The 117,482-nt window shown below is 40.9% G+C and overlaps 2 protein-coding genes and 1 long non-coding RNA gene across 3 annotated transcripts in view; 1 reads left to right on the top strand and 2 right to left on the bottom strand.

The window, feature by feature from the left end:
- kcnh5b (potassium voltage-gated channel, subfamily H (eag-related), member 5b) overlaps positions 1 to 5,636 on the bottom strand; it is a 507,516-nt gene extending 501,880 nt beyond the window's left edge. The window contains exon 1 of the mRNA XM_072251293.1: positions 5,564 to 5,636. Coding sequence (XP_072107394.1) covers positions 5,564 to 5,636 — 73 coding nt within the window. The remainder of the gene's footprint in view (positions 1 to 5,563) is intronic.
- Positions 5,637 to 10,788: 5,152 nt separating this feature from the next.
- LOC140204764 (uncharacterized) lies at positions 10,789 to 37,490 on the bottom strand. Its single transcript, XR_011887702.1, has 7 exons — positions 37,372 to 37,490; positions 36,059 to 36,205; positions 26,961 to 27,176; positions 22,330 to 22,368; positions 17,992 to 18,118; positions 16,781 to 16,892; positions 10,789 to 11,172 (listed from the first exon to the last, which is right to left on the bottom strand). It is a non-coding gene; the product is annotated as an uncharacterized lncRNA (long non-coding RNA).
- A 47-nt stretch (positions 37,491 to 37,537) lies between these two features.
- Positions 37,538 to 97,978, top strand: LOC140204756 (rho-related GTP-binding protein RhoJ-like). Its single transcript, XM_072271519.1, has 5 exons — positions 37,538 to 37,958; positions 59,179 to 59,237; positions 81,594 to 81,758; positions 83,002 to 83,097; positions 87,644 to 97,978. Exons 1-5 carry the CDS (start codon positions 37,766 to 37,768, stop codon positions 87,788 to 87,790), a joined length of 660 nt encoding a protein of 219 aa, XP_072127620.1. The 5' UTR covers positions 37,538 to 37,765; the 3' UTR covers positions 87,791 to 97,978.
- Positions 97,979 to 117,482: the final 19,504 nt, after the last annotated feature.

Below are 117,482 nucleotides of genomic sequence, written 5' to 3' on the forward strand. Positions count from 1 at the left end.
GTTAATCAAATGCATTTCTCTTTGTGCCCCCCAGTGGACAATGAACATGAGTCCCAAAATCTTAATTTCTTCTTTTCGATATGTGAATACATTTTTTTTGCCAATTTTCACACTTCCTCTCCTGAAGATGTTGACTTGTATCAAGGTATCATTTCAAGTTGTCATATAGACTCTTGAGGTTACAACCATCTTGCATTATCTGTTGTGAGTGTTGTAAATTTCATTGGGACCCTTAAGTCCTGACACAACCTTCTTCTAACATTACTCCTGCAGTATGCATTTCCATAGAGACTACCTTGGCTTAGTTCAGCATGGCTGCCCAATCATAAAAGAGCATTTATACTATAACCATAGTTTCATTTCCAAATCTTCTATGCCATTATATACACTCTAATGATTCGTCTATAACCATTGCATTTTAATCATATGCTACACTTTGGTGATGCCAGCATTATACGTGGTGGGACTCTGCAAAATCTATCAAGTCTATTTTCCTTTATTTCTCCCAGCCTGTCCTCTGCTTGGGTGCTGTCTCATCACTTCTCTGACATCTATTCCCGGTGAAGCTGAACTTCCTGCAGCTGAATACCAGGGAGACTGAAGCCATTGCTTTTTCAGTGGCACAGACTCTAGTCTCATGTTTCACCTGACCTTTGCCTTAGGCAAAACAGAAATATTCACAACTAAACATAAAATAAAGCAAGAAAGTGCAGGAAGCTCTCAGCAAGCCAGGCAGCATGAGTTTCACCTCAGACGGAAAGTTTGAAGAAGTTTGGTATGGGTCCCCAAATCCTAAAAACTTTCTACAGGGGCACAGTTGAGAGCATCCTGACTGGCTGCATCACTGTCTGGTATGGGAACTGTACCTCCCTTAATCGCAGGACTCTACAGAGAGTGGTCAGACAGCCCAGTGCATCTGTAGTTGTGAACTTCCCATGATTCAGGACACTTACAAGGACAAGTGTGTAAAAAGGGCCCGAAGGATCATTGGGGACCCGAGTCACCCCAAACACAATCTATTCCAGCTGCTACTATCCAGGACATGGTACCGCAGCATAAAAGCCAGGACCAACAGGCTTCTTCCACCAGGCCATCAGACTGATTAACACACTGGTTTGAGTGTATTTCTATGTTACATTGACTGTTCTATATATTATAAATTATTATATATTACTATGATTGCATATTGCACATTTAGACAGAGACGTAATGTAAAGATTTTTACTCCTCATGTATGTGAAGGGTGTAAGAAATAAAGTCAATTCAATCTCGAGAGAGAAAGCAACCTGGCAAAAAAGAGGGAGCAGACAATTTTAACTCTAGAGAGGATAAGGAGGTGGATAGGACAAAGAAATCTCTCGGATAAGGCTTATATTGATCCTGAAACTTGAACTCTGTCTCTTTTTCTACTGATGCTTCCTGATCTGCAGAGTGTTTCCAGCAACTGTACACTTTTTTATTCATTACCTAATGTTGTATCAACTGTTTGCTAACTGTGAATTGTACAACAGCAGAACAAAAGATGGGACTGGGTATGCAATGTGTAAGGGAGACAATGAAGAGCTAATCTAATGCTTTTCTCTTTTTGCTCCCATAAGTTGATATATGATCGACAGTTTTCTGACCATATATCATCCCTCGCAACATTCACTTTATAACATCAGTCCTTTCTGTTCTGAAACCTTCATCCATTCCTCTCTATCTTCAGTCTTCAGCTGGTGATATCCAGTGGTACAAAATGTATTCATGGGAAAATCAACAAAATGTTTCACAGCATAGTTATTTTATTCCTCAATAAACAGGCAAAGAGACCTGCTATTTATTGCGGACACATATTGAACCGCTATGGGGAGAAATTTCAGCTCTTGCTAATTAGTCCAAAGCTCCTCCAACTCCTTGCTGTTCACTCACCTGCTCCAATTCATTCAAAACTCCAACACAAATCAACTCCCACCATTCGTCTCCCTAGACTTACTGAACTACATTGATTGCACAGTACTTCAAGTTTAAAATTGATATCCTTGCATTTAAATTCCTCCACAGCCTCTTCTGTTCCCATTTCTAAATGCACAATCCTTCTGACCTTCTTATACCCTGACTCACCAATGATGCCTTATTGATGTTGCATGTGCAGCTTCATAAATTAAAGGTATTTATTGCAAATGGTAATAATAGGGAACTGCAAATTCTGGCGACCAGAAATGAAAACAGAAAGTGATTCAACTGGAAGACCCTACTGTGAACTGAAACATTAGTTTTGTCTCTCCTTCCACACATCCTGTTTGACCTACTGATTGTTTACAGAATTTTCTACTTTTTTTTGTAACTGTTCTTAAATTAGACTGGAGTAGATCCAGTTTGGACAGTGTAAAGCTGTACTTAAGTGTTGATATTTAAATGTGCATTTAGATTCATTTAAATGGCATGAAACATGTTTATTTGCAATTTGCAGCAGTTGGAGAATCATGATCTAAACAGGAGGGTGGCCATTTGGCCTATCAAGTCTGCACTAGCTCTGCAAAAGGAGCAATGCAACTAGACCCACTAACTTGCCCTCTCCCTGTAACACTGCAAACTATTTCCTTTCAGATGCCTATCCAATTCCTTGTCCACTGCTTTATTTGAATCTGCTTCCTTGCTAATTGCGGTTATTTTGTTAGTTGCCTTCATTCTATATAACCTCCCCCCCTCCCCTCCCACCCATCTTCCCCCCACCCCACAGGTTCACCTATCACCTGCCAGTTTGTACTCCTTCCTCTTTCCCTCCCTCCACCCTCCTATTCTGGCTTCATCCTCCTTCCTTTCCAGTCCTGATGAAGGGTCTCGGCCTGAAACATTGACTGATTTTCCCCCTCCAGAGATACTGCCTGGCCTGCTGAGTTCTTCCGGCAATTTCTGTGCATTACTCTGGATTGCCAGCATCTGCAGAATCTCTTGTGTTCCGTGTTTACTAGATGTTGATTCCTTCAGCAATGGGAGCAGTTTCAGCCTATCCGCACCCTTCATGATTTCGGTTCTTCTTCAGCCTCTGTTCCATGGAAAGCCATTGAAGTGTACTTAAAGGGTCCCTGCAGTTTATGTTCTGTGCTGTTTCTGAATCCTTTGTATTTTTCCTTAAGTATGATGCCTAGAAATGAACAACCGTCGACAGACACTCGTTTTCCAAAGGTTCATTATAACTTATCCCTAGTAATCCTTGCCTTTGGATTAATCCCTTGCGATTTTTTAAAAATTACTTTCTCAACATGCCCATTTCAAAAAAAAAGCTGCTCACATATCCCCAGGTCGCAAAACTAGAGAAGATTTTCACAGTTACGTCCTCGGAAACATTCTGCAATCTGCGCGCCAGTGGTTAACGTGGACCTGATTTTGCGGTGGTGTTCGTAAACATGCGGTGTTCTTCATCCTACAGTGAGCGTGAATTACCAATTACCAACCGCCCATTCATTCCGAGAATCCTGAAGCGCACCTTATATCTAATAATTTTCTGCGGTCTTCAAATGTTTTTGACAATAGATACCGTGTGTGCTTTTTTTCTGTGAGATGTTTTTGACTCTTTTAACGCAACGAAATTCACCTATTACTTCGTATAGATTTTGAAACGAGCGACATTTCATTAATTTTCGAGGAGGAATTAAATGCACTGCTAAAGCTTCTCAACGAATTTTTTCTAAGTCTTTTATTATAGCCCCAAGCATTTACCCCTTTGATTCTTTCTGACTTCAGAAACGCTTAGGCCAACTCGGATAGCTTCATAACTTGAAGATGGTGTCACTTTAAAATGAGCAACGGGCATGCGCCAAATTGGGGGGGGGATCTGAAGGTGCTGGAAATCTGAAATAAAATCGGGCAAAGGAAAAAAAAGCCCTGCAGGTCAGTCAGCACCTGCAGAAAGAGAAGAGGAGTTAACGTTTCAGGTCGAAGCCTTGATGAGCTCCCTTCTCTTTCCCCAGATACTATCTGACTTACTGAGAGTTCCTTTTGAGAGATTAACTGGAAGCCATTATTAATCGTTCGCAGACTTGTCGCCTCAGGAGTTAGTTGCCGCCAATCATCACACGCATCCTCGTGTCAATGATTGTGAACGGGGTTTGGAGGGAGATGGTGAATGTTTCGGTGGTCTGGGTCTAATTAAGGGATTGAGGTGGCGGTGAGGTGCCACTGCGTGAGGAGTAACAGCGACCCGTAACGGCAGGAAAAATACCACTTTGAGTTGGTGGGATGATGAAACGATTCCAGTTGCGAATAGTCCACCGCTGATTTGATTTAATTATTAGCGAATGGAGCGTGTGGGAACTTGAAATTCCAACAGACCACAGCATCTTTTATATATAACAGCCAAACAGACGTAACTTGTATCAGCAGAATAACCCAAACGAAGCCATCACCTCCTTCCTCCTCTTAAATTCCATCCCTTCCGAACTGAAAGCTACGATCTATAGCGCGAAATACTAAACTATACAAATTAAAAACCTTTCAAGATACATTTGTGTCAATACACGATGCACACACCAGCGAGATCTCAATGCTGTAAATCATAATATGGATTTTATCCTTAAGGCTGATGACTGCACGTTTTGTGGTTAGTCTTATTATGTCTGTTTAGAGATGGATGTTCAGCACTGAGTACCATTTGTTAGAAAGACCACGCAAGGTGGAAGAAACGGCATGCTTTACGTGGACATATTTACATCCCATTAATAACTGCAGAGTTTGTACCGGTAACCAACAACCACGCCTCCATCCCCACAGCACGGTTTGCACAAACCAAGTCTTCGAATTTTTTCAGTCTGTGGAGCTCTGTTGCGTTAGTTCGCGCAGACTAGAACTGGACTTAAAGTGAAGGTCCAGGTGTTCTCTGGAAATCCCCTACTTTTGCCAAGTCTTTGCCCGGAGTTACCTGTCACTTGCCGCACGTTTGGACCGGCGCCAAATTAACAAACGCAGGCACTTTCCCCAAAACGAAGTACCACCCCTAGTCAATTTTTGCTCGCCTGTGCACCTCGCACGCTGTCAGAGGCTTCGGCGTTTTGCTTTTTACAAACGTTAATCATGTTCAGTGACAGTCTTGTTAAGTGGTTGAATTAAAACTAAAAAAAACGAATAATTGTCTTCGGCATATAGAGTATACAGATTCCTTATTTGCACGCAGCTTAATCACAAGTTTAACATCGCTTTTCACAAGGTCCAATAACTAGTCTTTCTCTAAATTCATTTTCCTTCACGCTTAGCAGTCCTCTAAAGGTCACATCGTGCTTTGACGCTCAGATTTTGTGAAATAGTTGTTTCTGTGGGATGTCGGTTTAACAAATTAAGACAGGTCCGAAATGAAGTCTTAAGTCCAAAGCATAAATGATTTCCAGTTTATAAAGGTCTGCTTTGCTTTGCTACATCGCAAATGATCTACTCAAATCTAATTTAATTCTATGTGCAACTCCGAAAATGAAAGATTAAGTAAAGGAGTCAAGAAATGCTGATGGTTACAGGGTGAAGCCTCGCGTTCTGCCAATCAATATTTAATCCTATAAAGTGCTCTAGCGCATCGCTGCGAGTGTTTGCTTACCGCTGGATCGCCGGACAATATTTTCCAAGAAAGTATTCTGTGGTGCCACCAGACCTCTTTTTCCACCGGGCATCCTGGGTTTGCAGAGTTTTTGGAAGATGCTGTTGGGCGGCGAGTGCTTTCAGCGACTCGGGGCAGATGGTCAGTTTTTGGTGGGAGTGGACTCATAGTAGCGCCCAGGCTGGGGCTGCAGTTCCTGTCGCTGTTGGTACATCGCTGGCACTGGCAGCTACCAGGCGCCGCGGCTGCGCACTGCGCTCCCGAGGCATGTACCATCTCGCTGCCACACCGCTTACCGAGGTGGGGGCACGGCGGTGGAGCAAGAGGGGATAGGTGGAGAGCTTCATGGAACTTTTCACCATCCCCGCTAAGACCCCCACTCCGTCCAACCCCGAGAAACGCCACCCCACTGGGGCATCCGTGCCTAAACCCTCTCGAACTACTTGAGACATTTATTCCTGAAGCGCTTCTCCTAAACCCTTTCAAAACTTTTCCAAGACATTTTGCAGCCAGTAACGTACTGTTGCCAATTCCTACACAGCAAGCTCCCACAATACGGCAGGGACCGTATTTTCTGGCGCTGGGTCTTCATTCGGACATTAGCGAGGGAGCAGGTTAGTGTTATATTGGAACGACTATCCAGTTTAACTTACGTGCTTTTTTTCACGTTTCCTTCCTCCAAATTTAACGGGAACAGAAGTAAAATATCCATTGTGGGCACTTTCTCTCCAACGTCGTAATCCGTTGTATCACTCCTGTCTCCCGGCTGTACCAGCCTCAGCCTGGGAATAATCCCAGCACTAGTTACAGCGGGTTGTGGTTGTAATTATATTTGAGAAGAGGATCAGCTACAAATTCTCCGGAAAGAATAGGGCGGTCTGAGGGCTAAATTACCAATAATTGCGCCGACAACTTCAGCAATTTCTGTAACAGTTTTCGCCTACATGCCCAGAGTATTCCGCGAAATATAATCTTAACTCAGGAGTCCTCAGCTAAGTGGGAGATGCGGAACAGGGATGCGGCTAAAAACTTTAAGGCTGGACTTCAAACGGGATCTTAAGGAAGAGAGGGAGACGGAATACAGAACTGTACAGGTCCTTCGGCCCACGATGTTGTGCTGATCTTTTAAAATACTCTAACCCTTCCCTTTCCCCCATAGCCCTCCATTTTTCATTCACTCGCGTACTCTCCAAGTCTCTTAAAAGTCCCTGTTGTATCTGCCCGCACCACCACCCCGGCAGCCGTTCCACACACCCACTACTCTCCGTAAAAAAAAACTCTCTGACCTCCCCTCCTATACTTTCCTCCAATCTCCTTAAAATTGTGCCCCCTCATAGTAGCCGGTTGAAGGAAGGAGAGCGAGAAGATAAGTCAGACAAAGGTCAGAATACTGGAAGTTTGAGGAGCATCCGTGCAGGCACAAGATTTAATTCAATGTTTCCAGTCCAGCCCCTGCATCAGGTCTGAGAGAAAAGAGCCGGCAAGGGAGGAGTGGAATAGAAGCTGGTGGATGGTGGGTTGAAGGAGAGGTGTCGATGAGTGGGTGAAACGGGGTGGAGAGGGGGTGTGGGACAGAGGCAGGAAGGTGACAGGGAACCAGATGGGATGGGTAGATGGGCCATTGAAAGAGGGAGGGAAGGAGGGAATGAGAAAGAAAACACCTTCAGTACACCTGAACACACAGTCATTGTAGCAGATAACAGATCAGGCTTCTAGAGGGTAAAGCCATGAAAAGCATCTGGCCCAGATGGTGTCCTTGACAGTATCTTCAGATGCCACACTGATCAGCTGAGAGAGATATTTGCAAACATTTTTAACTTCTCCCTACTTCAATGTGAGGCTCACGCCTGCTTTAAGAAGACCACTCTCATCCTGGCACCTGAGGAAAATAAGGTAACATATCTTACTGACTATCACCATCATGATGAAGTTCTAATATCCATCATCATGAAGTGCTTCAAGAGGCTGGTCCTGGCACACCTCTACTCTATCCACCCATTGCAATTCACCTGCTGCTGAAAAAGGTCAAAGACAAATGCTATCTTCCTGGCCCTACACTAATCTTTGGAGCACATTAGACTCTGATTAACTACAACTCCACTTTCAATACTATAAGTCCAAGGAAACACATACAGAAAACCTAGACCTGGGACTCAAAAATTTCCCTTTGCAACTGGATCCTCACTTCCTGACCAACAGACCACAACCAGTGATGTTAGGCAGCAACACTTCCACCACAATTATCCTCAACACTGGTGCCACCCAAGCCTGTGTATTCAACCCCTTGCTTTACTCCCTATAGTCCCTGAGTGGCCACATTTGGCTCTAATCTAACTCTATCAATAAACATGCAGATGTCAAAACTGCAGAAGACCAAATCCCAAGTAATGATGAATTGTATAGGAAAGAGATAGAGAAACTATTGCCACAGTGTCTTCACAACAACCTTTTCTCTCGATGTTAGCAAAACAACGAGCTGGTCATTGACTTCAAAAGGGTGCAGTGTACCTGCTCCTGTTTACATCAACAGTACTGATGTTGAGAGGGTCGAGAGCTTCAGGCTCTTCTGACGGAACATCATCATAAGCTTGTCCTGGTCCAGCTACATAGACACCACAGCCACTATAGCCCTCCAGTGCCTCTACCTCTTCAGGAGGGAGATACTCTTTGACCATCACCTATAATGATGCATCATAGCTTGGTATGGCAACTGCTCTGCCCGAGACTGCATGGTTCGGCACATCATGGAAACCAACCTCCCATCTATGGACCCTGTCTAAACTTCTCGTTGCCTTAGAAAAACAGTCAACATAATCAGAGACCCCACTGACCACAGACATTCTCTCTTCTCCAACACCTCCAACCCACCAACAAGCAATAGATACAAAAGCCTGAAAACACTTACTAGTAGGCCCAAGGACAGCTTCTTCCCCATTGTTCTAAGGCTATTGAATTGTTCCTTAGTACAAGATGAATTCTCGACCTCATAGTCTACCTAGCTATGGCCTTGCAATTGCATTGCATTTTCTTTGTAACCGTAAAGCTTTATTCTGCATTCTGTTATAGTTTTTCCTTTACAGCCTCAATGCACTGTTACAATGAAAAGATCTGTATGCAATGCGCATAGCATGCAAAACAAAGTTCTCCACTATACCTCAGTATATGTGACAAAAATAAACCAAATTACTTTATTTACTGAAGGTGAGCAAAGGGAGATAAATCAAAATTCTGGTGTGCCTAAAAAGTATAAAGGACTGAGGGACACACAAGAGTTGGAATCAGGAAACTCTGATTAAGTCATGGGTTTGGAGAAGGTAATAATGGCAAAGTTATAGATGCTTAAGGGAAGATTTTAAATGCAAGTGTGGGAAATTTAACTTCTCACTTCAACCCCTCCGACACCTACCTACATCGCCCCATGGCTGCTTTCACATATCACCCACACAAGAGAGTCTGCAGATGCCAGAAGTCCAGAGCAACACACACAAAATGCTGGAAAAACGCAGCAACTCAGGAAGCACTTTTTCAAGATGTCCTCTCTTGCATCCCATAACATCTAAGGGTATGGCTGGTGATGAAGGGTCTCGGCCCGAAACGTTGACAGTTTATGCATTTCCATAGATGCTGCCTGACTTGCATAGTTCCTCCCACATTTTGTGTGTGATACTGTGGAAATTTAAATTGGAGGCATTGGGGATTGAGAGCTATTGTAGGTCAGTGAGAAGAGTGGTGATGGGTGTGTGGGCACTTGACGTATGGTAAGTGTATTCAGCTAAGTAATGAAAGAGTTGAGCTTTAGCATTTTGATCATAGAGAGCAGGAGGCTGACCAGGAAATCAGTGTCAAGCACACAGGTGACAAAGGCATAGATGGTATTTTCAATAACAGGTGGGTTGAAGGAGCCAATTTTCAAGAGATGGGGCTTCATCTGAGAGCTTGAAAGGGCAGGTTTCAGCCTGTGAAAATGACCACATCTGTCCATGAAGCTTCCTGTTCTTCTTTTAGGGATTAAGGCTGAGAAAATGGTGGATGTGCCAGTGGGGGAACACTTTGGGACCAGTGATCATAAAAATAATAGTTTCAAGATAGCTAAGGAAAAAGATAGAAATCAATTCACAAACAAGACAAAATCTGCAGATGCTGGAAGTCCAAGCAACACACACAAAATGCTGGGGGAACTCACCAAGCGAGACAGCATCCAAGGAAAAAAGTACAGTCGGCATTTCGGGCCGAGATAGGACTGGTCCGCAAGACCTCTTTGGTGGGGGGGGGGGTAATTTTGATGCATCAGATTTGAACTCACTCACAAAAGCCGATTGAGAAAAGCTATTTGCGGGTAAAAGGACAACTGAGAAATGGGAGGTTTTCAGAAGTGAGATTGGAAGAGTTCAGGGGCAGTTTGATCCTGTTAGAGTGAAGGGCATAACAAGCAAAATTAGAGATCCTTGGTTGATGAGGGATATTATTGATCTGGTCAGGAAAAAGAGGAAGGTGTATCTCAAGCACAGGCAACTGGGATCAAAAAAGTCCCCTGAGAAGTATTAGCAATATAGGGGTTCACTAAGGAAGGAAATTAGGAGGCCACAAGATATCCCTAGCAGACAAGATTTAAAAAAAACCTTGAAGGTTTATAAGTACTAAGAGGAAACCTGATGAAGGGTCTCGGCCTGAAATGTCAACTGCACCTCTTCCTAGAGATGCTGCCTGGCCTGCTGCATTCACCAGCAACTTTTATGTGTGTTGCTTGAATTTCCAGCATCTGCAGAATTCCAGCTGTATCCTTAGATGTTTTGGGAAACAACAGAGGAGATTTCTAGGAAATTGGCAGAAATGTTTGCATCTTCAGTAGTCATAGACAATATACTGGAAGACTGAAGGATAGCTAATGTTATGTCATTATTTAAGAAGGGTAGCCATAATAATGAGGCAGATAAATGATACGATAGAGGTATAAGAAACTATAAGAGGCATTGATAGGGTAGAGTAGCCAGTGTCAGTTTCCATTGGGAGGGATGTCTAAAAGGCATAGATCGGAAGTAAGAGGGAAGAAGTCTTAATGGAATTTCAGGGGCAAATTTTTCACACAATGTGTCGTTGGTATCTGGAATGGGCTGCCAGAGAAGGTAATGGAGGTAGGAACAGATACAGTTCAAAGTTTAAAGTAAATTTATTATTAGAGTACATATATGTCACCATATACTGCCTTGAAGTTCACTCTCTTGCGAGCATTCACAGTAAGTACAAAGAATCACAACAAACATGAACAAACAACTAATGTGCAAAAGGCAACAAACTGTGCAAATACATAAAAAGAAAAATAATAATAATAAAAAATCTCAATAACATGAGATCGTAGAGTCCTTGAAAGTCAGTCCATAGGTTGCGGAATCAATTCAGTTTTGGGGTGAGTGAAGTTCAAGAGCCTGATGGTTGAGGGGTAATACCTGTTGCTGAACCTGGTGATGTGAGTCCTGAGGCTCCTGTACCTCCTTCCATTTGGCAGCAGGAAAAAGAGAGCATGGCTCGGATGGTGGGGGTCCTTGATGATGGATGCTGCTTTCCTATGACAACATTCTTTGTAGATGTGCGCAATGGTGGGGGGGCTTTACCTGTGACGGACAGTGACAACAGTTAATAGGCATCTAGAATGAACAAGGCATAGGGAGGTATGTAATCAATGCAGGCACAGGGCATGATGGTTTGCATAGACTTAGTGAGCCAATAGGCCTGTTTCTGTGCTGTACAGATCTATGACTCTGATTCACCCTCACCTCCCCTTGACCTACTGATCAAGCGTTTCACTAGCTGCATTGCATCATCTATCGGGTACTACAGCCAATCATTGAAAGCAGTTCAAAAATGCATCATACCCCTTCTCCCACCACAAGACTCTTAGTAATGATAAGCATTAAGTTGATTCTTATCCTTGTCTTCAAATCTCTCTATGGCCTCATTCCTCTCAGTCTCATCCCTACCCATCTCCTCTCTACATCAGCTATCTTTTCTTCTCCACTTTTATTCCTTACATAGGGCTTCAAACAGAAACATTGACAATTCCTTTCCCCACAGACACTCAATGACCCATTGAGTTCCTCCAGAGTTTGTTTGTTTCTTTCCTCCCTATTGTTTGAATTTCCTCACAGAAGTGTTATGGAACCTAGAGCCTAAAGTTGAGGAGCTGATGAAAATCACTATTAGGAGGAAAACAGTGTAAGGAGAGCTGTTGAATCCCACAGGTAGACTGCAAATCCCCAATGCCCAAAACTCGGCTTCCCAGAATACTTAAGGAAGAGGCCCTAGAAACAACAGATGCGGTTGCAGTCAGTGTCCAGCATTCGTTGGACTTTGGATCAGTTCTTACTGATTAGAGGATAGCTAATATATGGAGTGAGAAAAAATGGTATTATGGACCAGTTAACCTCGTATCAATAATGAGGAAAATGTCTGTCCATTCTGAAATAATTTGTAAATCAGTGACAAGAACAGTCAAAAACAGCATTGATTAATTAAAGGGAAATTATTTTCATAGAATTTACTGTAATTTTTTGAGAATGTAATCAATAAAGTGAAACCAGTGAATAGGGTGTATTTTAGAAAGCTTTCAATGAGATTATTTATGAGAGAGCAGCGTGCAAAGACGAAAGGACAATGGATTGGTGGTAAAGTACAATTAGACAAGAAGTTGGCAGCCTGGAATCCAAGTGTAGGAGTAAACAGGTATTTTTCTGATTAACAACAGCAACCAGCAGCTTACCATAGGGTCAGCATTTCAACCCCAGCTAATCACATTTATATGAATGACATAGATGAGGGAGAAATATAGTTTGCAGGTAATATAAGACTGGGTGGGAGTGTGAGCTGTGAGGGGATGCAGAGGCCATGGGCAGGTTAAGAGACTCCAGCATCTTGCCAGTCTTACACAAGTCGAAGTGCTTCCTTTTATCTGGATAAATATTGAAATGTAGAAGATTCTGAGCTGGGCCAGGCAATACCTGTGAAGAGAGTTAACATAATGCTTTCGGGACTTGAGGGCCCAAGTAAGCAGGGAAATGTTAGAACAGATGAGGACCTTAATCACATGAGCACAGGAGAATGAGTGGAGATCACATAGAGTTTTGCAAAATTATAAGAGGTATAGATAAGATGAATTCTTCTAGGTAATTTTCCCCTCCATTTGAGTTAAAACTAGAACTAGAAGTTATAGGTTTAGAGTCAAAGATGAAATACTTAAGGGGAATCTGAGGGAGATTTCATCACTCAGAGTGTGGTGCGAGTGTGGAACAAGCTGCTAGTGGAAATGCAAGTTGAATTTTAACATTGAAAGGAAGTTGGATAGGTACATGGACGAGAGAGGTATGAAGGGCTATAGTATTCAGGTAGGTTGGACTATGCATAGTAGTCATAGTCATAGTCATAGTCATACTTTATTGATCCCAAGGGAAATTGATTTTCGTTACAGTTGCCCCAACCAAGAATAGAGTATAAACATAGCAATATAAAACCATAAATAATTAAAAAGTAATCTGTAAATTATGCCAGGAAATATGTCCAGGACCAGCCTATTGGCTCAGGGTGTCTGACTCTCCAAGGGAGGAGTTGTAAAGTTTGATGGCCACAGGCAGGAATGACTTCCTATGACGCTCTGTGTTGCATCTCGGTGGAATGAGTCTCTGGCTGAATGTACTCCTGTGCCCAACCAGTACATTATGTAGTGGATGGGAGACATTGTCCAAGATGGCATGCAACTTGGACGGCACCCTCTTTTCAGACACCACCGTGAGAGAGTCCAGTTCCATCCCCACAACATCACTGGCCTTACGGATGAGTTTGTTGATTCTGTTGTTGTCTGCTACCCTCAGCCTGCTGCCCCAGCACACAACAGAAGACCTAGCTAGCACAGACTATATGGGCCTAAGGGCCTGGTAATGTGCTGTAGTGCTCTATAACTATAATTGTTGGAACAGTATTCTTGCTTATTTATGTTCTTTGACGATCTACCTTTCTGGATTTCCCTATCTTCAGAAAAAATAATGCTCCATCTGCTCTATCATTCAGACAGCCAGTGGTGTAGTGACATCAGCACCGGACTTTGAGGCAAGTGGTCCCAAGTTCAAATCCAGCCAGCTCCTCGCACGCTTTTCATCCGTGCTGGTTGAGCATCAAGCTAGCAACTCAGCCTCGTAAAAAACAGACAAATGCTGAAAAAACAGCAAGGTTGGCACCCGGTGCGCCACAAGGCGTGTACAGGAACAACAACAACTCTATCAGTTCCCATTATTATTTACAATTCCTAAATCAAAATGGCTGCTGAACTTGCTATGTCCAAAAAATATCATTGAGAGCATGTAACTAAATGATCACAAAGTCCGCAGTGGACATATTTTCCAAAATAAAATGAGAAAATGCAGGAAATACTCAGTGTGGGTAGAGAATTTGACTTAATGTATTAATTCAATTACTGTTTTTCTTTACATTATAAGCCACTGATAAAAAGATTTTTTAAAATACAGGTGCAACTAAAAAATAATCGGATCTAAGGGGCCCGATATATAAGTATTTGGTTAGACAGGGACTGATTAAGGTAAGTCAGCATGGCTGTGAGTGTGGTAGTTCACATCTAACCAATCTTTTAGAGTTTTTCGAGGAAGTTACCAGGAAAATTGATGAAGGCAAGGCAGTGGATGTTGTCTATATGGACTTTAGCAAGGCATTTGACAATGTCCCACATGGGAGGTTGGTCAAGAAGCTTCAGTTTCTTGGCATTCAAGATGAGGTAGTAAATTGGATTAGAAAATGGGTTCGTGGGAGAAGCCAGGGAGTGGTAGTAGATGGTTGCCTCTCTGACCTGGAGGCCTGTGACTAGTGGTGTGCTGTAGGGATTGGTGCTGAGTCCAGTGATGTTTGTCTTCTATATCAACAACCTGGATGATGATGTGGCAAACTGGATCAGCAAATTTGCAGGTGACACCAAGATCGGGGGTGTAGTGTACAGTGATGAAGACTATCAAACTATGGACCAGCTGGAAAAATGGGCTGAAAATGGCAGGTAGAATTTAATGCAGACAAGTGTGAGTTTTGCACTTTGGGAGGACAAACCAGGACAGGACTTACACGGTGACTGGTAGGACACTGAGGAGTGTAGTAGAACAGAGGGATCTGGGAATACAGATCCATAATTCCTTGAAAGTGGCATTACAGGTAGATAGGGTTATAAAGAAAAGTTTCGGCACGTTGGCCTTCATAAATCAAAACAGGAGTTGGGACGTTATGTTGATGTTGTATAAGATATTGGTGAGACCTAACTTGTAGTATTGTGAACAAGAGAAAATCTGCAGTTGCTGGAAATCCAAGAAACACACACAAAATGCTGGAGGAGTTCAGCAGGCCAGGCAGCATCTATGGAAAAAAAGTACAGGACATTTCGGGCCGTGTCCCTTCGGCAGGACTGGAGAAGAAAAGATGAGGAGTAGAGTTAAAAGGTGGGGTGGAGGGGAGGATGAAGCACAAAAGGTGATGGGTGAAACTGGGAGGGGGAGGGGTGAAGTAAAGAGCTGGTAAGTTAACTGGTGAAAGAGATACTGGGCTGGAGAAGGGGGAATCTAATAGGTAAGGACAGAAGGCCATGAAGAAAGAAAAAGGGAGAGGAGCACCAGAGGGAGGCGATGGGCAGGCAAGGAGATAAGGTGAGAGAGGGAAAAGGGGATGGGGAATGGTGAAGTGGGGGGCCATTACTGGAAATACGAGAAATCGATGTTCATGTCATCGGGTTGAAGGCTACCCAGAAGGAATATAAGGTGTTGTTCCTCCAACTGTCGCGACTGTAGAGGAGGCCATGGACAGACGTGTCAGAATAGGAATGGGAAGTGCGATTAAAATGGGTGGCCACTGGGAGATCCCACTTTTTCTGGTAGAGTATTGTGTGCAGTTTTGGTCATCTACCTACAAGAATGATGTTATATTTTAAAGCCAAAATGTTAACAATAGACATGAAGAATGTCTTTGTATTGATTTGTTTGTTCATCGTTCAATGTGTCTTATTGCTTGAGCTCTCTATACGTATAAAAATAACTGATAATGCCAGTATGAGGCTGAAAAAGAATTTCAGTATGTACATTGTGTACATTTCTCTGACATTAAATGTACCTATTGAACCTATTGAGCTATTGATTTACAAGCCTCACAAAAGAATAAAAACTTTATTATTCAAATTTCAAAAATTACCATATGTAGGGCATAGCAATTACTAATGGCTCAGATAACACTACCTGATGTTAAGCTCAGTGAACAGGTTTAATATCTAATTCTGAGGGTAAATCAGTCAATAAACAGTTCCATTTACTAGATGGAGGAAAAGCTATTGGTCAACAGTAAGCAGCCATGGCAAATAAAGAAGCTAAATTACTTATTTTAAAGTTAATATTACTGAATTAGAAGTATCATAAACACAGGAGATTCTGCAGATGCTGTTAGTCCAGAGCACTGTTTGCTTCGTCCAGCATTATAGATCACCAGATCCAGGAAGTGTTTAAATGAGCAAATTATGGAGAAGCAGCGTCTATCCCCACCAAATGTCTTCAACCAGAATCTTCCCTGTCTGAGTGTGTGGCAGGAGTTGCCAAGAGACTGTATAAGGCGGGGTGAGATCAGCATTGCTGATTCTCCCAACGTATTGCTACTAGACAAGTCAGGGAGAGCGATATCATGGAGAGGGAGCTACTGAGCAGCTATAAAGAGGCCTGAAGATTTCTGTTGGCTGCAGAGAAATAAGTACTTACTGAGCAGCTTCTAGATGGGTTTCTCTAAATGTTTGTTGAACTTGGGAGGGCACCTACAACCATCAGGCTCATTTAAACGTACGGATTCTACAACTTTATCTACCCCTTCCTTTGAAGACCAAAGATAACATTAACCTATGACAGATTGACATACTTCCAGTTATTCTTGGCCAAATTCATATCCTGCGTACCAGTGGCACTGTAAATAAATAAATGGGATTGCTTCTGTGACATGGCTCTAGTTTAAAGTCTCCACTAATTGGGCTGCATTGTAATGAAATGGACTAACAGGTAGTGTTCTTCTCAAGAATCTTTGAAGACGTTCTGAATTCAATGCATTACGGAGCTTATTATTTAAGTTCTTTTACTGTTCAAACGAGTTACCTGTTTTAAAGTAACTCATTGTTTGAAAGATAATAGATACCAACAAAACACAACTTACACTAATTTAGTATCTTCATTGGTCTATGATCTTGTCTCAGTTCTGATCTGACTGATTTGCTGGTGAAATGTCACTACACCACAGTCACAATTCAATCCCTTAGTGAGGTCATCTATGTTGGAAGGAAAAATGAAACCATTTTTATTTAAATAATAAAAAAATTGCTGCACGCTGCTGTGCAGAGGGACTTGGGAGTGCTTGTGCGTGAATCACATAAGGTCGGTTTGCAGGTGCAGCAGGCTATCAAGAAGGCTAATGGGATGTTGGCCTTCATTACTAGAGAGATTGAATTTAAGATTAGGGAGGTTATGCTGCAACTGTACAGGGTACTGGTGAGGCCGCACCTGGAGAACTGCGTACAGTTCTGGTCTCCTTGAAGAAGGATATACTGGTTTTGGAGGTGGTGCAGAGGAGGTTCACCAGGTTGATTCCAGGGATGAGGGGGATTAGACCATAAAGAGAGATTGAGTTGTCTGGGACTGCATCCACTGGAATTCAGAAGAATGAGAAGAGATCTTATAGAAACATAAAATTATGGAAGGGATAGATAAGATAAAGGCAGGAAAGTTGTTTCCACTGGTAGGTGAGACTAGAACTAGAGAACATAGCCTCAAGATTTGTGGGAGTAGATTTAGGACAGAGATGAGGAGGAGCTGCTTTTTCCAGAGGGTGGTGAATCTGTGGAGTTCTCTGCCCAAGGAAGCAGTGGAGGCTACCTCAGTAAATATATTTAAGACAAGGTTGGATAGATTTTCACATAGTAGGGGAATTAAGGGTAATGGGGAAAAGGCAGGAAGGTGGAGATGAGTCCATGGTCAGTTATGCCATGATCTTATTGAATGGCAGAACAGACTCGATGGGCCAGATGGCCTATTCCTGCTCCTATTTCTTGTGTTCTTATGTGATATATTTGCACTAATTTCTCAGCTATAAGATCCACATCAACCCAGACTCTAACACCAGCTCAATCTCCAACATTCACAAAAGCAAGAAAAATACTTTTTAATATCTTTCAGTGATTGCCCAGCAATAACGATGAGAAGAACAACTGCATTTCGCGACTCAGAATAAAGAATCAATATAGTTTTTAGAAATCTGTTTGGCGAGCAGCTCTACTACAAAGTAAACTTACTTCTTTTGCAAATCATAAGAAGCTTGAATATCACAATCAACAGGGCATATCTTTTCTTCCCCTCCCCCCACCTTCTTACTCTGACTGCTCATCTTTTTTCTCCAGTCCTAATGAAGGATCTCGGTCCGAAATGTCGACTGTTTACTCTTTTCCGTAGATGCTGCCTGGCCTGCTGAGTTCCTCCAAACTTTTCTTAATTCAGGTTCCTTGAAAACAAAGTTGAATTTTGAAAACAAATAAAAAATCCTCAAAATATTGCAGGATTATCATCTGTAGTTTATTTTTTAATTCTTTTAAAACAGATGTCCAGTCACCAGTTATTAGGTGGTAGTGGACATCCATCATATCCATCTGGTCCTACAGGGTCACTCGGTAACATATTTGAGGATGTAGACACAGTTACCACACAAAGAAACAAGAATATATCATCACGGGGAGCGACACTGAAGGAAACTTCCAGAAGGTAATATTCCCTTATGTCTGCTGCCTTTATTTTTAAGTGGTAGAGGTTGTAGGTTTTGGGAGATAGTGTCAAAGGAGCTTTTGGCGAGTTGATTCAGTACATTGTATACATGACATACACTACTGCAAAATGGGGGAGTGCAAGTTTTGAGAGGTGAACAGAGCATATCCATTGTTAGAGATTGCTATTCTAATTGCTGAGAGGTTCTATAGCATTCTCTGCCCCACCACTGCCTCTGGCATCTGTAACTGAAACCCTTATTCGTGACCTTGTATTTCTAGATCAGGTCTTTCCAATGATATCTTCCACCCTCCTACCTTTGTAAATGTCAATTATGCAGATTAGATTCTGCACTGAGCTTTCCGAACTTCACCATCTACAGTAGTTGCTCCAAATCCACCAAATGGAAACCCTCATCCTCATATCTGAGTCCCTCAGTGGTTCTGTTAGCCTTTGTTTCTGGGACTTCTTTCGCCCTACAGCCTCTCCAACTTTACGTGCACTGTACTTTCAACGTAGCCCTTACACTTTATCTTGCATTCTGTTATTGTTTTATCTTGTTCTACCTCAATGCACTGTGCAATGATATGATCTGTATGAATAGATTGAGAGACAAGTTTTTCACTGTATCTCTGTACATGTAACAACAATGAACCAATTCTAATTCCAGCTTTGACTCTTCAACACAATATTACCAGTCGCAGCATCAATTTTCTCTGGAAAACTTGATCATTTTTCCAATTCTTCTTCCTTTAAACTTACTTTTTGACCCAGAATTTTGTCCTTTCTCCTAAAATATCTATCTTACCTCAGTGTCAACATTTAAATTATTATAACTCTCTGATTAAAAAAATTGTATGTCAGCCAACCAGTTACATTTTCATCAAGAAACCTAAATACCCAAAATAAATGTCCTCTTGATATCAGCGCAGACAACTGTCTAGGACAAAACAGCCTTCCATTCCCTTCCTTCTTTGATTTTCATCTCACCTCTGCTCTATTTTACAGCTATTAATGAGGTGGTATTAAAACCAAAATAAAAATCATAAAACTTACAGAGTTTCTTCAGATAGCTGTAAAAAAGGGTGTCACTTGTTCAGATTAGCTCAATCATTTCAGGAATCGATCCTTAGGTTGACTGATGAAAGGAACTCACCAGTTATTCAACCCTTTGTTTAGCCTGTCGTAATTTGACTAAATTTGTAATTTTCCAGTTAATAGAGTCATAGAAAACTACAGCACAGAAACAGGCCCTTCGGCCCATCTAGTCCATGCCCAACCATTTAAACTGCCTGGTACCATCAACCTGCATCCAGTCCACAGCCCTCCATACTCCTCCCATCCACGTACCTATTGAAACTCCTCTTAAACGTTGAAATGAAAATCACTTCCACCACTTGCACTGGCAGCTCATCCCACACTCTCACCTCCCTCTGAGTGAAGCAGTTTCCCCTCACATCCCCCTAAACATTTCACCTTTCACCCTTAACCATGACCTCTAGTTGTAGTCTCACTCCACCTCAGTGGAAAAAGCCTGTTTGCATTTACCCTATCTATAGCCCTCATAATTTTGTATACCTCTATCAAATTTCCTCTCAATCTTCTACGTTCTATAGAATACAGTCCTAACCTATTCAATCTTTCCTTTTAACTCAGGTCCTTATAACTCAGTGGATGTAGTGTATATGAATTTCACTAAGTTATTTGATAAGGTTCCCCATGCAAGGCTCATTGGGAAAGTAATGAGGTATGGGATCCAAGGGAACCTTGCCTTGTGGACCCATAATTGGCTTGCCCACAGAAGGCAAAGGATGGTTGTGGATGGTTCATATTCTGCTTGGAGGATGGTGATCAGTGGTGTTCCACAGGGATCTGTTCTGGGACCTCTCCTCTTTGTGATTTTTATAGATGACCTGGATGAAGAAGTAGAATGGTGGGTTAGTAAGTTTGCTGATGACACAAAAGTTGGAGGTGTTGTTGATAGCCTGGAGGATTGTCAGAAGTTACAACAGGACATCAATAGGACACAGAACTGGGCTAAGAAGTGGTAGATGGAGTTCAACACAGGTAAGTGTGAGGTGGTTCATATTGGTAGGTCAAATTTAAAGACAGCATATAATATTAATGGTAAGATTCCTGGCAGTGTGGAGGATCGGAGATTTTGAAGTCTGGGTCCATAGGATATTCAAAGCTGCTGTACAGGTTGACAGTGTTGTTAAGAAGGTGTATAGTGTGTTGGCATTCATCAACCGTAGGACTGAGTTCAGGAGCCATGAGGTAATGTTACAGCCATATAAGACCTTGGTCAGACCCCACTTGGAGTACTATGTTCAGTTCTGGTCACCTCATTACAGGAAGGATGTGGATACCATAGGGAGAGTGCAGAGGAGATTTACAAGGATGTTGCCTGGATTGGAGGGTGTACCTTATGAGAATAAGTTGAGTGTACTTGGCCTTTTCTCCTTGGAGCGACGGAGGATGAGAGGTGACCTGATAGAGGTGTATAAGATGATGAGAGGCACTGATTGTGTGGATAGTCAGAGGCTTTTTCCCAGGGTTAAAATAGCTAACATGAAGGGACATAGTTTTAAGGTGCTTGGAAGTAGGTACAGAGGGGATGTCAGGGTAAGTTCTTCACAGAGTGGTGAGTGTGTGGAATGCACTGCCGGCGATGGTGGTGGAGGCAGATACTTTAAGAAACTCTTAGATAGGTACATGGAGCTTAGGAAAATAGAGGACTATGTGGTAGGGTGGTAATTCCAGGCAGTTTCTAGAGTAGGTTACATGGTTGGCATAACATTGTGGGCCAAAGGGCCTGTAATGTGCTGTAGATTCTATGTTCCCAGCAACACCCTTATAAACTTTCCCTGTACCTTTTCAATCTTATTTACGTCTTTCCTACAGGTAAAGTAAAGTAAAGGCATCCATTAGTCTTGTGAGACCATGGATCTGCGCCTGGAAAGTCTTCACTCTCCAGGGCGCAGGCCTGGGCAAGGTTGTATGGAAGACCAGCAGTTGCCCATGCTGCAAGTCTCCCCTCTCCACGACACCAATGTTGTCCAAGGGAAGGGCATTAGGACCCATACAGCTTGGCACCAGTGTCGTCACAGAGCAATGTGTGATTAAGTGCTTGCTCAGGGACACAACACATTCCCTCGGCTGGGGCTCAAACTCTCGACCGTCAGGTCGCTAGTCCAATGCCTTAACCACTTGGCCACGTGCCCACTTCCTATAGGAGGGTGAACAAAACTGTACACAATACTCCAAATTAGGCCTCACCAATGTCTTATACAACTTCACAAAATGCTGGAGGAACTCAGCAGGCCAGGCAGCATCTATGGAAAAGAGTGAACAGTCAACATTTCGGCTGGGAGTCCTTGAAGGGTAACTGTTTATTCCTTTCTACAGATACTGCCAAAACTGCTGAGTTCCTCCAGAATTTTGTGTGTGTTGCCCTGGATTTCCAGCATCTGCAGATTTTCCTGTGTTTGTTGTCTTATGCAACTTCAATTGTTTGATACCAGATCAAACACGGTCATATCTTCTATTTCAAGATATACATCATAAGTCTGTAAAATGCATAAATTATTACCACTCGTCTCTTTGCTGATGATTATTCCTGATTACTATCTAGAAGAAATTCAACCCCCCCGCCTATGCCCCAATATGTCTTATTCATTGGTTGTTTGTCAGCCTTTGCTTATGTATCTATGTCTATTGTATTTCTTTATTTTGCTGTAATTGCCTGAATGAAAATAAATCTTAAGGTAGTAAATAGTAACATACACATATGTAATTTGATAATAAACTTTGTTTGACTTTGATTTTATTGTGCAGTAATCGCTGATTAATGCCAAAAATAATATCTCTCAATGTGTTATCATTGTGAGAATTAGGCCGGGACAATATAATAAATGAATAAGGCATATATAAACAAATAAATATTATACTTACACTTTCGAATACAGAAAAATATCTTTGTTAATCTTCTATCTCCAATGTACCAGCAAAAAAAATACAGAATGTAACTTGGTCAAAATGGAATTTGATTCGCTTCATACAAAAAAATCAAGGGCCCTGATGCTAATCACACTTATAGCGTAATCACCCAATACCATCCTTAAACAGCTTACATTTTACAATGGGAATGTAGCACTTATTTTCATTTCCTCATACAATAACTATCAACAGACAATACTGTTGTGTGGAATCAAAGTCTCAGGTAGATCAGACCAGTTAGTAGTAACATTTTTCTCTCTGACAGATATAGGTGAAGCAGGTGGGTTTTTTATAGCAGCTTTAATGATCATTTATAAAAGCTAAACAATCGCATAACTAACACATCATATCACAGTTCTATAGTCCGGCCACAGGACAAATAATTAGGGTCAGAGGAGAGGCTCCAAGGACACCTTATCCTCAAAGATGACAGGGTCCATTATACGTCTGCAGCCTCTCTGTAAAATTGGATCTGCTACTTTTCATGTTGGTATGTTAAGGACCTGGACGATTTTTGCTGATAATAGGTGGAGGGGCATGAAATATTGTGGAAGCAGGGAATCTACAGAGAACTTGGACAGATTAACAGAATGGGCAAAGAACTGGCAGATGGAAAACAGTGTAGGGAAGTGTACAGTCAGTCACTTTGGTGGAAGGAATAAGGGTGTAGACTATTTTCTAAGCAGGGATCAAATTCAGAAATCAGGGTTGCAAAGAGACTTGAGCGTTCTCACACAGAATTCCATAAAGGTTAACTTGCAGGTTGAGTTGGTAATAGGGAAGGAAAATGCAATGCAATTTCAAGAGGACAAGAATATAAAAGCAATGATGTAATGCTGAGGCTTATAAGGCACTTATAGACAATACTTAGAGAATTGTGAGCAGTTTTGGGCCCTATATCTAAGAAAGGATGTGTTGCCATTGGAGACAGTCCAGAGGGGATTTACTAGAATGATCCCAGGAATGAAAGGGTTAGTTATGAGGAGCGCTTGATGGCTCTGGGCCTGCAGTCACTGAAGTTTCGAAGAATTGGGGGGGTGGGGAAGGATCTCAGTGAAACTCAAAACATTAAGAAGTGCCTTAGGAACAGAGACAAGGAAGAATTTCTTTAGCCAGATGTCTAGAAAATGGTGGATCTGTGGAATTCATTGCCACAAACAGCTGTGAAGATCAAGTCATTGAGTTATATTTAAAGTGGAGGTTGATAGGTTCTTCAGTGTCAAAGATTATGATGGGAAGAAGACAGGAAACTGGGAAGGAAAATAAAAGACCATAGACCATAAGATCATAATATATGGAAGCAGAAGCAGGCCATTTGGCCCATCAAGTCTGCTCCACTATTCAATCATGGGCTGATCCAATTCTTCCAGTCATCCCCACTCCCCTGCCTTCACCCCATACCCTTTCATGCCAGGGCTGATCAAGAACCTATCTATCTCTGCCTTAAATATACCCAATGACTTGGCCTCCACAGCTGTTCATGGCAGCAAATTCCACAGATATACCACCCTCTGACTAAAGTAATTTCTCTGCATCTCAGTTCTAAATGGATGTCCTTCAATTCTGAAGTTGTACCCTCTTATCCTAGAATCCCCTACCATGGGAAATAACTTTGCCATATCTAATCTGTTCAGGCCTTTTAACATTCAGAATGTCTCTATGTCCCACTCATTCTCCTGAACTCCAGGTAATACAGCCCAGGAGCTACCAGATGTTCCTCATATGGTAACCCTTTCATTCCTGGAATCATTCTTGTGAATCTTCTTTGAACCCTTTCCAATGTCAATATATTCTTTCTAAAATAGGGAGCACAAACCTGCACACAATACTCCAAGTATGATCTCACGAGTGCCTTATAGAGCCTCCACATCACATCCCTGTTCTTATATTCTATACCTCTAGGATTGAATGCCAACATTGCATTCGCCTTCTTCACAATCGACTCAACCTGCAGGTTAACCTTTAGGGTATCTTGCACAAGGACTCCCAATTCTCTTTGCACCTCTGCATTTTGAATTCCCTCCCCATCTAAATAACAGTCTGCCCGTTTATTTCTTCCACCAAAGTGCATGACCATACACTTTCCAACATTGTATTTCGTTTGTCACTTCTTTGCCTATTCCCTAAACTATCTAAGTCTCTCTGCAGGCTCTCTGTTTACTCAACACTACCTGCTCCTCCACCTACCTTTGTATCATCGGAAAATTCAGCCACAAATCCATTAATACCAAATCATTGACATACATCATAAAAAGCAGCGGTCCCAACACTGACCCCTGTGGAAATCCACTGGTAACTAGCAGCCAGCCAGAATAGGATCCTTTTATTCCTACTCTCTGTTTTCTGCCAATCAGCCAATGCTCCACCCATGCTAGTAACTCCCCTCTGATTCCATGGGCTCTTATCTTGCTAAGCAGCCTCATGTGCAGCAGCTTGTCAAAGGCCTTCTGAAAATCCAAGTACACCACGTTTACTGCATCTCCTTTGTCTACCCTGTTTGCAATTTTATAAAAATATTGCAGTAGGTTAGACAGGCAGGATTTTCCTTTCAGGAAACCATGCTGCCTTTGGCCTATCTTGTCATGTGCCTCCAGGTACTCCATAATCTCATTCCTAACAATCGATTCCAACAACTTCCCAACCACTGATGTCAGGCTAACAGGTCCGTAGTTTCCTTTCTGCTGCCTCCCGCCCTTCTTAAATAGCAGAGTAACACTTGCGATGTTCTTGTCATCTGGTACAATGCCAGAGTCTATCGATTCTTGAAAGATCATCGTTAATGCCTCTGCCATCTCTCCAGCTACTTTCTTCAGAACCCGCGGGTGCATTCCATCAGGTCCAGGGGATTTATCCACCCCTGAGACCATTAAGCTTCCTGAGCACCTTTTCAGTTGTAATTTTCACTGCACAAACTTCACTTCCCTGACACTCTTGGATGTCCGGTATACTGCAGACGTCTTCCACCGTGAAGACTGATGCAAAATACGCATTCAGTTCCTCTGCCATCTCTGCATCTCTCATTACAATATCTCCAGTATTATTTTGTATTGGTCCTATATCTACCCTCGACTCTCCTTTACCCTTTATATACTTAAAAAAGCTTTTGGTATCTTCTTTGATATTAGCCACTAGCTTCCTTTCATAATTCATCTTTTCCTTTCTAATGACCTTTCTAGTTTCCTTCCGCAAGTTTTTAAAAGCTTCCAAATCCTCTATCTTCCCACTAGCTCTGGCTTCCTCGTATGCCCTCTCTTTTGCTTTTACTTTGGCTCTGACTTCACTTGTCAGTCATGGTAGTGTCCTTCTTCCCTTTGAAAATTTCTTCTTATTTGGAATATATCTGCCTTGCACTTCCATCATTTTTCACAGAAACTCCAGCCATTGCTGCTCTGCTGTCCTTCCTGCAAATGTCCCTTTCCATTCAATTTTGGCCAGTTCCCCTCTCAAGCCATTGAAATTTCCTTTATTCCACTGAAATACCAACACATTGGATTTTATTTTTTCCCTCTCAAATTTCAATGTGAACTCAATCATATTGTGATCATTATTCTCCAAGGGTTCCTTAACTTTAAGCTCGCTTATCACCTCCGGATCATTGCACAACACCCAATCCAGCACAGTCAATCCCCTAGTGGGCTCAACAACAAGCTGTTCTAAAAAGCCATCCCTTAGACATTCTACAAATTCTCTCTCTTGAGGTCCAGTAAAGACCTGGTTTTCCCAATCCACTTTCATGTTAAAATCCCCAACCATTATCAGACATTGCCTTCTGGCACGCCGTTTCTATCTCCTGCTGTAATTTGTAATCCACATCCCGGCTGCTGTTTGGAGGCCTGTATACAACTGCCATTAGGGTCCTTTTACCCTTGCCATTTCTTAACTCAACCCATAGAGAATCTACACTTTCCAATCCTATGTCATCTCTTTCTAATGATTTAATATTATTTTTTATACACAGAGCCACACTACCCCCTCTGCCTACTAACCTATCTTTCTGATACACCATATATCCTTGGATGTTCAGCTCCCAATGGCAGCCGTCCTTTAGCCAAGTTTCAGAGATGGCCACATCGTCATATTTGCCAATCTGTAGCTGAATTTCAAGATCATCCATTTTATTCCTTATGCTGCATGTATTCAAAGACAACACACTCTGTCCAGTATTTGTCGCTTTCGGTTTTAACTGTACCACACCTCTATTACCCTGTAACTCATGCCACTGGCTGTGATATAATTGTCACAGAACAGCCATAATTGAATGTTGGAGCAGATTCAATTTGCTGATTGGCATAATTCTTTTCCTATATCTCATGGTCTTCAGCCAATAATATCATAAAAAGAGCAGAAATTATTCAATGTAGTAAATGTGAAGAAACCAGAGAGATCCGTGTTGTAGCACTGAAATCATCTACTCTGGAACTAGCCATGCCTTTAGGCAAGCTGCTCCAGAACAATTACAGCATTGGCATCTTTCTAGTGTTGTAAACCAAATAGCCTAGAGCTGCCATGTTCATTAAAACAGGGCAATTACAATATTTAAGTATCTTCCAATCATTAGCAAAGTGATGGAAGAAGTTAATACTCACATTATAGTAAGCTGCTTACCAATGCCCCTTTTAAGTTTTGCGAAACCTCAGAACAGCCTTGATATAGATATTGGGTGAAGAGCAGGATTCCAGAGCTGAGGTCAGGTGATCACGCTTGACATCAAGGGAGCATTTTACCAAATATGGCACCAAGGAACTCCAGTGAAGTATGTCATTGGGCATCAGTGGTAAACACTCCAGTCACTGGAATTACACCTTAAACAAAAAAAAGACACCTGAGGTTGTTGGAGGTCAATCATCCGTAAAACCAAAGCTTCGCCTCAGGAGCTCCTCAAGTCCATTGCCCCAGACGCTATTATCCTTAGCTGTTTCATCTATGATCTGAGATTAACTGTGACCAGTCAGAATATCAATGACAGAAGACCATGATAACAGTACCATTGTTTCATTGGAAAATGTCATTAGCTGAAAGCTGATCATAGAGAATGAACTCTGTGCTTGAGCAACCTAATGAATTGTTGGCAATTCTATGAATTGAATGATTGAGAAATAACATAACATGATTTTTGGAACATGGAAAACAAAACAAATAATTCACTAAGTATACATACTCATGTTTATTATTGTTATTATTTTAACATAGGATTCTCCTCTCCAGATTTTTGAACTTTTTCATGTAGAAATAAGGATCAATAATTTCTTACATAGCTTGTTCAATGAATCATGATAGAGATATTTCCATACCATTCTTTTCCTCTATGTTGAGAACATGGTTCAAACAACAGTTCTACTGCGTTATTCTGTAATTAAAATTTACTAATTCAAAGGATCACTGGTTTATCTTTCATGTGTAGAAAAATAAATATTTTCTGAAATTGGATGTTCTTAAATGTGCTCTAATTCAATCAATGATAAATGTGTAGATAAACTGACATTGTTTCCAAGGCATGGTTTTAAAAAGTAAACTGAGTGAAAAGTTTTTAAAAAATCACTCAGTGATTACTTTATTAGGTACCTCCCGTACTTATTAAATTGGCCACTGGGTGTATGTTCATTGTTTTCTGCTACTATAGGCTATCCACTTCAAGGTTCAATGTATTGTGCATTCAGAGATGCTCTTCTGCACACCACTGTTGTAACATGTGGTCACCTGAGTTACTGTTGCCTTCCTGTCAGCTTGAACCGGTCTGGTAATTCTCCTCTGAAATCGCTCATTAACAAGGTATTTTTACCCACAGAACTACTGCTCACTGAATAGTGTTTTGTTCTTCACTCAATTCTCTGTAAACTCTAGAGAATATTGTGTGTGAAAATCTTAGGAGCTCAGCCATTTCTGAGATACTCCAACCACCCCAACTAGCACTAACAATCATTGCACAGTCAAAGTCACTGAGATAACATTTCTTCCCCACTCTGGTGTTTGGCCTGAACAACAAATGAACGTTTTGGCCATGCTTTTATGCACTGAGCTGCTGCCACATGACTGGCTGATTAGATATTTACATTATCAGACAGGTGTACAGCTGAACCTAATAAAGTGGCCACTGAGTGTGTGTATATACTCGTCTTTTCGTTTGAATTTCAGGAATCTTGGAATCTAGTTTATTTTGAATCGGATTCCCTAATCAAGGCAGTAAAATTATATGTTCATAATCTGCTGCCTGAAAGTAGAGAGCTCGGATATTTTGAAGAAAACAGGAACTAATGAAATATGCAGTGGATTCCATGATTAGCTTGACACCATAAACTACTGGGCTAGTTACCCAGTAGTTTATGGTGTCAAGCTTCTTCAAATGGTCTATAAACTTGTTCAAATCTGCGTTAACAGGCTGGTGTTCAGGCATACCTAATAAAGTGGCCACTAAGTATACTAAATATATTGTTCCATTTTTAATTGTGGCAGTAAAATGTGTTAGTATAACCTAAGGTGGCAGCAGAGTAGACAGTAAACTGTGTGTACGATAATTTATTGTTTCCCAGGAAATGAGGGAGAACACATAATAGCTTTCATACTCTTGCTATTGCTGTCAAAAGATTGACATATTTAAGAACATAAGAACTTTTGAAAAATAAATCTTCATATACCTAAATCATTATTTCTATTCTAAATCTTTGTATACCAGTGTAGATTCTATCTTATTTGAAGAAAACATCCACATAGTAGGTGTACTGTATATTCCAGTACCTGATGACTGTTGTGCTAAAGAAAATTGATGCCAGCTATGTTCAACACGAGTTATTGATGTAGAATAGCAGTATTTACGTAGATTAAACAAGGGAGAATAATGTAATCAGTTTGATCTTTTTGCCTTTCATCCAGTTTACAATAGTCAGAATTCATAGCCAATCAGTAAAATTATGTTGTACAGTGAGAACTATTGCTAGTAGTTTTTTAAGATTATATTAAAACTATTTTACTAGGTTCTGCTTTTTGAACCATCTGATAGCTCAATGGTGAGGTGTGACTTCATCTTGTACATTGCATGGTTTTAATATGCACTGTCTTCTATTACATATGAATGTCAGAATCAGAAACAGCTGTAGACCACTCAAGCCTGCTAGAGTGTATTGCCATTCAATATCTTTACTGAGCCACAAGTTTACATCCAAAACGCCCCGATTGCTTGATTTCCCTGCCTTTCATTCCTTGGTAAAGAATTTAGGGTTTAGAACCTTCTCGAAGGAAAGAAATTTCTCTTCATCTCAATTCAAACAGGAGACTCTCCTGTTGAAGGAAATTGCCTCATAATACCCAGATTACCAAATTTTTGAAGAACCTTCTCAAATCTTTTAATATAAAAATAATCTAACTGTAAAGCAACAAACACTAGATGCCAGAAACCTTAAATCAAAAATAAAAACTTTGAAAATATTTAGCTGGTTAGGCAGCATCTGTAGAGAGAGGAAAAGGGTATTTTGTACATGGCCTATCAGCAGCGTCAACAGAGCTTTACCAAGAGGGATTTCTCACAGGTCGACGGCACTTATTTAAAAAGGGAGCTTTGTGAGCGTTAGTCCATTGTACGTGGCCTATCAGCGGCTATAACCGGAGCAATCGTGAGTTAAATAGCAGGGAAGGTTCAGGCATAAAAGGGAGACACTTCCTAGCGGAGCGGTCATCAAAGGAACGGTTATCGATGGAGTGATTTGAGGCAGAGTGGTAGGGCTTTGGCTCATTTGGGCTTCGGCGATAATGGGTCGAGGCGAGGTAAGTTACCTGTGAGGAACAGAAACATGTCTGTGAGGCCGGTGGTCTCCACTGGGTGTCACATGTGGGATGTCTAGGAGACTCCCAGTCTCCTGGATGACCACATCTGCACCAGGTGTGTCGAGCTGCAGCTCCTTAGGGACTGGGTTAGGGAACTGGACCTGCAGCTCGATGACCTTCGTCTGGTCAGGGAAAGGCAAGTAGTCACACCAGAGCCTCAGGAGACAGATAAATGGGTAACAGTCAGGAGGGGGAAGGGCAGGAGTCCAACACTAGAGAGTACCCCTGTGGCTGTCCCCCTTAACAATAAGTACACCTGTTTGAGTACTGTTGTGGGGTGGGGGTCAACTTACCCAGGGGAAGCGACAGTGGCTGCACCTCTGGCACAGAGTCTGGCCCTGTGGCTCAGAAGGGTAGGGAAAGGAGGAAGGCAGCAGTGATAGGAGACTCGATAGTTAGGGGGTCAGACAGGCGATTCTGTGGAGGCAGGAAAGAAACACGGATGGTAGTTTGCCTCCCAGGAGCGGGGATGTTTCTGATTGCATCCACGATATCCTGAAGTGGGAAGGTGAACAGTCAAAGGTCGTGGTACATATTGGTACCAACGACATAGGTAGGAAAAGGGAGGAGGTCCTGAAAACAGACTACAGGGAGTTAGGAAGGAAGTTGAGAAGCAGGACCTCAAAGGTAGTAATCCCGGGATTACTGCCTGTGTCATGTGACAGTGAACATAGGAATGGAATGAAGTGGAGGATAAATGCGTGGCTGAGGGATTGGAGCAGGGGGCAGAGATTCAGATTTCAGGATCATTGGGACCTCTTCTGGGGCAGGTGTGACCTGTACAAAAAGGACGGGTTGCACTTGAATCCAAGGGGGACCAATATCCTGGCAGGGAGGTTTGCTAAGGCTTTTGGAGAAAGTCTAAATTAGAATTGCAGGGGGGTGGGAAGCGAACTGAAGAGACAGAGGAAGGGGCGGTTGGCTCACATTTAGAGAAAGCTTGGAGTGCGAGACGGAGGATAGGCAGTTGATAGAGAAGGGATACACTCAGACCAATGGTTTGAGATGTGTCTATTTTAATGCAAGAAGCATCATGAACAAAGCAGATCAGTTTAGAGCATGGATCAGTACTTGGAACTATGATGTTGTGGCCATTACAGAGACTAGAATGGCTCAGGGGCAGGAATGGTTAAAGAGTGCCAGGCTTTAGATGTTTCAGAAAGGACAGGGAGGGAAGCAAAAGAGGTGGGGGCATGGCACTGCTGATCAGAGAGAGAGTCATGGCTGCAGAAAAGGAGAAAGTCATGGAGGGATTGTCTACTGAGTTTCTGTGGGTGGAAGTTAGAAACAGGAAAGGGTCAATAACTCTACTGGGTGTTTTTTATAGACCACCCAATAGTAACAGGGACATAGAGGAACAGATGGGGAGACAGATTCTGGAAAGGTGTAACAATAACAGGGTTGTTGTGGCGGGAGATTTTAATTTCCCAAATATTGATTGACATCTCCCTAGAGCAAAGGGTTTAGATGAATTGGAGTTTGTTAGGTGTGTTCAGGAAGGTTTCCTGACACAATATATAGATTAGCCTACAAGAGGAGAAGCTGCACTTGATCTGGTATTGGGAAATGAACTTGGTCAGGTGTCAGGTCTCTCAGTGGGAGAGCATTTTGGAGATAGTGATCACAATTCTATCTCCTTTACCATAGCATTGGAGAGGCGTAGGAACAGACAAGTTAAGGAGGTGTTCGGTTGGAGTAAGGGAAAACATGAAGCTATCAGGCAGGAACTCGGAAGCACAAATTGGGATCAAATGTTCTTAGGAAATGTACAGGAGAAATGTGGCAAATATTCAGGGGATATTTGTGTGGCATTCTGCATAGGTACGTTCTAATGAGACAGGGAAAAGATGACAGGGTACAGGAACCATGGTGTACAAAGGCTATTGAAAATCTAGTCAAGAAGAAAAGAAAAGCTTATGAAAGGTTCAAAAAAAAAGCTAATTATAGAGATTTAGAAGATTTTAAGGCTAGCAGGAAGGAGCTTAAGAATGAAATTAGGAGAGCCAGAATGGGCCATGAGAAGGCCTTGGCGAGCAAGAGTAAAGAACACCCCAAGGCATTTTACAAGTATGTGAAGAGCAAGAGGATAAGATGTGAGAGAACAGGACCAATCAAGTGTGATAGTGGAAAAATGTGTATGGAACCGGAGGAGATAGCTGAGGTACTTAATGAATACTTTGCTTCAGTATTCACTACAGAAAAGGCTCTTGGCAATTGTAGAGATGAATTACAGCAGATTGAAAGTTTGAGCATATAGACATTAAGAAAGAGGACGTGCTGGAACTTTTGGAAAGCATCAAGTTGGATAAGTCTCCGGACCGGATGAGATGTACCCTGAGCTATTGTGGGAGGCGAGGGAGGAGATTGTTGATCCTCTGGCAATGATCCTTGCATCATCATTGGGGACAGGAGAGATTCCAGAGGATTGGAGGGTTGCAGATGTTGTTCTCTTATTCAAGAAAAGGAGTAGAGAAAGCCCAGGAAATTATAGACCAGTGAGTCTTACTTCAGTGGTTGTTAAGTTGATGAAAATGATACTGAGAGGCAGGATTTATGAACATTTGGAGAGGCATAATACGATTAGGAATAGTCAGCATGGCTTTGTCAAAGGCAGGTTGTGCCTTGCAGGCCCGATTGAATTTTTGAGGATATGACTAAACACGTTGATGAAGGTAGAACAGTACATGTAGTGTATATGGATTTCAGCAAGCATCTGATAAGGTACCCCATACAAGGCTTATTGAGAAAGTAAGGAGGCATGGGATCCAAGGGGACATTGCTTTGTGGATCCAGAATTGGCTTGCCCACAGAAGGCGAAGAGTGGTTGTAGACGGGTCATATTCTGCATGGAGGTCAGTGACCGGTGGTGTGCCTCAGGGATCTGTTCTGGGACCCCTTCTGTTCGTGATTTTTATAAATGACCTGGATGAGGAAGTGGAGGGATGAGTTAGTGAATTTGCTGATGACACGAAGCTTGGGAGTGTTGTAGATAGTGTGGAGGGCTGTCAGAGGTTACAGCAGGACATTGATAGAATGCAAAACTGGGCTGAGAAGTGGCAGATGGAGTTCAACCCAGATAAGTGTAATGTGGTTCATTTTGGTAGGTCAAATATGATGGCAGAATATAGTATTAATGGTAAGACTCTTAGTAGTGTGGAGGATCAGAGGGATCTTGGGGTCTGAGTTCATACGACACTCAAAGCTGCTGCGCAGGTTGGCTGTGTGGTTAAGAAAACATATGGTGCATTGGCCTTCATCAACCGTGGATTGAGTTTAAGAGCCAAGACGTAATGTTACAGCTATATATGACTCCCACTTGGAGTATTATGCTCAGTTCTGATCTCCTCACTATAGGAAGGATGTGGAAACTATAGAAAGGGTGCACAGGAGATTTACAAAGATGTTGTCTGGATTGGGGAGCATGCCTTATGAAGACAGGTTGAGTGAACTCGGCCTTTTCTCCTTGGAGCAACAGAAGATAAGAAGTGACCTGATAGAGGTGTATAAGATGATGAGAGGCATTGATGGTGTGCATAGTCAGAGGCTTTTTCCCAGGGCTGAAACAGCTAGCACGAGAGGGCACAGTTTCAAGGTGCTTGGAAGTAGGTTCAGAGGAGATGTCAGGGGTAAGTATTTTACACAGAGAGTGGTGAGTGCGTGGAACGGGCTGCTAGCAATGGTGGTGGAGGCGGATACGATAGGGTCTTTTAAGAGAATCCTGGACAGGTACATGGAACTTAGAAAAACAGAGGGCAATGGGTAAACTGTGGTAATTTCTAAAGTAAGTGCATGTTCGGCACAGCATTGTGGGCCGAAGGGCCTGTATTGTGCTGTAGGTTTTCTATGTTTCAAGTCTCTGTACAGATGTGGTTTGACCTGCTGAGTATTTCCAGCATTTCCTAGTTATATATCTAATCGCCCTGAAAATGTCTTTAACTTTGGGGCTTTAAAAACATATTCACTGCTCTTGGTTAGAATACAAACTTTAAGATTTAAAATAAGAAGCAGTGAAAACACAATTGATTTCAAAATGACAGAAGTATGGATGGGAGACCATCCAAGAAACCATTTTCAAAATAAGTAGTGTTCAAAGCATGAAGTTCACTAACTTAGTCATAGATTCACTCAGCACAGAAACAGGCTTTTCAGCCCAACACGTCCGTGCTGACCATTGTGTACCCATCTATACTAACTGAACTTTCAGTGCTTGGCCTGTACAGTGTCTTCTTAACCAGTCCCTCGGGACTGAGGTCAACTTGCTTTCACTACTGGATTCTGAGGTGAGTGGTGAGGCCAATATACCTCATAGGGCAAGCAGGGGACTGGTGTGTCAGGCGGAGTGATCCTTCCTCTATTTATGCAGGACTTCCATATCCTCCCAATACTCAGACACAAGGCTGTCAATACCTCCTAAGTATACCTTCTATACTTTGAGTGTGCATGAACCAGAGTTTCTCAGGAGTCAGTGAGGAAGTTGCTTTTTTTTTCAGAGATGCTTTGAGCACATCCTTGACTGTTTTCCTCTACCTGCCTTTTCTTGTCACTGAGCTCAGAATAGAGAGTAGCATATCCTGGGTCTTTCATGTTTGATATTCATATTAAAATATTCTGAATAGCCCTTCTTCTATAAATATATGAATGCATATAAATATTATGCAAAAACATTCATCGTGCTTTTATTTCCCCAGCATGCTATTTGCAAATGCAAACATTACAATATATTACACTAGGAAGAACAATTCTCTTAAGTGTTTATCAGAGACATTGCCACTATGTTTTTGAGGGATGATTTTCCTTTCCAGTAATCTGTTGGATTACTGCCACCTGGAAGGTATTGTGTTGTTACATTATGCTTTCATTGGGTCAACAATTTCAGAAACAGAATTGATATTACCTTTCCTATTTTTTTGGAATAAATGTTCCTCAAGGAGTTCACATACTTAAAAAATGTTGATGTTAGCAACCTTGTTCTCCATCCCCTTGAATGAAATAATATTTTGTATTTTTTTTAATCTGAGAATTTTTATTACATGACCAGAAAGAGAAAGAATTTCTCTATAATTTCATGTCGCAGGTCTCCACAACAGTTGTATCATAGTCTCATACAGCTGAGAAACCATCTCTTTGGCTCACCATGTCCCTGCTGGCATCAAGTACTTCTTATACTCAAACCATTTTCCAGCATCTCTGTCCATTGCCTTCTATGCCATGCTGCTTCGAGTGCTCACCCTTATAACATGATATAAGGGTGGTACCTACCTCCGCCACTCTAACTGCATCCCAGATTTCAGCTATCCTCTTGGTGAAAGTATTATTCCTCAAATCCTCCCTGATTCTCTTTCCCCCTAGCTTAAATCTAGGCCTCTTGATAAGAGGAAATGTTTCTCATTATCCACCTTATCTACGCTCATCATAAATTTGTATTCCTTAATCTTGTCCCCTTTGAGCCTCCTCCACTCCAGCAAAAACAAATCTTGCCTGTTCAATCTCTCCTCAGAATTGAAATACTCCAACTCCAAGAACATCCTGGTGAATTTCCTCCACACCCGATCCACTACAAACCAGTATAAGATAATATGCCAACTCTTTCATCCATTTCTTTTGCAATACAAACTCCCTGAAAACATAATTTAAATGCCTGCAAATTTCAGTGAAAAGTTCAGTGCCATTCTGGTTTTGTTAGTGGACGAGCAATCCAATGAGATAGAGCCATGGACTCAAATTCCATCATTCAATTCTGGAATTTAAATTTACCTTACCTTATCAAATAAATTTTGGATTATAAGACTAATATAAGTAATAATAACTATATGTGGCTGAATTTTTGTTTAAAATCTAAAGTTCTTTAGAGGAAGTCTATCTTTCTTACCTGGTCTATCCACTCTGAATCTCCATATTCAGGGTACTCTGAAATTGTCCAGTGAATCACCCGGTTCAAGAGGAATTAGGGGTGGTCATTAAGTATTGGACTTGCCAGTGATCACGACATTGAAAAGAGTGCAGTTAATTGTGTAACCTAGAAGGTACCCAATGTATATACATTAGTTATAACACAGGTGGGAAAGAGCCTCCTCCATTCACAAACTTTGGCTGAAATTCCTTTAGTGATTTAAAGATCCTTAAATGAAAAACCACCAATGGAATATCAAATATTACAAAGACAAAAAAGCTGAAGTTTGGCCAAGCTAAGCTTCATGTTGGCACCTAAATACATTCTAGGATCTATACAAGATAGAGGAGCTTATATAAACCATTCAAATGCATAATTAATTTCCACACTCTCTGCCGTAGTTCTTCGGGTAGGAAGAAGGGTAATTAATTATCTACAACTTTTAAGGACAGTAGTTTGATTTAAACTCAGGGTAAATATTTACACATCAAGGAAAGTTCCACTGCCAGTGAATATAGTATCAGAGGAAACATCAGTCCGGAAAACAGGCACTGGACAATGGCAAGGTATTTTTTTTAACTGGAAGAGATTAAATCTAACGACCTAGGCATCAGATCAGACAGCGAAGTGTCTCAGAGATGGCAGCTTGGAAGTTGAATAAAGAATTCGTTTTTTTAAATGATTTAATAATGTACTGTGGGGTAACGAGAGTGAATCTCATGCATTTCACGACCTAAAAATTAATCTAAAATAGAAGATTTACACCACAGATTTGGTGTACGTTCTGATTACTGTTTCTACCCATCTGCAATACGTATCGATATATAGAAATTCCATTGATAATTAATGTTCCGGGATGTACAGTATTCTGTACCTAAAAATGCAATGCTCTCTATTCTATTTTATTAACAGAAGTTCAAAATGTATTATTTTCTAACTATAATGCTTGATATTTGGAGATTATAAGGTCCACGCGAGTATCTGATGTCCATTGCTGTCTATTTATAACGAACAGTTTGATGTCCTAACGAGCACATTAACAATAATATTAACAAAAGTTGGCATAACTTTTCGCGCTCCAATTCAGAAATTGTAAACTAATCTTTCTGATCGAATCAGAACAAAAAATGCCCTTGATTAAGTATTATCCATAATCTCACGGGAATCTAAATTATAAAATTGCAAATTGCTCTGCAGTCTTTCCAAACTCTAGACTTTATTTGCTCTCTCTCTCTGGTGTGCTCACGAACGATCAGATTACACCAGAACTAACTTTAAATAATGCAACGAACCCCGCATTCCGGCGTCAGCGAAGAAAATCTGAATTTAGGTCGCTCCCAAGGTTTAGATTTTTAGTGTTTAAAAAAAAACAAGAAGCTGGACTGAATGCTGCGTTTGCAGTTTGTATTATATTATTGGGGGGGGGGGAAGAAAACATTGCAAGGAAACAGACGCTCTTGGGATTTACTAAAGCTCCTGGCGCAGTTCCGTGACACACACACACACACAGAGCTCCCATTGTATGAGCTGCTGCTTTGCACATCTCCTAATTTGGATTTACCGGGAAACTCATTTCCTGAGGCTCGAGAGAGAGCGCGGGTTGGAGAGAGGCGACGGGATCCGAGGGAGTGAGTGAGTGACAGACGGAGGCACCGGCCGGGACAGCGGTCGCCGGCGCCGACGACGATGCCCGCGGCTGGCAAGGAGCCCCAGCGGTCGCCGCCGCCCCACCACCACCAGCAGCAACAGCAGCAGAGGGGCATGCTGAAGTGCGTGGTGGTCGGGGACGGAGCAGTGGGCAAGACCTGCCTGCTCATGAGTTACGCCAACGATGCCTTCCCCGAGGAGTATGTACCCACCGTCTTCGACCACTACGCAGGTGAAGGAAGGAAATGAATGTGAGGGAGGGAAGGAATGAGTAAGTGAAGGAAGGAAGGAGAACGGGAACGACTGATTGAGTGAAGGAGGGAGGAAATGAGTGGAGGAAGGATGAAGAAAGGGAGTGAATGACTGGAGAAAGGGAAAAGGGAGTGAAGAGGGGAGAGGGAGGGGAGCTGCTTCTGCCAGGTCTGGAGACCCAGGCTGCAGGGGTGACCCAGGTCTGTTTGTGGAGGGCCCGGCCTGCTGCCACTCTCTAGGCCGGGACCTCCCCTTCCCGGGTCTGAGCTCCTGGCGAGAGCGGGTGGTTGTGGACTGATCGGGCGAGAGAAGTGCAGGCTTCGCTCCGAGGGGCCGTGAGGCGGCCGCGACTGTGTGCTGAGCACCGCCAGGCTACTCCGATGGAAATGGGTGCAGCTCTTTTTTTTTCGTCTGTAAATAAAAGTGACCTCAGAGTTAAAGAATCCGAGGATGCAGTAAAGCGAAACACTAGTTTCCGCAGCAAGAAGGAAGAAATAGCCCTCCGAAACTTGCTGGTGTGAGTCGTGAGTTGTAAACTGTCCCAGTCACTGAATCGCGGCATGGGTTCTTCACCTCCCTCCTCACCCGAGTTTCAACCCAGGAACTTGCTATAAAACACATTTTTCTACCGCAGCCATGTGCTGTGCAACTGCACATCAGCAAGTTTAACAGGACAGGATCCATTCTTAGTCACTTGTTTGCCATTATTTGGGACTGACACTGTACATTTGTATTGCGGACTCCCGAGCGTTTTCAATGTCAGTTCAAGACATTAATTAGTGCCTGCTGTTAAATTTGCTAATGAAGTCACCAGCTCATATTTCATTTACAGATTTTTTTAGTCTTTTCTATTTGATCGGTTCATCGTGTACAATAGATCTGATAAATATTTCTGTTACTAATTTTTTTATCCTGCGCTGTTTAATTTTGAATTGGGTAATTAAAGTTGATCATTGCAAAAATACTTCATTCTTAAAATCTTGGAGCATAATTTCCCATCTGTTTAAGTAAATAATGTGTAGCTATTACCTCAATCTATCTGATGCAGTTGTGAACATGGCTAAAATTGTACTTATTTTAGCTTCTTGTTTTATCCAGTTATTTCTCAGTTTCCACTTCAGTCCAAAAATAAGTGTATTTTAACCCTTCTTAATTCATTGCTGATGCTGACACACCTACTAGATATTTCTAGTACAGTATTCCCCTCTTTGGGGGGGGTATAACAATGAGCATAATTTCATATTGTTTATTCTCAGGGTAGGTTTTCCATTATCATGTCAATTGTAGTAAGTAATAAATACGACTTCAGGTCATGCCATTAGTAATGGTAATCTTTAATGCGATTAATCTGTTCGTACCTTCAGGTCGCATGCCACAGTTTGAGCACAAACTCTTGGCTGATGCGCAATTTTCTGAGGGAGAACCGAACTGTCAGAGGTGAACCATTCCAGGGGGAAGTTTGGCTGCCCTCTTAAACAGATGTAAAAATCATGACACTGTTTGAAGCAGAGCAGGGAGTTTTCCTGCAATAGTTATCCCTCAATCAACGTTGGTTACGAAGATGAATTATTGAGTCTTTATCTCTGCAGTTTGAGGGACATTGCTCACTAATTGATGAGTGTTACTTTACATTTTACTAAGTGTTAATGAGCAGGGATTTGTTACATCTGTGTATCTTCCCAGACTCTCAGAGGTGGTATCTGGTCAAGAATTTAAGGAGGAATACAGGCAACGTGACTTCAAATAACTTTTTTTTAAAAAAAAAGTCAGCTTATAAAATTTCAACCTTATTTCTCTGTTTGCAGAGTTTAATAAGGGGTTCCCTTCCACTCATGTCAGAATGCTATTTCTTGGATTTCAGTTGAATATTCAGATCTTGGTGAACAAACTCCTACTCCTCTGTCCAAATCTACCACTGTGCAGCTGGGCGTTGGACTTCCTAACCAACGGACCTCCAGATAGTCAGGATGCATGACTGTTCCTCCCTCCCCATCATCCTCAGTTCCACTGCCCCCCAGGGCTGAGTGCTGAGCCTATTGCTGTACACTCTGCTCACACGCAACTACACAGCCAAACACCCGAGTAATCACACTGTCAAGTTCACCGATGACTCAACACTGCTGGACCTCATGGCTGACGATGAGATGGCCTACAGAAAGGAGGTGGAAGAGGCCTTGTACCGGGAAAATAACCCCTTTCTCAATATCTACAAGACAAAGAAGATGGTTTTCAACTTCAGGAGAGTCGCACCACTTGCACCTTACTTTACGTCAGTGGTACTGCAGTGGAAACTGAACATTCTCAGACTCCTGGGAGTGCACATCTCATACAACTTCTCATGGTACCAGAACATACTACACACTCAGGAAAGCTCACCAATGCCTCTACGTTCTGAGGAGGCTGAAGAGAGCTGGACTTTATACATCCATACTCGTGTCAATCTACAGATGCGCTGTAGAGAGCATCTTAACAGGCTGCATCACTGCTTGGTACAGAAACTGCACTGTGGTGGACAGGAAGGCTCTACAACAGGTAGTCAAATGCCCAAAGCACCGCCATCAAGGACACAGAATATATACAGAAAGGTGCTAGAAATGGGCCAGTAACATCGTGAAAGATCCCACCCGCCCTGCTCATGGACTGTTTGTCCCATTCCCATCAGGGAGGAGGCTATGTAGCGTCAATGCCAGGACCACCAGACTCAAAGACTGTTCCTTTCCCCAAGCAGTCAGGCTGATCAACACTTCCACCCACTAACCCAGGCCTTCACATTCCCAACCACCACTACTTTTATCATTTCCTGTCAGTCATGTACAGAAAATCCTGTGCCGAGTATCACTTTATGGACATACAATCAATCTATTTGTATAAGCTATCTTATGTATTTATATTTATTGTGTTTGTTATTATCTTGAGCTTTTCTTGTGCTGCATTGTATCTGGAGTAACAATGATTTTGTTCTCCTTTATACTTGTGTACAGGAAATACATTAATCAATCTTGAATCCTGACATTTTTAACATGAGAAAGAAGAGTAATTCAGTAGACTGCTTATTCTAGTTACTTGTTTGAGCCCTAATTCCATCATAGAGATCTACTTTCACTGGTTTGAAGGATTTTTTATGTTCTCATAGCATGAGAAATTTAATTTGATTCGCTGATTGGCATTTTGTATGCCTATTTAATTGAATAGATTTTTGAACTTTTTTGCTTGAAATTGCTTTTTAATTACATGCATTTTATTCTAAACCTCCTGCTGTTAAAATGCTCATATCTTTGCTGGACTACTTTCCCGAAATGAAATAAATTCATGCTCTTAAAACTGTATCCAAATGACTGTTCTTCACATGCGGGTCTTAAGAGTGAATCTCAGTTGGTGTTTCACAGTGGACTATGCCATAGGAAAGCCTGGCATGGGTCTCTCAAAATTCATTTCAACTTACGCACTACAAAAGAGAAGGTTCGAGCAGAAACCCTGGAGTACAGAACTGTGAAGCTGTTACTTGTGTGAGATGTTTGCAATTAGTTCAGCTAGTTCAATTAGTTCAAATTTTAGTTTGGCCTTCTCGTGATACAAATATCTAATTTGAGAGAGAGCAAAAGATACAGGATGTGCAGATCAAAAGTTGGGTTCAGAGCCAAACACAATAAGCTTTTGTTCTTAAAATTACATCATGCTTTACTGGGTGGAGTAGCCAATGTTGTAGTTTTTGATTTGACCTTGTTAGTTTTATTTTTAACTAGAATCAGTATAAACAAGTCATAAATCTTAAATGGAAAATAATAGTGTAGATTTTTTTTCAAAATATAAAGAGATGAAGTTAGTTAAATAATCTATACATGGTTAAATAATCTATACATGAAGGAAAATGGGTAAGATCATTTATGATAACATGCAATACACAAACTATTAATTACATCAGTGGTTTATCAGGTTTTATAACATTGTGATGGATTAATTGGAACACCTTAGAGAACATGGCATTTACTGGTCAAGGGGTTTTGTATTTTTCCTGGTGGAAGTGTTATCAATGTTACCAAACAGCAATTTCCACTTTGTTATGTGATGAGGATGGAATTGGCTGATATTTTACCGATGGGATTCCATGTGTCAGTCTCTGCATTGCAAAAGTAGTGTTGCAAGACTTTTAGTCTTTTTTTGTTCTGTGTTTTCTTGTTGCATTTTAAAATTTACAAGTTGTAAACACAGAGCTGTGTGATCAAGTGCGTATGCAACTTTGCTGCAGAAAATCTTTGTTCTTGTGTCTTCATTTTGCTTTACAGAAGTTGAGTGTAAAACATGAGAAATAGCTGGTGCCGTATTTTATTCCCTTCGGACTGTAAGCATTAGATTTGCATTCCATTAGTGTGAACCATGCTATCCATAGTATATTCCCAGTTGGTTAATATCTAACAACCATGATAATTAGCAATTTTACAAAATCTATTTCATTTGCACAATGTGTTTTGTATTTCTTTAGACTAGTGTTTAATATTTCTCATGTCAGTGTGTGAAAGAGCAAAGGAGTTAGTTCTAGTGCCACTTCAAACATTTATCCCATAGTTAACATCAAAGTAATCGAGGCTCTTTTTTTTATCACCGTGCTCTTTGTGGAATCATGTCATGTACAAATGGACAGCTGTGTTTCCTGACTTGCATCATTGGTTGTAAAGGGAATTTGGATGACCTGAGGTGATGACTAGAACTGTGTAAGCATAACATTTTTGGTCTTAATATTCATTCATGTGATGTGTATATTAATAATATCAGTATTGCATCCCTGATTAACCGGGAGCTGCTGTCTTGGGTAGTTCGGTAGTCCATAAAACATAGGAGCAAAATTTGGCCACTCAGCCCATCCGGTCTGGTCTGCCATTCCATCATGGCTGACTTATCATCTCGTTCAAGTCCATTCTCCTGCTTCCTCCCTGTAACCCTTGATGCCTTTACTAATCAAGAACTTATCAACCTCCACTTAAAATATATCCCCCCCACCCCCTCAGTGACTTGGCCTCCACTCTGCGGTCCCACGGTAGGGACGTTGCAACCATTCAGATTATAGAAATTCACCTTTACAAAATTCACATATCACTACCCAAAAACTTGAGATGCAGAATTAGATTCACTGTCATGGAGTTTGCGTGGGGAGAAGTAAGTACTATTTTTGTTCGGCTTGAGTTTCTTGGCGCAGTCGCAGACAACGCGACATCACGTTCTGTAAAATTCTGATACAGACCATACTCTAGAAATGCAGCCATCCCCCCTCCCGCCCTTTCCCTACAAAGTGGGGGTCACCTGTATTGCAATGTAGGGAGCTGTAGGATCTTAATCCATCAATGCCAAAATTAAGTGATTAAATTTCCACGTCCATCCAGCATGTGATTTGCTTGGGAACATGGAGATAGTACTCCTAGGCAGTTCTCAGGAGTCAGCTTGCTTCCACTTTATTTGGAGATCCCTTAATGTCACATATAATTTGACTTTTTTTTTAAACAGTAACCCACTGTACGGCTATTAAGAAAGTACTATTGTTAAATGTCTTTAGAAAATGGTTAGTCAATCAATTACTCATTCTTCTACTTTTCGAAGTCAAAGTAATAATGTCAAGACAAGGCAGCAGTTCAAATTCAACTGTTAATAAGCGCTAGTTAGTTTTGCGCTGGAGCTGAAGTACACTAACTCTATTGTGAACTTGCTCAACTTCAATAGGCAACATGCTGGAAGCTCAGGATCAGCAATTCCATCCATTGCGTAACTGAATGGCATGTCCAGAATAGTCAAATCTATCATCACTGTTCATTTAGCTGCGTATGGTTAAGGTAATAGTATACAGCTTAATTGGTATCGTCCCAGAGTAGAGGAAGGGATCTAAAAAGATGGGATTACTGTACTCTGGTTTGTACATGAAAATGTCATGCGAGGATAAGATTAGCTTTTCGATGTAAAGCTGCCAAGAGTAAGACTGCCTACTGACATTTGCAGTCCAAGCATACACTTGCATAGCTCCCACTGAGCCATGCAACGGAGTTGCCGCTAACTTGTAAGAGAATGATCTGGTGTGCAGAGGAAGGAAAAAAGTTTCCTGCAATGTGAGTAATGTGTGTACTATATCACTTCCAGTTGTTTCTGGTTGAATTTATTATAGATAGGAGCTGAATTTGAGACAAAGCAGTGAAGTTGTTGTGCTGTCATTGTTAATATAATTTGTATATGACCACAAGATGATCACAAAATTAATTCACAAACTGGAATTTATTTTCAGCATATGACCCACTATAGTCAGATTTCTTTTCTGAATTTTCCTTACACAATAGTTTTTTTCCCTCCATTGGGAGATTTAGTACTAATTATGGAGGGGAATTCTGGAATAATTTAAAAATATGCTTACCATTTCAAAAAAAATCGTGCAAAACTTTTAATGTGGATTAAATTATTGGCATCTTCAAGCTCGTTCCAAGACCTTGATATATCATTCCAGCCAGGATTTAGTAAATGTATATTCAAAAAAATAGTACAGTAAATTCAATCTTATTTTTAGGTGGTCTGCAATTAATTATTTCACGGGTTTACTGAATGTGAAAAAGGAAGGGGAGAACCCTAGAAGAAGTTGTGAGCACTCACGTGAATCCTTGGGATAACATTTAATTGGCCCCAAGCTAATTGCCGTTCACTGTGATGTATAATTACCGTTTGTAATGAATTACCCAAACAGATTGAGCAGAGAAGTACTGTACTGCAGTTCCAGCTGAATAGGTCAGCACAGATGTGATGCTCATTTCAGAATGTCTACAGTAAATCAAGCCAATATTTTTCTTTCAGACTACAGCCTTTTCAGTCCCTTATTGATCAAATCAAGCTGTTTGGCCGATGAAGTAAATATGATATGCTTGCTGGAGTGCAAGCTAATTTAACAAACAAAAACAAAGCAAGAAAGATGATTTCAAAGCATACAACTAAACATGTCATACAGTGAAGATGGTGATCACATTATGAATATCATTTAGTGTGTAATAGTTACAGGAAAAAAAATGTTGAACATGATGTAGTCACCATAGAAAATTTTACTGTCTGCAATTTATTGAAATTGTGTTAATTATGATATTTATTATCTACCAAAGATATACTACATTCTGTTAGCTGAGATGGGTTATATTAGGCAGCAGCAATTAAAAAGATCTATTTGTTCCAACTGAATGTTAAACAAATAGCCATAATTCTATTTTAGTTCAAATTTAAATTTAGTTGACTAGAATCAGCTTATCCTTTTATTAAATTCACCTGATTTCAGAATGCAGTCATCAGCACACTTCTTAAAATCTAATAATATGGAATATAATTTAACCAAATTTATAGGATTGACCATTTTCAAAATTGTTAGTATTTTTTGACTGAACTTCAGATTTTGTCGGAGTAATTGTAGGGATTTTAATTCAATTCAGAGACAAAATGAATATTTAGCTAATGTTGGAATCAGTATTGGGCACGACGGTAGCGTGGTGGTCAGCATGATGCCATTACATCTCGGGCCGTTTGGAATTAGGAGTTCAATTCCAGCGCCATTTGCAAGGAGTATGTACGTTCTGGTCTCCCTGTGGTTGCGCGGGCTTCATCTGGGTGCTACAGTTACCTTCCACGGTCCAAATACATACCAGATAGTAGGTTGGTTGGTCATTGTAAATTGTCCTGAGCTTAGGCGAGTGTTACATAGGTTGTTGGCGGTTGGTGCTACTCATTGGGCTGGTAGGACCTGTTGAGCGCTGTGTAGAACTAAATATATATAAATAAATCAGACCACTGGCATTCTAAATAAGGTTTGAATTTCTTCCTCGGCTTTGTTTTTAAAGCAAAAAGCAGATATTTGCTGATGCTAGTTCAGAGCATTAAAGCCAACAGCATATTATGTACATACTCCAGACAATTATGTGGTTTAGTATGCATGTTTCCAGTGCATAATTAGGATAAAATATTTACTCATTGAAATTGCATTTTATTTTTTTCAAAGCAGTAATCTATTTTCTAACCCCGTGATCAGAATGTGATGTCTTTTTTTGCGCAGAAGTAGTGATATTTTGATTCCTATCTGATATGCGCACTAAATGCATGTTTTTTCCCACAGCTAAATGCTGACAAATATACTAATATGAAAAGTACAAAAGTATATTTTATTTATCCATAACAGTCGCTAGTTAAAGGAAGAATATTCAACCTATGGCCTCCACACTGCAGAACCCAGTGTACCCAAATCTCATTAGTTAAACTGCGGCATCCAGATAATGCTTGCAGTTGCATGCGCTGGAAGGCCGGGCTCCAAGCTATCATTGACATTCAATGAGGCTTATAAGAGGATTGGCCTTGCATTCAATATCAGAAAGATTAAAGTTTCTCCCAACCTCTTCCCAATATACAACATCTAACAATGAAAATACGGTCTACTTTGCAGATCTCTGGCACTGTCTCTATTCAAAGACTTCCATTGTTATTGAATTTCGCTATCGGTATTGTCACGTGTACCAAGAAGCACTGAAAAGCTTGTCTTGCATATTGTTCATACTGATCAGTTTGTTAAACAGTACATTGAGCTAGAAGAACGTAAAGCAATCCAAGATCAAGGACCCCACTATCCAGACCATCTTGTCTTCTCACTGCTGCCATCAGTAAAGGGGTACAGGAGCCTCAGGACCCACACCACGTGGTTCAGGAACAGTTATTACCCCCTCAACCACCCGCCTCTTCAACCACTCATCCCAACACTGAACTGCTCCCAAACTTATGGACTCACTTTCAAGGACTTTTCATCTCAATATTTATTGCTTATTTATTTATTATTATTATTATTATTTGGTTCATTTTTTTCTTTGTTCTATTTGCACAGTTTTTGTCTTTTGCACATTAGTTGTTGGTCTATGGTCACATTAGTGCGTGGTTTTTCATTGATTCTATTCTGTTTGTTTGTACTTAGTGTGAATGCCCACAAGAAAACGAATCTCAAGGTAGCATAAGGTGACATGTATGCACTTTGACGATAAATTTACTTTGAACTCTGAATGCAGAATAAAATGTAACAGCTGCAGAGAAAGTGCAGTACTGTACAGGTAAATTTTAAAATGGATGGATGGGAGGGTTCATTGACAAAGCTAGTGGCCCTGCGTACGCAGTGCTCCTGATAAATACCTTTTATAGGTGGAATAGAGACCCCGAATGCATCAAGTCATGATGCTGTGGTGCCATCTGGAAAGTTGAACAAATGTACTTGTAATGACAGATACCTGTACTAAGCTGCATCCAAGCCCAAAGCATTGTTGAGGATCCCTACCAGCCATTCCACAATCTCTTTAACCCACTGCCATCAGGAGGAGGTGCAGGAGCATCAGGACTAGGACTTGCCAGTCTGTGTAACAGCCTCTTCCCTCAGGCTGTGAGACTAACGAATACCGTGTCACCACCGAGATCTCGTCACTGGGTCAGTGAGCTGTTTACCTCCGCTGCACAATTCACATGTATTTTCAATTATATTTTATCATATTTGTTATGTTTGTTTTACTGTACCTGCTGTGTTGTACATGTGTATTGTGATTGCAGCACTGTCTAGATGAATGTTGTTTCGTTGGGCTGTAGATATGTACAGTCAGAGGAAAAGAACTTGAAGAATAGGTAGAAATGCATAAGAGTTTTTAGGTTGGAACTCAATAGCATCTATCCTTGGCAGTTATAGGTAGGGCCGGCAATTATATCTGAATGGGACCAAATTGAATGAATGCAGATATGCTGGAGAATTATAGAAAGGTGATTACAGAAATGAGAGGAAAATAAATGAAAATTCGTTATTGCCTTCAGTACCCCAGCAGTCTTTTGTTGATTGAGGAAAAGGATGTTTGAAACTCAAGACCTCAAACCTTGTACAAAACTAACTGTATATGAGGAAGCAGCGGCTCTTGTTCTTTCACAGACTTCTGAAACATAGATTACCTGCTGGAGACACCTTTGAGGCATTGGAAAACATTGTTCACCGACAATTCTGGTGAACATATCCGGCCCCCTTAATCCTACTGGGGTGCTGTGCTTTTGTTAGCAACTACAAGAAAATCTGGAGATTTGCTCTGTGTATGTTGTGTTATCAACTGCAGAAAAAAAATTGGTACTTCCATTACCCACTTAAATCACATTTATCATCTGCTTTCCAGGCTAAAATACTTACCTCAATCCTGAGGTGAACTTCAATTGTTGCATTATCTTCATTACAAAGACTGCTTCTTATACCAGCTCGGTATCAACAGCTTTTTCACCAAACTCAGTCATCTGCTATCGAAAGCCTCAATTATGTTTGTTGATATGCTTGTAATTTCGTGTCTCCCATTCTCCAAATTCCATAAATGTTGCTTGTTTTAAAATTCTGCTTGTATCTTATTCATTTCTTAACATTCCATCTTCATTTATGCACTTTCTTATTTACGAACTGTTCTCGATTTAATTGATTTCCTGCATCACTGACTATACCCAAAGAAATGCTCATGGCCAGTAAGTAACGATCGTTCAGGGGAGGTGAGGAATTATAGCAGAAGGAATTCAGCCAATGTATTTATAACCAATTTATCTAACAGTTGAACTTTATATCTTTTTTTTTAAAGATCTCTATTTAAAATAATTAGGTTTTTCAGATTTATTCCTTAATATTCCAAGTGTCCATGCAATTTTAAAAAATTGTAGATTTAATAGTTCTGTGTTATCTGGAGTTAAGTAAAATAGCTAAGCTATTTTGTTGAAGAAACTGCTTGAGGATAAAGCATTTTTAATAATGCATCTAGCGACAAACTGGATTAATTTGAAGTCCTGACGAAGGGTCTCGGCCTGAAAAGTCGACTGTACCTCTTCCTAGAGATGCTGCCTGGCCTGCTGCGTTCACCAGCAACTTTGATGTGTGTTGCTTGAATTTCCAGCATCTGCAGAATTCCTGTTGTTTAACTTGAATGTTATTTAGATTTCATGAACAACACTTTTATTGGAAGTTCATTTTTTTTCAAGAGGCAGAACATGCAGTTGAAGTGTATATTTTTGTCACTGTTGTAATTCAGTGGTAATCAGCAGATATTTGCTCAGATTTTAGAACATAGAACAGTACAGCACAGGGACAGTTCAAAAGTGTTGTGCAAAACAGAAACACCCAAACACTACCTACACAGTTTCAGTATCCCTCCATCTCCCTTACATCCATGTCTCTATCCATACATCTCTTGAAAGCCTGTAATGTATTTGCCTGTACCACCATACCAGGCAGCACATACCAGATGTCCCACAACTCTCTGAGTAAAAAAACTTGCCCCTCACATCCCCTTGAACCTACCCCTCTCACCTTCAATGCATGCCCTCTGGTATTAGGCATTTCAACCCTGGGAAACAGATACTCTAACACACTTACTTTTGACAGGCAGTGTATGGTAGCCTGTAGTTTGTTACTAGAACAAAACTAAAGGCGAGTTATGAGTTCAAATCCAAAGCTAACAGGTTGGAGCTTGAATGACTATTATTAAGTAGATCTACAAACAAAGTAACTATGAATAATGCTAAACAGACTACTGTTAAAACCCTCTGATTTATGAAAAGGTGTAAATGGTAGCAAGCTCAGAGGAAAGATAATGAGGGACAAGTTTAAGTAGAGAGAGGCAGGCACTGCAGGCGGAGGGACAGACTGCAGTACGAAAGGAGGGAGAGAGGAGATCATAGTGGGGTTGTGTAAGGAATGAGCTATGGAAGATGTGCACAAGACTGTACGTGTTTATCTGTCTATGGTCAGTGTGTATGTGTGCACGTTTCTGTTATCTGTGTAGTATTGCCTAGTCTCCAGTTATCTTGGACTTGCCGTTGGACCATGATCTTACTCTTGTCTTGCCATTTGGGGTACGTGGTACGTTACCTTAAAAGTACTAACACTTGGGCATTTTTGACCTCTCAGAATTGGAGTAGAATCAAGTTAGCTTCAACTACAATGGACTTGGGGCTTGATTTTGATCGTTAACAATCAGAGGGATTGAATTGATAAAAGAATTAGCAGCATGGATATTAGTAGTATTGATGCAAAGTAGAAATTTGATTATGAACCAAACAAGTTAACATTGTATAATGGTCTAATGTTGCTTATTCATTATGATGCATGTGTTTATGATTACATTGACTTGTTGACTAATATAGAGCATCTGACATTGCAGTCAGAAGTACTTAAGGTCAAAAGTTTAAAAAAGAACTAAATTAGCTTAAGTGGTAAGCTAGTTAACTTGAATCTGTAAACTCCTTCGTGACATAGCTGCCACAAAGAAGGCCTTAACTAGTACGTCAGAAGACACTGATCCAATTTTCTGAATTTTTATTACTAGAGGTGTCAAATGAAGGTTCTTTGTGCATTTCATATCAATAAATCATGCTACACTTACCCATTTTGTATATATAGTATGTCTATGTACATTTGTGAACATAAAAAGCACAGGATTAACCAATACTGTAGTAATCTCCACTTGGGATGCATGCCTTCACTGAGATTGTACATAGGTGGCAATTTGACGTTACTGTCTGCTGAACGTAAAGAAGACTGCCTGGAAAACACAGTGACATACTTCTACTGAAGTTGGTTGTCAGTTGCATGAACATCTTGCATCAATTAATCATCGATGCCAATTAGCTAGTTGAGCTGTGGCTGGTGGACAGCTCCGTTTTCACCGGTTAAATCCTGCATGTAACACACATAAAAGTTGCTGGTGAACGCAGCAGGCCAGGCAGCATCTCTAGGAAGAGGTGCAGTCGACATTTCAGGCCGAGACCCTTCATCAGTCAATCCTGCATGTTTGACTTTGACCGTTGTGAGTTTCCTCTTTGACGCTCCAGTTTCTTCATGCATTTCAAATACAGACAGGTTAGATGGTCAGTGCAATTTGCTCCCAGTATTTAGGTGATTTATCTAATTTGGGGGCGGAGTAGTGGGATAGGTTGATGAGAATAAAACAATTGTAAATACTGTAGGCTTAATGTTAAGTGATGGGTACTTGATGGTCAGTAAAAAGTCGTTCAGCTGAATGTTCTTTTCCTCTGTAGTATGGTTATGAATAAATTGCATTAAGAATTTTTACTTGTATGGTTATGACTAAATTGTATTAAGATATTTTTACTACCTGCAATTTTTAACTAACTTAAAAAATTTACTAGGACTTTGGGGCATTGATCAAGTAGCAAATCAAAAAAAAAGACTGAGGATGTTGGAAGTCTGAAATAAGAACAGAAAATGGTGGAAATACTTTGTCATTCAGGCAGCATCTGGAAAGACAAACAGAATTAACATCAGAACTGGAAAAGTGAAAAACCAAGTTATTGTACTTGCAAAGAGTTATTGTACTTGGAGAAGAGGTGGATGGAACAAAGGGAATATATTTGATAGACTGATGCTAGCATTGCCAAGGTTTTCCAGTTGTTTATAGAACTGTCTCGTTAACAACTTAACAAAAGCAGTTGGAGAAAGGATACATAAATGTTGTACAGTACTGATGTCAAAACCTAAAACCAGAAGTGGAATACCAGAAATACCCAGCTGATCAGGCAGTGTCCATGGAGAGAGAAAAACTGAGTTATTATCCAGGTGTATGACCTTTCCAATAATATGATGCTTGTTTGTGTCAGAACTGGCTTGTTTGTATTAAAGGCGATGTAAATGAAATTGCCTCATTGAATCCAATGCCAGTGAACCTATATAAAAGATGCACATAAGAATTTGTTAGTAAAAATCATTGCAGATGGCTATTATTATAAAAATATAATTTAAAATAACTTTAAATCCTGAGTTTTTTAATATTTAAATGTTTGTTAATTAATATTGTGTTTTAAAGTAATTATGCTGTAGAATGCTTTTGAGTGTTGTGAACTTAAAGCTTTTTTAAAATGAAGAAAAAACTGAATACTTTTTGGAAATTTTCAGAATTATTTAAAGATTTAAACATCAGAATGTTCCAGTTAAACCTGCAAGTGTATCCTATCTGACCATCAAATTTCTCTCCTTTCCTTCACTTCACACAAAAAAATTTTTTTTACTCCTTTTCCATCCGCCTTTCACCTTAAATGTGTTTCTGGGACTGTTAGAGCCTGTGATTTACAGTTTGGAGATCGATTGAGCAATCCAGCACTTTGCTGTCTCCAAGAAGATTCGAGGAAGCAAGCACATACTCGAATGACCTCGATGCAAAGAAACTTCAGGAAGGGCCGTGAATCAATGTTAGACTTCACTTTGCTGATTAAAGCATCGAGGAAGACTGTGATATCGAGACAAACATGGAAGGCGAGTGAAAGTTCAGCGCTGACTACCTGCCTTTTGATCGCGGCCGAGACGGAGTCTGTGAGCGGCCTATCACTGTGTGCCTCGCTGTGGCAGGCGGGTAGGCCTCTGCCTCATGTGGTGTTCCTCTCTTTCAATGAATGTCGGTGAAATCAGAGGATGGTGTCATTGTTCTGCGTTTATGGATTGTGGACTTTTTTAGACTTAAGATTTTTATATTCTGTGTTTTTTATCATCTGTTCCTTTTCCATTCTGTTGTGTGATGGGAGAGGGTTTGTGGAGGGGGGTTGATGTTCTGTTAGTTTTTTTTGTATGGGGGGGTGTGGGTTTGATGTTTCTCTGAACGACTTTCAAGTTCTTTGTTTCGTGGCTATCTGGAGAAGGCAAATTTCAGAGTTGTATACGGATACATGCTTTGATAAGAAATGAACCTTTGAACCTTTTTTGGGCATGGCTAGTGTAGGTTGCCACTCACAGTATCAAGTGTTAAACAGGATCCCACAGTGAAGGATCTTCCCAATCTTTCACAAATTCCCAAAGGACTAATTATTGGAAATAGGACAGTATTGTTTTCGACCACTAAGATGGTAATAGGTGTAGACCTTTTGGGAGAGCATCCGGATGTGTCGGGCCCCCTGTTGAAGGATAGAGGCCTTAAATAAGCACATGGCACTGTCTGGTCCTAAAGCAGGAAATGCCGGAAAAGCTGCAAATGAGTCAGCTTCTGATGAAAAACACGCACACAAAATGCTGATGGAACTCAGCAGGTCAGACAGCATCTATGGGACAGCTGACGTTTCAGGGCGAGACCCTTCATCGGGGCGGCAAGGTAGTGTAATGGTTAGCACAACGCTTTGCAGTACAGGTGACTCGGTTTCAATTCCCACCACTGCCTGTGAGGAATTTGTATGTTCGCTCCGTGACCGTGTGGGTTTCCTCTGGGTGCTCCGGTTTCCTCCCACAGTCCAAAGATGTACCAGTTGGTAAGTTAGTTGGTCATTATAAAAATAAATTGTCTCATGATTAGGCTAGGATTTAATCAGGGGTGACTGGGTGGCATGTCTCGAAGGGCCAGAAGGGCCTGTTCCATGCTGTGTCTCAATAGATAAATAGATCCAGACTGGAAAGGAAACAGGAAGAAGCCAGAGTAAGAAGCGATAGGAGGGGAGGAAGGAGTACAAGGTGACGGGTGAGACCAAATGAGGGGGAAGGTGGGTGAGGGAGGGGAGCATAAAGTGAGAAGCTGAGTGGTGATAGGTGGAAGAGGTAAAGGGCTGAAAAAGGAGGAACCTGATAGGAGAGGAGAGCGGATGTGGGAGAAACAAAGGACGAGGGGTACCAGAGGGCAGTGATGGGCAGAAGAGCAGGGTAAGAGGGAAGCCAGAATGGGGAACAGAAAAAGTGAGAAAGGAGAGGAGGAAATACTACCAGAAGATTAAGTATGAGCCAACTGAATGGCTGCATAGATGACCTGCTTCTTGTTACCTTGTTTGTCAGCATTCTCCTCCTGTTGAAATCTACTATTGCAGTTGAAGCCCATTCTGCAATGTGTCAGGTTTGCAGGAGCAACGACAATCGTTATTGCGCACAGCTGGGAGTGTTACAGTGCAGAGTGTACCCTTATAAGAATGGTGACCAGTAAATTAATTTTGTTTTCTGCACTTAACATACTCAAGTGTCAATCGCATTTTGTGATCAAGTTTTTCACTTTAGTTCAGTCGTGTAGCTTGTGTTCTTTTAGAATATTCAGTGCAGTGCACTAAGGCCAAGTTATTGTGTTTTTTTCCTTTCTTATTCACTTGGATATCATTGTAATTCCTTCGATCTTGATTCTGGGTAATTTTGTTTTGAATGGTAGTTTTTTATTGAGTGATTTTGTATGGGAGGCCCAGGCAACAGAAGAAACAGCTGCCAATGCTGAGATAAGATGGGGAGAGGGAAGAGATGGGTGACTCCTATTCCAGAGTACAAGCTGCCTGTTATCTTTAGTAAATTCATTTTCAAACATCAATTTATAATCTCTATCTTGTTTTGACTCGAGTTGTTCAATTTTTCAATATCCTTTGACTGGTGTAGTGTGTCCATATAGTACTACAGTTTTTATTTTAATGGCAAAGGCATCTTTTCCAGCATTCAGCATGCAGATTATACACTCAGTAGCCACTTTATTAGATGCCTCCTGTACCTAATAAAGTGGCCACTGCATGTATGTTCAGGATCTTCTGCTGCTGTAGCCAACCCACTCCAACATTTGACGTCTTGTGCGTTCTGGGACGCTCTTCTGTATACCACTGTTGTAATGCATACAGTGGCATGCAAACGTTTGGGTACCCCTGGTCAAAATTTCTGTTACTGTGAATAGCTAAGTGAGTAAAAGATGACCTGATTTCCTAAAGGCATAAAGTTAAAGATGACACATTTCTTTAATAGTTTAAGCAAGAAAACTTTTTTATTTCCATCTTTTGCAGTTTCAAAATAACAAAAAAAGAAAAAGGCCTGAAGCATAAGTTTGGGCACCCTGCATGGCAGTACTTAGTAACACCCCCTTTGGCAAGTATCACAGCCTGTAAACACTTTTTGTAGCCAGCTAAGAGTCTTTCAATTCTTGTTTGGGGGATTTTTGCCCATTCTTCCTTGCAAAAGGCTTCTAGTTCTGTGAGATTCTTGGGCCGTCTTGCAGGCACTGCTGTTTTGAGGTCTATCCACAGATTTTCCATGATGTTTAAGTCAGGGGACTGTGAGGGCCATGGCAAAACCTTCAGCTTGCACCTCTTGAGGTAGTCCATTGTGGATTTTGAGGTGTGTTTAAGATCATTATCCTGTTGTAGAAGCCATCCTCTTTTCATCTTCAGCTTTTTTACAGACGGTGTGTTGTTTGCTTCCAGAATTTGCTGGTATTTAATTGAATTCATTCTTCCCTCTACCAGTGAAATGTTCCCCATGCCACTGGCTGCAACACAAGCCCAAAGCATGATCAGTCCTCCCCTGTGCTTAACAGTTGAAGAAGTGTTCTTTTCATGAAATTCTGCACCCTTTTTCCTCCAAACATACCTTTGCTTATTGCAGCCAGGAAGTTTTATTTTAACTTCATTAGTCCACAGGACTTGTTTCCAAAATGCATCAGGCTTGTTTAGATGTTCCTTTGCAAACTTCTGATGCTGAATTTTGTGGTGAGGATGCAGGAAAGGTTTTCTTCTGATGACTCTTCCATGAAGGTCATATTTGTGCAGGTGTCGCTGCACAGTAGAACAGTGCACCACCATTCCAGAGTCTGCTAAATCTTCCTGAAGGTCTTTTGCAGTCAAACGGGGGTTTTGATTTTCTTTTCTAGCAATCCTATGAGTAGTTCTCTCGGAAAGTTTTCCTGGTCTTCCACCGTTCCTGTTAACTGCCATTTCTTAATTACATTATGAACTGAGGAAACGGCTACTTGAAAACGCTTTGCTATCTTCTTATAGCCTTCTCCTGCTTTGTGGGCATCAAATATTTTAATTTTCAGAGTGCTAGGCAGCTACTTAGAGGAGCCCATGGCTGCTGATTGTTGGGACAAGATTTGAGGGGCTAGGGTATTTATAAAGCTTTGAAATTTGCATCACGATGTTTGTAAACAAGCCATAGCCCTAACAAGCTAATGAAGGTCTGAGACCTTGGCAAAAGTTATCTAAGGCCTCAAATCTCTTGGGGTCCCCAAACTTTTGCATGGTGCTCCTTTCATTTATTCTCTCTAAAATCGTACAAAACAAAAATAACACACTAATCTTGCTTAAAATGTTGAAAAGAATATTTCATCTTTAACTTTGTGACTTTTGGAGATCAGTTCATCTTCTACTCAACTATTCACAGTAACAGAAATTTTGACGGGGGGTGCCCAAACTTTTGCATGCCACTGTAGTTATTTGAGTTACTGTTGCCTTCCTGTCAGCTTGAACCAGTCCAGCCATTCTATTCCGACCTCTCACATCAGCAAGGTGTTTTTGCCCAAGGAATTGCCACTCACTGATTTTTTGTTTGTGTGTTTTTGCACATTCTCTGTAAACTCGAGAGACCTGTGCATGAAAATTGCAGGAGATCAGCAGTTTCTGAGATACTGAAGCCACCACATGTGGCACCAGCAATCATTCCATCGTCAAAGTCACTTAGATCACATTTCTTCTCTATTCCGATGTTTGGTCTGAACAGCACTTGATCATCTTGACCATGTCTGTATGTGTTTATGCATTGAGTTGCTGTCACATGATTGGCTGATTAGATATTTGCATTAACGAGCCGTGTACAGGAGTACCTAATAAAATGGCCACTGATAGGCAGTCTAAAAGTCTTTTGGTTTGGATTCCAGGAATCCTCGAATCTCTAGGTGGTTTTGAATCTGATTGCCTAATCAAGACAGCAGAATTGTAGGTCCAGTTTTCTGAATGTTCATCATCTGCTGCTTTAGTACAATGGAGCTCTGAGGAAAACATAAAGGTTATGGGCTGATGAAGTATGCAGTGGATTTAATGATTAGCTTGACACCATTGACTACCTACTGGACTAGTTATCCAGTGGCTTCTGTAAATGGTCTATGGACTTATTCAAATTGTCCTTAGCAGTTGAGGTTTTTAAATGTGGATTTAAAGACTACATAATTGTAAAAGCACATTTGGTTGATTAGAGGAAGATATTTGTTGTTTCTGCATGGTGGCCTGTGTATAATTCATGAAAAGGATTCTCAACTGGCCTCTTAGAGCTGAAGTGTGTGAACCATTCAACCAGGAATGGGAATAAATGCTCTCTTTGGCAAGGACATGAAGGTGTTTTTACAGCAATGTTGCGTTGGGTACCCATGCTTCATGTCGTTGGACTGGATTTGTAGATTAAACCAGGAATTAATAAACTTAAACAGGAGTGTAAATGACAGGAGCTAGGTTTAACCCCATGGCAACACAGAAGGAGCTCAAGTCCTCATCATTTTTCATATCGAGTTTGGGCCCCTTGGTATCTTTTGCACCTTTGTTGAAATATAGGGGAAAACTAAGGATGGCTGTCTTTATTATCCTGATTTCATTCATACTTCTTATATTAATTTATACCATTATATAAAATTTTGAGGGGACAGATGAGGTGGATGCACTGTCTTTTTTCCCCCAAGGTTGGGAAATCAAGTATTTGAGGGCATAGGTTTAAATTGGGAGGGGAGAGATTTAATAGGAATCCCAGGGGCAACTTCGTCACCCAGACAATGGTCAGTATTTCAAATGAGCTGCAAGAGAAGTGGTTGAGGCAGGTACATTAACAATATTTAAAAGACACTTGGACAGGTACATGGATAGGAAAGGTTTAGAACAAGGGTTCCCAACTTTATTTATGCCATGGGTCAATACCATTAAGCACGGAGTCCATGGACCCTAGGTTGGGAGCCCCTGGTTTAGAGGCATGCCGGCCTAGTGCAGGCAGGTGGGAACTTTGTCAGCAGAAACCGGTTAGACCGAGGGGCCGGTTTCCACCCTGTACGATTCCATGGCTGCGATCCCTACTGCTTTTGAACATTGCTTTATTGTTCTCCACTACACAAGGTGCACCATCTTTGAAAGTGAATCCAGGAACTTGTGTTTGGCATCCAGTGGCAGGGTATTGCAGCAAAGATACCAGATTAGTATTGTCATGCTTGGATCCTTGATCTGGAGCACTGGAAGCTGAGGGGTGATCTGATAGAAATACATAAGTTATGGAAAGTATTGTGAGATTCTGCAGATGCTGGAAGTCCAGGCTGTCGATGGAGTTGATAGTCTTTTTATCCAAGGGCGGTGACGTCAAGTACAAGAGAGCCTAGCTTTGAGGTGAGGGGGAAAGCTTAAAGAAGGTATATGAGACAATATTTTTCTTTACATAGAGAGTGAAACACTGCCAGAGAAGTGGTGGAAACAGAAACAAAGAGGTATTTAGACAGGCACTTGAATGGGAGGAGAATAGAGGATGTAGACTGTGTACTGGCAGATGGGATTAAAATTGGCATTTTTATTGGTACAGACATTTGAAAACAAGAGTTAAAAAAAACGTATTAGAAACTTTATTGAGGAATGTCTGTCTCAGCATAGTTAATGAAATTTCTGATATTTCTGCACAAGTTGCAAATAATTCTGCCAATCTGTTAATTTTGAAGAAGGGTCTTGGCCCGAAACGTTGAGTGTTTGTTCATTCCCATGGGTGATGCTTGACACGCTGGGTTCCTTCAGCATTTTATGCATGTAGCTGTTGTTTTTGAAGGCTATATTAAAAGATGTGCTTGCCTTCACCCTGTCTAACATCCTCATAGAGTAAGTCAACTTCAGCCATTTTTGAGGAGTTGTCCAATTCTGCCGTTTGGACAATATTTTGATTTAATACATTGTGATTATGTTTTCAAGGAAGTGTACCAGCTGTTCTAGAATAAAGAATTTCTACAAACTTTAATTTTCTTTTTGGACAGTATTATTGACATCAGCTTTCTCAGACAGCAAAATTAATTTGATGGATTGATTGTTGTTCTTCTGATTTTTGAAAAATATGGAAGAATTATATGTATAATGTAAGGGGCCTAAATTTTAACTTTTTGAAGTATTAGAATCATATTTGAATGTTATAAAATTATACCTGTATTTATTTCAGAAAAAATAGAAAATGTAATTGGAAAATGATTTGCTTTAAAATGATCAAGATAAAATCAAATAAACAACAGATTAGACATTGTGGAGTCATAGAGTAAAAGTAAAAAAAAAATTCCACTTACATAAATGTTTATGTTCCAGTAATAAACAATTCCCAGTTTCAAATCTAATAACTTGTTTACCATTTATATGTTATGTCCCAAGTTATTACTTGCTATCCATGGGAAAATAATCCTGTGAGTAGCAATTAACTTAATTCTTTTACCTTGCAGTAACCATCACCGTTGGAGGAAAGCAGCATTTGCTTGGTCTATATGATACTGCAGGACAGGTATGGACAAAGCTGAGCTAAGTATTTTATTTTATATTGGGATTCTTGCATCTGTCAATCTTAGATATGTTTCTTATTTGTTGGATTCTTCGAGTTTAGGTGGCAAATCCAGTTCTGTAATCAGAATGGTATCACTTAAATAGATGGTAATATTTTGACTGTATATTTATCACCCAGATAACTGAAACAGACAATTTTAGTTTTACAGTGTCAGAATCTTGGTTTAGACGAATTGAAAGTTAAGGATAATGTACTGTAAATGAATTACCAAGTCTGTGTATGCAACAAATTACTTTGTCTTTAGTTTATATTCAAAGTCCTATTTTTACAATATCCATATCCAAATAGTCAGACTTAGTTTGGTATGTTAGTGTGTGTTTGGGTGTTTACATATACTATATATCAAGCTATACTGTCAGATTTCAACTTGCCCATTACAGATGCATTCCAATGTACAGCTGCAGAACATCACAAGGGAGGACTTTGGGTGTTAATGTCTGTTCTGGCTTTTTGGAAGAACTTCCCCGCAATCAAGCTCTTTCTCCATAGGTCTCCTATTAATTCTTCCTCATGTTAAATTGCCGTATTAAACTTCCTTTGGTCTCTAATTACATCGCACTTTCAGAAAGTGAATTGCAAATTTATGCAATCCTAAGAAAAGTCCGCATTTTTCTTGGTGCTCCTTTGCCAAATCTAGGTCCTTTGCTTGGTCTCTCATAACCTTCTATAGAGGCAGATAAATAGATGGATGGAGAGAAAAAGGAGGAAAGGGAGAGATAGTAATGGATAAATTTGTCTTTAATTTTCCACTTCTGCACTTGCGTTCTCACTCTATCTCCCCATTACTGTCTCCCTCCATCACATTCTAAAATTTTCTGTCTGGACTTGACCAAAAGGCCATAGGACCCAGGAGTAGAATTAGGCTATTTGGCCCATCGAGTCTGCTCCACCATTCTATCATGGCTGATTTATTATCCCTCTCAACCCTATTCTCCTGCCTTCTCCCTGTAAACTTTGACACCCTGAATAATCTATAACCTATCAACCTCTTCCTTAAATACACCCAATGACTCGGCGTGCACAGCCATCTGTGGCAATGAATTCCACAAATTCACCATGCTCTGGCTAAAGATATTTTTCTTCATCAATGTTCTAAATGGATGTTCCTCTATTCTGAGGCTATGCCTTCTGGTCCTAGACTCCCCCCATCACATCCACTCTTTCTTGGCCTTTCAATATTCGATAGGTTTCAGTGAGATCCCCTCTCATTCCTCTAAGTTCCAGCAAGTACAGGCCCAGAGCAATCAAATGCTCCTCATATGTTAACCCTTTTATTCCAGGGATCATTCTCATAAACATCCTCTGGAATCTCTCCAAAGCCAGCACACCTTTTCTTAGATAAGGGCCTAAAACTGCTCACAATACTCCGAGTGCAGTCTAACCTAAGTCTCAGCATTACATCCTTGCTTTTGTGTTTTGATCCTTTCAAAATGGATGCTAACGTTGCATTTGCCATCCTCACCTCCGACTATTCCTGCAAGTTAACCTTTAGGGAATCCTGCATGAGAACTCCCAAGTACCTTTGCACCTCTGATTTTTTTTTTAAATTCTCTCCCCATTTAGGAAATAAACCACACCTTTATTCCTTCTACCAAACTGCATTACCATGCAGTTCCCTACACTATATTCCATCTGCCACATCTTTGTCCATTCTCACAATCTGTTTAAATCTTTGATATTAATAATATTGTAATATTGTTACTAGGATATTAAGTCTTAGTATTACTGTACACAATATCCAGCAGAGACTTGCCATTATGTTTGTGAAGACCAATGCAAAGTTCTAATTGGGTACCTTATTCATGACTCCAGAAGATCTCCTTTCATCTTTCTAATTGGATAAAATTTTTTTCCTATCCTTTTTACAGCTTTTCATTTTTGTAAGATGACTATTTATGTTAGTCACTAATCTTTCGTCATATTCCCTGCTTCCCTTTTGCATATCTGTTTAATTATCTTGCGCGCTCTGTTCTGATTGTTTTTACAAATCAATTTTTGTGCCAGGTATTTGTTATAAATGCAACACACATCAAAGTTGCTGGTGAACGCAGCAGGCCAGGCAGCATCTCTAGGAAGAGGTACAGTCGACGTTTCAGGCCGAGACCCTTCGTCAGGACCCTTAGCTCTACCCACGATGATTCTATATCTTCCAATCCATGTCACCTTTGTCTAATGACTTGATGTCATTTTTTTTACCAGCAGAGCAATGCCACCCCCTCTGCCTACCTGCCTGTACTTTCAATACAATGTGCATCCTCGGATGCTAACCTGCCAGCTATAATCTTCTTTCAGCTATGACTCAATGATACCCAAGCATCATACCTGCCATTCTCTAACTACGCTACAAGATCATTTACCTCATTCCGGGTACTGTGTGCATTCAAATATAACAGCTCCAGTCCTGTTTTCATCAACCTTTTTGATTTTTGTCCCCCGTTACACTGAAACTCATTCAATTTTTCGCATCATCTTCCTGGCAGTCTCACTACACACTGCCTCTGCTTGTAAATCAATTGCCCCATCCTCAGCCCTATTGCTTAGTTTCCCATTCCCCTGTCAAATTAGTTTAAACTCTCCCCAGTGGTTCTCGCAAACCTGCCCGCAAGGATGTTGGTTCCCCCTGTGGTTCAGGTGTAACCCCTCCCTCTTGTACAAGTTGTACCTTCCCCAGAAGAGAATCCAATGATCCAGAAACCTGAAACCCTGCCCCCCGCACCAGTTCCTCAGCCACACGTTCATCTGCCAAATCATCCTATTCTTGCCCTCACTGGCGCGTGGCACGGGCAGCAATCCAGAGCTGACTACCCTGGAGATCTTGCTTCTCAGCTTTCTACCAAGCTCCCTAACCGATCTCTTGAGGACCTCCTCCCTTTACCTACCTATGTCATTGGTGCCGATATGTACCATGACTTCTGGTTGCTCACCCCCCCCCCCTTTAGAATGCTGTGGACCTGATCCTAGATGTCCCTGACCCTGGCACCTGGGAGGTACATAACATCCAGGCGTCTTATCGCACCCACAGAATTTCATGTCTACTCCCCTAACTATGGAATCCCTTATCACTGCTGCAGTGCTCTTTGCCCCCTTCCCTTCTGAGCGACAGCACCAGATTCAGTGCTGGAGACCCAGTCGCTGCTGTTATTCCCTTCCCCTAACCGTATCCAAAGTGGTGTTCTTATTGTTGAGGGGAACAGCCACAGGGTTACTCTGCACTGGCTGCCCATTTCCTTTCCTTCTCCTTACAGTCACCCAGGTACCTACCTCCTGCAAGTTAGTGATGACTACCTTCCTGTAGCTCCTATCTGTCACCCCCTCAGTTTCCTGAATGACCCAAAGGTCAGCCCCAGTTCTTGAACATGTTCTCTGAGGGGCTGCAGCTTAGTGCACCTGGTGCAGATGTAGTTATCCAGGAGGCTGGAAAAAAAACATCTGAATCTGATTTTCAAATTGTTGAATTTTCCTGAAATATTTTATGTTACAAGACAGAAATCATAACTGGAAATAGCCTTTACGGAACTGTGAAAGGTTGTGTATTTGCGGATATTATGCTTGTTTTGTAAAAAAAAAAGATAGCTGTCAGATAAAATTGAAAACTATGCCAGCCGTAAAATTCTTTGACAATTTTATAATGTTTAGTTTATTAAAGTTCATATCCTGCATAAAGTAAAACACTATGTCGGATCTTGAAACAAATGTGTAAGTGGAAAATGTTGGTCCACTGTAATATATGACAGGTGTGGCTCGTGCAGTATTGCAGACAGTAAGGTTTTGTTCGTTTGCAGGATACCCTGCAGACACCTACTTTTATTTTTGACACTGTCTCTGCAGATGGAAGCAATTCTTCAGGTCTTGGCCAGTAACTGAGTTGTGACAGCTCTTAGAATCTCACCTTTATCCTATCTCATCATTATTACCTGTGCCTTTCAAAGGTGCTATAGCTCAGAACTTTAATAGCTCAATCAAAATTTACTATCAAAAAGGAAGGTGTTATTGGAAGCCTTAGCAGGCTTGAGGTTGGCAGAGGTCATAGGTTAAGGGTGAAAGGTGAAAAGTTTAAGAGGAATATGAGGGGGAAACGTCTTCACTCAGAGGTTTGTGAGAGTGTGGAACAAGCTGCCAGCACAAATGGTGGATGCAAGCTCGATTTCAACATTTAAGCAAAATTCGGATGGGTACATGGATGGGGGGCTATGGGCAGGTCGATGGGAGTAGGCAGTTTAAAGGGTTTCAGCATGGATTAGATGGGCCAAAGGGCCTGTTTCTGTGCTCTACTTCTCTATGACTCTATGGGTATATCCCAGGTTGCTATGGTGCCTTGAAAGATTCTGAGATCTTCACTGGCCACCGGTGAGGTGCCAGACGTGCTTCCTGCTAAAGAGCAGTAGAGAAAAGCCAGGTAAACATGGGCCTGAGTATAGAACAGAGAATAGTACAGCACAGAACAGGCCCTTCGGCCCGCAGTGTTGTACCGACGCTTAAATCTTACCTCCCATATAACCCCCACCTTAAATTCCTCCATATACCTGTCTAGTGGTCTCTTAAACTTCACTAGTATATCTGCCTCTGTAACATTAGTAATAGGGAACTTACTGGAAAAATTCTGAAGGACAAAATTATCATATACAAGAAAGGCAAAGATTAATCAAATGTTGTCAACATGTCTTTGTTAGTACATTTAATTGATTTTTTGAAAAAGGTAACAAGATCTGTTGACAAGGATAGTATGATTGGCGTAATCTGCATGGACATTAGTAAGAACTTAAATAAGCACCACATGGGATCCATGGCAAGTTGCAAATTAGATCTAAAATTAGTGAGTAGCAATGGCAAGGAGTATTGGAAGTCTTTTATCTGTGATGTACCATGAAGATCAGTGCTGAAGCCCTTACGATTTGTTATATACATTAATTTGCATATTAATTTTAGAGGTGTATGATTGGTGAGCTTACAGCAGACATTTTAAGATTTCTATTTTAACATTTAAGAATAAATTGGACAGATACATGGATGGGAGGTGTATGGAGGGATATGGTCCGTGTGCAGGTCAGTGGGACTAGGCAGAAAATGGTTCGGCACAGCCAAGAAGGGCCAAAAGGCCTGTTTCTGTGCTGTAGTTTCTATGGTTTCTATGAAAATTGGCTTTGTTGATAGTAAGGGAGATTGCCACCAGATGATATTGATCTGTTGATAAAGTGCATAGAGCAAAGGCAGATGGAATTTATTCTTAATGTGCAAATTGGTGCACTTTCACAGAACTAACTGGGGTGTAGTAGATACACAGCGATGGTGGTACGTACATTGTGAATGATAGGTTCAGAGGGAATATTGAGAAATAGAGGGACTTTAGTTCACAACTTTTAGATCATTAAGGTGTAGAATATTTGCACGCATTAACTGATTTTAAGGGAAAAAAGCAACACACATTAAAGTTGCTGGTGAACGCAGCAGGCCAGGCAGCATCTCTAGAAAGAGGTACAGTCAACGTTTCAGGCGAGACCCTTCAGCATCTGCAGAATTCCTCGTGTTAAGGGAAAAATGATTAGTTGCCACACGTACGTAAAAACATACAGTGAAATGCGTCATTTGTGTCACATCAAACCAATGAGGATTGTGCTGGGCAGCCCGTAAGCGTTGCCTTGCTCCCGACACCAACAAAGCAGGCTCACAGCCTAGTAACCCTAATCGCGTCCTTGGAATGTGGGAGGAAACCGGAGCATTGAGAGGAAAACCACGCAGCCAAGGGGAGAATATACAAGCTCCTTACGGGCAGCAGCGGGAATTGAACCCCAATCAGGAATCGCCTACGCTGCAAGACAATGTGCTAACCACTACACTACCATGCCACCACGAAGGATAGAATACAAGAGCAATTTTATGTTATGTTATAACTTTCTAAAACATTGGTTAGGCCACAGCTGGAGTACAGGGTACATTCCTCAACACCACACAGTAGGGAGGATATCATTATACTGGGAAATCGCAGAGGAGATTCACCAGATGTTGCACAGAATGGTTTAGTAATAAAGACTGAACATGGTATGTTTATTTTCCATTTGGGAAGGATACTGAGGAAGATTTTAAGATATAAAAATTGATGAGGGATGTACAGTATATCAGAGCTAGAAGGAAACTTTTCTCTATTGCAAATGTATCTAACACCAGAGATATGGGTTTTAAAATAAAGGGTAAGGAAGTTTAGACTGACTGAGTAGGCAGTGGAGGCAGAGATTTTTGCAAGTGTGAGAAGCTTGAAAATAAATTATGGAGCCCGTCTAAGATGTATGAATCTTTGTTAGTGATGGGTGAAGCGCTGGAAGACTTGGAGGGTGGCAAATGTTATGCCTTTATTTAAGAAGGGCTGCAAAGAAAATGCTGGGAACTATAGGCCTCTAAGCCTAACCCCTGTGGTAGGTAAGTTACTCAAAGCATTTCTGAGGGAAAAGAGATACAGATGCACTTGGAATGTCAGGGTTCATTAGGGATAGTCGGGACTGCTTTGTGCATGGGACATCATGTCTCTTAAATTTGAATTTTTTTGAAGTAGCTAACAGGACTGATGAAGATAGATATACAGACTTCAGTAAGGCCTTTGATAAGATTCCACATCGTGGACTGTTTTGGAAAGTTAGATCACATGAGGTCCATGGAGAGCTTGTTAATTAGATACAGATTTGGCTTGATGGTAGGAAGCAGGGAGTGATAGTGGAAGATTTTTTTAAAATCAGACTACAGACGCATAACTAGTGCTGTTTTCCAGGGGTCAGGGCTACGCCCATTGCTATTTGTCAACTATATTGATGATTTGGATAAGAATGTAAAAGCTGTAGTTCAGTAGTTCCATTTAATTATCAGACAATGTATACAATATACAACCTGAAATTCTTACTCTCTGCAGACGTCCTTGAAGTAGAAGAAAATCCCCCCAAAGAATAAATGACAGAGAAAATATAAGAACCCCAAAGCCCCCTGCCCCCCCTTAAGCACAAGCAGCATCAACCATCCCCTCCCCCCACTTATTCCAGCATAAACATCAGCATTCCCACCACCCACCATGCAAACAAAAGCAAAGACCCCAAAGAGAGACCATGGTCTATAGTCCATCAAAAACGAACTGTTCACTCCAATATTTCGATATCCAAAAGTCAGTCCCTCTACCCCTGAGTGCAGAGCCCTCCAACAGCTACTCCCACTGTCTTCGATGTTCTGGCTCCCACTGTGCTTCAGTACGTGACAGCGGTGAGAATTCTTGTTGGCGGGTCCACTCAGACCCCGAAGGTGTTCAACTTCAGGCCAAACCTGCACATGCCGAAATATGGCCAATCAGCAAGCTCCAAGAACGGCAACACGCCATCGTGCAGATCCACAGTCTTTGAGTGCTGCTGTAGATGAAAACACCCGATAGGATCTAGCAACCCTGAAAAGGAAAATAGAGACATTGGAATAGGAAGAATTTAATTGTTTCGCTGATAAGCTGGGAGAAGTTGCCCTCTTGCACCTTTTTTTTGTTCTGTGTCCCTTATCGTTGGTAAGTTTGCAAATGGCACTGAAATAGGTGGTGTCATATAGAGTAAAGACGGTTATCACGATTTGCAGAGGGGTTTGATCAGCTGGGTAGGTGGGCTGAGGACTAGCTAATACCTTAGATATGTGCCAGGTGCTGCATTTTGAGAGGGCAAATCAGGGCCTTCACAGTGAATGGTAGAGCCCTGAGGAGAGTGTAGAACAGAGGGACAAGTACGTAGATCCCTGAAAATGGCATCACAGGCACAGGAAGACAGAGTGGAGAAGAAGGCTTTGTCCGTTTGTTTATTTGTACGGTGCACAATAGGCCCGTGTAGTCTTTGTGCCATGCCACCCCAGAAGTCCCACAACCTCGATTAGTCCTAACCTAACCTAATCACGGGACAATTAACAGTGACCGGTTAACCAATCCATTATGTCTTTGGACTGTGGGAAGAAACTGGAGTAGTCAGGAAAAACCCACACATTCCACGGGGAGGTCGTGCAGAGACTCTTTACAGAATGGTACCGGGATTGAACTCTGAACTCCGGAATGCCCCCAGCTGCAATATCGTTGCACTAACCGCTAGGCTTTGTGGCGCCCAAAACTGAAGAGCCCACATGGTCACAGGGAGAAGATGCATCCTCCTCACAGACAGCGCGGGAATTCAGCCGGGGTAGCTGGCGCTGTGATAGCATTACGCTAACCACTACGCTACGTTGGCCCTCAGTAAAGGCATTGAGTATAGAAGTTGGGATGTTGTCGCAGTTTTGCAAGAAGTTAGCAAGGCCACATTTGCCATTAAGTGGGAAAGAGTGTAAAGGAGATTGTTGAGGATGTTCCTAGGACTTGAAGGACTGAGTTATGGAGGGAGGTTGAGCAGGATTAGGCTTTGTTCATTAGGGTGATATTATACAGGTGTATAAAATCATAAGGGGCATGATTTTATGGTCTTTTTTCCCCCAGGGAATTGAGAACTAGAGGGCATAGCTATGGTGTGAGGGAACAGATCTAATAGGAACCTGAGGGGCAACTTTCTCTGGCAGTTCATTCCAAAAGTTGGTTGTAAATGGAATGAGCTGCCAGAGGAAGTGGTTGCAGCAGAGAGTCATAGTCATAGTCATACTTTATTAATCCCGGGGGAAATTGGTTTTCATTACAGTTGCTCCATAAATAATAAATAGTAATAGAACCATAAATAGTTAAATAGTAATATGTAAGTTATGCCAGTAAATTATGAAATAAGCCCAACCTATTGTCTCAGGGTGTCTGACCCTCCAAGGGAGGAGTTGTAAAGTTTGATGGCCACAGGCAGGAATGACTTCCTATGACGCTCAGTGCTGCATCTCCGTGGAATGAGTCTCTGGCTGAATGTACTCCTGTGCCCACCCAGTACATTATTTAGTGGATGAGAGACATTGACCAAGATGGCATGCAATTTAGACAGCATCCTCTTTTCAGACACCACTGTGAGAGAGTCCAGTTCCATCCCAACAACATCACTGGCCTTACGGATGAGTTTGTTGATTCTGTCGGTGTCTGCCACCCTCAGCCTGCTGCCCCAGCACACAACAGCAAACATGATAGCACTGGCCACCACAGACTCGTAGAACATCCTCAGCATCGTCCGGCAGTTGTTAAAGGACCTCAGTCTCCTCAGGAAACAGAGACGGCTCTGATCCCTCTTGTAGATAGCCTCAGTGTTCTTTGACCAGTCCAGTTTATTGTCAATTCGTATCTCCAGGTATTTGTAATCCTCCACCATGTCCACACTGACCCCCTGGATAGAAACAGGGGTCACCGGTACCTGAGCTCTCCTCAGGTCTACCACCAGCTCCTTAGTCTTTTTCACATTAAGCTGCAGATAATTCTGCTCACACCATGTGACAAAGTTTCCTACTGTAGCCCTGTACTCAGCCTCATCTCCCTTGCTGATGCATCCAATTATGGCAGAGTCATCAGAAAACTTCTGAAGATGAGAAGACTCCGTGCAGTAGTTGAAGTCGGAGGTGTAAATGGTGAAGAGAAAGGGAGACAAGACAGTCCCCTGTGGAGCCCCAGTGCTGCTGATCACTCTGTCGGACACACAGTGTTGCAAGCACACGTACTGTGGTCTGCCAGTCAGGTAATCAAGAATCCATGATACCAGGGAAGCATCCACCTGCATCGCTGTCAGCTTCTCCCCCAGCAGAGCAGGGTGGATGGTGTCGAACGCACTGGAGAAGTCAAAAAACATGACCCTCACAGTGCTCGCTGGCTTGTCCAGGTGGGCGTAGACACGGTTCAGCAGGAAGACGATGACATCCTCAACTCCTAGTCGGGGCTGGTAGGCGAACTGGAGGGGATCTAAGTGTGGCCTGACCATAGGCCGGAGCAGCTCCAGAACAAGTCTCTCCAGGATCTTCATGATGTGGGAGGTCAATGCCACCGGTCTGTAGTCATTGAGGCTGCTGGAGCGCGGCGTCTTCAGCACAGGGACGAGGCAGGATGTCTTCCTCAGCACAGGGACCCTCCGGAGCCTCAGGCTCAGGTTGAATACATGGCAAAGTACTGCACATAGCTGAGGGGCACAGGCTTTGAGCACCCTGGTACTGACACCATCCAGTCCTGCAGCCTTGCTTGGGTTGAGACGTTTCAGCTGGCTTCTCACCTGTAGAGCTGTGAAGCCCACTGTGGTGGTTTCGTGTGGGGAAGGGGTATAGTCATGAGAGCAGGGTGGGGGACTGTGAGGAGGGGTAGGAGGGGAGAGTGGAATATGTGTTGGTTGGGGGCCGACAACAGATGGCTCATGTGTGGGATGGGCAGGGGCCACACTGTCAAATCTGTTAAAAGAACAGGTTAAGTTCATTGGCCCTGTCCACATGGCCTTCAGCTCCTCTGTTGCTAGTTTGCCGGAACCCAGTGATGGTCCTCATCCCCCTCCAGACCTCTCTCATGTTGTTCTGCTGGAGTTTCCACTCAAGCTTCCTCCTGTACCTGTCTTTAGCCTCCCTGATCCTGGCTTTCAGGCCCCTCTGTATTGCCCTCAGCTCCTCCCTATTTCCATCTTAAACGCCCTCTTTTTAGCGTTCAGGATGTCCTTAATGTCCTTTGTCACCCATGGTTTGTTATTTGAATAACAAAGGACAGTTCTTGTCGGAACATTGCAGTCCACACAGAAGTTGATGTAATCAGTGATGCACTCTGTGAGCCCATCAATATCCTCTCCATGTGGCTCACAGAGTGCCTGCCAGTCTGTCACCTCAAAACAACCCTGGAGCGCCTCATAAGCCTTCTTCGACCATTTTCTCACTGTCCTCAAGGTTTGCAAATTTACTCTTCATCAGAGGCACATAGCAGGGTTTTAGATGTACCAGGTTGTGATCTGACTTTCCCAGTGGGGGGAGGGGAGAGGAGCTGTATGCATCCTTAATGTTAACGTACATCAAATCCAGAGTCCTCTCCCCCCTGGTTGTACAGCTCACATACTGCGTGAAGTTAGGCAGTGTTCTAGCCATGGTAACCTGGTTGAAGTCACCCAAGATAGTAATGAGGGCACTCGGGTGCTGGGTTTGTAGTCTGGCTATGACGGTGTAAATGCTGTTACATGCCGACGTCGGGTTGGCAGAGGGAGGGATGTACACAACAACCACAATTGCATGCGAGATTTCCCTCGGCAAATAATATGGCCGGAGTCCCAAAGCAAAAAGTTCAATATCCGGGCTACAGACCCGTTCCTTGATCGTAATATGCCCAGGATTGCATCATCTGTTATTTACCAGAACCACCAGCCCCCCTCCTTTGCGCTTACCGCTCTCAGTGCAATTCCGGTCAGCTCAAACGGGCTGGAAGCCCTCTATGGAAACGCTTTGATCGGGTATGTCTTCGTGCAGCCACGTCTCAGTGAAGCACATGACACTGCTCTCCCGAAATGTTCTCTGACTCCTGACAAGCGCAGTCAGTTCGTCCATTTTATTCCCCAGCGATCTCACATTTCCCATGATAAGAGAGGGGAGACATGGCTTATAACTTCTCTTCTCCAAAAGCCTCTTTTGTCTCAACCTGGTCCTCTTCCCTCGCCTTTTTGATCCCCCTCTGCATCCTCTGTGTGTTTTCCTCCAGATTTCAGCCGGGATGTCCGCTGCTCTGTTCGCTAAACCGGCGGGCATGAGCGTAATCAATTGGTCCCTGGAATATACAATGCGACCATCCTGCTGCCACGCTAACGAGCTGTGTCCGAATGTAACTAACTCCAGCGCTAAAAAAACAAGCAAAACTCTCTCCACCAGCATGTTAGAGAGGGTGCACTTGTTACCGTGAGAAAAAAAAATACAACAAATAACTAAGTTAAAAAGTTTAAAAGTAAGAAACTACAGAGCAACTGTAACTGGTTGCATGCACAATCGGCGCATGCGCACAGAGTACATTAATAACTTTAAAAAGCAATTGGATAGACAAATGGTGTGGAGGAATATGTAGGCAAATTTACTAGGTTAGACGGGAATCTTGGTCAGTTGGGGTGAAGGGCCTGTTTCTGTGCTATGTGACTCTATTTAAGATGAGTATTTGAATTCCCAAGTCTATAGGCCAAGTACTGGTAATTGGGATGAGCTCTGCATTTGGCATAGATACGGTAGGCTTAAGACCTGTCTTCTGTGCCCTCTGATTTTGACTCTAAATTAGTGTCCATTAATCTCTCATGCACTGAATGCAATTAACTGATGACTGGTCACATTGTTCTTGGTAGTGCCCAATCATTAACATAAATAAACATCTATCTGCCATGAAAGCTATTGTGTATTTAATATTTCAGTAATATTTGAGTGATATTGTAAATATATTGTTTGATTAAGCATTCTTTATTTGTTCACATAATTCATTATGGGTTATATGTAAAAATACGTAAATGGCATACATCATGATGCTACCACATCATGTGCACACCTCACTAAAAGTAAAAACTAAGCGTACTCATTTCTGCTGGTCTCCCTGTGTTTTTCTTTCGATTAGTTTTATGTTTTGGAGTTACAAAGCATAATAACCACAAACACAAGGCCTCTCACCCTGTTTCCATCGCAAAGTGACTAATGCAGAGTTGGTTAGTTCAAGCTGTTTCACCTCTTCCTTCATGGACAGCAGGCAGCAAAATGAGAGGCGTTCAATTTCTTTCAGATGGTGGGATTCACTGTTCCCTCATTGATAGTGCCGTATCAGGCCAGTTAACTTTTCTTTAGCAATCACGAACTGGAAGGATTCCATTTCACCAATGTGGAACTCGTTTGTGACATTTGACCACAATGATGTAAGTGATTGGTCACTTTCCAGGCTGCCATCATCTTGAAATAGTCTGCCAGGAATATGCTAACAATCTGCCAGGAATATGTTAATGTTTTATTTTAAAGAAGTCAAGAAGATTATGAAGTCTGTGGCATCCTTGGAGAAATCCGATTGTGAATTAAGAGCATTATTTAGAAATAATCTGGGAAAAGTTGCCAGAAATCTAGCTGTTCCTAACATTTTACATCCTTCTTTCTAATGGGGAGCCCCCATCCCATTTTCTTCATTAATCACATTGTACCAGGAAGCATTTTGGAGAGAACACACAGCCTTACTCCCACACCTGAAGTCATTTGTCCTGGATCAGCAGGAAATTTGTTAGTTCCCACAATTAATCACCTTACACTCAAAGTCTAGGTTTAGTTGGGGAGAAGGTTGATGGTTAATCTGGCTGCAGACTGATTGTTTTTCTACAATGAGCGTGTCTTTTAATTTTCTCTCCTATGGTTGCAACTTGCTGCAAATTAATTCCTGTGCACTGCTGAGGTTGTGGATGTGCCTGTGACCAGTCAAAGTGCAGCACCAAGTGAGCAGAAGGAAGCGTATGTGTGGCTAAAATCTGTCATGGTGGTTTATTGTGATGTTTACACGTGAGTGTATAACAAGATAGTCCTCAGTTTTAGGAAGATCCATTCCTGCTATGGTTCTTTGTGTTCTCTTGATGTGGCCCTGGCTAAGGTCTGAACTGAGAATCATCCCTTCACCTTGTTTTCTTAACCTAACTGATACAGATGAATAGATACTTTATTAATCCCAAAGGAAATTACAGTGTCACAGTAGCATTACAAATGCACAAATATACAAATATTAGAAGAGAACTAAGAAAGAATAAAAATAAGTTACCTTAAAAATAAGATGAACAAGGTTTACACATCAGAGATTTCAAGATCACTTCTCCAGCAATAGGTTGACTCATTATAGAGCCTGATAGCCAAGGGGAAGAATGACCTCATATAAATGCTTTTTGGAGCAGCGCAGTTTCCTTAGTCTATTACTGAATGTTCTCCTCTGTTCAGCCAAGGTGGCATGCAGGGGGTGAGAAACATTGTCCAGAATTGCCAGGGTTTTCCGTAGTGGTGAAATAGTGGTGGGATATAGAAGTTTGAATGACAGGCAAACAGTCACTCTGAATTGTAGTCTGTGTTGTGCACAAATTAAATGTTTGATTAGGTGGGGAGTTTGTCTATTTCAAATGTTAACCAAACAAAATGTGTTCCAGCACTTTTAATCATGTTAAACATGTTAATGATGTGCCCTGTACTGGTGGTGGCATTTGAAACAAACACAAACAATGCTGGAAATACTTGACAAGTCAGCTAGCAGCTGTGAAATGAGAAACAGAGCTATTGGTTCGGGTTGGAGACCCTGCTGAAGGAGAAAGATTTCCTACTATAAATGTTAACTCTGCTCTCCTTCCACAAGTGCTGCCTGACCGGGAGTATTTTTTTGCATTCTCTATTTTCGTTTCATTTCTCCAGCATCTAAATTATATTTTCATTGTCAGTAATGCTGTGTTCTGCTACAATGTGGTAGCTGTGAAATTTTGCACAAGGGTTCTGTCCTAGTTGTTGTGTAGCTCTTAGTGCCATGGATATTTTGGTCATCCACCTTGTATAGTGTGATGCTGTCTATTTGAAGAAATCTTCAATTTGTCGTCTCATTTACTACCGTTTCTCCTGATATTTATGACTGTGTTTTCTTTGATCACCACCTTTTATGGAGTTGAGGTTGGGAACGTGGGAGGGGTTCCCACTTGGATGCCCGAGTCCGTAACCCACCAGTAAAGCATTTCTTCCAAAGCCTCAATAAATGGTGCCTGTTGGTGCCAATTTTCTGCTTTTCCTTCTGTTCTGAGCATCATGAACGTCCATGTAAATTCTATCTGCAGCCTTTAACAAATTCAGCTCTGGTCAGTGGTGCATTTTGCCATTGTGCAGAAGCTGAGTGCAATGTGCTGATCTTCCTGAAGTCAATTGCTTAGCAATTTTTATCAGCAGCGTTTTGCAATTAAACCTTGATTGAAGCTGAAGTAAGTCATCTCCACAACCCTTCTGGATCAGCTCATACTAATGAAGAAATTCAGCCCAAGGCATCGAATTGCCCATCCCCAACTGATATGGTTTTGCTTTGGGGAGACACAAAGATACTTTTTCTCATACATTTAGGAAATATTCTCCTGGGGCATTTCCAGGAGGACATGGTCTTATTAGTATAATGTTGATCTAGGAGACCTGCAGGCAAGTTAATAACTTGCCAGAGTTATTAATACCAAACCCCTCCATCAAATACCAAATGGCTCCCCCTGTCTCCTGACTAGATTCTGTCTCAGAACTACATGGTGATGCTGCGATGCAGCACATACCAGAGCAGAATCTTCTGGAAGCGTACGTTCACAGTTCAGCCGGGAAGGCTGGTGAAGGAACTGAAAGAGAACTTTGCTTATCCAGGACTATATGCAGGGGCAATGGATGTTTTGAAAGTTACACAAATTTCCCAAAAGACATCAGGAAAATAAGTAACAAACCATGCTTACTCTTAAATATGTAATTACTTCATAAAATATCAGTGGGAATATATTATGAATCATAAGATATGTTAATTAGTTTAAACCATGTAAGTATTTTCTTGGTAATCCATTAAAGAATAGTCTTGCACCATACCTTGCATGGAGCAGTGTTTCTTGTGCTTAGTGATCACCTCCCTAGTAAATCCACCCTTCTCGTGACAACATCTCTCACAGAGTTTGGCTCTGATCTGACTTGCAAACCCCTTACGTGGCATGGAGCCTCCCACTTGCAAACCCAATGGAAATGCTCCAAGAACTGGTAAAACCTGTTAAATTAGAATATCAATGAATGACACATCGACAAGCACTCAAAAACATGAAATCTATCAAAATTGAACACGTTAAAAATATATTGACACACACAAAACAATTGAATTTTTGGTATTTTATTAACTCAGTCTTATCAGAAAATGTAAATCATCTGGGGTCACCACTATTTCTTGGGCGGAAATTCAGTTTTTTTGGGAGAAAAGGGAAAAATGAGAGGCCGAGGGAATTTTCCACCATCGTCCTGGTGGTGGTGATATTCCACTTGAGGCCAACATCAAGCAGGCACTGGAGGAGTTGAGCACTATGATCAGCTATCACAAGCAGTGCACCCTGTTGCCTTCCCTATCATTGCAGGAGCTTTCATCCAGGCCAGCTTAAAGAAACTGCTGAACAATTACCCAGCAACATATCACCTGTGCAACCAGAGGAGCCAACACACTTGACTCAAGATTAATGTCATTTCCTGTACATAGGTGTAAGGAGAATAAAATAATTATTACTCTGCATCCGATGCAGCACAAAAAATAACCAAAAGAACATAATAAAACTTTAAAACACTCAGAATAAATATTAATACATAAAATAGCTTTTATATATTGATGTAGGTCCATAAAGTGGTGCTCCACTGTACATAAGGCAACTGACAGGAAATAGTGTATTGGTGGAGTTAGTGGGTGGAGGTGTTGATCAGACTTGCTGTCTGGGGAAAATAACTTTTTTTTGAGTCTGGTAATCCCAGAGTGTATGCTATGTAGCCTCCTCCCTGTTTGGGGTGGGACAAACAGTCCGTGAGCAGGGTGTGTGAGATCCTTCACGATGTTATTATGCCTTATTTGGCACCTTTCATGCCATATATTTTATATATGTCCTTGATGGCGGTTAGGCTGGTGCCAGTGATGATTTGGGCAATTTTGACTAGCTGTTATAGGGCTTTCTGTCCTCCACAGAGCAGTTTGCGTACTAAGCAGTAATGCAGCTCATTAGGATTCTCTCGACTTGCACGTCTGTAGAATGATGTGAGTATGGATGTTATACCATTACCCCACCATCAGAAACACTTACTGTGCCATCCCACGCCCACACTTTGGGAGTCTGATCACCTGGCTGTACTTCTGCCATCTAGGCAAAGACCAAAGACCTTATCACTAGTGATGAGGACCAAGAAAGTTTGGTCAAGGGAGGTGGAGAAGCACTTACAGGACTGCTTTGAGTCTGTGACTGGACAATATTCAGGGATTCATCTTTGAATCTGAATGAATATGCCACAGTTGTCCCCAATTTCACTGAGACCTGTGTGGAGGATAATGTGCCTTCGAGAACATACCCAAACCTAAAGCTGTGGATGAACCAGGAGATTCATTGACTGTTGAGGGCGAGAGCTGTGGCATTCTAGACCTTTGATCCAGAACTATACAAGAAGTCCAGGTATGACCTACAGAAGGCTATTTTAAGAGCCAAAAAACAATTCCGACTGAAGTTAGAGATGGAATCAGATGTGCATCAGCTCTGGCAGGGTTTGCAGGCCATTACTTCCTACAAAGCAAAACCCAACATCATGAATGAGTGTGATGTTTCACTCCTAGATGAGCTCAATCCCTTTTATCATCCTTTGAGAGGGAGAATAAATCTATACCTGTGCGAACCGCTGCACCATCTGGTGACTCTGTAACTTCTGTCTCAGAGGCCAACATCAGAACATCTTTCACCCTCGCAAGGCATCAGGCCCTGTTGGTGTACCTGGTAAGGCACTGAAAGCCTATGCCAACCAACTGGAGGCAATGTTCAAGGATACCTTCAATCTCTCATTGCTGTAGTCAGAGATTCCCACTTGCCTCAAAAGGACAACAGTCACACCAGTGTCCAAGAAGAGCAGAGTGAGCCACATCAAGGGTCTCACCCAGTTGCACTCACGTCTAATGTGATGGAGTGCTTTGAGAGGTTAGTCATGGCCAGAATTAACTCCTGCCTAATTAGGAACCTGGACGTAGTTTGCCTGTCACTACAGTAGGTCTACAGTGGCTGCAACCTCACTGGATCTCCGCTCAGCTTTGGATCACCCAGACATCGGGCTGTTGCTTATTGATTACCACTTAGCACTCAACACAATCATAACCTCAGTTCTAACCAAAACCTGGGCCTCTGTACCTCCCTCTGCAACTGCATCCTTGACATCCTCGCTGGAAGACCACAGTCAGTGCAGATTGAAAATAACACCTACTTCTCAATGACAATCAACCCTGGCACACCTCAATGATGCATACATTGCTCTACTCTCTCTACACTCGGCACAGCTCAAACACCATCTGTAAATTTGCTGATGACACAACTATTGTTGGCAGAATTTCAGATGGTGATGATGAAGTATTCAGGAGTGAGAAAGATCAGCTGGTTGAATGTTGTTGCAATAATAACCTGGCAATCAACACCAATAAAACTAAAGAATTGTTTGTGAACTTCAGGAAGGGGAGTTCAAGGGAACAGACACCAGTCCTCATCGAAGGATCAGCAGTGGAAAGGGTGAGCAGTTTCAAATTCCTGGCTGTCAACATTTCTGAAGATCTATACTGGGCCCAGCATTTTGATAGAATTGTAAGAAAGGCACGACTGCAGCTGTATTTCATTAGAAGCTTGAGGAGACTTGGTATGTCACCAAAGCCTCTTAGCAACTTCTACTGATGTACCGTGGAGACCATTCTAATTGGTTGCATCGTTGCTTGGTATGGAGGGACCGTTGCACAGAAAAAGTTGCAGAAAGTTGTAAACTCAGCCAGTTCCATACTGGGCACTAGACTGCTGAGGAAACCTTCAAAAGGCAATGCTTCAAAAAGGCAGCATCCATCGCCAATCTATTTGTTTGTTGAGAATAGGCTCTTTGGGCCCTTCAAGTAGCGCCCGTCAGCAATCTACCAGTTTAGTGTGTGCCTAATTTTCAATAACTAATTAATTTACTAAGTGGTACGTCTTTGGACTGTGGGAGGAAACCCATGTGGTCACAAGAAGAATAGGCAAAGCTCCTTACGGGCAGTGATGGGACATGCCCTCTTCTCATTGCTACCATCAAGGAGGAGGTACAGGAGCCTAAGGGGACACGAGCAACATTTTAGGAACCATTTCTTCCCCTCCAACTTCACATTTCTGAATGGATAATAAACCCATGAACACTACCACAATTCTTTTTCTTTTTGCAATACCTGTTCAATTTTTTTTAATATATTCTTATTGTAATGTATATTTTTTTCTTATGTATTGCAATGTACTGCTGCTGTAAAACAACAAACTTCATGCTATATGTATGCCTGGCTGAGAAGTGGCAGATGGAGTTCAACCCGGAGAGGTGTGAGGTGATACACTGTGGAAGGACAAACTCCAAGGCAGAGTACAAAGTAAATGGCAGGGTACTTGGTAGTGTGGAGGAGCAGAGGGATCTGGGGGTACATGTCCACAGATCCCTGAAAGTTGCCTCACAGGTGGATAGGGTAGTTAAGAAAGCTTGTGGGGTGTTAGCTTTCATAAGCCGAGGGATAGAGATGTACTGATGCAGTTCTATAAAACTCTGGTTAGGCCACACTTGGAGTACTGTGTCCAGTTCTGGTCGCCTCACTATAGGAAGGATGTGGAAGCATTGGAAAGGGTACAGAGGAGATTTACTAGAATGCTGCCTGGTTTAGAGAGTATGCATTATGATCAGAGATTAAGGGAGCTCGGGCTTTACTCTTTGGAGAGAAGGAGGATGAGAGGAGACATGATAGAGGTGTACAAAATAATAAGAGGAATAGATAGAGTGGATAGCCAGCGCCTCTTCCCCAGGGCACCACTGCTCAATACAAGAGGACATGGCTTTAAGGTAAGGGGTGGGAAGTTCAAGGTGGATATTAGAGGAAGGTTTTTTACTCAGAGAGTGGTTGGTGCGTGGAATGCACTGCCTGAGTCAGTGGTGGAGGCAGATACACTAGTGAAGTTTAAGAGACTAGTAGACAGGTATATAGAGGAATCTAAGGTGGGGGCTTATATGGGAGGCAGGGTTTGAGGGTCGGCACAACATTGTGGGCCGAAGGGCCTGTACTGTGCTGTACTATTCTATGTTCTATGTTCAATGATATTAAACCTTATTTTGATTCTGAATGGGTCAGGAAAGTGGCTTCAGCTCAGTTTAAGAAATAAAAAAGGAATTTTTTTTTTATAAATTAAAGTTGATGCTCTTCTAATCTCAGTGTGGCTTCAATCCAATCTATTTTTGATGTTGTTCTAATGCATTTACTTTATTTGACTTTATCAGGGATATCTAGCTTCCCACCTTTCTCTTGGCAGGAGGATGCCAGATGTGGATGATGTCATCTTATTAAACTGACTACCTGGTTTTTCATTTAACCCCCGAGCCAAGGAAGCTATTGCTGACTATTCAGATACATCAACAGAAGGTTGGGCCCAGTTAATCAGATACTTTAAAAAATCGCACAAACATGCATCTCACTTCTTCACCCCAAAGCCTTGAGCAAAATTATCTAAGGCTTGCTTGTGGACCATGGTTGATGACCATGAAGCTGTGGCTGACCCAAACTATCGTGATCTTCTATCACATTCAGTTTTGCAGTGGTTAGAACAGGGTTGCCTCATGGTATCTGAGTTTCCCCTGGTTGCTGTGCTTTCCTCCCATGTCCAGTTGGTAAGTTAAGTGACAACTGTAAGTTTACCCTAATGTATGGCTGAGTGGTAGGATCTTGCGGGAAGTTGAGGTGAAGATGGGGAGAACAAACACACAGATTATCATAGGATTAATATGATTGAATGGTTGAGAGTCAGTTTGGAATTGATAGACTGAAGGACTCGTTTCCTTGTTGTATCTTCCTGTGACCCTACACCTTATCTCCTACGGCCAGCTGCACTCCAGACACTGGTAAGTGACTGAAAGAAGAATACATGCTGCTATCATATTCTCCTTCTCGCCCCCCCCCCACCGCCTCTGTTTGGCATCTAATACACAAACTATATAGTATATATCCAGTTATATTTGTATGACTTTCTGTCAAAGCCATCTTAAACAGTTCACTCTGAATAAGAAACAAAACTCCTTACTTAATGAATTATACGGCAGGAAATATGGTTTATTGAATTGAATATTGTCTCATGAAAGCTGTGTAATTTATGAGGAACTGTTAAATAAAATTGGAACTTGCTCTGCCTATTCATTTTTATGTTTATAAAGTTAGGGGTTTGTTTTGGATATTTGGTTACACAAGCATCACATTTTGTAGCCGCAGTGTTTTGGAACTCCTTAAATTTGGATCTTTTAAAATCCTAAACATTTTTTTTAAGTGTATTTAATATCTGTGTCTGTAGACATGTGACTTGTTTGCTTGCAGTATAAAATTAAATCAGTACAAGAGCGACTTTGTAATCTGGAAATTTTCTGTCAAATAGTTCATTTCTTCAGCAAGATTCTCACCGTCTTATTCAGTTTGTCTTCTAGCCAGTAGGTGGAGTATTAGCAGTATTATTCTTTCTGTGGCATCAATGTATACTGCAGCTGTGCTCTTTGTGAATGAGTCTTATTGATTCTTCATAGGGTACTTATTTTTAGGCATTTGAGGCAACAGAGCTCATGAGAAGACTTAAAGTGCCATGAAGATTCACTTACTCATTAAAAGGCAAACTGTAAAGCAATTCCATTACAATGACAGCAACACACACAAAATGCTGGAGGACCTCAGCAGGGCAGTCTCAATGAAGGGTCTCATTCTGAAACGTCGACTGTTCATTATCTTCCACTGACGTTGCCCGACCGGCTGAGTTCCTCTGGGATTTTGTGTGTGTTGCTCCAGATTTCCAGCATCTGCAGAATTACTTCTGTCTTCCTTACCATGATGTAGAATGTCCAAAAAAAAATTGAAAATTCAGGCAATATCTATGGCAAGAGAAAAAAAAAGCTGAATTTAATGGAAGTTCATTGACTGGAACAGTAAACTGTGCTCCTGTACACATACTCCCAAAGTGATGAAAATTTCCAGACCTTGCTTTTATTTGAAACTGAGTAAATATACATTGGCAAAGCAAGGTGTTACTATGGTGAATAATACTTAAATAGTCTAATAACTAGATATTTTGTGTCTTCTGAGAAAATAAAGGCAAAAAAACTGAATACATTAGAAATAGATTATTGAATGGACATTTCCAGTGCAACTTAAGAACAACCTGAGAATAATAAACACGAGAGATTCTGCAGATGCTGGAAATCCAGAGTAGTTCACACAAAATGCTGCTGAAACTCAGCAGGTCAGGTAGCATCTATGAAAAAGAGTGAGCAGTCGCTGTTTATTCCTTTTCATAGATGCTGCCTGACCTCCTGAGTTTCTCCAGCATCTTGTGTGTGGTGCATCCTGAAAATTTTGTTTACTTCCAGTAACACAAATGATTAGAAAACTGTTCGAGACCAAATATATCTACTGCATTAGATTGATACCATTCACGTCAACTGCATGACAGCACTGAGGGCAGGAAATCGAGCCACTTGTATATTGATTTAAGAAATTACATATTGCTGTTCCAATAACAGAAGAAATGCAAGCATAATTAATCTCTTGTGTAACGCACGGTAGGTTGGAATTGATGGCTTTTAATTATTCCTTTCCCTCTTAATTTATTGCAGGAGGACTATAATCAACTGCGACCCTTCTCCTATCCAAATACTGATGTATTTTTGATTTGTTTCTCTGTTGTAAATCCTGCATCTTACCACAATGTGCAAGAGGAATGGGTGCCTGAGCTTAAAGCATGTATGCCTCATGTGCCTTATGTATTGATTGGAACTCAGGTATGTTAATACTATTACAGCAAAGAGTGGGATTTCCTTCATCCTGACCTCTATATTCAGGACAACAATTGTGTTGCAACAAGGAATGTAGCCGTGTGACGCTGAGAAGGCAGATGCCAGAGTTGGGAGCAACAAGCAATCTGCTGGCGGGACTCAGTAGGTTGAGGGGCATCTGTGAGGGTGGGGGTCCTAGTGGGGAACTGTTGATTCGGGTCGAAGCCCTGCATCAGGACTGAGAGTGGAGACAGCCAGTATAAAGAGGAGAGAGGGAGTGGTAACACAGGCAATAGGTGATCAGTGGACTGAAGTGGGTCCACTGAGGGTGATTATTTATTTATTGAGATACGGCGCAGAATAGACCCTTCGAGCTGTGCCGCCCAGCAACCCCCAGTTTAACCCCAGCTTTATCACGGGACAATATACAAGGACCAATTAACTTGCTAAACAGTACGTCTTTGGACCGTGGGAGGAAACCGGAGCACCCGGAGGAAACCCACGCGGTCACAAGGAAAACGTACAAACCCTGGCAGGCAGCGGCAGGAATTGAACCCGGGTCACTGGTACTGAAAAGTGCGGTGTTGACCACAGTGCTGCCTTGCTGCCCTGATGATGGCAAATGAGCTGGTTAGGGGACGAGGGGGAGGAGAGGAGAGGAGTTGAGAGACAGAAGCAAGTGACGGACAGTAAAGAGGCAAGTGGAGCCACTAGAGGACAAAGTGAATGCAGGAGGGGGATAAACAAAGGCTACCAATGTTAGAATCTGGTGTAAGGGAGGTGACAGAGCAAACTATTAAATCAGAAGATGGAACCTGTGGAGTAAAATATGTTGGTAGTAGGTGGATGGAACTGGAGGTGGTTGGGGGAGGCAGGGTCAAAGATTGGGATGGGGGATCAGAGAAGGGCATCGGAAAGGGGACACAAAGGGAGGGCCTTTTTGTTCCCTTTCCGAGGTGGATCAGAAAGAGAGGGGGGAGTGAGAATACAGGAGGCAAGAGTTACCTGAAATTGGAAAGTTCACTTTAGATACTGTGTAAGATACTGAACATAAAATAGCAAGAGACTAATGGAAAGTTATTTAAAAAAAATGTTTCCAGCTGTACTGCTGCACTGATTATATATTTCATCCAGTTGTTTAAAAGTTATTCTGTGCAAACTATGCGTGTAAATAACTTTTTAACTGCTATCGAATGCTTGCCAATGAATGCAAATGCCTTAACATGATCTTATCAAATATATATTTTAGATTGATCTGAGAGATGATCCCAAAACATTGGCCCGATTAATTCATATGAAGGAAAAACCTATCACATATGAACAAGGTGTGAAGCTGGCAAAAGAGGTAATTATTTTTGTAAGTTTTCACTTTAAGGAAGTATACATGAGCTAGTAAATACATTTACAATCGAGATGCATTTCACCTAGAAACATTCAAGCCACTATTGACTATTCATAGTAAAGTGAGGAATTTGTGTAATAGCATAGTTGATGGAAATTTGTATTGCTGGCAACTAAATTTTTCTGTAAAATAGTGAGTTACAGGGTCAGAACCGGGCAGGTTCTCTACAAGCTAGCATTCAAGTTGATGGTGATATTGAATTTTGGGGCATCCCAGTCTCAAAATACAGTGACAGGACAGCGTTTCACTTCCCGCTGCTGTCTGTACGCGTTTCCCCTTGACCGCGTTGGTTTCCTCCGGGTGCTCCGGTTTCCTCCCACATACATTCCAGAGACAGCTGTGTTAATAGGTCAATTGGTCACATGGGGGTGATTGGGCAGTGCAGGCTCGTTGGACCCAAAGGGCCTGTTACCATGCTGTTTCTCTAAATAAAAAAAATTAAATTAAAATATTTCTACGCATGGTAAAAGTTTATTTAAAGAGGAAGCCTTTTGTTTATGGGGGATATCTGGCAGCATTAACATAACACAACTTATATTAATGAACTATAGAAAATCAAATGCCATTTCCTGATTAAAATCATACAGCACAGGAGGCCTGGTAAGTTTGTGTTGACTCATTGATAGACTACTACAATTGTGATTTCCCATGATTTTTGTTTTCACAAATGATATGCTTTTCTGTTAAGTCACTGCCAAACCAACTTCCAGCAATCAATACTACTGCTGTTAACTAGAATTCTTCTTTGATAGCAATGCAGATACCAAATGACAAGCCCTTGACTGCATTCTAATAATTACACTAGTATTCTACTCTGTTAGCGGCTGGTGTTGATCCATTCTGCGAAGCACCTAAAGAAGAATTTGTAGTAAAATTCTAACTATTGAAAGAGATTTAACAGACCCTGTGATCACTGTTTAAATATAGCTTGACATCTATCCTCTACATGCTATCTATGCAATGTACAACAGTGCTGCCTCAAAAGACCATTCAAATTTCACTGTTCTGATGATTTCACTTCAAAAATTATTATTAAACTTACTAAGCCAAGAAGTTTAATGTACACTCAGCGGTCACTTTATTAACACCTGTACACCGGCTTGTTAATGCAAATATCTAATCAGCCAATCATGTGGCAACAAATCAATGTATGAAAGCATGCAGATATGGTCAAGAGGTTTAGATGTTGTTCAGACCAAACATCAGAGTGGGGAAGAAATGTGACCTAAGTGATTTTGACTGTGGAATGATTATTGGTGCCAGATAGGGTGGTTTGAGTATCTCAGAAACTCAAAGTTCAAGGTAAAATTGATAATTGAATTGAATGATCTTTAGTGTCATTATACAGAGGTACAATGAAACCTGTTTGGCTTCCTCTCAGGCAATTAAATAAAGCGGTAGATAAAAACAAGACCGTAATAGAAAAACAGTATTAAATAGATAAGTAGCAGAAAATAAGTTGCAACAGCACCAGAATTTCACAGTAATGCACAAAATGCTGTTAGTGCAAGTATTTGAGTCCTTGTGTGTTCATGTGTGTGCTCACAGTTTCAGTCATTGTTCTGTGGGAGTGGTGTGATGGAGGCCACAGCTCTGGGATAGAAGCTGTTCCTCAGTCTATTTGTTCTGGCTTTTAGTGTCCTGAACCTTTTGCTGGACAGCAGCGGGTCAAACAGGGAGTGGCCGGGGTGTGTGGTGTCTCTGGTTATGCTGATTGCTTTCCTCCTGTGTTTGCTGGAGTAGATGGTGTCCAGTCCTGGGAGCTGCATCCTGACAATTCACTGGGCCGCCTTCACCGCGCCAAGCAGGTCTTGTCGCTCAGCGGCTGTGCAGCTGGCATACCACACGGTGGCGCTGTTGGTCAGGGTGGTTTCAATTGTGCTTCTGTAGAAGTTAAGCAACAGCTTTTGTGGGAGTTCGGCCTGTTCCAGCTTTCTGAGGAAGTCTTTGTTGTGCCTTTTTTACAAGTAGCGAGGTGTTGGTGGTCCATGTCAGCTGTTTTGACAACATAACTCCAAGGAACCTTAGGTTTTCCACACTTTCCACTACCTCTCCATGTATATGGGATGGGGGTGTATATTCTGTCCTTTGGTCTCCTGAAGTCAATGATCATCTCTTTTGTTTTACACCACTGCGTCAGATGATCCACCTCAAGCCTGTAGACTGTTTCATCCTCGTCCGAGATCAGGCCAACCACTGTGGTATTGTCCACAAATTTAATGATGGAGTTGGAGGTGTAGATGGGGGTGCAGTCATGTGTGAAGAGTGTGTAGAGCATGGGGCTCAGCACACAGCCCTGCGGGGTGCCTATTTTTAAGATGAGGGTGGTGGAGGTGTGCTGACCAATTCTGACTTGCTGTGGTCGGTCTGTGAGAGAGTCCATGACCCATGAGCACAGGGAGGAACCAAGGCCAAGAGTGTTCAGTTTGCTGACCAGTTTATGGGGGATGACTGTGTTAAATGCAGAACTGAAGTCCACAAATAACATCCTCACATAATAACAGTACATAGATGTCACCACGTTACAACCCTGAGATTCATATTTCCTGTGGGAAGTAAATCTATAGAACAGTAACTGTTAATAGGATCAATGAAAGAGCGAGAGCACAGAAGACAACAAACTGTGAAAATTCAAATAGATAGCAATAAAAAACAAGAGCATGAAATAAAATGAGTCTTTAAAATGAGATCATTAGTTGTGGGAATGTCTCAATAGATGAGTGTAGTTATCCTCTTTTGTTCAAAAGCCAAATGGTTAAGGGGTAGTAACTGTTCTTCAACCTGATGGTGCAAGTCCTGAGGCACCTGTAACTTCTCCCTGATGGCAACAGTGAGAAAAGCACATTGCCTGGGTGGTAGGGATCTCTGATGATGGATGCTGCTTTCCTACGACAGCATTTTATGTAGATGTGCTCAGTGATTGGGAGGGCTGTACCCGTGATGTACTAAGCCGAATCCACTACTTTTTGAAGGATTTTCCGCTCGTCCACTACCTTTAGTGGGATTTTGTAGAAACTGCTGATCTCCTGGGATTTTCAAGCACAATTGTGTCTAGAGTTTGCAGTGAATGCTGCGAGAAACTGAAGTAATCCAAAGAGCAACAGCCTTGTGGGCAAAAACACCTTTTTAATCTCTCCCCAGTGAAGTAGTGGAGGCTACCTCAGTAGATGCATTTAAGACAAGGCTGGATAGATTTTTACATAGTAGGGGAATTGAGGGCTATGGGGAAAAGGCAGGTAGGTGGAGATAAATCCATGGCCAGATCAGAATGGTGGAGCAGACTCGACAGGCCAAATGGCCTACTCCTGCTCCTATTTCTTATGTTCTTATAGAGGTCAGAAGAGAGTAGCCAGAGAGGTTCAAGCTGACAGGAAGGTGACAATAACTCAAATAACCACAAATTGTAACAGTGGTGTGCTGAAGAGCATCTCTGAACACAGCACATCAAATCTTGAAGTGGCTCGCCTACAGCAGCAGCTGACCACACCAAGTTCCATTCCTGTACTTAATAGAAGGGCTAATCAAGTTGCCCATTTAAAACAAGTGCACGTCAACACTGATAGCTGAAAATCCAGACACAGACAAAATCTTTAAAAGTGAGAGAAATATGCCCTAGCCAGCAACATTGATCCTCAGTGCCTTATACATTTTCCAAAAGTGCTCTCAATTCAGCTGCTGCTGACAGCATAACGTTTTAATACGAATGGAATATTCATCAGTGGAGAGGGAAATCAACTCTGGTAGAAAAAATAGTGTCATGCATGGAAGCACGTCATCTATGTGAAGAAACAAAGAGTAGCTCAGAAGAATTACTTGGCAGACTGTAAACAGACAAAATTTCAGTTGATTAGTTATAGGAATGTTTACTTTGGTTCTTTTTTCCTGAAGAAAAATGTATTTGATCGTAATCACATTTTCACATTATTTCAGCATGCCCAAAGCCGCTGCCTCCAGAGATTGAAAAGTTTCCCAAATCTTTTGATAATGATAAACAGGATTTTATTTCAGGAAATTCAAAGCTTGTGCCAGCTACAGTGCATCTACTGTATGTAAATTCAGATCAACTGATTGTGAATGCAGTAATCTGACTAGTTAGAATTGGTCTTTTTTAATGTTGTGTCTTATCTTTATTTATATTTTGATTATATTAAAATGTATTTTCTATACCTGTAGTTTTGCTGCTAATATATGGCATAACACTTGATTTAATATCATAAACCAGGTAAAACAGTGAATCAAAGGGAGATGTCTAATTATGTCTGTGCATGAGGGGGAAGAATTAAATTTTTTAAATTATAAACACGAAAACGATTCTGCAGATCCTAGAAATCCAGAGTAACACACACAAAATGCTGGAGAAACTCAGCAAGTAAGGCAGCATCTATGGAAAGGAATAAAGGATCAACATTTCGGACTGAGACCCTTCATCAGGACTTAGAAACTAATCGTTTTTTTTAATTTAAATTTATAACTTTTTTTGTTCTTTCAGATTGGAGCACAGTGTTACTTGGAATGTTCTGCACTCACACAAAAAGGCTTGAAAACAGTTTTTGATGAAGCAATTTTGACAGTTTTCCACCCCAAAAAGAGGAAAAGAGGTTGTGCAAAATGTCGTGCGTGTTGTGCAATTATCTGATGCAATGCAAGAGAGTAAAAGAACTTCATTTACAAGAAGGCAAGTTCTGGATGACTAACAAGAACGAAGCTGATTGTGCAAACAGAAAGCATTTTACTGAAAGATTTTGGAAAAGGAAAGCATACGTTTCCTTGTTCCTTGGTATGATGAAGAGATGGAGATCGGGTCCAATCGGAACAGCTGCAATAGTGGACTAACATAAAGTATCAAACCTCACAAAAGTCATATTAGTTTACTGCTAACTACCATTCACTTTTCAAATTGCCAGGTGTACATCTTTTCTCGAGCCTGGCTGAAAAGTTCTGAGCCATTGTTTCAAAAGAACTGTTTGTTATGGCAAGGATGTGACAAGGAACCCTGAGGAGAAGTACAGGTAAAGATGCTATAGAGAGGGCATAGAAGCACTGCAGTGGAACCCTGTTACTTTCAGCTAAGCTTTTCCGTGGCCTTATACTGCTTACTATAAGCACATACTGCAGTTTGAAGACCTCATTGGTATTTGTTCATGCAGTACTGCCTTCCTGAAGCTGGGTGAGCACTAATGCGATTTGCAATAGCCATCTGAACTCGTGCAGCCTGCTACGATCAGTGAATACCTTCTAACTGTGTAAGCCATTATTTGAGAAACTCAGTGATAAAGACCGTCTACAGTGATTGTTCAAAGTAGCATGTCAAAGTAATACCAGCACTACATGTTGAATTTAAAACATGATACAAAATGAGATCATGTTCCCCTGGGTTCTCTAATTTCATGACAAGATTAATTCTCCATGGAACAAGACTTGAAATAATCCATGCTCTAAGCAAGCCAATTTTTTTATATATATATTTGATTGTTTTCACAGCATCTGATGCTTCGATTTGGATCTGCTATGGTCTTGTTTTAACCCATTAGCGACAGAGATAAGGCTGAGGAATAGTGCCTCTGCTTAAATTCCAAAGTAACATTTTACTGTTACCAAGCTTTATTTAAGTATTTTTTTTTCTAAATGTACAGAGTAAGAACGCTTAACAACTGGGTTGGTAGTCCCTCATAATGGCTGGAGATGCATGACCCAATGGGTTATGGAATGCTGTCTAGAATTCCTTCATGATGAAAATGTTGAACAGAGGCAGTGTCTCTCCATTGCAGAAAGAGTACATTTGAAAAGTTTGATTTTTCACTATTTTTCAAATGTTGGCAAATAGTGCAAAAGGATATTAGTGATCTCACCACTGTTTGCCCATTCACCTACAATGTGAAGCTGACAGATAAAAATCGAGCGAAAACTGACTTCCAAATCCATTTCCAACATTAGCCAGCATTTTAAGGATTAGCAATTAATTTAGAACCTCCGACGTTTTCCTAACACCTGATCGTTTCTGAGCAGACCGTTTGATGATGAGAGTGCAGTCTGGTGAGAACTTTTCCCTCAGCATGTTCTTCCCATTGAGAAAGTATCTATCATTGGTCCCAAGCATTCACTTGAAATTTTCAATTAGTCAAACACAGTGTTGTACATTCCACCTTGCTTTATTTCTACAGAATCACTGTAAAAAGTGGAGTTTTGGTTTGTCAAGATTAAAGCAGCAGAACAGAGAGTAAGCTACGTCATTGTAATTATGTTTCTAGAGCTATACATTCATTAGCACTGGAGAAACGGTCTGTTTGATTAAATCTCATTAGCCCCGTTTTTCCTGTATTTTGCTTGTCCTGTACATTGCTTGTAGGTGAGCTGTTAATGGTGCTGGGAGGCCGCGGGGCCACGATACATAGTGAGATGTTTACTGGTGTGACTCGAGGGTTGAGAAAGAAATAGCAGATGGAGAAAGTGGAGGTAGAATTTTGTGTGAATTAAGATTTAGAGGCTTTAAAAAAATGGAGAAAAGAAATCTGGATTAAGAAGGAGTAAGAAGTGACAGAAAGGTAAACGGATTTAACATTCTAACTTTAATGGTGTTAGTTGTCTGGTAATTCATGGTAGTTCACAAGCCACAGGGCATCATCTTCTTGCCACGAGCCACCAGGCTTTCAGTGAAGTAATAGGAAGCAATGCTAAACTGCCCTTTATTTTTGTGCAAGGTGAAAGAAAATAGAGCGTAGTTTTTATTACAATTATATAGTGCAGACATCTATTATAGCTGCATGTCAGACAGAATGATTACTTGAAATCATGATTGTGCTGACAACCATTATTTTTCATATACAGTGCACATAAAGCAAGCCAGCTTCATTTAAAAATTAACTTTAGTCATGAAGAACAGTTTCAATTAGTTCTGAGAACTTTATTCAAAATGGCAATACTCATTTAGTTGATGGACTTCAGTGGTTAAACAGCAATGCTGTCTTTGTGGAAAGCTGCCTGTAAAAACCCACTGATTCCTGTGTTCTGGGCTTTCCTTGTGGTTTCCTGTACATCAGTTCTGTGGGATCCCTGATGTCCAACAGCAGAGGGTCATCAGGCATGCTGAAGGATAATCATATTGAAGAAGCCTTATTGGCATCAGACTGGGAAGACTAAAGCACAACTAATAGTTTAAACATTTTACAGAGCTTGAAGTAGATTAGAATATATGCATATGATTAAAGTAGTGGCTAAAATATCATTATTTTTAAAATGCATTATATTTTGAAATATTTACCTTAAAGAATTATAATCCAGAAACAAAATTAATTTGTTTTAGGAGACCAGTTTGACAAGTGGTATTTATGGCTTAATATACCATTTAAAACTGACTTGCACAGCAAATAACAAAGCAAAACACCTCTTGGGTGTTTTGCAGAAAGACCAGTTCATGAATACCTGAATTTTTTTTTCAGTTCTTGGGATTACTATGCAAAACTGTGCCCTTATGCAGAGGCAGAAAATCAGTAACAACAGCTTCTGGCTCAGTCTTCAGGTGTATACTGTATGTGCATTGTCCCGAAATTGCTGATATGTAATGGTAAATGCTGGCAATTTCACCATTAAGATGCCAAAATTTTGGCCAATATTGAAATCTGGTTTGATTTGGTCCCTAAGAGGTTTCTAAACACCTGTCGCTATCCACTCTGTTCTGCCAGTGGAACCACACTATGTATTCCTACTTTATTACATCTTCCAGGTGCTTCCTAAATAATCAGATGATTTCTAAATAATCATAATTGCTAGCTCAGTGCTATGCAATTTAAAACAGTTCTATACTTTGTATTATAAAATGCATAAATCTGTGTCCGTTCATTCGACACAATTTTTCGACGTCCTCAGTAAACTGGGCCTTAGTCAGATATTTGCATTAATCATAGGTAAAATACCCCAGAATTTCTAGCTGCACTGAGTCTGTCATCTGTCTCTTATTAATTATGCTATTAGTCAGAAAACTTAATGTTCTAGATGCACTTTTTAACAGGTGATAGGAGCTAACGTTAACCAGTGAAGAGATGGATGTATTCTAGAGCTTTTCCGCTCATGCATGTTCAGGAATTAGTTTTCTTAATAGCAAAATGTGAATTTAGGAATGCTATAGGTTTCCTTTCCTGTCCTATATCCAACTATTTCTCCTGTGTTATTTCTTGTTCTTAATTCATACTGTTAAACTACAGGTATAAGCTAAACATTATCATTCAACGTGGGCTTGCTGGGCTTGTTCAGTAAGCAAGTGGGTAAGCTGTGGAAATAAGCAATATTTCAAAATAAGCACAAAAATAACAAAGGAAGTCCAAAGAAATCTTTGAGTAAACTAAATCTACATGAATTGGTTCATGGATTATTGAAGTGTTAATAGAGATGAAATAAGCTGCATATTTTAACTTTGCATCCGGAAGAACTAGGTTCTTATGCTTTTGGTGTGTGTGATAGACTAAGTGAAGAGAGGGGTGTTTTTCTAAAAGTAGGAAATACCCGGTAATAAATTGCATTACTAATGAGCTCAAATTGCTAAACTGAACAATGCATTATGCAAATGCATTATGTTTCGGAATGTGCAGTAGTATTCTAATGATCCATCTTAGAATCCATGATTAGCACGTGGTTTTGTGGTCGTGCTGCACTGTGGCATTTTAGTGCTCTGCCAGCCTCAAAAGTCAAAGAGGAAATTGCTGGTTACAATTAAAACTGGTTGAGATATATCTTTGTGCATCTGGGATTCTGATCAAACCATCCTATTTACACTAGATCTAACCACTTCAAAGCTTGTTACCACTTTTACATGAGCAGAATTTTTCCATAGAAAATCTGATCAAAGCTATTTAATTGTTGTATTCATACTGGTCCTGAGGTGTAATTGTTAACAGTTTAGGGTAACTTCATGACCAGAAAGGTTATAAGTACTTAATAGCTAAGCATTTCTTCCTCTATCTAACTGAAATAAGACGATTCCACTCTTGATCACCCATCTCCTGCTCTCATCCACTGTAATTGCATATTGGCTAACAACATTGAAACTAGCAAATGCTGTTCACATACATCAATTAATTATAGCAACGATAGAAAACTTCTTTAAAATTAATCTTGCAAACACTTTAATACTTAAATTGTAAATAAAATACTTCTTCTCAGCATCTGTTAGGTAGTTAATCTTATGTAATTAATTAGTGGACGGAAATTTGAAAGAAATATTCAGTTCCAAAATAAACTAGTAAACCTAAATGGTCATTCTCAAACATACAAAGCCACAAGCATATTGCGGGTAATAAATCAGTCACATAAAAAGGTGAATAATTTGCATTCATTTCTATTGAAGGAAACTCTAATCCCCCAGAATGGGTGGTAGAAATTTATTTTGTGAAAAATTGGTAGTTTCAAGTTAGTCTCCCTTTTCTACATATGTGGGCGCTGCTTGTATGTAAATTGGTGACATTTGATACTGCCCACGTTGTGGTGCCACTTGGGACGAGTATCAACCCTGTTGATTTCTCTTGCTTTACCTTTCGTGTAGCCAATGGCATTCTAGTCCTTTAAAACAAATACTCAACAGATGATTGTTGTAAATATTCCACTGGACCCTTGACGCTCTGCAAGAACGTCAAATTAATTAAAATATCCAATATAAACACTGTAATTTATTTTGTAATTCACTCCACAGCTCAAAATTTATGGCTGAGTTTTTAAAAACATAAAAGATGTTGGAATGAGGAAGAGATATCAATCATAAAAGCATAAGCAAATAAAAATTATGTGGTTTGGGTTTAATTATCTTTCAATGTAACATGCCCTTGCCATCAAGAAAACCTATTAACAATTGTATCTGTTGGTATGACTGTTTAACTACCCTGCACTATTCTTGGATTCAGACATCACAGTACAGGCTGTTTGGCCCACTATGTCTATGCTGTAGCCAGGGAAGACGGGCTTCTCCCATATGCCTTGTCAAATAAGAGAATTATGGATTGGAAATGAAAAGTTGTTCAGTATTTGGAAGTTTTGGGTGAAGTGCATTTTGATAGTTTAGTCTCAAAAGAGCACATGTTGACCACATTAGATTGGAAATGGCATGAATGGTAATCTAGTAACCCCTTTTTGATGCAAGATGAACTAAATTTTTCCAGCTGCTCTCGCCAAGCTTTGAGCAGCCCACTTGGTTTCTTCCTTCCCACTACTGATTCACCAGGACTGCTTTCTTTCCACTTTCAAAACAACATTAGCCTTTCCACAGCCTTTGGTGCATGGTAAAACATCTCAACCTCTTTATATCTCTCCCCTCTGTGCTGATAAATCCTTGGCCCCACTCTGACATCTTCACTTCAGTCTTTATATTCCTGCCCTATGGAAATCTCATCTCCATGTGCCCTTTGCACCTCACTCTCACCTTCAAAAGCTTTCATTCCACTGCAGGCCTTTAATTCTGCCACTCAGCCACTCCGTTCTTCCTCCAAAGCAGATTTCCCAAGCCACTTGCTTACCATAGTCCTTTCCTCCTTATGGCAGAGATAACATCCAAGTCTTAAACAGAGTCAGGTCACAGTAGTGTTGCGATGAACTGAGCGTGACATTTCACTCAGCACAAAAAGCATGGTGCAAATAATTTCATTAGGTGATATGCAATAATCCTGTGTAAAGGAATGGAGTGGAGCAAGTTAAGGTGGTGTAGATAAAATGAACATTGTTCTTTATCTGTGGGAATTTAGGAACAGAAATATAGAGATGAAGGACCATAACTGAAAAATTTATGGAAATGACTGACCTCTTATCGCCAGCAAAGATCTTTATGAATGTTACAATAAATTGGATTTCAATCACTTTTCTTGCACTAAGTGGGAACTATATTTTGCCTTGGTGCCAAAATTAACATTACCAAAATAACACATGGGATGCGCCAATATTAAAAAGTCACTGTATTATTGAACAAGTGGTAATAACTGGCTTTTGCATTTACAAATGGCAGATGATGGAAATGAGGGAAGTAGAGAAGGAGCTAGAATTATAGAAGGGTTCAATGGCAGGTTTGTGTCATTTTAGCCTCTATGGTATACAGCCATCTGATCCCGCCCTGTGCCACACGGACCCTCCCCATAACTATCACCAAGGCCACGTGTTGCAACATCTTCCAGTGAGAAGGATAAATGCTATGATCAATTAGTGATCTTAAAATGGAAGTCCATCAAGGAGCCTTTACGTCATAAAATCATAGAAAGTTGCAGCATGGAACAGGGTCTTCAGCCCATCTAGTGTGTGCTGAACAGCCATTCCATCACACTAATCCTACATTAGTCTCGCTTATCCTCCCAACTTTCGCATCATCCCCCACCCACCCCAGATGGTGGTGTTCACCTCAACGTCAGTGCTCCCAGGAGAATGCGCAAATTCCATGCAGGTGGCACTTCAGGTCAGTGTTGAACCCAGGTCTCACACTTTGAAACAGCAACTATATTAACTATAACACAGTGCCACCCTTTGGTATAGATCACCACTGGCTGTGTGGTTTGTTCTTTGTTTAACTGTGGGCAAACAGTGAAAGCCATAACCTTTTAGTCCAACCTCTGTCAGTCAATCAAAAACAAGTGCCGCTTATATTGGTGAAGTTCTGACATGTGGCTTAGAAACACCATTTACTCTAGGATGAATCCTAATGGGAATTTCCCAGTTCAGTTTCCACTGGTGCATGATTAGTGTAAGCAAATAAAAATATACTTGTCTAATATATTTTTCAGATTCAAGCTCTAGCCAGTTTTTTTAATCTACATGCAGAATTAGTTTGAACAGAGATTTCAATGTTTTCATCAGGCACAATTAAGTATATTCTTAAAATTAAGTACTTTTTTAAGGGCTTGGGTTATGCCAAATATTTTCTGAGCACATTGGGAATGAATGCTGAACACTGAGTCAGTGTATATTATCAAGTTATAATAGAAACACACCATTGGCCCAAATGGTAATAGACAGACATGTCAAATAAGCAAAACATTTGGAATTAAGTTAATACTGTGATACCCAGTTGATTAGTTTTAACAATATGCTCAATGGGATCATTGCTTGCTTTCTATATACAAGATGCCGTTAAGTTAAACTTGGATTCAGATTTTTTTTAAAGAAAATAACAGATGAAATCTCTGCCTCTCAGTTTAATAAAAGAAGCTCAGGTGATAAATAGGAACAGCGTCTACTGAAGAAACTCTGTCAGTCTAGTTGTTGCTTATCGTGCTGAGCAATGAATCACAAAATTGTAATTGTAATTGTAGAAAGGTATTAACAGCATCCTGCACAACCTGGCATGGTATTCAAATAATCTATTGATTGGAATGACGATTCAAGGAGACTGCTTGGAGCACTGCACTGTAATCGAGTCTCATGTGGATTCTGTTAGATGCCTAATGACCACCTAAAAAGCATTTTTACAGTAGTTTGACAGAATAATGGCATCAGAGTAGTATTTATAGAAATTCCATCTATTTAAAGTAGTGACTCTTAAGCCTGTTAGTGCTCTTCATTGTTGAAGCATCTATTAGATATGTTGCTGGTTTAGAAACTGGAATCTTAACAAATTCAATGGGTTGTCTGTTCCGTCTGTCTCTTAGTGCTTACAGTACATAATTATGAGCCTGTAATCTTTTCTCAAGGGCTGTTCACCTTAAATCTCCAGAGTCTTCCAAAAACTAGTTTAGTCAGGAATAGTTGTAGTATTCTCATAACATCTATGCAGATTCTGTGAATATTCAAATAGTTTTCTGTTGTTGAAAAGGATAACGTGTCATTCTATAATAGTTGCCCGTATTTTGTTAGCTTAGAAACCAGTAACTATCTGAAGGTAAGAGCCAATAAATTAATCAGATAAATTGAGAATTTGTTTGGCTCCACTCCAGATTTACAGTATAATTTCACTCAGGATGTAACTTCAAAGCATGCGTGGTATAGTTACTCTAGAATTGCATATGTATGTCTGAATGCTTTGTTGAAAAGCACACTTAATGTTTTTAGTAATCTACTCTCCTGTTGGTAAACGTTGAGACAGCCTATTACTGGGCAATAAAGCTGCCCAGGTGTGTCAGCATGGTTTGGTATCTGCTGCAGTTTAGAACTGGACCTGTGCTAATATGAAGGTGTTTTTGAAGAATCTCTTTGCTGGGACTCCATTGCAGGATCTCTCCACTACTCCTTTTTTTAAATAAATGATTCCATAAATCAGCTGTAACAGCAAAGTAGAGGCACTCTCTTATAATGTCAATTCTCCTCTCAAGTATTAATTACCAATTATACAGTGTATTAATCCTTTTAAACAAATATCAAACAGACGAATAGAAGTTCGATTATAAGTTTTGATTTTTGCTAAAATAAAATCTGTAATGATACTAACCTCAACTCAGTTTTAACTGACAATGTTTTATGTAACTGACATTAACATAACACTTTACGCATTTGATTTATTTTCCAATTTTACTCTACAGAGGATTGTGTCTACAATAACTAAACATTTTTATGTATTAAAGCACACTACTGAGGAGGCTAAAATTTAAAATAAAAAGCTTTTTGTTTTGGAACTCCTCAACTGGTCGGATAAAATCTGTGAAGAGGAAGCATCTTGCAAAAGGACTTTGTGGAAACTCTTAACCTGTTTTCTCTCTCCATAGATGCTGCCCAACTGCTGTGTATTTCCTGTTTTACCTGTTGCAACACACTAGAATTATGAACCATAGATTTGAAATTGATTTCTGAAAAAAATGCACTTTGAGTTAAATTCACAGTTACCTGGTTCCATTTTCCTTGTAAGAATTGTTTTGATTTCCTGGATAGTGTTTCTTTATAAATATTACTGATAAATTCTATTTGGTTTAATGGGAATTTTACTTCACATCTATTATCAAATTGCTGATCCTCATTGGCATTCTTTTAAGTTTCCGAACAAAATTCAGTGTTTTTGTTACACAACCAATTAGAACATTAGCTGTGCTTGCAGAAATTGACCTGGTAGGAGAGTGCATTTGGCTTTTAAAAGTTTCATGTCACTGCTTAAAAATGCTAGTTTTAGGAGTTAAATTAGTTAGAAATCAGGGTAATCAAAAGACAAGCAGGTTTTAAAATATATCGGGTAACTTTTTTTCCACCATGTAAATGGATGATTTATAGTTAAAATGTGTTGTTAATATAATATCACCTGTGTGCTGTTATTGTATGTTGAAGCAGAATTGTATTGTTAATAGACCTTCATATATTCTTCAAGCTGTTAAATGGGAATGTACCACTGACCTGACATCTAACCAAATGGTTCAACAATCGTACTGTATATTGCTAAGATCTAAATCTTCTGGACTTTAATTTCTACAATCAGTTTTCAGTCACAACGTAAGAGCAGATGCACTTGACATTACGATAATGTCAATGTAAAGGTTTTTCATTATCACAGCGAAACACTTCTGAAGTCTTGTATGGCGTAAATGTTGGAAAATAGCTACAGTTTAACTGGGTGGAATTTGCGATAGGAATTTCTGGTATGGTTGATCATTTTTGCTTGCAGTATCCAGTTAAATCTTGTTAGTGCCTTAATATTGTTTCCATATATTGGGTAAATGCAGGTATTAAAATTTCAGAAGCAGCAATATCTTGAAACCAGTAGAAGTGCAAATTTCACATGGTTTAATATTATTAAAGTGCAGATTACAACTTGTAAGTAATCCTATATTTCCTTTTAATTTCTATGCAACAAATTCAAGTATTGCTGTATTAATAGCAATTGCTGTATATGTTTAATTTTGTTTAATTTGTGCATTTTTCGATGAAAGTAAAAGTTTATTGGATACATCTGCCTGGCAGTCTTTTCTTCTCAACTTTCATATCATCCTTTGGCAGAATTACAGAAATTTTGGCAAGATGAATCTTAACCATTAAAGCAAACACAATACAGATAGAAATGGGTTTTCAAATAAATAATTTGCTTACATATTCATTCTTTATCCTTTCACATGCAGAAAAACTATTTCAACAGAAAAACCATTGGATTGCGCTGACTGCACAATGTTAACTTATTTTCCCGGTACAGTTTATATTTTAAAATGCTGATAAACAACAGGATGATGACCATTCAAATCTTGATTTCCATTAACATGCATAACTAATTTTAAGTACGGTACAGAGACCAGTAGGTGAATGTTAAAACATCCAGCACTAATCTATGTTGTCTGTCTTTGCTTTGGTAAATCTAGCCTCAATAATTTTAAGCTTTATCGCAATGCTTTTTTGATTATAAAGATTGCCAGAATTAAGTATTTCTAATTTTTAAAATAAAAATGAAAACTGGCATTAAGAATAGTAGCATTAGTTGTCCATGCAATCCTTAAATTCTGCCAGTGGCTACATATTGATATCAGCCCCATTTTTAACATTCTGTCCCTAACTCCATTGAATTCTTTAGAACAAAGAAGTTTATCTAGGTACTGCATTCAGATCCATTACCCAAGTCATTGGGTAATTAGATTGTAAATAGCCGATGTCTAAACATTGAACTTTGGAGCACATGACTGATTGTACTCTGAAGATGATGAAAATTCATTTACAGTTGAAGTCAGAAGTTTACATACACCTTAGCCAAATACATTTAAACTCAGTTTTTCACAATTCCTGATGTTTCATCGTAGAAAACATTCCCTGTTTTAGGTCAGTTAGGATCATTATTTTAAGAATGTGAAATGTCAGAATAATAATAGAGAGAATGATTTATTTCAGCTTTTATTTCTTTCATCACTTGCCCAGTGTGTCAGAAGTTTACATACACTTTGTTAGTATTTGGTAGCATTGCCTTTAAATTGTTTAACTTGGGTCAAACAATAGAAAATTTGTGGGCAGAACTGAAAAAGCATGTGCGAGCAAAGAGGCCTACAAACCTGACTCAGTTACACCAGTTCTGTCTGGAGGAATGGAACAAAATTCCAGCAACTTACTGTGAGAGGCTTGTGGAAGGCAAAACAAAACATTTGACCCAAGTTAAACAATTTAAAGGCAATGCTACCAAATACTAACAAAGTGTATGTAAACAACACACACAAAATGCTGGTGGAACGCAGCAGGCCAGGCAGCATCTATAGGAAGAAGGGATCAGAAATGATCTCCCACTTCCAAATCTCTTACTATCTCTTCTTTCAGTTAGTCCTGACGAAGGGTCTCGGCCCAAAACGTTGACTGTACTTCTTCCTATAGATGTTGCGTTCCACCAGCATTTTGTGTGTGTTGCTCGAATTTCCAGCATCTGCAGATTTCCTCATGTTTGCGTTTTTAAAGTGTATATAAACTTCTGACCCACTGGGAAAGAGATGAAAGAAATAAAAGCTGAAATAAATCATTCTCTCTACTATTATTCTGACATTTCACTTTCTTAAAATAAAGTAGTGATCCTAATTGACCTAAGACAGGGAAAGTTTTCTAGGATTAAATGTCAGGAATTGTGAAAAACTGAGTTTAAATGTATTTGGCTAAGGTGTATGTAAACTTCTGACTTCAACTGTATTTCCCCACCTAGTTTTGTCCATCAAGCAAGCCTAATGTGTGGCAACTTCAATGAATGTACTAGGCAACTGCAATCCTCTGGGGTAAAGAAATCTTCCACATGAAGAGTTCTCTGGAGTAACATATACAAAATTCTGGAGGAACTCAGCAGTTAGGCCGGCATCTATGGAAAAGAATAAAGAGTCGATGTTTTGGGCTGAAACCCTTCATCAGGATTGGAAAGGAAGGGGAAAGAAGCCAGAATGAGAAGGTGTACGAGCTAGAAGGAGACAGGTGAAGTCTGGCGAGGGGTGAGTAGATGGGGAAGAGGAGAATGAAGTGAGAAGCTAGTAAGTGATAGGAGGTCAAGGGCAGTAGAAAAAATCTGCTAGGAGAGGAGAGTGGACCATCAGAGAAAGAAGAGGGAAACCAGAGGAAGGTGATAGGCAGGTGAGAACATGAGAAGAGGCAAGAGGGAGACAGAGTGGGGAATAGAAGAGAGAAGGGCTTTGTCCTAAATGACTAATCTTCATCCTGAAACAATAACTCCAAGGGAATAGGTTTTCAGCATCTAACCGGACAAGTCTTTTTTCCAACAGTATTGGGCCACTGTGAGTAACATCCCACTTTATCAAACATCCTAGAGTGAAGTGGTGAGGAGCATGGTGCAAATCTCCAAAAGTTGATGCATTGGTCTAAGGACCAACTACTGAAAGAGCCAGGACATCATCCTCACTAAAACCAGTCACAGCAGCAGGAGGTAAGTTTAAAAGTATTCAGTAATACGTTTGAGCTTCTGTGGTTAAGCAAAACAATTTAAATTGTTATTTTAACATTGGGATTCTAGGACAAGGGGGCACAACTTCAGGATTGAAGGACGTCCTTTTAGAACTGAGATGCAGAGAAATTAGAGGGTGGTAAATCTGTGGAATTTGTTGCCATGAGCGGCTGTGGAGGCCAAGTCATTGGGTGTATTTAAGGCAGAGATAGATAGGTTCTCGATTAGCCAGGGCATCAAAGGGTATGGGGTGAAGGCAGTGGAGTGGGGATGACTGGAAGAATTGGCTCAGCCCATGATTGAATGGCAGAGCAGACTCAATCAGCTGAATGGCCTACTTCTGTTCCTATATCTTATGGTCTCATAAACTTCATGAAACTATCAAAACTTTTTCAAAAGCCCGTGTCAGCAGGAAGTTTAAAACAGTCACTTCTTACATTGAATTTGCTTTTATTAAGTATTACATTGTACCATACTGTGCAAATGTCTTAGGTATGTATATATAGATAGATAGAGATAAAAGGGAACGTCGACTCAGACCATGAGAGGCCTGCATCAGGCATTTTCATGCCTTACAAGGCGCAGATTGGAAGTCTGTGTGGGGCGCCACTCCTTGCACAGACACTAGAGTAATGTGTGGTTAAGTGCCTTGCTCAAGGACACAAACATGCTGCCACAGCTGAGGCTCGAACTAGCGACCTTCAGATCACTTGTCGAACGCCTTAACCACTTGGCCACGTGCCCAGGTAAAGATATAGATACAGATCTATCTAGGGTGCCTAAGACTTTTGCACAGTACTGTATTTGTCAATGTGGAGCAGAGAGTGAGTCTGTAAATCTGGTGAGAGCAAAGAATGTTGGGAATGGCAAGGGTAGAGCGCCACAGGAGGAGTGTGGGATTGGTGGCAGAGAAGGAGTGCCAAGGGTAGGTGCGGAGACACCCAGCCCTGAGACATGAGGGAAGGTCATTTGATTCCAAACAAATGCCTTATTGATCATTACAGAATGTCCCTCGGGTCCTTCCCACTCCCTCCCCTTTCCCTTTCCCTTTCCCTTCCCCTTTTCCCAACCAGGATTCCCCTCGCCCTGCCTCCTTCCCACTCTCAGTCCACAGTAGAGACCCATATCAGAATCAGCTTTGTCATCACTCACATATGTCATGAAATTTGTTTTCTTTTGTGACAGCGGTACAGTCCAACACATAAAATTACTACAGTACCATGAAAAAGTCTTCAGCACCCTAGCTATATATATGTGTGCCAAAGACTTTTACACACTTATTTCGATACTTCATGAACTGTACATGTATTTTTGTTGTGCTGTTCGGTGGAAGCTTTCATATTAGGTTGAGTAAGTTGGCATTTTCATACTAAATCATTGTTGATTCTCTACTAATATATTAAAAAGATAATGAAAATTCTCAGCAAGTCAGGCAACCTTTGTGTAGCGAGATATGAAGTTAATGTTGAAGTTGTAAATGCTAGTCAAATAACAGTGGCTCAAAATATGCTCTTTTTGCAGGAACAAAGCTAATAAACTCCAAATTATTTTTAAAAATCTAAAAAATATATAACAAATTAAACAATATTGTTTCCAATACACCTTCTAATCCTCCTCGAGCTGACCAGTCATGAACATGAACAAGCATCCTAGAAGACATTTCTTTCCATTATGTAATTTAATCATTAACAGTTAAGACAACCTTTTGGGCCCCTTTGGGGGTGTTGGGGTAGAGTCCAGCAGAACATTAACATCAGTTTTTAATATTTTTTTCCTGTCTGCATGTAACCAGGCACATTGACTACCCTATGTGCACTCAGTGGCCACTTTATTAGGTACACCTCTTTAATGCAAATATCTAATCAGCCAATCCTGTGGCAACAGCTCAATACATAAAAACATGCAGATTTGGACATGAGGTTCAGTTGTTGTTCAGACCAAACATCAGAATGAGGAAGAAATATCATTTAAGTGGCTTTGTTAAATTTTGGTTAGTGCCAGACAAGGTGGTTTGAGTATCTCAGAAACTGCTGATCTCCTGGGGTTTTCACACACAATAGTCTCTAAAGTTTACAGAAAATAGTGCAATAAACAACCAAAAACTTCGAGTGACCAGCAGATCTGTGAGCAAAAAAGCCTTAAAATCAGAACAAATAGCAAGTCTGGTTCAAGCTGACAGAAAGGTGACAGTAACTCAAATGATCATGTGTTACAGCAGTGTTGTGCAGAAGAGCACCTCTGAACAGCACAACACGTCAACTCTTGAAGAAGATGGGCTGCAGCAGCAGAAAACCATGAACATACGCTCGGTGACCACTTTATTAGATACAGGAGGTACATAATAAAGTGGCCACTGACTGGATCCCTTCTTGATATTGACACAAGAGTTTTGCTGGGCATCTGCTGTCCAGTGGCCTTGCTGTCCTTTTCATTGCAGAAAGCCAAACAGCTATTAAAATATCTTTAAAGGATTTTACAAGCTCTTGCCAGATGAAAAATAATATCGTTATGAATGAGTAAATGAAATAGTAGAGCAGTTAATCCTGAAACGGCTGTGAAATTAACAAACTTTCCCTCATCAGGGAATCTCGCAGCTGGCTTTGCTCTCTCTGAGATGCTTCTTCCAAAGTGAGGAGGTCCCATGTCCAACATGGGATTATGTCTCCGATTTTGCCTCCCCCTTCCCCCTCCTCCCCTTCCTGGCAGAGAGCTAAAAGCGAGATAGATGGTGTCCCTAGGCCCATTCGTCTGTGAGTTTCAGCACTGCAGCTGGATTCAACGAGCAATTCAGTGATATTGGCTGTTTAAAAATGTAGTATCATCTATCATTCAGTAAAGTTTCGCACTTCTCCACATTATAACATGCATAACGAACTAATTGCCACATAAATGACTAAGTGCCAGATGTTCATTTCAAGCCAGGAAGATCTGCCTGTTTATGTTTCAATGTTGTCACATTTTTCTAAATACTGGAGGAATTGGGACGAGGTTCATTCGTTTCCCATGGAACAGCTGCTTATTCCAGGAAATAGCCCAGTACATGTGCACCGAACTCTTTCAAGGCACTTAAGTCAATTAGGAGACCAAAACATTAGACTGCACTCCAACAATGCTCTCTCAGCAATAACCTAGTTACTTAGAAATGCAGCACAGTAAAGTGCCCTTTTGGCCCAGCGAGCCTATGCCACCCAATTACACCCATGTGACTAATTGTGGCCCTTCTGACCCGCACGTGTTTAGAATGTGGGGAGAAGCCCACACGGTCACGGAGGGAATGTATAAACTCCTTACAGTCAGTGGTGGAATTGATCCCGGGTCGCTGGCACTATAACCGCGTTACACTAACTGCTACCCCACCATGCTGGCCCATCCTGTATTAATGCAGTTAGACTTCCATACTCTTATAGGAAACTCACTCATGCCAACTGTTTCCGCAATTATTTATTGCCCTTGCCTGTTAATTACAGAATCCCAAATCTCTCTGACCACACCCTCCCACATGTATACTGGTACTTCAGTCGTTATTTTTAACACTGAATCCTTTTTATTCTTCCTACCAAACTGGATAATTTTACTTTTCCCCCCACATTATACTCTGTAACTTTCGTGCCTGCATCCCTTTGCAGCCTCTTCATGTACTCTTTAAAAAAAAAAATTGTTTTCCCGGCTTGTTTTGTAACATAAGCAAACTTGGATATATTCCATTTGGCATTTTAATCTCATTGGGGAAGTCTAGGACCAGACTGTGTCAACCCCTCTCACTGGTCTTGAATTCTTAAAATGTAAGTACATGACTGTCGGGTTGCTTTGTTGAGGAGAACGCCTCTGCTTAAGTACAAAAAATAGAAATCCATGGAGAATCACTGTGCTTAAAAATAGATTCCCATTATTCCCTTGGTATTAAAGGGATTAGGTGGGAAGAAGTCAAAGAAACGCTGAATGGAGGATCCAACAGTTCACAGGCAGGGGAGATGGAATCTTAATGGCAGTATATTTATCGCAAACGGTCAAAAATTTAAGAAATGTTTCAGAACTTAAGGAAAATACTCAGATTTTATGGTTGAAGCCCAGGGTAAATGTGCAGAACTCCAACAACAAATAGACGCACCCAACAAGAACAACGGTGAGTTGGAAAAAGATTTGAAAATGTAGGAAAGTATTACAAGGATACAAAAGGAAAAGGAATTTGTTGCAAAGTGAATTATCTACGTTCAGATTATAAAATGAAAGCATGGAAGCAAATGAAGAAAAACTCCAAGGTCTCAGTAAACAACTGCAGGCTACGATCCAAGAAAAGGAAAGCCTCTAAAGGCAGATAGACTTGGAAAAACAGCAATTTTAAAAGTATAACGTGTGATAATTACTATTCTTCAACAAGACGATTTTAGTCTTACAAGTGATGTAGATGAAATCAGTGTAATTGAGGTAATGCAATTACACGAAAACATGACAAAGTTAGGGAAGAATGGCAGTTTGCGGCACTATCTAATGAGCGCATTAAGCATTCACGAGGAAGTGAGTGATGCTAATAGTGAACTGCAGGCTGAACTAGATTGTCTAAAGTAGAGAACTCCAGGACATATTTGGTTGGAACACAAGAAGTCTAGCAGGTGGCGGTAATGCACTGAAAACTGGTTGCCACTCGCCATAAAACAAAGAAGAAGAAGAAGAAGATTCCCATTAAAGACAGATCAGATTAGATGATTTTCTTCTTCTCTCTAAGATGGACATGAGTCTTTGGGACACTTCCTCTCAGTGTTGGAAGCAGAGATTTTCAATATTTTTAAGGCAAAAGTACAGAACGATGCAAAAAGTCTTGGGCCCATCTATGTAGACAGGGTACCTAAGACTTTTAGCACAATACTGTATATTATGTCCTTCCAGTTACCAAATAACACATAATACAACTGAGCTAATACAAAGCTAAGTACCCTTACTTCTGTTTCCCAACCACCTTCCTATTTTAACCAATATACAGTACTGTGCATAAGTCTTAGACACCCTAGTTATATGTGACTAAGACTTTTCCACAGTACTGTAGATAGATTTTTAGGAAGCTGGAGTTGAAAAATGTAGTAGATACTGTACAAGGCAAATGTAAATTTGCAGATAATTTACGGTTCTGGTCACCCCACTAGAGGAAGGATGTTGAAGCTTTGGAGAAGGTGCAGAAGAGGTTCACCAGAATGCTGCCTGGTTTAGAGGGCATGTTCTATTACAAGAGACTGGACAAACTCTGGAGTGTCGGAGGCTGAGGGGAGATCTGACAGAGGTTTACAAGATTATGAGAGGCAACGACAGAGTAGACAGAGAGTGTCTTCTTCCCATGGTAGAAATGTCTGATACCAGAGGCATGCATTGAAGATGAGAGGGTGTAGGTTCAAGGAGGATGTGAGGGGTAAGTTTTTTACTCAGAGAGTTGTGAATGCCTGGAATGCACTGCCTGGTATGGTGGTAGAGGCAAATAGATTAGAGGCCTTTAAGAGATGGGCACATGCATGTAAGGAAGATGGAGGGATATGGTCATGCAGTAGGTAGGCGGGATTAGTGTTTGTGAGTTTCTAGTTTGACACAACATTGTGGGCTGAATGGCTTGCTCCTGTGCTGTGCTGTGCTGTACTGTTCTATGTTCTGTGATACTGAAACAGGTGGTATTTGTAGACAGCGTAGAAGGTCATCTTGATAAGGGGATCTTGATCAGTTTGGTTATTGGATCAAGAAATATCAAACGGTAATCCATTCAGATAAGTGTGAGATTTCGCATTTTAGGCGATCAAACCAGAGTAGGGTTTCACAATGAACAGGAGGGCTTATAGAACAGAGGAACCTACGAGTGAATATAGAGCTGACTTACAATTAGATCAGCCACATTGTGAAGTGGAGCAAAAAAAAACTAAGCAGAAATGGAAATGGAACGTAGGAAGTACTCAGTAGGTCAGGAAACATCAGTGGGAGGACTGGTCATCATCTGCAGCATTTTATCACCTCCCAACCTCTGTCACTATCCCCGCTCTTCCCTGGTCTTATTACCCCTTCTCATCTGAATCCATCCATCATTTTCTAGCTCTTCCTCCACCCATTCCCTTCACCTTTTAATGCAGGCCATCTCCTTTCTTCCAGTCTGACATCTTGGTTGTCGGGATTATGACTACAGTCAGTGATAATGACTTTAGAATGAATGGCAAAGAGTACTTTCTACATGGTAAAGGGATGGAACCCATAGAATCCATCGCCATTCCAAATTAATATGTTACTTCTGAGCTTCTCCATGCCGCCCACGATCTCCATGTTACCTAGGTCCCTTCGCCTTACTTTGCCTTCTTTGCACGTTCATACTTCAGCAGACATCCCCCTCCCCTAAAAAAAACAGGGTCAATATTCTGTACCTCTTCACATTTCAAGGGCTACTTCCAAACACCCTGCAGATGATTTTTGTTGCACAAGCCAGATTAGTTACCCCTTCACTCTGTCAGTCCGTGCTCCTGGTACAAAATCCAAAGTTCAAAGTAAATTTATTATTAAAGAATGTATACGTCAGCATATACTACCCTAAGATTCACTTTCTTGCAGATATTCACAGTAGACAAAGAAATACAATAGAATCAAAGAAAATAGTTATACACAAAGACTGACATGCAGCCAATGTGCAAAAGAATTCACACCGTGCAAATACAAAACAAGATAATTAATAAATAAATATTACCTGAGAACAGTATGCCCGCAAGAAAATATAAAATCTCAGGGTTGTCTATGGTGACTTATACGTACTCTGATAATAAGTTTACCTTGAACTTTGATAGGTTGTGGAATCTGTTCCGTATTGAGTGAGCATTGAGGTGGTTCAACAGCTGGATGGTTGAAGGGTAATAACGGTTTGCTAACCTGGTGAAGTGGTACCTAAGGCTTCTGTACCTCCTTCCCAGTGGCAGTACCAAGGATAGACCATGGTATGGGTGGCTAGGCTCCTTGATGTTGGGTGCTGCTTCCTTGTGGCAGTACCCTTTATTGATGTGCTCAATAGTGGGGGACGATCAGTGGTAGCAGGTCCACCTTACACAGTCCACTAGGACATCACCCATTTAGGCCCCGATGAGGTTCACCCTGCCTTCTTCCTTTCAAGTCCGCTTAACTATAAAATTTGAAGAAGACTAAAGGACAAAAGATTATAGATGTTGAAAATATGAAATTAAAATTAAAGCTGGAAGTATTCAGTAAATCAGATAGAGTTAATGTTTTAAGTACATTATCTTCTGGAACTGAATAAAGGTCAACCATCTGTAACACTAACTGGTTCTCTCTCCACTGATGCTCATGTCAAGGATAATGGAAATTGGAAATGTTATTTGTTAACTGCATTGAGTCACAGCAACATACAGCACATAAACATGCTCTTCAGCCCATGTCCATGTTGCCTTTACACACCTAGACTAATCCTGTATTCCCACATTGTTGCTGCGTCTCCCAGCCATGCCCACGTTCACATTCACTTTTCCCGTTCCATTTTCATTCACCTTTCATTACCCTGCGACCGATGACATGAATAGTTGCGTATTTCTTGAATAATTGTCTCGTTGTTCATCCCACACGGTCCACTTGGCCATCACCCTTTCAGATCACTTGAGTTCCACCCTGCAGTATCCGTCTCAGCTCTGCAGAACCTCCACCACACCGGGTCCCTTTCCGGTCTGTGAGTTCCAGCTTGATGGGTCAGTACCCACTTTGCCTGAACTGCTCTTGATTGTCCTACTGTCTCTCTGCCCTTTCCACCCTCTTAGTTCACCCCAGGCCACAAGGACTTCAACTGATGATAGATCTTTCAAGGATATTGAGGTTTATTAGGAATATCTGTAATTAAACAGCCATACTTGAGAGTATAAAGATTCAAAGATTCAAAAAACTATTGTCATTCTAACCATACATCAGCTCTGCAGGGCAGAATGAGACAGCGTTTCTCAGGAGCAGTGCAATCATAACATAACAAACGCAACACCAAATAATAAACATAACAATAAATAGTAAAACACAACAGCCACATGTCAGTTAAAATCAGTTATAAGTGTCCAGTGCAAGTTAAAAGTGTCCAAAGCAGAGTCAGGTAGAGCAGCTATTTAGCAGTCTGACTGCCTGTGGGAGGAAGCTGTTTAGTAGCCTTGTGGTTTTAGTTTTGATGCTCCTGTAACGTTTGCCTGATGGCAGAAGAACAAACGGTTCATGGAGAGGGTGTGAGGGGTCTTTAATGATGTACCGTGTCTCCTGGAGGCATCTACTCTGAAAGAGGTCTTGGACAGAAGGTAGGGAGAACCCAATAACCTTCTCTGCTCCCCTAACCACCCTCTGCAAGGCTTTTCTGTCGACAGCACTGCAGCTGGAGTACCAGGTTGTGATGCAAAAGGTCAACACACTCTCAACCAAATAAATGGATCAGTCATGTGCATGAGGAGATGGATTGACACGTCCCAATGGAAACCTCCAAGAGGACTTGTGGCATAATTTCAAGCTAGATGAAGATGCACTTTGGCACATATACAGTAGGTAAAAAAATTGGCTAATATTACTCCATTAAATTTCCATAGCCAATTTAAGCACAGTAGACCAATCAACACTTCATGTTGGCTCCACAGTTCAGTAATATTTTACCCAATCCTTTCCCTCAGCTTCAATTTCTCCCACCTACTCTAGATCCCTTGTTCTGTTAATGTGCAGAGATCTATTGTTCTCTGTCTTGAACATAAACTTCCTTTGTCCTCTTGGGTAAAGAACTCCAAAAGTTTGTTACCTTTTGGGATGAAGAAATTTCTATTTGTAAATGACTAATCCCTTATTTTGAAACAGTAACTCCAGATTTTAGACATTCTAAAGGGGGAGGTTATCTCTGCTTCTACCCAGTGAAGCCCCTTAAGAATCTTATATGTTTCAATTAGATCATTCATTCTTCTAAGCTCCAGAGAGTAAAGGCCCAGTCTGCTTAATGTTTCCTCATTAGACAGCTCCATCTTCCATCCCAGGAATCAATCTGGTGAACTGTTTCACTCCTTCAATTACACGAAAACCCTTATGGAGTCAAGACCTATATACAATACTCCAGGTGCACGCCTCACCAGGGTCCTATGTAATTGCAGTAAAAATGTCAATGCTAGAATACAGTCTCACCGAGAGATCTTGCATTCAGTTTGAAAAGAAACATGGACTGCAAAACTCAGTCTCTTCATCACAATGCAATACATTGGAGAACACGATTGGGAGTTTCCATGATATATTTGATTTGAATTCTCTTTTTATTCAAGTTTAGAATTATAACAGAATATATTGAACAAATGTGAAGCAGATGTCCTCTTAACTTTCATATTTTATACTTAGTGCTTTAAAAAGGGTTGTAGCTGACAATGATAAATGGTCAACATTTCTATCACCTCCTTATGGAAAAATTGACTGTTTTCTGAGCCCTTGCACCCTTCACCGGACAGATGAAGTGAAATTTGATCCTGTTAATGTGACATGTGGTATGTTTAAGATTCCATATGCATCCTTAATTACTGGTGCAACTGATCCAAAGTTTGGAGATGGGGAGGAGGTGCCATTCATCTCCAGCTAATGTTTAAAACACTGCCCTTCCCATTAGCATCAACCCCCCTCTTAAACAACTCTTTATCGTCTGCAGATGTGGAAGAATATCTGAATATCTACTAAACCTGCTCAGAGAGTACATCAGTCCTGGAAATTGCCTTTCACCATTTGTGTTTCTGCATCCTGAAGTAATAGTACTGTTAGAAATAGAGTTCCAGATGAAGTTCGCCCATGCCAGTTCATTAAGAACCTCACATCTGCTTCGTTTTAAAGCTAAGCTTGCAATTCCTTCTAATGTTTATACCTAACTCAGCTCCAGTGATTAGCCGTGAGGTTCTCTACACTGCTTTGAATCTTATGACACGCTGACCGTAAATGGCCACGAGGTGAAATCTGGCCAAAATATTATACCACTTGCCAATGAGGTATTAGACTCTCTCAATGCAAGCGGTCAAGCCTATCCACTTGGGAAGCCTCTTCCTTTATAGATTAGATTGGACTGGACCTGCCTGTTCTGAAAATGTGTTTGTCGTCAATGGAAATGGGTTATGGTTATGGCTGTATGTCGTGGCACAAGAAAGGCAATGAACAAAGTAAATTCTTGAAAAGGAGTAAACCCTACAAATCAAGCCTGTTGGCTTTAGTTGGCAGATAGTTAATTTCTATGTCACTAACTTCCACCTACTCTTGTACTGATTCCACTATTTTGGGGCAGCACAGTTGTATGCGGTTAGCACAATCGTTTTACAGCACCAGCCTCGTATGATCAGGGTTTGATTCCTGCCACTGTCTGTAAAGAGTTTGTACACTCTGCCAGTGATCACATGGTTTCCCCTGGATACTCTGCTTTTATCCCACATTCCAAACGCGTACAGTGAGGGTTCGTGAGTTGTGGGCACGCTATGCCAATGCCAGAAGCATGGGAACACTTGCAGGCAGCCCAGTGATTAGATTTGACACAAATGATGCATTTCACTATCTTTCAATATACAGGTGACACATTAAAACTAATCTTAATCTTTATCATGATCGTTATATCCTTTAGGTATGCTGCTTGCCAGAGTTTGTTGTATGATTGTTTGTTGTTCTGCTACGATTCATTTGCCCTGTTCACAAATCATTGGCGAGCGCAATGCTAAGAATTGGCCTTCCACTTTTTAGAAAGGTGTTCATTAAGTTTTCCATTTATCCAGTCATTGGCCAGGATTATCCTCCCTATCTTTCCTCAAGATCTGCTACCTTCTGCTAAATGAAAACCTTCACTGGATTTAACAAGAGATTCCCCAGTGTCGAAGCTAGGAGAATCTCAGAAGGCTCATTTGCATTCCCTGGAGACTTCCTCAGAAAATTCTGTATACAGTTGTTATCAAAATTTTAACTCTATTTCTCTCTCCACTGATATTGCTTGACCTGCTGAGTGTTTCCAGCATTTTCTGATGTTATTTCAGATTTCCAGAATCCATAGTTTCTTATAACCACGCAGAATTCAGCAGCAGGTATATAGTAATCATAAATATATAGTAATCATAAATTACATAATCATCCCAGAACAGAAGAATGAACAGTAGTTTCCATCTGAACAAACATTTGGAGGTTGCTACAAATCAGTTACCCCAAGGACAGTTAATAAGTTTTCTGAGAATGCTAAGAAAATATGAAAGGATTGGTAACAATTTAATTGGAAGAATAAATATTCAGATATTGAATGGCTGATGATAGAATTATGAACCAGAAAAGGTTTTAGTTCAGTGGCAATTAAGCTGTGAAATAGACATAAATACAGAGAGACACTGGAGTTAAAGGAGCATGGCTGCAAAGTGGCATTCTCTCATTCTCGTTCTTCTCATTGGGAGTTGCTAGGCCTTGCTGGGATTCAAGGACTTAAAAGCCGAATAAATTGAAAATAACAAGACTGTAGCCGTCTGTTAGTTGTGCGATTACCAACAATGTGTCCTCTCTGAAATACTTCCCAAAGCCTCAACGGTGAACAGAAGAGCCAGTTGTTACTCTTGTCAAAAAAACAAAAAAACTGAAGAACTAGGTTAAGACAGTGTGACTTTGTCACGATATCCATGATGGAGCAATCAGGTACATGCTCCAGAAAATAACTACCAGTAATGACACTACATGATAGATGTGGGAAATGAAGATGGTCGTGTGACAATCAGTAGTCCAGCTGTAACCAGATGAAGATGGACAAAATGGGTCAAACTAGGACTCAGGTTTTGATATAGTACTCTCCCTTTGGACGAATACAGAAGGACCAGGAGAGAATTGTGTTTCGGAAACAGGATCTAATTCCTTACTGGAAGGAGATGAGAACCTGTGATTTCAATGAGAACCTCTGAAGGAGGGGGAACCCTGGGATTTAGAGAGCAAAAGGAAGCCAAAAGCCTGACTGAGACTAATCTCCTCATATCTTGACATATGTGGAAGCAGCAATTAATAGTTTGGATAAAGCTAAATATAACTTCTACCATTTGCTGAATTCAACACAACAGGCTGCAGCCAGGATTGTTGGTAAGACAACGGAATCCACAGGGGTCCTAAAATCTACCGGAGTATTTATGAAGAAATGCTTCCAGTTCCATGCGGATCAGTTATTGGTTACAAAGGTAGGAGTTTCAAATCTGTAGGCATATTGGTTTGTCATGCTCTCTTTCTCAAACATAATTGTCACAAAGACTTGTTTCCAGTTCTATAATCATATAAGCAATACTTCAAAAAAAAATTGCCCCACCTTCTTGCTGTATTTGTTGATATATTGGTTATGAATTCTTAACCAATATATTAAGTATTGATAAGCAAGTAAACCATATCAAAGTGAGCAACTGGATTTTACACAACAATTCCCAGTCCCTGCCTAGATGGCAAAAATCGATCCTCTCTCCAAGTAGAGGAAAATATCTGCCCAATGTTGCTCCAGTCTGCAGTCGGAATGAGACCTTGAATTCCTGGGTGTCACTATCTCAGAGGACCTGTCCTGGACCCATCACATAAATATAATTGCAAAGAAAGCACAACAGCCCCTCTACTTCCTCAGGAGTCTGTGGCGTTTCGGCAAGTCATCGAAAACCTTGGCAAACTTCTATAGACATGTGGTGGAAAGTGTGCTGACTGACTGCATTACAACCTGGTATGGGAACACCAATGCCTGTGAGTGGAAAGCCCTATAAAGGTTTGGCCCAGTACATCACGGGTAAAACCTTCCCAGCCTTTGAACACATCTACATGAAATGTTGCCGTAGAAAAGTAGCATCCATCATCAAAGATCCTCACCACCCGGACCATGCTCTTTTCTCACTGCTGCCGTCAGATAGAAGGTACAAGTGCCTTAGGACTCACACTACCAGATTCAAGATCAGTTATTACCCCTGAACCATCAGGCTCTTGAATTACACTCATTTAAAGACTTCTTTTATCTTGTTATTTCATGCTCATTATTTATTGCTAATTATTTATATCTGTATTTGCATTTTGTTTACAGTTCTTGATGTTTACAGTTTACAGATCCAGTTTACAGTTGCTGTTCTATAGACTTGCTAAGTATATCTGCAGAAAAAGAATTGCAGAGTTGTGTGTGGTAACATGTATGTACTCTGATGGTAAATTTTACTTTGAAGTTTGATAGGAGTAGATACAGAGATGAATAGATAGAAACATTGCCCCTCCAAACTAGAGGCAGTAAGTTGAACAAGAAATGTATTTTTTAAAAAAGTTTTCAAACCTTTAGAGAAAATAAGACGTACAGCTGAAATGAACTATAAAGCCATTTTTAAAAATCAATTAAAGCCCAATCTATTGTATTAATGATCTTAATGATCAACAAAAGGAAATTACTAACAAAAATCCAATAGCAATTTTGTGTGTAAAGAAAATATAACTGAAGTACTTGGCACTTCCCATTTGATTAAAATAGGTATATAATTAGAATAATTCATTACCAAGGCTTACAGTGTTCCTATTACAATGACTGACTGTTAAACACAAGTACTAATTAAATGTAGCAATATAATAAAGCATGGCTTATTATTAAAGTCAATTGCAAGGCAAATTGTTTTGAGCAAGAATAACATTTGTTAGTAATTGCAGTTCGCATTAGAGCTAAACTGCTATTAAGGGCTATATTTACATATTGGTATATCCAATAAAGATGTGTAGTTTTTAACAGTCCTATTTAGTAAACAGGTAAATAACTTGCAAGAAGGGGAGGAGGGAACATCGACTCAGACGGACATCGACTCAGACCATGAGAGGCCTGTGTTGGGCATTTTTAAGCCTTACGAGGTGCAGATTGGAAGTCTGTGTGGGGCGCCACTCCTCGCACAGACACTAGAGCAATGTGTGGATAAGTGCCTTGCTCAAGGACACAAACACACTGCCGCAGCTGAGGCTCGAACTAGCGGCCTTGAGATCACTAGACGAACGCCTTAACCACTTGGCCACGTGCCCAACAAAGAAGATTGAATTTAATTTTTCAAACCATCCTACTGTTCCTCAAAGAAAATATTAGAGTTGAGCAATAATAAAAGGTTTAACAGAAAGGATTTTAAAGATAAGGAGACCAATATTAATCCAATTGATTTTCTTAGACTTGTCTCAGCTGTGGCATTCTTTCCTCTGAGGTGAAAGATCACGGGTTCAAGTTCCACTCCAGAAACTTGAATATGCAATCTAGACCGTTAATACAATATAGCAATGACCTTAAAACAGGCTGTATTGATTTGTTCAGGTTGCAAGTTATCTTGCTACACTCCCGTCTGTCATCAAAAAAGACTATCAAAATGAATGACCTGCTTGTTTATTTCATTGTTGTTTACGGGATTTTTTGGTGCACGTAATGCTGCCATTGTTATAGGGATAAGATTTGCAAGGTAATTTAATGGCAGGCTAGCAATTCTGGGTGATCTCCTTTAGAGTCATAAAGAAATACAGCGCAGAAACAGGCCCTTCAGCCCATCCAGTCCATGCCAAAAATCATTTAAACTGTCTTCTCCCATTGACCTGCATGGGGACCATAGCACTTCATACACCTACTATCCATCTACCTATCCAAAATGTTGAATTTTGAAATAGAGTATGCATGGACCATTTGTGCTGGCAGCTCAGTCCACACTCTCACAACTCTCTGAGTGAAGAAGTTTTCCCTCATGTTCCCCTTAAAATTCTTAACTTCCACTCTTACCCCATGACCTCTGGTTGTAGTCTCACCCAACTTCAGCTGAAAAAGCCTGCTTGCACTTACCCTGTCTAAACACCTCATAATTTTGTATACATTTATCAAATCTCCTTTCAGTCTTCTAAATTCTAAAGAATACGGTCCTAATCTATTCAATCTTTCCTTATAACTCAGGTCCTCTAGACCCAGCAACATTCTCGTAAGTTTTCTCTGTGCTCTTTCAACCATGTTTATATCTTTCCTATAGGTAGATGAACAAAACTGCACACGATATTCCAAGTTAGGCCTCACCAATGACTTATACAACTTCAACGTAACATCCCATCTCCTGTACTCAATACTTCAATTTATGAAGGCAAATATGCCAAAAACTTTCCTTATGACCCTACCTACCTGTAACACTACTTTCAATGAATTATGCACCTGTATTCCCAAATCCCTTTGTTCTACTACACTCTTCAATGCCCTACCATTCACTGTGTAAGACCTACTTTGGTTGGTCCAACCAAAGTCCATCACCTCACATTTGTCTGCATTAAATTCCATCTGCCATTTGTCCACTGATGCAGATCCCTCTACAAGCCATGATATCCTTCCTCATCGTCCACTACACCCCCTATCTTGGTGTTGCGGCAAACTTGCAGATCCAGTTAACCACATTATTATCGTGATCATTGATACAGATGACGAACAACAGACCCAGCACCGATCCCTGAGGCATTCCACTAGTCACATGCCTCCAGTCAGAGAGGCAACCATGTACTACCACCCTCTGGCATCTCCCACAAAGGCAATGCCTAATCCAATTTATTATCTCATCCTGAATGCTGAGTGAATGAACCTTCTTCATCAGCCTCCCATGCGGGACCTTGTCAAATGCCTTACTTAGGTTCACGTAGACAATATCCAGTGCCTTGCTTTCATCTACTTTCCCAGTGACTTCCTCAAAAAATCTCCACAAGATTGGTTAGACATGACCTAACATGCATGAAGCCATGCTGAATTTCCCTAATCAGTCCACTTCTATCCAAATCCTCATATATCTGGCCCCTAGGATACCTTCCAATAACTTTCTCACAACTGATGTCAGCCTCACCAGCATATAATTTCTCGGTTTTTGTTTAAAACATTTTTTTAAACCACAGAATAACATTGGCTATCCTCCAATCCACTGGTACCCCTCCTGCCATTAAGGATGATTTAAATATCTCTGCTAGGGACCCGGTAATTTCTGCACCTGCCTCTTGTAGGGTCCCAGGGAACACCTTGTCAGGCCCTGAGGATTTATCCACTCTGATTTGCCTCAGGGTAGCAAACACCTCCTCTGTAATCTGTACAGGGTCCATGAAGTTGATGCCGCTTTTCCTCACTTCTATTTACACTGTATCCGTCCCTCGAGTAAATACAGATGCATTTAAGATCTCCCCCATCTGTTTTGGCTCCATGCATGGATACCATTCTGGTCCAGAGGACCAATTTTGTCCCTTACAATTCTTTTGCTCTTAACATAACTATAGAATCCCTTGGGATTCTCCTTCACCTTGTCAGCTAGAGGAACTTCATGCCTTCTTTTAGCCCTCCTGATTTCTTTCCGAAGTGTTCTCTTGCAGTTCATATACTCCATAAGCACCCCATTTGTTCCTACCTTCCTGTACCTGTCATGCACCTTCATCCTTCTCTTAACCAGGACGCCAATATCTCTTGAAAACCAAGGCTCCCTATGCTTGTTATCTTTACCTTTTATTCTGACAGGTACATACAACCTTTGTACTCTCAAAATTTCACTTTTGAAGGAGTCACACTTTCCAAGTTCACCTTTGCCAGAAAACTGCCTGTCCCAATCCACACTTGCCAGATCATTTCTGATACCATCAAAATTGGCCTTTCTCCATTTTAGAATCTCGACCAGCAGACCAGACCCACCTTTTCGCATACGTACTTTGAAACTAATGGCATTGTGGTCACTAGATGCAAAGTGTTCCCCTTCACAAATTTCTATCACCTGCCCTGTCTCATTCTCTAATAGCAGATCCAGTATCGCACACTTTCTCACTAGGACTTCTATGTACTGTTGAAGGAAACTTTCCTGAACTCTATCCCACCTAATCCTTTTACAGTATGGAATTCCCAGACAATATGTGGAAAATTAAGATCACCTATTATAACAACATTATGTTTCACGCAACAGTCTGTGATCTTTTTACAAATTTGTTCTTCTAAATCCCACGGACAGTTAGCTGGTCTGTGATATAGACCCATTAAAGTGGTCATACCGTTCTTATTTCTCGGTTCCACCCATAAGGC

Source organism: Mobula birostris, chromosome 1 (assembly GCF_030028105.1).
Source record: "Mobula birostris isolate sMobBir1 chromosome 1, sMobBir1.hap1, whole genome shotgun sequence".
Lineage (NCBI taxonomy): Eukaryota > Metazoa > Chordata > Chondrichthyes > Myliobatiformes > Myliobatidae > Mobula > Mobula birostris.

Coding starts and splice junctions, on each gene's coding strand:
- LOC140204756 (XM_072271519.1), top strand. CDS start 37,766: ATGCCCGCGGCTGGCAAGGAGCCCCAGCGGTCGCCGCCGCCCCACCAC. Junction 81,759..83,001: donor ATGTATTGATTGGAACTCAG/GTATGTTAATAC, acceptor TATATATTTTAG/ATTGATCTGAGAGATGATCC. Junction 83,098..87,643: donor GTGTGAAGCTGGCAAAAGAG/GTAATTATTTTT, acceptor TTGTTCTTTCAG/ATTGGAGCACAGTGTTACTT.